This window comes from Callospermophilus lateralis, chromosome 2 (assembly GCF_048772815.1).
Source record: "Callospermophilus lateralis isolate mCalLat2 chromosome 2, mCalLat2.hap1, whole genome shotgun sequence".
In the NCBI taxonomy this organism is placed as follows: Eukaryota; Metazoa; Chordata; class Mammalia; order Rodentia; family Sciuridae; genus Callospermophilus; species Callospermophilus lateralis.
Window position 1 is genome coordinate 141,975,133 of NC_135306.1, and position 144,179 is coordinate 142,119,311.

The following is a 144,179-nucleotide window of genomic DNA, read 5'->3' on the forward strand; positions in this document are numbered from 1 at the left end:
AAAATTGTTTTAATGAGTTACACACGACCGTAGAATGCATTTATGCATTTTGACACATCACATATAAATGGAATATAATTTCTCATTTTTCTGGTTATATATGTTGTAGAATCACACTGGTAGTGCAGTCATAGGGAAATAATGTCTGTTGCATTCTTCTACCCTTCCTACCTCCATGCTTCTTTACTCCCTTCCACCAAATCTAAGGTAATTCTATTCTTCCTTAGCCCCGACCCCTATTGTGAATTAGCATCTGCATATCAGAGAAAGCATTCGGCCTTTGGTTTTATGGGATTAGCTTACTTTGCTTAGCACAATATTCTCCAGCTCCATCCATTTACCTGCAAATGCCATCATTTCATTCTTCTTTAAGGATGAGTAATAATATTCATTTTATATATACATCACAGATTCTTTATCCATTCTCCTGCTGAAGGATACCTAGGTTGGTTCCATAGTTTAGCTATTGTGAGTTGAGTTCCTATAAACATTGATGTGGTAACATCACTTTAATATGCTGATTTTTTTTTAATGGTTGTTCAAAACATTACAAAGCTCTTGACATATCATATTTCATACTTTAGATTCAAGTGGGTTATGCACTCCCATTTTTACCCCCTATACAGATTGCAGAATCACATCAGTTACACATCCACATTTTTACATAATGCCATATTAGTAACTGTTATATTCTGCTACCTTTCCTATCCTCTACTATCCCCCTCCCCTTCCCTCCCATCTTCTCTCTCTATCCCATCTGCTGTAATTTAATTCTCTCCCTTGGTTTTTTTTTTCCCTTTCCCCTCACAACTCTTATATGTAATTTTGTATAACAATGAGGGTCTCCTTCCATTTCTATGAAATTTCCCTTTTCTCTCCTTTTCCCTCCCACCTCATGTCTGTGTTTAATGTTAATCTTTTCCTCTTGCTCTTCCTCCCTGCTGTGTTCTTAGTTGCTCTCCTTATATCAAAGAAGACATTTGGCATTTGTTTTTTAGGGATTGGCTAGCTTCACTTACCATAATCTACTCTAATGCCATCCATTTCCCTGCAAATTCCATGATTTTGTCATTTTTTAGTGCTGCGTAATACTCCATTGTGTATAAATGCCACATTTTTTTTTATCCATTCATCTATTGAAGGGCATCTGGGTTGGTTCCACAGTCTAGCTACTGTGAATTGTGCTGCTATGAACATTGATGTGGCAGTATCTCTGTAGTATGCTCTTTTAAGGTCTTCAGGGAAGGACAATAGCTGGGTCAAATGGTGGTTCCATTCCCAGCTTTCCCAGGAATCTCCATATTGCTTTCCAAATTGGCTGCACCAATTTGCAGTCCCACCAGCAATATACAAGAGTACCCCTTTCCCCACATCCTTGCCAGCACTTGTTGTTTGACTTCATAATGGCTGCTAATCTTACTGGAGTGAGATGGTATCTTAGGGTGGTTTTGATTTGCATTTCTCTGACTGCTAGAGATGGTGAGCATTTTTTCATGTACTTGTTGGGCTTCAAATTCCTTAGTAGGACACCCATAGCACAAGAGTTAATAACTAGAATCAACAAATGGGACTTACTTAAACTAAAAAGTTTTTTTCTCAGCAAGAGAAACAATAAGAGAGGTAAATAGGGAGCCTACATCCTGGGAACAAATCTTTAGTCCTCACACTTCAGATAGAGCCCTAGTATCCAGAGTATACAAAGAACTCAAAAAATTAAACAATAAGATAACAAATAACCCAATCAACAAATGGGCCAAAGACCTGAACAGACACTTCTTAATATGCTGATTTTAAGTCCTTTGGGTGTCAAATGAGGAGTGGGATAGCTAGGTCAAATGGTGGTTCCATTCCAAGTGTTCTGAGGAATCTCCATACTGCTTTCCATTGTTTGCACCAATTTTGCAATCCTACCAGCAATGTATGAGTGAACCTTTTCCCCACATCCTCGCCAACATTTATTGTTGCTTGTATTCTTGATAATTGCCATTCTGACTGGAGTGAGATGAAATCTTAGAGTAGTTTTGATTTTCATTTCTCTAATTTCTAGAGATGATGAACATTTTTCCATGTATTTGTTGATTGATCATATTTCTTCTTCTGTTAAGTGTCTGTTCAGTTTCTCATCCCATTTATTGACTAGGTTATTTGTTTCTTTGGTGTTACGTTTTTTGAGTTCTTTATATATCCTGGAGATTAATGCTGTATCTGAGATGCAGGTGGTAAAGATTTTCTCCCATTCTATAGGCTCTCTCTTCATGTCATTGTTTCCCTTTACTTCGAAGAAACTTTTTAGTTTGAAACCATCCCATTTATTGATTCTTTTTAAAAATACCTTTATTTTATTTATTTATTTTTATGTGGTGCTGAGGATCAAACCCAGGGTTGCACATGTGTGAGGCGAGTGCTCTACCACTGAACTCCAGCCCCAGCCTCCCATTTATTGATTCTTGATTTTACTTCTTACACTTTAGGAGTCTTATTAAGGAAGTCAGATCCTAGGTTGACGTTGTGAAGATTTTGGCCTACTTTTTCTTCTTTTAGTGTCATTAGTCTTTGATTTACTTTGAGTTGAGTTTCATTTAGCATCAGATATAGGGGTTTTATTTAATTTTGTTACCCATGGATTTCCAATTTTCATAGCAACCTTTGTTGAATAGGCTATCTTTTTTCTAGTGAGTGTTTTTGGCACCTTTCTCTAGTATGAGATAATTGTATTTATGTGAGTTTCTCTCTGTCTTCTCTTCTGCACCATTGGCCTATGTGTCTGTATTGGTGCCAATAGCATACCCTTTTGTTTCTATGGCTTTGTAGCATGGTTTGTGATCTGGTATTGTGATGCTTCCTGCTTCTGGTGGGACTGCAAATTGGTGCAACCATCATGGAAAGCAATATGGAGATTCCTCAGAAAACTTGGAAGGGAACCACCATTTAACCCAACTATCCCACCTCCTACCAGAAGGACTTAAAATCAGCATAGGACAGTGATGCAGCCACATCAAGGTTTATAGCAGCTCAACTCACGATAGCTAAACTATGAAACCAACTTAGATGTCCTTCAGCAGGGGAATGGATAAAGAAACTGAGGCATATATACACAATGGAATATTACTCAGTCTTAAAGAAGAATGAAATGATAGCCTTTGCTGGTGAATGGATGGAGCTGGTGAAATAATTAAGTGAAATAACCCAATGCCCCCAAACCAAAGATGAACTGCTTTCTCTTATATGAAGATGCTAATTCACAATTTGTGGGGGTAGGGGGTGCAAGGAAAGACTAAAGTTTCTTTAGGTAGAGGGGAGTAGGGGGTATAGGGATAGAAAGGGTAGTAGGATGAATCAGGCATTATTACCCTATTCACATACATGACTATATGAACATTGTGATTCTACATCATGTATAAGCAGAAGAATGATAAATTATACTCCATTTATGTATGATGTGCCAAAGTGCATTCTATCATCATGTATAACTAATTCAAACATTTTTTTAAAGTCACTTCTTTTATATCTTTACAACTAATAGTAATTACTCTCTCTCTCTCTAAATTCTTCTAGCACCTAATCTTTATCTCTTTACCACCAGTAACTTTCTGCCTTATATTATCTTTGTTTTAATATTTAAACTCCACATAAGCATAAAGGTCGCAGGGGCAAGGTGTACACCTTACTTCTCTCTATTGAAACTGCTTCACAAAATGTCTTGCCCATACTAAGCACTCTAGTTGAATTAAAGGAATGGCTTGAGTTAGGGAGAGAAGAGAGACTCACTAGAAACAACTCCAGGAGTCCAGAGCCCTATCTTTGCTAAAAACTAGCTATATGACCTTGGATTTCAGATTGTCATTATGTTCATTTGCAAAGTTAGAAGAGTGGGCTGAACCAGTTCTTCTTTTTTTAAACTAGACTGTTACATATTAGTTGGGTGTAAAATCAATTTGGAGGTTAGCATTTTTTTTTTTTGTAAATGAAATAAAAAGAATATAAGAAAAAAAGCTATGAGAGAAGTTTTAAACCAATACCATGAAGAAATCCCTCACAGAATTATGTAAAATATGAGATCAGTCATCTCAGAAGCCTGGGCTTTTCCTGAATTAAAGGTAACGCAACATTAATTCAAAGACCACATCCTAGGTGTTTTGTGGAATTGATACAAATATCAGATATTTCTTTGATATCTAATACTGATAGATACTTTGCGAATACATCATTCTCTCTGCTTCTTCCCTTTCCTTGAATCTTTATAATGGTGCCTACCTATCCCCTACATTTGCAGGGCTGAGACAAGAGCGCACAGCAGATCCACTAACCAAATGTTCTATATCACACTGACAAACTGTAAAATAAAATATGTTCTAAGGTTCCATTTCCAGATATGCTACAGAAAATGCACGCCACTCTCTCTCCCACTGAATACAAGTATCCAACCTGGAGGGAACCCATAGGGTAGTTACAAGAACTCCAAGGAGTAAATAGCAGCAGGTGGGTTAGGGAAGACCAGAATCAGAATTGCCACCAAACCAGCAGGACACTTACCATTTTCTAATCAACACTGCATGTAGACATCTTGATAATTTGAGATATGTTTTGTCCAAAACTGGAATATAGGGTTAACTTGATTTAGACTTGCTTAGTATCTTCAAGGCTAAGGACACCTACCAGTCACCATGACCAGAAACACCAGACCATAAAAGGAATTGTTACGGTTTAGATCTGAGGTGACTTCCAAAGCTCATTTGTGAGACAATGCAAGAATGTTTAGAGGGGAAATGATGAGATTACAAGAGCTATAACCTAATAGGGAGGGATCCACTGAGGATTAACTGGGTGGTAACTGTAGGCAGGTAGGGCGTGGCTGGAGGAAGCAGGTCACTGGGGGTGTGGCCTTGCGGTTTATATTTTGTCCCTGGTGAGTGGAGCTCTCTCTTTCTACTTCTTGCTGCCCTGTACTGAGCCCTTTCCTCTGCCGTGGCCTTCTGTCTTGGTGTTCTGCCTCACTGGGACCTTGAAGGATGGAGTTGGCCAGCCATTAACTGGACCTCTGAACTGTGAGCCAAAATAAGCTTTTCCTAGTCTACATTGTTTTTGTCAGGTCTTTAGGTCACAGCATTGAAAAAGGTGACTAAAACATAAATAGAAAGAAGTGGCACCTGAATTTCTGGATTATTTTTGCCTATTCTCAGAAGAGACATAAAACTTTCCTCCCCTTCATCAGCCTACCTTTCTCCCTACCCTATACCTGTGATCCTTCAACTCCCTGGAGATGAGAGGCTGATTTGTGAGCTCCCTCCTCTCCATTCTTTGCATACTTGAATAGAGCCTTTCTTTCTCCCAACACTCATCTCTCTGCCTGCTTTTTCTGTGGCATGACCCTCTGAATCTGGGTATGGAGAAAATACTAGTGCTTAAGGGAGCTTCCTACACTTTAAGTTCAAAGTCTCCCAGTTTGTAAACTCTCTAGGGTTTGGTTTTGTCTTCTGTGTATAAAATAAACTTTTAGCAGATTTCTAGCTTTGATCTAAATTTTATTTTTGACCGAAGAGAGAAAAAGATGTGCAAAGCCTTGACGGAAAGTGGATGAAGGAAGAAATTAGAGAAACCTAGTGTAATGCCCATAGAGTGTTTCAGGCTCTGTTGAGGTTGTTAATCATTAATATATATGAAATCAGCCTGTCTAATCTGTGCTTTTTGATTTTTTTCCTTTGTAGTTATTTCTCTTATTTTCAGTTTTGTTTTCTACAATGGTGGTTATAAAACTTATCCAATAATGCTGCTTTGTTGAACTTAGTACTGCCAGTGGGTTTCTTTCCTAGATAATCCGACTTGATCCCTGCTCAGGGCTCCTTCCAACTTCCTTTTGTTTTCTCCTCTAACTCAGACAACTACTGCTCCAGTCCTGAATCCCCAAAAGAAAAAATTCTAACCAGAGATACCCTGGATAATCAGAAACCTGCAGGAAATATGTAGGGAAGTCTCTCCTGAGGTGCCTATCTATAAAGAGCATCCTTCCCCAAGTTGAGGAAAGAGGAAGCTTAAAGAAAGGGGCACACCATGGTCCCATGCAAGGTTCTAGTGTTCAGAGGAGGCGAGGACAGAAAGAGGGGTGCTTCTGAGTAGGAGAGCAGGATGAAAGGGTAGAAGAAAGGAAAGCGGTAGAAAACTAGAGTCTAGGGCACACGAATGATGCTAATTAAGAGGTTTGAGATACTGCTTGCCAGGGTTCTGAAGCAGAAAGTGTCTTCTAGGTGTTTCCTTTGCACTTACTTAGTGATGCCTACATCTGTGGTCTCCAAATTATAGATATGCCTGACGCCATGAAAAGTCTCTTCAAGAGAACTCAGATGGCGGTACTTTTAGCCAGATGATTGTCTATAGCCTCAAATTCCACATGTACTTGTGCACCCATTCTTCAGATTGTGCAGGAGGTGGTCTAGGCTCTCATAGTTGTCTTTCTTCTATATAAAAAAGCAACACATAGCTTTCCCCGTCCCCCTTCCCCTCCTCTTCCTTTCCTTTTTCCTTTCTTTCTACTTTCCTTCCCATCCTGAAGAACTCAGACCTAAAGATTTAGGTAGAGAGGAGCAAAGTAGTCAGAGCCAAGCAGTTGGGGGTGTCACTCATGGAGGCAGTTTGACAAAGTGGGGAGGAAGTCCACTAGGGTAGATTTCACCTTGGAAGGGAAGACCAGAGCACAATGAGGAACTGAGTGTGACAGGAATTATCAGAACCCAAGCGGGGTGAGGAGGGCATCGTCGTGGACAGAATGCTCAGCATTCGGAAGGAGAAGCAACAGAGATGAGAAATCAGCTTTATAAGGGGCACTGATCAAAAATTGAACATAGTACTGACAACAAGAGTTAGGGTTCTGGCTTACAGAGAAGAGAGTTACAAACATTGAAGGGAAAGAGAATGAGCATAAGCTTGGATGTATTAGATTAGAATTGGAGGCTGTGGCGTTAACTCACATTTTATAATAAACTCAATAAAAACTGTAACCATACCTTATATACAATCAGAGATATGATAAATTGTGGTATAAAGGTGTATTAAGAATTGTAATGCAAAAAATAATAATAAGAGAGCTCATGTAAAAAATTAAAATAAAATAAATTTTTTTTTTATTGTTGGTTGTTCTAAAATAAATTTTAAGTTAAAAAAAGATATAGAAAGAGATACAGATATAAAAGTGGGTTCTCTAGTTCTATGCATTTAGAGGGTCTGTGAACAACTGTCCAGTAGCAATGGACACACTTTGCATTAGACCTTGCCTCAAGGCATAACTAGTTATTCCAGGACTTAGAAGGTAAAGTACAACTTGAACCTGGGATATGCTTTATACTAACAAGTAAGGAAATGTTCAAAATATAGACATGCTAAAGGAACTCAAATTATATGATATAATCTCTACTATTTCAGCTGATGAAGCAAAGGGATAGTGCTGATGACATATTCCTAAATATTGGTTTCTAGAACAGTTAAAAATAATTTCCTATATTTAAATACATTTTATTAAAAAGCTTTATTGCCAGTCTTTTGCTTTAATTTCATAAATTCCCCACAGAGGCAATGTAATTTTTCAATATTCAGATAAAAGGTATAATTGTGGGACAAACTCATTATTCCCACTACTCCAGGCTATGAAAAAAAAAAAAAAAAGATTCGGAGACAAATTTGAATGCTGAGAGTAGTTGCTTGCAAAGAGGCCAGCTTCCAAAAGAACTCTTATAACTCAATAAAAATAATAGAGATATTTAAAGAAAAAAAGCACTAAGTTAGAGTTGTTTATTCATTATTCTCATTGATAGGAGCTCCTCATCCTGATAATAATATATGTACTACACACCTGCAAAAGTGAGCATTGCAAAAGAGTTCGCCATGTACCTAAGCTTTTTTTTTTTTGATTTTATTATCCTTTTTTTTTCTGTTGACCTTGTGCTATGTTTGTTTAACCAAATATTAAAAATGAAAAACTCCATACATTAAAAAAAGTTAGTCATACAGTTATTTTTCAAGAGACTTAGTATCTTACAATGGACCCAAAGTTATGTCTATTTTAGGAACTAATATTAAACAGAACTATTAGTCAATTTAATGTTTTTTCTCAAAGTGCATGTTCCATGGCTATGTTCCATGATTTTTTTTTTGCCTTATAAGTGAACAGTATTAACTTAAAGGCAATATGTCAGTTTTCCTTTCTCATCTTTCTGATTCAGCACATCCCAACAAAGGATGGTGGGGGCGGTTACTGAGAGTGCCTAATGTTATTCCTTTATCAGGACCCTGCTCCAGTGATAATTAACCCCTCTCATGATAGTGACATGACTTCATTCTTGAGGGTAGACTCCTCTCTTGGCCTAGTAGCCCCTTAATAGCCCCACCTCTTGATAACACCATAATGGCAATTAAATTTTAGAATTAAATTTAAATTAAATTAAATTAAATTTAAGAAGCTGTGGATAAAGATGGTAGAGACTCTTGACAAAGAATCTCAGTGCTCTTCAAATAAATATCTTCATACCAAAATCTCTTTATTCAAACTCACTGCAAGATTAAAATATTTGATCCAGTATTTCCTTTGTCTTTCTCCCATACCACACATATTTATGATGGAATTCAAAGGAAGTGTTTAAAAAAGGAAAACAGGAATAAGTCTTATTGTTTTGTTTTGATTTTTGTTTTGGAGGGGACAAATATTTAAACCATAGACATAGCTAAAATAAAAAGAAGAAAAATAATAAAAAGTGCTGGCATGGTGGCACACACCTGTGATCCCAGCAACTCAGGAGTCCGAGGCAGGAGGATTCCAAGTTCAAGACCGGACTGGCCAAGTTAGCAAGACTCTGTCTCAAAATTTAAAAAAATATATAAGAAGAGCTGGGGATGTAGCTCAGTATTAGAGTAACCCTGGGTTCAATTCTTTGTATTCAAAAAATATAAAATAAAATAAGACAAAATGAAATAAGAATGTGGAAAAATTGGAACCCTCACACATTACTGGTGCAAATGCAAAATGGTGCAGCCCATTCTGGAGAGTGGTTTGACAGTTCCTCAAAATATTAACATAGAGTTACCCTCTGACTCAGAAATTATTCACTTAGGAGAATCAAAAAGATATCTCCATACCAAAACTTATATATGAATATACATAAAAACATTGCTCATAATAGCTAAAAAGGAAATAAACTCAAATGCTCACCAACTTATAAATAAACAAAATGTATGACTATGTAATGGGATTTAAAGGAATGAAGTGCTAATACATGCTACAACATGGATTAACCTTCAATGAATTATGCCAAGTGAAAGAAGCCAAACACAAAAGGTCACAAATTGGGATTCCAATTATATGACATGTTCAAGATAAGAAAATCCACAGGGAAAGAAGATTGTATGCTTTTAAAGTGTGAATTTTATGTCATGTGACTTGTACCTCAACCAAACTGTGTGAAGAAATTTAGCCGTGTCTAGTGACACCCCTTTTATGAACATGTTCAGGGCAGAGGTGCATGTGGGTATGGCTATTTGAAGTGAATGTGCTGTGGAAAATATTTGTTTTTCTTCCTTCAACTGACTGGTGATGTAGATGGAGCCCTGCAAAGTAGTTAAGAGGAGACCAGTGAATATCCTAGAGGAATGTGTTGGGAAGAAAATTGTGGTTGGGAGACGGCAATTTGATTGTTCTAAATTTGAGTTCTTAACAGGTAAGACTTTTAACTACAAGTGTGATGTGCCACCCAGGAGAGTTGTTTTAAAGAATCCTAGACCTCATACTTCATCAACTCCTGAACTTTACAAAACATTTTAAACATTTCCTTTGAATTCCATCATAAATATGTGTGGTGTGGGAGAAAGATAAAGGAAATACCAGATCAAATATTTAACCTTGCAGTGAGTTTGTATAAAGAGATTTTGTTATAAAGACATTTATTTGAAGAGCACTGAGATTATTTGTTAAGAGTCTCTACCCTCTTTATCAACAGCTTCTTAGATTTATGCATAAATTCACAAATATTCCCTTCCTTGCTTCTGATGGGTATCTGTCTCTTTCAGCTGAAAAGAATTCAGCTTCTTTTGCCCTGGTGAGATAGTTGCCCAAAATATTTTTTGGTAGCCTGCCATTTCCTAAACTTTCACAATATTTGGATTCAGATGTTCCCCCCTGCCCCCCACCAAAGTAAAACATACGAGTTGAACTTCATTTTTTTTCAGAATGTCTTCAAAATGTCTTAGGCTGGTCTTTTTACCAGATTGGTCACTTAGATGGTGGTGCAAGATGAGCAGCAAAGATAAGAGTGAACATCTGGTAACCTTTATTCAGCTACAGCAATTGTACATTCTGCTTGACCAAGGAAATGCTCAACTACCTAGCTAGCATCTCCACCAGTCAACTGCACTGAACGCTTCTATCAATAGAAAGGAGATTATAGAGCTCCTGGAGAAGTTCAAGGTACAGGCATCTAAAGAGTACAGATTTGGCCCTATCTTTGATTCAATGGAGAGAAGGAGACCAAGGAGGCTAGGCCAGTGGTCCTACATGGAGTTCAAAGTAACAGACTACAAATTTTGTCCTTGTTCAGATATTTCTGTCAATTTGTAAATGATATACAAAACTCATTTCAAAGTAATTATTTTAACACAGCATGTACTTCCTGTAAACTAAAATTTTATTGTTTTTTTTATTTTAATGAGTTGACCTTATCAATTGTTTCTTTCCATGGGTCATGCCTTTGATGTATCTAAAAAGCCTTCATCAAACTCAAGGTCATCTAGATTATTTTTCTATGTTACCTTCTAGAATTTTTAGTTTTATTTTTACATTTGGGTCTATGGTCCACTTTGAGTTCGTTTTTGTGAAGGATGTAATATCTGTATCTAGAGTCAGGTTTTCACATGTGAGTGTCTGATTGTTCCAACACCATTTATTGAAAGGACTGTCTTTGTTCCATTTTATTACTTTTACTTCTTTGTCAAGATCAATTAACTAGGGCTGGGGTTGTGGCTCAATGGAAGTGCACTTACACAGCATGTTTGAGGCATTGGGTTCAATCCTCAGCACCACATAAATAAATAAATTAAGGTATTATGTCCATCTACACTAAAAAAATGTTAAAAAAAGATCAATGGGCTATATAAGTGTGCATCTATTTCTGGGCCCTTCATTCTATTCCAATGGTCTATCTGTTTATTCTTTCACAAAAACCAAACTGTCTTTTTTTTTTATTAGTTGTTCAAAACATTACATAGCTCTTGACATATCATATTTCATACATTTGATTCAAGTGGGTTATGAACTCCCATTTTCACACCGTATACAGATCGCAGAATCACATCGGTTCCACATCCACATTTTTACATACTGCCATACTAGTGTCTGTTGTATTCTGCTGCCTTTCCTATCCTCTACTATCCCCCCTCCCCTCCCCTCCCCTCCCATCTTCTCTCTCTACCCCCTCTACTGTAATTCATTTCTCTCCCTTGTTTTTTTCCCTTCCCCCTCACTTCCTCTTATATGTAATTTTGTATACCCCTGAGGGTCTCCTTCCATTTCCATGCAATTTCCCTTCTCTCTCCCTTTCCCTCCCACCTCTCGTCCTTGTTTAATGTTAATCTTCTTCTCATGCTCTTCCTCCCTACTCGGTTCTTAGTTGCTCTCCTTATATCAAAGAAGACATTTGGCATTTGTTTTTTAGGGATTGGCTAGCTTCACTTAGCATAATCTGCTCTAGTGCCATCCATTTCCCTGCAAATGCCATGATACCAAACTGTCTTGATTTCTAAAGATTTATAGTAAGTTTGAAGTCAGGTAATATCAATCCTCCAATTTTGTTCTTTTCCTTCAGTATTATATTGGCTACTTGGTCTTTTGCCTTTCTATAAAAAACTTCAGAATTCATTTGTCAATATCCAGAAAATAACTTTCTGTGATCATTATTATCTTGAACAATAAGAAAAAATTAATTGATTTCAAATTTATACATATACATTATATATATTATATTGTAAAGAAAAGAAAGAACTATTCAATTCCTTAAATGTGATTCAAAAAATGAGAATAAAAATATTTTAAAATTTATATCACCAACTTGAGCAAATAAAATATCTCACCAATGGTGAATATCATGAAGTTGAAAAGATCATGCTTAATAATCATAATTGATAATTATCTGTAGTCATTTCAAGTATAAAATGGGAAATAAAGGTATTTATTGAAGCAATATCAAATGTTATAAAAATTTAGGATATTTATATTTATTCCTTTGAAATTTAATATTTAACATGCTTCCTAATAATTTCTACTTCATTGTCTTATCATAATCATAGAATATTTTAAATGTAATTTTTAATGAAGCCTATGTAAATATCTACAAATCTCCTTCCAGTTTACTCCAGTATGAAAAAATGGAATCATTTTTTTCCATGTGTCAGGATATACTTCCTATTCCATAAAAAATTACATTCTCTGTCTTTGCAGTTGCTGCCATGGCCATCTAAGACCCTGTATAGTCATATCACATTCCTCCATTGCTCAAGATTCATTCACCCACATGTAAAGAATATATCTATCCATATGAAGAGAGCATGACCTTTGGAATTCTCTTCCTCTCTATTCTTTGGGCCAACCCCTTCCTAGACATGCTCTGAGCAACTGGCTCTCTGGGCCCTGGGCTCAGGAAAGCAAACTTCACAGCTGTAGCCACCAAATTCCTCATCGTAGTGGCTTCTGAGTGTGCTACAGTCCCTTCTTCACTGCTAGCAACCATATTTTTCATGTCTTGGTAGGGAACATCAGAATCCTCCTGTGGGCAAGCTAAGATTCTAAGATGTGTGAGGAACCCCAAGACTGTGGAAGCCTGGGTGTTTCTGAGTGGCCTGAAAACCAGAGTCCTGAAATGTGTAGGAAAAGGATCAAGAAGCTCAGTCTGTTCCTAACATTAGTACTGTAGATAAGATGTGCCCCTCCTGCCTTGGAGTGAGATTTCTGTGTTCGCTTCTATTCTGCCCCTTGCCTTATATCTCAGTTATAATACTAAGATACTGATAGAATCCACCTTATTACATCTATTTCCTAAATCCAGCAATCTAACTTTTCGGGTCTTCATCAACCTCCCACTCCCATAAGGAACTAGGTGAGTTAGGTAACATTTCCAAGGCACACAATTTAAAAGACCCCTCACTCCTAGGGCTCCTGATCCAAGGAGGAGGGATCCCTAAGCTCCTGGACCCTCTCAAACAAGTTCATGCTATTGGATCCCCAGACATTACAGACAGAATATACATTTATAAGTGAGTCACTAGCATGTAAAATATACCTGGAGCCATGTATTAGTATTTGTTGTAATAAAATATAAAAAATAAACAACTTATAAGAACAAAAATTTATTTTACTCACGGTTTCAACATTTCAGTCTATGGTCACTTGGCTCTGGGGCTTTGGGCCTGTGGAGGCACAGTACATCATGGTGGGGAGTGCATGGCCGAGAAGGCTGCTCACCTCATGGTGGCTGGGAAGCAAGGAGAGAGAAGAGGCTGGGTTCTGAATATCCCCTTCAAGGGCATGCCTTTCAATGACCTAGGTTCCTTCTCTTAAAGGTTCCACCACCTCCCAACAGTGCCACGGACTGGGAACTAAGCCTCCTTTGGAAGACATTCAAGATCCAGACCATAGCAAGCCATGAGATTATAAGGAGTCACCAAGAGAGACTAAGCTGCAGCGTGAGAAAGAGGAACCAGTAAAGGAGAATGAGTAGAAGCAGCCAGATATGTGTGAATAGCAAGACTGTGAAAGCCTGGATATCCCTGAAAACCGGAGTCCTGAAATTTGTAAGAAAAGGAACAAGAAGCTCATTCTGTTCCTAACATTAGCACCACAGATAAAATGTGCCCCTCCTGCCTGGGAGGGAGATTTCTGTGTTCCCTTCTATTCTGCCCCTTGCCTTATATCTCAGAGTTCACTTAAAAAAAATTTTTTTTTTAAATCCCTCATTATTACAGCCTCTCCTTTAGCAGCACGAGCACATATCCTCTGGATTGCCCTGCCTGGGTCACCAAAGAAGAAGTGAGTCTCTCCAACTTATCATGGCAGCGTCTTCTCACTCTATCTCCAGGTTGCAGGTAGGAGCTCCTGTTTCTCTTTCCTATTCTGAGTTTCTGGTTGTATGATACAAAAGAGAGAGTGAAAAAAAAAAAAAAAACCCAAAAAGGAAGAAAACTCAGAATAAAGGAGACAAAAGTACAAAAAAATTCTTTGAGAGCTCAGAAAAAGTAAATAAATTAACTTTTAAACTTATTAAGTACCAAGCATTATTCTTGCATCTCTTGGTACAGGCCTATGGTGAGTACATATGGCATGCGTGTGTGTGTGTGTGTGTGTGTGTGTGTGTGTGCATATGAGTGCAAGTGTGCATGTAATATAGCAAGGATTAAGAGGAAGAGAAGAAGCCTCACATGATAACTAAGAAGCACAAATTCTTAGAATCTCATGAAATGACAGAATAAGACCTTGCAAACGTTGGTTTGCATGATGCATTTTCTCACCCCTTACTTGTGGCAAACATTACTATCTGTTTTCAGTCGTGTTTTCCTCTGGGCTGTTTTGGATTCTTTCTTGATACAGTTGTCCATTTATTTGCTCTCAAGCCACCAGGGTTCCTATGTGAACCCTCCCTCTTACAGGTGAGAATGCACTGTAACCTAAAGAAGTTGTTACATCTATTTCCCAAATCCAGCGATCTAACATTTTAGGCCCTCACCAACCTCCCACTCCCATAAGGAACTAGGTGAGTTAGGTAACATTTCCAAGGCACAAAATTTAAAGGAGCCCTCACTCCTAGAGGCTTGCTGCCCCTGCAATTGCAAAGATCTGAGAGTGAGGGCCTCCTTAAATTTCACTCCCTAGGTGCCTTGTGAGCTTCACTCTAGCCCAGGCCCAGAGTGAACTTTGGGCCTACTTTCTACTACTGTTGCCCTTTCAACATCTGTTGCCCCTTTCTTGCCCTCAGTCCTCTCTGACTCCATCTCTGTTTCTCTTTTTTCAGGGGCATTCCAAATCCAAGGGCCCCATGAGCCTGTGGTGGCTGTGCTGGGTGGTGAAGCAGAGCTGTCTTGCTTTCTCTCAACCCATCAGAGTGCTGAGAACATGCAGATGAGCTGGTTCCGCTCCCTGTCCTCCCAGATTGTACACCTGTACAAGGATAGGAGTGACCCGGGGAAGTCATGGAGGAGTACTCAGGGAGGACAAAGCTTGTGAGAGATGCTATCAGTAAAGGCATTGTGGTCCTGATAATCTTCAACATCTAAACCTTTGATGATGGTATCACTGTGCGTTCCAGCATGGCTCCTTCCACAGTGATAGATTGACCAAACTGAAAGTGGCAGGTAATGGCCCAGGTTCTGCCCTTGACCCTCACCCCCTCAGGGTTTTCAGAAGGATTTCCTTCTCTGTCTCATGTTCCTTGGAAATATAAAGAGGTTGTAATAGAAATGGAGGTGACTAATTCCTCGGCCTGTCGCATAATTCTATATACCACTGCTAGGATCAGGCTGCCTTCAAGGTTTAGGAATAAACAGAAAAAAATAGAGTCACGGTGGGAGTCAAGAAATGTGCAAGGCTGAGCGCAGTCGTACATGCTTGTAATCCCAGCAGCTTTAGAGGCTGAGGCAGGAGGAGTGCAAGGTCAAAGCCATCCACAGCAACTTAGCAAGGCCCTAAGCATCTTAGTGAGACCCGGACTCAAAATGAAAAACTAAGAAGTGCTGAGAATGTAGCTGGTTGCTGGGTGGTTAACTGCCCCTAGGGTCAATCCCTGGTATCAAAAAAAAAAAAAAAGAAAAGAAATTAAAGAAAAAAAAAGAGCAGTGTTGGACTCATCTCTTATCTGGATCCTCATCCGTTGTTGCCAAGATATTTTCCAGAGCCTCAGTTTCTGTTCTACATACTACAATCTGGTCATCAGTGCCGACTCTTCAGGGGGAACACAGGGGTCTGTGTGTTGGAAATGAGCTTAGTCCTGGCATCTCTTCCTCTTCTCAGCTCTAGGTTCAGTTCCTCACTTCCACATGGAGGTTACTGAGACCAAAGAAACCCAACTGGAGTGCAGGTCAGAGGGCTGTTTCCCTCAGCCACAGGTCCAATGGATAAACTCTCGTGGAGATTAAATTCCACCTGTGTCTGAGTTTCAGACCCAGGACCGAAATGGCCTGTTCCTGATAACCACATTGCTCCTATTCAGAGGTTCTGCAAAGATGAATGTGACATGTTCCATCAGGAACCCGATCCTGAATCAGAGAAAGGAAGAGCAAGTGTCCACAGCAGGTCAGTTTTCTCTCTTCCCTGACTCACCCTGGAACCTTGGCAGACTGGTCCTCTACCAGCTACGCTCCACTCCTGCTTCTGCTCTCTGCCATCACACCACGGCAGCCTTTAGACAGGACTGGATTTCCCTCTCTTTTTCCTACTTCCTCCTTTCCTTTCCTCACCAGGCTTTTCCATTCTACTTAACGTCTCCTTGAGGACTCTTCATCAAAAAATACTATCAAATCTCTTCTCTAGATCTTTAATATACCAATATCTCCTACTCTGCCTTTTCAAGGTTCCTCCTCAGATATTTTATTAGGTAACTCTCAGCCAGGAAGCATTGCTGTTTCCAACAAATATTGCTGAAAACAAAACAGCAACAAAAAATTGGGGCTGGGGTTGTGGCTCAGTGGTAGAGTGCTCACCTAGCACGAGTGAGGCATTGGGCTTGATCCTCAGCACCACATAAAAATAAAATAAAGGTATTGTGTCCACCTACAATTAAAAAAAAATATATATATATATCGATAATTGATATATATGTATATATATTTATGTTTAAAAAACATTTATTACCTAAGTGTCCTGCTGAAATAATTCTTTTAAACTTAAACACAGATGGGAATTCCCTATAGATAGACATGATTTTGACATATCTGGTCACCTACATTCTGCCTTCTTTCCTATTTATGCAAGGTCCTATTGTCTCTTTCAATTATTTTCTCTATGCTTCATCTGGATAATGCCTACTTACTCTTCTAATTTTTGCTAAAATACTACTTCCTTAGAGAAACTTCTTTTACTGCCCCCTTAGCTGAATTAGATTTTAGCACTATTCTCTGTTATAGATCCTTGTTGTTTTCATAAACTTGGTACCTAACCAAATGTAAGTATTTATCTTCTTTGTATTTATTTATTTAATGTCAGTCTAACTCATTAAAGAGTAAGTTTTATGAAGATGGGAAGTATGATTTTTTCTAATCATTCAAAACCTACTGCCTAATATAGTAACTTTAATTAAGAAATCAATAAATGTTTATTGACAAGAGTTTCATGGAGACAAATGTTTTGGATTGCTTGTCCATGTGGACACTGAGGTCACCAAGGACAGTGGCAGAACTAACCTGAAGAGTGGTATGGGAGCCAGGGCCTGGTGCCATCAATGAGAGGGAGAATGACCATGAGACCAGGCAGGGGAGAAAGGAGAGATGCTCAATGGAGAGGGATTTTGTATGATACAAAAAATACATTAAGTTGTAATGCAGGTTACTTATCCCATTTTTTCTCTAATTTGAATAAGCCTCCCACTGTTCCTAATCCCCTAACCCCAACTTTTCCTTTGAAAGAAATTCCTCAACATTTTCCATCTCTCCCCTCAAGTTCCATCTACTTTCTTGTCTTAATTAAAACCTGAATTCCACCACCCCCAATATCCCACTTTCCTTGCACTGCATGCATTTCCTATTTACAGGCCTTTGTCCTTCTCTAGTGATGAAATGCTTCCTGTTTGTTAAGATCACACTTTGGCATCTGCATTGCCATGTGCAACCACTCATACCAAAAACCCAAACCCCCAAAACAAAATACCTGATAAAATCCATAATTTTGCTAAATGACAAAAATTCAATTCTAAAACATTATTATGTTCCTATTATCCCTATTTTTTCTAGTCTTTTGAACATGAATGGGTGTTGTATTTTGTCAGATTGAGTTTTCTGCATATATTGAAATGATCATTTGATTCTTGTCTTTAAGTCTATTGATATGATGAATTACATTTGTTTATTTCTAGATGTTGAAAAAACTCTTCATCCCTGGGATGAACCCCACTTGATCATGGTACACAATCTTTCAAATATCTTTTGGTATGCAATTTGTTAGAATTTTAGCATTTATGTTTATCAGGGATATTGGTCTAAAGTTTTCTTTCTTTGATGTGTCTTTGTCTAGTTTTGGTATCAGGGTGATATTAGCCTCATAGAATGTGTTTGAAAGTGTTCCCTTCTTTTCTATTTCATAGAATACTTTGAGGGGTTTTGGTTTTAGTTCTTTTTTGAAGGTCTTGTAGAACTCAGCTGAGATTTCATCTGTTTCTGGCCTTTTCTTTCTTTGTAGGCTTTTGATGGTGTTTTCTATTTCATTGCTTGAAATCTATCTGTTTATATTGTATCTGTCCTGATTCAGTTTGGATAGATCATTAACATGACATTCAGTTAGGTTAGGCCATTAACATTCAATGTTATTATTGAGATATGATTTATATTCCTGGTCATTTTGGTTTATTTTTGGTTTTTAGTTTGACTATTTCTTTAGTGTAGTTCCTCCTTTTGATGGTTTTCACTCTCTCTTTTTTTTTCATTTCATCCTCATGGAATATTTTGTTGAGTATGTTCTGTAGTTCAGGCTTTCTAGTTGTGAATTCTTTTAACTTTTGTTTATCATGGAAGGTTTTTATTTCATCTTCAAATCTGAAACAATTTTGCTCGATATAAAATTCTTGGTTGGCATCTATTTTCTTTCAGCGCTTGAAATATATTATTCCAGGACCTTCTATCTTTGAGGGTCTGGATTGAGAAATCAGTTGAGATCTGAATTGGTTTACCTCTATAGGTAATTTGGTTATTTTCTCTTAAGGCCTTTAAGATTTCATCCTTATTCTTTATTTTAATCATTCTTATTATAATGTGTCTTGGTTTGTCTGTACCATAATTTTGTACATTTGGAGTCTTGTATTTTATTTTCCATTTAATTCTTTAGGTTTGGGAAATTTTCTGATATTATGTCGTTGAAAAGATTGTGCATTCCTTTAGTTTGTATCTCCACTCCTTCATCAATCCTTCTTAAATTTGGTCTTTTCATATTATCCAGTAATTCTTGGAAGCTCTGCTCATGGATTTTTTTTTTACCATATTCTCTGCATGGACAACTTTATTTTTAAGATTACATATTTTGTCTTCATTGCCTGAGGTTTTGTCTTCCAAGTGGTCTACTCTATTGGTGATACTTTACATTAAATTTATAATTTGATTTATTAATTCCTTCATTTCCAGAACTTCTGCTTTTTCCCCAGAATATCTATTTATTGAAGTGATCTTTCACTTCCTGTATTTTTCTCTTTGATTTCACTCCTTATTCCATCCTTTACTTTGCAGATCATTTTTACTATGTATATTTCAACTCTTTCTCAAACATTTCTTCTACTATGTTGTCAGTGGACTCTGTTATTGGAGCATCTTCATCTGTTTCAGGTGACTTATTCCCTTGTTTTTTTCATGTTGTTTGCGTGTTTTTCCCATCTAGCAATATGGATCGGAGGCAGTACAGATTCTACCATATAGACTTATGCTGTTCCTGAAGGTTTCTAGTACCTCACTTCCAAGGGGAGACCAATATCAATAGCACCCAGCATAAACAATATATATATCCTTAAACGTAATAGCTCTCACCAAGGTGTCTACTGCCTTCTTGCAATCACTGTCTACACTATAAACAGAAAATTTGCTAAAAAGGTTTACAATTTTGAGTGGTGGACAAAGAGACAACAGAAGTAGTGTAGGATGTAAGGTTCATGAAGGAGGAAGAGAGAAGCTAGAAGCAAAACTCCGCAGGAAGAGTGGAAGAGGAACTGACAGAGATTAGCTATTGGCTGGAGAAAGAGTATAAAGAGAATCCAGGAAAACAGACAAGCAAGAGGAAGAATACATACAAAGAAAAAGAAATTAAATTATAAGAATATACAACAAAACTGCAAAACACCATTTATATATCACTGTCCTCAACAAACTGATGCATAAAAAATACCTTGCTCCAAATATGGTAGAGATGTTAGAGAAGAAAAAAATAAAAAATAAAATAAATCTTGGTGAAAAACTGAACAACTGTCTCTGTTGGTGTTGAAAAGTTTCTCAGCCATGTCTCTGACTTCTCATGGGATTGCCAGGCCCAGAGTAGCCCTCACAGATCCAGTCACTATCCCACGGATCTGAGTTTCAGACACCCCAATCTCAGCCATGGTGTAGTCCCAAGATCTCAATGCCACTCCAATTTGTACAGCGGCCACCAGGGATGTGCTCACACAGAGGAGCAACCCTGAGACGCATCAACAAGATGGTGCCACCAGCACTCCCATCTGGAAGAACCCAGGCCCAGACAAACCCACAGACACTCTGAAACTGGAACTCCAGGTCCTAGCTGGCATCCCCAGACAGAGGCAGCTGCATCTCAAGATGGCAGCGGCAGCAAACCTGCTGACATACCCCAGACCTGGCGTCCCAAGATGAGTGAAACCATATGGAGTCAAACCTGAAGTCTTCCTGGTAGCAGACCTCTGGGCGGCGGTGGCAGCTGCAGCGGGTGGTGGGTCGATGTCAGTGATGTCCATGGCAAGCTGCACCTGAAAAAAAGGCCTCTAGTGGGCAGCTGCAGTGTCGGCGGCAAACCCAAGTAGCCACTTTTAAGTAATCAGAAGTGGCTTGGGAGATAGAAATTTCTAGAATTTGCAGGTTAAAGGTGAGTTTAGAAGGGTTCAGTTATAGATGTGGGTGTCAGTCTGTACTGGTAACTGCTGGTAAATTTTTAGTCTTTTGCTTAGTTCAGTGTGACCAGAAATTTCTTGGATGTATCAAATATTCTAATATAAGTTATGGTCCTTTTTAATCAAGGAACTTAACATCCAGTGAGTGAGTGAGACAGAGGGTTGACTGGCTGACGGTGAGATGCTTGAATTCCTGTCCACAGGAACAAAGTCAGGGGGGAGTGAGGTACAAGGAATGTTTGGAGAGTCCATGGGCCAGTGGCAGCATTCTGTCAGCATGTCATCTCAAGAAGCTTGTTCTGAGCTTCCAGACGAAGTCTGTGGGGTGGTTAGTAGGCTCTGTAGCTTCTCTTCCCTGTTCCCGGACTTTCTCTCCCATCCAACTTTGCTGATCACCTCAGTATTTTGGTGAAGAAAGAAGTGAGTCTCTTGGGGAGTATATCTCATAGTCTGGGGAGCTGGGGAACTGATCACTCACTGACTACTTCTTCTCTTTCCTCATTGGAAAAATTAAGGCCTGAGGCCTCCTCTTGGCATTTACCTTTTCTGCTTTGGGTAAGGGGTGACATGGGTCATGTGAAACTCTTCTTGTTATCCTCTTCAATGCATTATTTCTCAGAGTTTATTATCCATTGGTGTGCTGGAACTTGTCTAATGGGTCCCTGCATTCCCATAAAAAGTATTCTCATTGGTTAATAGTTGTCTGTATCAATGCTTTTATGGAGGGATGATGGTGGAAATACGATGTCTTGCTGATGTCACTCTCTGGAGTCCAAGTAAATTTCAAAAGATAATTGGTAATTCATCAAGTAGGTAGGTTTTGGTAGCAAGGTAATTATCATTGCATATGAATATCTTCATTATAGAATCCTAGATTTCTGCTAGATGTCATGTCCTTGAGAGGAAAGTGGAACAGGAATTAACATCTATATAACGTCTAGCTCAATGTTATGTGTTCAACAAATAACTGTAGAGACAATGAATGGCTCTTACATAGCTTTTCTTTTATCTCTATGCTGGCATCACCTATTTTATTAAATAGTATATTTACTGAAAATCTCTAAGTGTTCTAAGATCAGTTGCATTGAGCAGTCAAGTTGATTTCAGTTAGTTAGGATTGACCACACATACCGCTGGAGCCATAAGTTGGAGGATAAGGGAAGACTCCAAGAGTAGCTGGCATGTCAAATGGGACTCCTTTGAGTATCTATAAATAGGATGGCTCCTAGTTACCATCAAAACCTGTATATTTTTTGAAAGACAAATACCTACTGTTAATAATTATACTGGGGATAACAAACATAAATTGGTGTTTATCATTGGCAAAAGAGAACCAGATTGATGTTCTGTCTAAGGATAATAATGGCAACAAAAGACTATGGGGGTTCAGTAGAAAGACAGGAGATGGCTTCTGGTTGGAAGACCTAGGGGAATATTCAGTAGAGATCCAGCACTTGAGCTGGGTTTTGAAGGACACTTTCAATTCAGATCCAAACTGTGAAGGTGGGCATTGCAGCCTGAGGGGGAATGGTGTTGACTTTTGGAGGCAGCAGAGTGTATGTAGTACAACAGGGTGTGGGAAGAGGAGCTGTTTCATGTTCCTGGTACTATTAGATGGGGAGGATGGAAACTAAAGTTGAACCCAGTCTACATTTTTTTAAGGTCCAAATAAGGAGGTTTAAAACAATCTGTACTTCTGAGATCATGCACACAAAGTTTGGAAACGCTTAGGTATAGTTCACTAGTTCATTACCTTGAGGAAGGCAATCTTTTTTTTTTTTTTTTTTTAAAGTTTTTTAGTTGTAGATGGACACAATACCTTTATTTTATTTATTTATTTTTATGTGGTGCTGAGGATCAAACCCAGTGCCTCACATGTGCTAGGCAAGCTCTCTACCACTGAGCTATAGCCCAGCTGGAAGAATGCAATCTTATTTGTAGCTAAATATAAAATTGACTCTGAGTCCAGAGCATGCTGTCAAATATTCACCTATGATTCCTCTTTGGGTCCATTTCAGTCCTCTGTGGTTTCCTGGAAATCCTTTTCCCCTATATATCATCTCTCTACATTTTTAAAGATTTTTATTGAGCTTACTAAAACTCTTCCCCTCTTTTGTCCTGAGTTTTCCCTTTAAGTTCCAGAGTCCAGATTCCCTATGATACACTGATTTTTTTCTTCCTAAAGTTGGCAATATTTAATAAACAGCTTTGTTGTATTATTATGTTAAGAGACTCTTTCCATACTTGACTAAAATGAAAAATGGGTTTTGAGAGAACTGAGAACTCCACATTCCTTTATTTGTTTGTTAATTTATTCATTTAACAAGTATTTGTTTTGTTAGGCTGTGTGGCTTTAGTGTTAAGTAAAATATTTTATTCACTTCCTTGGGAGACTCATATTTTCATTTGGGAGCTAGTAATAATGCAGCTAATAATACAACAATTAATATTTAATCATAATGGTGGCAATTGCTATAATAAAAATATTCTAGAGTATTCTAAAAGTGAATAACGAGGGAACTAACCCAGCCTGGAATATGCCAAAGAAGGTTTTTTTGTTGATATTTCTAAAGATTTATTTTCATCACCAACATAATGTTTTTATTGTATTGGCTTTTAAAAATTATTTTAGCTTTAAAATTTACAGATAAAATTATATGTATTCACTGTGTATGTAGTCATGACATTTTGCATTTTGAATTGTATGTATGTTGTAGAATGACTAAATCTAGAAAATTATCACACACATTTCCTCATATAGCTATCTTTTTTTTTGGCACCAAGGATTGAACCCAAGGGCACTTAACCACTGAGCAATATACCCAGCCCTTTTTTTTTTTGTATTTTTTATTTAGAGATAGGCTGTCACTGAATTGCTTTGGGCCTCATGAAGCAACTGTCTTTGAACAGTTGTTGAAGCTGTCTTTGAACTCATGATCCCCTTGCCTCAGCCCCCCAGCAGCTGGGATTATAGGTGTGTGCTATCATAGCTATCATTTTTTTGTGGTGAGAACACTTTACATCCAGTTGTAGCATTTTTCAAGAATACAACATGTTATGAACTAAAGTCACTATGTTGTACCATAGATCTCTTGACTTTATTCCTCCTAACTTAAATGTTGTACCTTTTGACCAACCCCTTGTGACCCAAAACCCCTTCACCTTAATTATTCATACCCCTAGTAACCACTCTTCTATCCTCTGTTTCTACGAGATCAACTTTTCAAGATTATACCTGTTATGGTGTAGATATTAGGGCTCCCCCCTAAATCTCCCCCCATAGTATGATACAATGCAAAAACATTCAGAGGTGAAATGATTGGGTTATGAAAGCCTCAACCCAATCAAGGAATTAATCCCTGATGGGAGTTCACTGAGTGGTAACTGAAGGCAGAAAGGGTGTGGCCGGAGGAAGGGAGCATTGCATGTGTGCTTTTGGGGGATGTATTTTGTATTTGGTGAGTGGTGTCTCTCTCTGCTTCCTGGAGTGATGTCTTGAACTGCTTCCCTCTGCCAGACTCTTCCACCCTGTTCTGTCTCACCTCCAATCCTGAGGAATGGAGCTAGCTGTCTCTTTGAAACTGTGAACACCCAAATAAACTTTTCCTCTTTAAAATTGTTCTTGTCAGGTCTTAAAGCCACAGCATAAAAAAGCTGACAAAACACCACCTGGGTCAGATCATGTGGTACTTTCTTTCTATGCCTGGCTTATTTTATATAACCTAACTTTCTTCAGGTCCATCTGTGTTGTTACAAAGTACAGGATTTCCTTCATTTTTATGGCTGAATATTATTCCATAGTGTAAACAGACCATATTTTATTCATTTGTTGATGGACACTTTCTTGTCTTATGAATAACGCTGTAATCAACATGGGAGAACAGATCTCTCTGTGACATAATGACTTTATTTCCCTTGGATAAATACCCAGTAGTGGAATTGCTGTATCATAGGGTGGTTCTGTTTTTAATATTTTGAATCACAGTGGCTGTACCAATTTACATTCCCACCAACAGTATACAAGAATTCCCTTTTCTCCATATCCTCCCCAGAACTTGTGGCCTTTTGTCTTTTTGATAATAGATGTTCTAGTGGGTGTGAGGTGATACCACATTGTAATTTTGATTTACATTTCCCTTGGCAAAGAAGACTCTTGTTGATGAATAAACTGAGATTGGAAAGACAATGAGGAATAAGCAAAAGGGAGAAAGGGGAGGGTAGACAGGAACATTCCAGGCTAGGGGTAAAGGCTCTGTGGGAAGAAGTGTATCACCTGAGACCAGTGTGGTTGGGGAATGGAGAAAGAGAATAGGCAAGAGGGATCCAGAGAACTTCATAGGATCCCAGATTATACATGAATTTTCTGAACTCATTCTACTGATTTAAATCTTCATCTCTTCAAAAAATATTCTCACAGATAATGCTTTACCAGCTATCCGGGCACCCCTTAGCCCAGTCAAATTGAAGCATAAAATTATGTGGGCAATGCATTGAGCTATGTGATTTATATTCTTGATCATTTTTTAGTGCTTAAAATAGCTTAAAACATACATGTTAATTATGCACACATTATCAACTGAGCCCTAAGTTTCTGAGAATTTATTTAAACTGTTCAATATTGCATGACTAGCAAGTAGAAGAACTGTTGCTCCATCCCATGGCTGTCTGGATCTAAAGTTCATGTTCATTACATAGTAATATGCTTCCTTCTGTTTAAACTTTAGTGTGAACCTGAATGTTTATATCCAAGGAACATTAATATTACATGTTTATGTAGGCTTTGACATGTCATGTATAAAACACCACATTACAATTATTCATCCCTCACCCCTCAGTGCTACAGTAGAGGCCAAAGAGACCTTGAATGGAAACCTAAGAAGAAAGAGGAAGAGGAAATGAAGAAGGGGAAAAAAGATATGATGAAGAGGAAGATTAACTTATAGAGATCTTTGGAAAGAAAAACAGAGCATAGAATATTTAAATCCACATTTGTTTTATTGGGAAAATACCAAAGAAAAATGCACTGCATGCATGTTAACTGTTCAATACTTGAGCACTGAATGCAAATTAATTGCTTAAACCATCTGCTAATCATTTGAGTCTGGCAATAAAAGTGATGAGTGAAGCGTTTATCATCAATCTGAAAGCACATTTTTCTAATGGATCCTTTATTCAAGTTCTATGTTTCTGTCATGAATTTAACATTTTTCCCAGGCACATAGTGCTTTCAACTTGTGTTTGTAATTAGGATTATCCTAACAACATTGTGGTGACACTTTCAGAAGTAATACTGCACTTGGCCTTTATTGATCAATAGAGTATCTACCGCTTGACCCCACTACATAATGCAAATTTTGATTAAATTAGGAGAAAATCAATTAACATACTTTGATTTTAAGAAAGCTGTTTACAGATTTTACAATTTGTATAGCATCCGGTGTGTGTGTGTGTGTGTGTGTGTGTATGTGTGTGTGTGTGTATGTGTGTGTGTGTGTGTGTGTGTGTGTGTGCGCGCGCGCGCACGCATATGTGACATCTGTGGCTTAAGGATACAAATTTAAATTTCTATTGTTCATCATTTCAGGGAGACTTCCCTAATCTTGACAGTGATGTGATATTCAGGAAAGTAATCAAAGGGAAGTGTATCTTTGGTATCAGACTAACATCCTCAGGGAGAGTGTCACCCGTAAGCCCTGTAGAGGAGTCCCTATACAGGTCCCTGTGGTTTAGTTGGCCTTGCAAATAACAAACAGGTGAAAATGAAATGTTTTGAAGAGGGCATGAAGACCTCTTTCACCTACAATCTCATGCTCAGCATGGGCACATTGCAACCATTATCCTGAAAATCAGTCTTGAGTTTACTACCATTTAAGCCCCAAGGGAAGCTCTTATGTATCTCTCGACCTGTGTTCTCTAAATAAAAGGCAACTACATGAATTTGAAGATGAGGTTTCATGGGTCTTCTTCAATTCATGTCAGAGATGGATAGCTCTTTTAAATGTGGGGAGGATTTGAGTAGCAGAAACTTTAGGTAATAATAAAAGGCAAAATAACTATCTTATCAAGTCTTTCCTCATAGGAAAAGATTTGAATGTAATAGATTTTTGCCTAAAATAAACTGTTTTATAGGACTGCCCAGCATCCATTAGGAACTGTTTGTCTTTGTTTTTAATATGTGGTTCCCAAGGTTCTCATAACAACATGATATTCACAAGAGCTGTAAACAGATGTGGGACAATATTTGGGGATATTAAAGTTGCTGAAGTGAAAGTGAACATTTTAAACTTCAAAATGTAGTTGTAATTAACATTTTAATAAAATGGCAACTATTTGCAATTCTAGTGTTCAATGTTACCTATTTGCCAGTGTGAAGAATCAGTCTTAACACTTCACTAGAATATGTTTAAACCTGCATCTGTACAAATTAGCTGCTGAAATTTTAAATTAGCTGGTGAAATACTGAGTGTCTTCAGGGGTCAGTTTCAGGACTTCTGAAGATAGAATGGATTTAGGAAAAAAATCTGGGTAAAAATGATCAGAGGACATTGTTTGGATAAGGAGTTAGATGGATACATAATAATCCAAAGTATGCATTTGTTTTTTAATTGATGCTGTGACAAGTTATCACAATCACAACACCACAACCTTCCATCTCAGTTTCTGAAGTCAGAAGTCCAGGTACAAAGCTCAGCTGCTTCTCTTCTTAGAGTCTCTCAAGGGCATAATCTAGGTGTCAGCAAAATTGCCCTCCATTTTGTAGGCTCTGGGGAGGGATCTGCTTTCAAGTTTGGGTTATTGCTAGAATTGAGTTCTATGTAGTCTTCTAGGGACTGAGACAGGTCCCCATTTCCTTGGTGGCTGTTGGCCAGGGTTTGTTCCACACTCTTAGGGGCTACCTATGTTCCTTAACTGGGGGTCTTTTATTCCATCTTCAGAGTAAGCAACTGTACATTAAGTGTGTCTCAAACTTTGAATCTTTCTGACCTCTTCTTTTGTCTTGTCTCTTTGACTTCTTCCACAGAATCTTTTTTTAGTTCATTCTTTTTTTATTGATTTTTTTAAAAAAAATGACAGCAGAATGCATTACAATTCTCATTACACATATACAGCACAATTTTTCATATCTCTGGTTGTATATAAAGTATGTTGACACCAATTTGTGTCTTCATACATGTATGTTGGATAATGATTTTTATCACATTCCACCATCCTTGCTAATCCTCTTCCCCCTTCCTTTCCCTCTCACCCCTCTGCCCTATCTAGAATTCATCTAATCCTCCCATGCTCCCCCTCCCTACCCCACTATGAGTCAGCCTCTTTATATCAGAGGAAACATTTGGCATTTGTTTTCTTGGGATTGGCTAACTTCACTTAGGATTGTTTTCTCCAATGCCATCCATTTACCTGCAAATGCCATAATTTTATTCTCTTTTATTGCTGAAAAATATTCATTGTGTGTATATGCCACATTTTTTTTTTTATCCATTCATCCACTGAAGGGCATCTAGGTTGGTTCCACAGTTTAGCTATTGTGAATTGTGCTGCTATAAACATTGATGTGGCTGTGTCCCTGTAGTATGTTGTTTTTAAGTCCTTTGGGTATAGACCGAGGAGAGGGATAGCGGGGTCAAATGGTGATTCCATTACAAGTCTTCTAAGGAATCTTCATACTGCTTTCCATATTGGCTGCACCAATTTGCAGCAATATATGAGTGTACCTTTTTCCCCACATCCTTGCCAACACTTATTGTTGTTAGTCTTCATAATAGCTGCCATTCTGACAGGAGTGAGATGACATCTTAGAACAGTTTTGATTTGTATTTCTCTAATTGCTAGAGATGATGAACATTTTTTTTCATATATTTGTTGATTGATTGTATATCCTCTTCTGAGAAGTGTCTGTTCAGGTCCTTGGTGAATCTTTACAATTCACTCTTCTGCCTTCCTCTTGTGCTTTTAAGTGTCCGTGTGATTACATTGAGCTTCCCTGGATGATCCGGGTAATGTTCCTGATTATTAATTTTTGCTGACTAGTAGCTTAATTCTATTTACAGAGTTCATTCATAGCAGTTCCTGGATTTGTATCTTATTTAATCACCACAGGATGGGACTCTTGGAGGAGGTGGGACACTTTTAGAGTTCTGCCTACCAGAAAGTACCCGATGATAATAAGAATTTCTATTTTTATTTACAACTTTACTACTTATCATGAATGTTATCATTCATTAATTTGGTTCTTATAATACTCTCATTAGAAAATGTCATCTCCATTTTATTAATAAGGAATATGAGCTAGAAGATAATCAATGATTTTTCTCCCTGTATCATTCTTGCCATCTTGCAGATACTTTTCCTTTTTGCTGTGTTTTCCAATCATGGTGCCACAATTACCTTTAGATTTGAGGTCTGGGACCCAGCCTTATAACTGTACCTTTTATTTTTTTTCCACATTCCAGAAATTATCTTTATTTCTGTTACATTCATTTCTCCATTTCCCCATTCAGTGACTGTGGAATGTACCATATCACACTAGCCACTGAAGACCTTTACCTTATTTACGATGCAAAGATAATGTGTATTTAATAAATGCCCACTAGTGATGGTGGTGAATTTTAAGTTGTAAGTTCTTAGGATCTAATGTACAGTCTGGTGACAATAGTTAACAATACTAGGGTTCAGGATGCATCTTTGTGGGTAGAATGCATGAGGTTCTGGGTTTGATCTCTGGCACCACAAAACAAGAAAACCACATTGCACGCTTGAAATTTGTATAGTAATATACTCACATAATTAACTTTTGTAACGCATTTCATAATATATAAATATAGCAAGTCATTCTGTACATCTTGAACATCTTATTTGTCAATAGAACTTAATAAAGCTAGAACTAATAAACTAGAAAGAGAAAAAAACTCTTAAGGAGTATTAGGAAAAAGAATAAATACTGGGCAGAGGACATGAGCAATTATTTCATAAAAGAATAATGCCCAAAAGTCTAATTAATAAATACAAATTATTTATCATTTTCAATCTCATTGATAAATAAAAATAAAGTGACAGAGTCTCATGATGCAAAAACAAAACAAAACAAAACCCCAAATAACCAAAAAACCCCCCAAAACCCAAACAGACTCATGAATAGAACATTTCATATAATTTTGTAAGAAAACAAAGTATCTACTCATATTCATCAGGCAATGAAAAAAGTTTTATTGGTGAATTATAAGCATATATACTAGTAGGCATCATTGTGATATATTCATACCTGCTCATAGCATTATTTGGTTTTATTCACAGTCCCATTCCTTCCCTTTCTATCTCCTCCTTCCTTACCTTTATCTACTGGTCTCCCTTCTATTTTTCTGAAATCATTCTCCCCTCCATCTTTTCTCTCTAGCTTCTACATATGAGAGAAAAATACAGCTCTTGACTTTCTGAATCTGGCTTATTTCACTTAGTATGATGTTCTCCAGTTTCATCTGCATTCCAGCAAATGAAATAAATAATATAATTTCATTTTTCTTTATGACTGATTAAAATTCCATTTTGTGCGCACAAGTGTGTGTGTGTGTGTGTCCCATTTTCTTTATCTGTTCATCTGTTGACCAACACCTAAGTTTTTATTATTCTTTTGCTGGCTGTGGAGTAGCAGTTATCTACCTATATTCTTTTCTTTGGCCAATCTAGCTAGTGTTCTAGACATCTTCATGGTATCATCTTGTTCCTGTGAATAGCCTGTATCACTTCTTATTTTTGAAGACTTTGTGGTAGAATGGAAAGAATGTAAGCTTTATAGTTAGTGAGACTCTATTGTTATCTGGGTATATGATCTTGGGTAATAGATATAATCTCTTTGAGTAAAAATGTCTTTAATCATAAAAGTGTCAACAATTATATCTGCCCCTCAGAGTTGCCTAATATTTAAAAGAGTTAATAATATATGGGTACCCTTGTCTATAAAGTTGCTATTTTCATAGCTACCAGTTTAAATTCCTGATTTCCCTTTCCACTGGAGTGCTTGGAGGGCCAAAACACATTTTAGTTATTATTAGGTCTTTGTTTTCTAGCACATAATGGATTCTTAATAATTTCTTTAAATTTAAAATAAGCTGTAAGACTGGAATTCTTCTTAATATCTTCTCATCACTTTATGGAGAAAATACTTGTGATAAGATTAATGTTTCTGATGGCTACTGCTCCTTTGCTATTAGTTGAAAAAAAAATGGAACTAGAAGTACATTATTTTTCCTTCTCTTCATTAACTTTATTTGTTTTCACTTGTCCAGGCTCATTTTCATTGACTCTAAATTGCTCCCAGGTGTGTGATTTCATTAGCTTTGCTCTCACACATGCTTTTGGCAGGAACCTGACACTTTTTTGTATGGTGAAATTTTGCAGTCCTGTTCATGATCCTCAGATTTAGCTCTGTGTGCAGCATGCTGATGCTCCAGATAACTCTTGTAGCCTTCCATTGTCCCTGGATGGCCTCACCAGTGAATTTATTTTCAAATATCTCTGTGCTGCCGTGGATTGATGGTTAGAGGTGCTTCTCCCTAAATGGAAGTTCCCAACACATGCAGGTGCTGCAGACCCTTGAATGACTTGATCTGTTTCATCAACTGTTTTTTTTTTATTCAATAAAATTGAGAAAAATTTGTTTGTAACATGGGGTCTTTTCTCATCCATTGCCTAGGATGAGGCAGGACTGGAATGTAAAATACATAGGCTAAAATACCAAATCAAAAATTAATGCCCTAGGCCTGGATGCTGTCAACTTTGAACAGGATTACTACATTGATCTTCTACCTGGGACACCTGCATTCTTCCCTGCCTCTAAGTCATTCTCCATGAAATATCCAGGGAAATACAGGTATTTTTGAAATGAAGATATCATTTTGTCACTTCCTTTACCTGTCACACTTTTAAACTCTAAGGAGTTCAGTTATTAATATGCTAGTGAGTTTGTTGGCATTTTATCAGCTAGGACAAAGCTAGAATTTTTTTATTTGTTTAAATTAGTTATACATAATCATACATACACCTGGAGTATAACTTCTCATTCTTCTGGTGGAACATGATGTAGAATTACACAGGTTGTGTAGTCATATATGCACATAGGGTAATAATGTCCAATTCTTTATACTATCCTTTCTACTTCTGTACTCCATCCCCTCCCTTCACTCCCCTTTGACTAATCTAGAGTACATCTAGATTAGTAATTTTGTAATTTTGTACATTTGGTGTCCTGTAAGCCTCTTGTATTTGGTTTTCCAATTTGTTCTTCATGCTTGGGAAATTTTCTGATATTATCTCATTGAAGAGATTGTGCATTCCTTTGGTTTGAAACTCTGTGCCTTCCTCTATCTCAATGACTCTTAGATTTAGTCTTTTGATGCTGTCCCATAATTCTTGGATGTTTTGTTCATGGTTTCTAACTTTTTTCACTGTGTGACCAACTTTATTTTCCAGATTGTATACTTTGTCTTCATTATATGATATTCTTTCTTCCAAGTGATCTATTCTGTTGGTTATGCTTTCTATTGAGTTTTTTATTTGATTTATTGTTTCCTTCATTTCAAGGATTTCTGACTATTTTTTTTCAGGGTATCTATCTCTCTCTTGAAGTAATCTTTTTCTACCTGTATTTGCTCTATTATCTCATTGTTGGAGTGATCAATTTTTGCTTATATTTGCTCATTTAGGTCATTCTTTAATTCACAGATCATTTTAATTATGAACCTTCTGAACTCCTTCTCTGATATTTCATCAACTTTGCTGTCCATGGGTTCTGTTATTATAGTGTCCTGGTTTGTTTGGAGCACTTTCCTCCCTTGCTTTTTCATGTTGTCTATGTGTCTTCCTTTCTTGCAGTGTAGATCTGAGATATTACAGTTTCTTTCCTGTATTCTTGTAGTACCCATGCAGATTGTCTGTACTCATCTTGATGTTGGGCTTCTAGACCCTTCTGGTGTCCCTCAGTGCACTGCATCCTGGGTCTGGGTCCTGCATAAGTTGGAGTGGGTGGATCTGGGCTGCCGGGCTTGACCTTCCATGATAGTCTGCTGGTTGGAAGGGGTGGTCCTGCACCAAAGGTTAGGCTCTGGTGGTGTCTGTTAATGAAAGGATATTTATCCTGTTGCAATGGTTTGATCTTTGATCTTAAAGATTCCCTTGCTACTAGGCTGAGAATCACTTGTTTTTTTCTTGTTCCTCCTTACTGATAGCTAGGGGACATCCTCTTTGCTACCTTAAGCTGGGGTTGGGGGTGTGTGGGGGGCTATGGTGTCAGCTTGAAGTTGCTATATCTGATTTAAGTTTTGATTTTGAGTCTTCTTCTAATAAAAGGTGTTGGATGAGATGTAGATAGAAGGACTGGCCAGTTTGTTCTGTCAGACAAACAATATTGAGCTCCATCCTGGATTAGTTTTAATTTGTATGACAAGAATCCAGAGGTTAGATAACCTTATTTTGGAGTAAGACAGTGTCCTCTCTCTAACTCTTCATAGACTTTTCTTTCTTTCTTTCTTTCTTTCGTTTTTTGAAACTTTTTTTAGTTGTAGATGGACACAATATCTTTATTTTATTTATTTATTTATGGTGCTGCCGATCCAACCTAGTGCCTCACACAGGCGAGGCAAATGCTCAACCACTGAGCTACAATCCCAGCCCCTTCATAGACTTTTCTACTTCACTTCTGATTAGACTATCAATTCCTTATAGGCAGGGGCTCATGTTGATTATGTTGGAAATTATAGAGTCTGGCACCTTCACTATCCATTTGGTATTTGAAAAAAGTGTTTGCTGGATTGAACAAAACCAAAGCAAAATATAGCATAGTTAAAAATAATTTTAAAAAGAAAGATGATATATCATGAGCTTTGTAATGTTTTGAACAACCAATAAAAAAAAAAGATCTAAGAATAGTAAAAAATAAATAAATAATTCTATATTTTAGAAACAAAAAAATACTCTTTATCAGGGAAATAATAGTTTAAAATTGCTTTGAAAAATGTTCTTATGTCCACTCAGACTCACTATTAGTGCCAAGGAGTCAGACATTTTCATCTCATTCAGAATCTTGTGTATGTCAGTTTTCTATGACATCCTCATATGAGGCTCCACTCTCTTTTCTGAAAAAGAAGTAGCTGCAGCTAGAGGGATAGTTGAATTTACCAGGAGCAGTATCCCTTTGCAGCAACAAGCTTTTAAGGACTAATTTTCTTCAATTAAACTACCTGGATCTTGCTGCATTGATCAAGCAATTAAATTGACAGTTGAAGACTTACCTGAAACTGCAAGGCAGGTTTTTATTTTAAACATATTGATTTTTGTTCTCCTTTTCTCCCATTGCCCACCTTCAATATGGATAAATGTTTACTTTTTTTTTTTGCTTGGTACATGAATATCCTTTGGTCTTTCTCCTACAACTCACTTGGACTCAGAAAATAACACAGTTTTGATCATATAAATATAGCTCTTCATTTTTTAGTACACATTTGTGGTTGGGCTTTATCATTTTTTTCTTACTATTTTGGCTTATTTTTTCTTCAGATTATATGAATTTATATACCCCCAAATAGGTTTGCTATAAGCAAAGATAACAACCTTAATCTTTTCATCTTTGTGACCAAAATTCTTGCCAAGAAGACCTTAGAAGAAGAAAAATTTATTTCAGATTCACAGTGTCAGATGTTTAGTCCAGAGTTGGCCAATTCCTTTGTTCTGGGCCCAAGGTAAGGCAGAACACCCTGGTGGAAGGTATTATGGTTTAGATGTGAAGTATCTCACGAAAGTTCATGTGTGAGATAATGCAAGAAAGTTTAGAGGTGAAAGGATTGGGTTATGAGAGCTTTAATCAGTGGATTAATCTACTGACATGGATAAACTTGTAGGTAGAGTGTGGCTGGAGTAGAAAGGTTGCTGGGGCATGTCTTTGGGGTTTATATATTTTATTTGGTGAATGGAGTGCTCTCTACTTTCTGATTGCCATGTCCTGAGCTGCTTTTCTCCTCTGGGCTCTTCTGCTATGATGTTCTGGCTCAGGTGGAGTTAGCCATCTAACTGAGATCTCTGAAATTGTGAATGCCAAATAAACTTTCCTCCTCTAAAATTGTTCTTGTCAGGTATTTTGGTCACAGTGACAAAAAAGAGTGACTACAACAGAAGGGCTTTATGGAGGAAAGCAGTTCAGCTCACAGCATGGGTAGGGAAAGTGCACTAGGGATGAAGTGTAATCTCTAAGGGCACACCTCCAAGACCTACTTCCTCCAGCCATACTCAACCTGCCTATAGTTACCACCCAGTGGTCCTTTGAAATTATTAATCCATCAAATTAATTAATCCACTGATGAGGTCACAGTTCTCATAATCTATTAATTTCCACTCTGAACATTCCTGCATTGTCTAGCACACAAGCTTTTCATGGGACACTTTGTATTCAAATGGTAACAGTTCCCTAGCCAAGAGATCTACTGCTATTAAAAAGGGTACTTATTTCAGCAAAGGTGGTTCATGTTGGCTTGGAAAAACCATCAGCATCTCACAGACATTGCTTCTTCCTTGCTTCAGAGATATAGTCATTAGTGGTCCAGAATCCATTCCTAAGAGTATACAAGAAAAGGAGATCAGAGATGGGTGCTGTGATTGAGAGGTGGCAAGTGAACAGAACTTTCTTTAACATTTCCAGGCAATAGTATAAATGAAAGCCCATGTGCCACATATATAAATATTTCAAAGTTATAAATAAGTTATGCCTGCAACCTGACTCAGGTTTTTACCCTCAGCTTTGTAGCATGTGCCTAAGTATTGTTCACATAGCTAAAAAATATTGTACTTTTCCCCAGATGATTCCTGTCTTCCATAAACCTCAGATGTGCTGAGAGAAGGAAGGTAGAATATGGGCCAGAGCTCAGGACTCCTGGGCAGTGACTGTGTTACCAGTCAGCTGAGGGTTCATTTGCTTAATTTGGATAGAAATGATGAACTGGCAAAGTGCAGCTCCCTTAGTGTTAACAGCTCAAAACTTTGAAATGCCCCATGGCCTCCTTGTTACTTTGCTGGCAACCAGAACCTGCAGCTACCAGGAGCTTTCTGGAATTCTTCCAGTGGCTGTAGCTAGCAGCTCCTAGAAACTCTCTTTTGCCCTCCTTCACCCTTCTTCAGGACTCTGTGGCAGCTAACTGCTTCAGTGTTACCAGCTCAGCCTGCTGTATTCATAGAAATAATGAACAGGCAAAATAAAAGCCATCTGAAAGTAGAAGGGAGACTATTAGAATAGAGGGAGAGAATCAGAGGGAGAGGAGGGTAGGGAAGGTAAAGTGGGGGTGGATATGATCAAAGAATGTTATATAAATGTGTGAATATGCCACAATGAAATCTATTATTCTATTAAAATGAACTCAAAAGTTCATCTGAAAGAGGTTTTATTAGGACTTATGCTGCAACATAAGGGGAAACAGTACATAGACTTTCAATACACCCAAAGGGAAGACTGCTTATGGCTCATGCATGTGCAATGTCCTTCCAGCTGATCACGGGCTTTTTATTCAATCATGGGTAGAGGAGAGACTTCTTGAAGACCAGATTGGGGATAGCTGAGGTGGTGGCAGAGGGATGGGGTCAACTGGGATAGACCCAGGCTGACGCTTGACACAGCCAAAGCAAAAGTCTGAGCTGGCTACAACTGGCTGTGACATGTCTTGGCTTTCAAAGAAGGAAAATAAAAATAAAAATAGCTTCTTGAGGAGTGCTGGGGCTTTCTCTTCTGTCTCAAGTGGATGCCAACCATGGTGGCACACACCTATAATACCAGGTACTCTGGAAGCTGAAGCAGGAGGAGCTCAAGTTTAAGGCCAGGCTTAGCAACTTAGCAAAACCCTGTCTCAAAACAGTATTCATATTGGATCATCTTGAAGACAGGATGGGGACTGACCTGGTTAAGCTCTCCCGGGGTTGAGTTGAGTGTTTCTCCCAAGCATAAAACTTTTTCAATTCAGGGTTTACAGGCAGTTGTAAATACTTCCTCATGCTATACCATTTGAGCAAAAGGGATGAGGTAGAGCAGTTAGCAGGTCTATCTGGCCTGTCTGAATTCTAGAAACTGCCACTTTGGGTGAATTTGGGTTAGATAAATTTAAACAGAGAAGTATTTCTTTTATTTCCCTGCCAAAAGATGTGTTTGCTCTTTCTTCTGAGTATGCTTGCCAATCCTACATCTTTCAATCTTGGTGAGGCATATAGAAGGGATGAAGCTTGCATAATCCTCTTCTGTAAGTCCTGTTTCTCAAAGGGTTACTAAAATGTAGAGAAAAAATTTCTTTCTTTTTTAGAGGATGGTGAGGTACTGGGGATTGAACTCAGGGGCACTCGGCCACCGAGCCACATCCCCAGCCCTGTTTTGTATTTTATTTAGAGACAGGGTTTCACTGAGTTGCTTAACATCCCACTTTTGTTGAGATTGCCTTTAAACTCGAGATCCTCCTGCCTCAGCCTCCTGAGCCACTGTGATTTCAGGCATGTGCCACCATACCCAGCAAGGAGAATATTTCTTAGGAAAGAAACAAACAAACAGTTGTTGTGAAACATGGGGTCATCCAATACCTGGGTCCTAGATCAAGGGATCCCCTTACCTGGAGTTACGTGTGGGTTGTCTAGGTTTTGACCTGGCCCCTCCAGTGGCTTCAATTTAGAATGTCCGAATAACTGAAAGGCTGTGACTTCAAAACCCCTTCCGTCCCTTGTTTGTTTATTTATTGGTCAGTCTAAACAAATGACACCAGTGCCTCTTCAACTGAAAGGAGCCACAGGTGGATGGTAAAATCGACTGTGGCTGGACTTCAGGCAGCCGGGAGAAGGGGAATTTGTTGTTTCCATTGGCAACATTGTTGGCATCTCCAGTGTTGGCAATGCCAATGTTAGGAATACTAGGCTGAGGAAGACAATTCTTCCATATTCTTTGATCTCACTGAGATATCTCTTCAAATATTTTTTGAAGATGAGCAAAAGAGTAATTTTCCTTGGAATTTCTATTTTATCTTATTTATGAAATTATACTTAACTGACAAATTACTATTCCTCAGAGACTATGTTAAGTCCATTATCAGCATTTGATTTTCACAGCAACCATATCAAGTAGACATCTTTGTACAGGTAAAGAAACTGAGGCATATAGACATATTTGTACAGGTAAAGAAACCCAGTAAGTAAGTTGAAGAGCAGTGATTCAAATACAGGTTTTTCCCACTCCCAAGCCCTTGTCATTAACCTTTCTGCATGATTGCCTCTATGAGAGCTCATGTGTATTTATCTACCAGTGAAGTTGGGAGCAGTATCTTGCTCATCTTTTTATTCCAGGCAGCTGAACAATACAGCCATACATCATTTTATTGCAGTTCACTTTATTTAGCATCACAGATACTGCTTTTTTTTTTTAAAAAAAAAACAAATTGAAGATTTATGGCAATCCTGCACTGAGTCTTTTGGAGCCATTCTCCCCCAACCTCCCATAGCTTAGGTGATTATTAGCATTTTTAGTAATAAAGTATTTTTAAATTAAGGTATGTAGCCTGTCTTTTAAAAATAATATTGTTGCACATTTAATAGACTATGGTATAATGTAAACATAACTTTTATATATAGTGTGAAGCCAAAATTTTTGTATGGCTCACTTTATTGCAATATTCACTTTATTGCAGTTTCCTGGCACTGAACTTGTATCGTCTCCTGGGTAGCCTTGTACATATTTATCTGCCCTGTATATATGTCATCAACTTGAGCCAAGGTTTAGGACATGGGCTGAAAAACTGTTACTCTGAAGGACTGATAGCAAATATTAAATTCTGGGTTATATGATATAGTAGGAAGAATAAAAGCTTCCCAAAGATGTCCATATCGTAATCCCCAGAGCCTGTGCATGTCATGTCACCTAGCAAAGGGAATTTAAGGTTGTTAGTTGACATTAGGGAGGTTTTACTGGGTTATCTGGGTATCCTGCCCAGTGCAATCACAAGAGTCCTTAAAAGTAGAAAATGGTGGCAGAAGAGAAGGGTGATGTAATGTGAGAAAGCCCTGGCTGGCTGTGGCTGGTTTTGAAGATGGAGTCAGTGGGCCATGAGCCAAAGCATGGCAGATTCTGGAAGCTGGAGAGGGCAAGGATATTGAGTCTCCGCTGGAGCCTCTAAAATGAAATTCAGGCCTGCTGACACCTCGATGTCAGCTGACTGAGACCTATGTTGGACTTTTAACTTGAAAATTATAAGGCAGTAAATGTATTTTATGCCATTAGTTGTAATCTTTTATAGTGACAACAGATGGCTGATACATAAGGTCCCTGTCAACTGCTAGAATCTGTTGCTGTTGGGTGATGGGCAATATCTAAAGCTATGAGGGTGGTCTGTTCAAATAAAACTATATATGAAAACATGTGGTCAGTCAGATTTGGCCTGTGGAATATAGTTTGTCAATCTGGTTTATGATTTAGGACAGACTTAACTTTATTTTGTAGACAAAGATAAGGATGCTCATGATAGTGAAATGAGGATTAGGGCACATATCAGTGGGAATTTTACAAGGTAGAATGGAAAAGAAAAGTGGAACAAAGCTAATATTTATTGAGCATCTATTAAGTTATGGGTATCACTCTAGGTGTTTTATTGTATATTTTATTTCTCAGACCTTGAAATAACACTGTAGGATTTATATTATTGCCCTAAGTTTTACAGTAGAGGAAACTGACTTCAAAGAGATTAAGAAATTTAGGTTCACACACTAATAAGTTAGGTTTTGATCCTAAGTCTCTCTAGTTCTAGGTACCCATTTTTCTATGCTGGAGTGATATCTTTTTTGTTCTCTATTTGCTTCTTTGAGTCCCCATAATAAAAAGATGCTCTGCTTGTGTGAACTAGACTGAATTGGAGAGACTCTTATACATCCCCTCCCTTCCCCTTTTTTTGGACTCAAATTTAGTGATAACATTCAGCACTTGTCTTTTCCTTGTTTTGCCCATGTTGATACTTCATATAGCCTTGTCCATTCTCCAGAGGAATTAGATGGTTAGAAGGAACAACAGCAGGCAATTGCTAATTTGATTTGGGTTTGAATGTCTTATTAAAGTTAACAGCCCTTTGGGGCCTAAACCAATCAGTTTAAAGTATCCACCACTTGAATTTACCTCACTTGTTCCCTCCAATGAATGTGCTAATCAATGTTAAGAGTTGTTGTTTTATTTTCCTGAGATGTGAAATGATTTGCTATGTGATGTTGTGACGCATAGAGTATCCTCCAAAGCCTATAAATCCTCACTGAACTAAGGGCCAGGACTCACTCCTCAGCACTGCTGTATATGAATCGGTTGTGAGTCCAGGCTCAATAAAGACTCTTGTGTGCCACCTGACCTTGAACTTTCAGCTTCCAAAACCGTGAGCTAAATAAACCTCTTTTCTTTGTTAAAAAAAAAAAAAGTTAACAGCATTACCAAAACAAATGACACAATAGGTAAATTCTCACTGGAGTAGCAGATTTAAGTGCACACTTAGGGATATTTCTGCACATCTCACTTCTTATGTACAGAATTATCAATGCATCAATCTTAAGATCATACTGTTATGGTTAGTAATATTCATGCCTGAAATGCTTTATCTTGATTAAGCTTTCCAAAGTCCACCCAAATTTGCACATGGGAATCAATAAAATTAGAACAAAAGGCTATGGCTTAGTGGTAGAGCACCTTCCTGGCATGTGTGAGGCCCAGGGTTTTGATCTTCAGCACTGTGAAACCAACCAATTAACCAAACAAAGTGAGAACCAACCCCGTGATTATATCCTGGATATTATGGTATTAAAAATTTATCAGACTCAGAATTCAACCTGATGAAACACTGAGTAAGTGTCATACATCTAACATGTAAATAGTTTCCAAGATATGTTTCAAAAATATTTGAATGAAGGATTAAACAAAATTAAGTAGACTTCTGTGTGGGAGGCCATCCTCGCACGTGATTTGAGTTACCTCCCTGGCTGGGTGAGAGGCGCTTAGACACAGCTGTGTCTGAGCCATTCCCCACCCTTTCCCAGGTCCGAGGGTTTGTCCATGAAGAGGTGTGCCTGGCCACTGTCCTGAAGACCCAATCATCGCCCCTGACCTTGGGATGCTGCCCCCCTTAACCTTCATTGGATGGGATTTTCCCTGGAATTTTTTGTTCCCCAATAAAAGCCCACTCCCTGGCATGCTCTCCCTCTCTTGCTAGTCTCTTCTGTAAACCTCGCCACTGCATTAGGTGGCTGGAGGTGGGAGCTGGTGTTAAAGGTAATGAGAGTCTTGTCTCTTTAATTTAAAACTCACTAGCAATTTCTTATGAACCGAACCTTCTTTCATGAAGCCAGCGCTGGTTGCGTGGCAGATTTCTGAATATGGGAAATCTTACAACATCAACAATCTCCAGGAGAAAAAGATGTGCAGTTTTTCTAAAGCTTATTTGACTAATGGTCATCTGTTTTACAGAGCCTCTTGGGGAACAGGTATTTTACAATCCTCCTGTTAGGAAGCATGGAGGAAAGGGCACTGACAAATACACACAAACTAGCCTGGCATGCCTGGGGACAGTCAGCGTTCACCAAGGTGGTGGCTCGTGGACAGGATAAGGCGGAGTCCAGGTAACAAAGACAAGCGTAAATAGTTTTGCCCTTATCATAGACATTGAAAACAACTGAAATATTTAAAAAGGTGAACAAATGATCAGATTTTTTGCTTTAGAAAGATCCCTATGGGTTTGCTGTGGAGATGATATTTGAAGGACTGAAAACTGGAGGAAATCAAGACGACCAGTTTGTCCTCTCTTGCCTTAATCCAAATGAGAGATGTTGGAGGACTCAGCCACCACAGAAGTGACATTCTCATTGACTGGAATAGAGAAGGGGGGGAGATAGTGAGCAGGTGGATTCTGTGAGACTTGGTGACTGGAAGGGAAGGAGTATGGCTGACTTGATTTATGGGTTTGTGGTTTAAATGGGTAGGGGACAGAGGAGGCATTCACCAAGGTAAGGTCTCAGGAGGGAATTCAGGTTTGGAGGGTGAGCTAATATGCTCCAGCATACACTGTATTTATAAATCCATCAGTCTCCAGGTGGAGCTATTTGGGAAGTCGTCACATCTCATCTAATATCCTGCCATTGTCTATTAGAATTCTTTCTTCACTTTCCAGTAAACCTTAGACTATTAGGCTGTTCCAGTTAAATTCTCCACTGTTTTATGAGTAATTGTAAAAGAAAAAAGAGGCTCTTATTTATTGAGGGCATAATGTAGCCAGACACAATGTTAAAGTACCTGTTTAAACATGATATTATTTATATTCATTTATATATGCATCTGTATGTAATAGGTATTATTGTACCCATTTTACAAATAAAATTTTGAGAAAAGAAGACAAAGGAACTTGTTTATGTTCACATAATTAGAAAGCAGCAGAAATGGATACCAACTAGATTTTTAACCATTAATATTATGCTAAATAGGTGTGCATATTGGGTCCCTCCACAGTAAGTTCTTAGGAGTCAAAAACTTTCCCTGGACCTTCTTAGCAGAATGGGTGGCTCCTGTCTTTGCATGCTGAAGACCTTGGTTTAGTGTCTTCTTAGAGGTCCGACCTCATTTTTTCTTACATTATTCCTGATAGAGTGCTTGTTTTCCTTTCTCCAATGTGGTCATTTTCTTAAGGACAAAGATTCTCTCTGACTCTTATGTTCATCCCCAAAGCCCGGCACAGTGTCGAGTGCAGGAAGACTGCCCTATATCCAGATTTTCACAGGCTAGGATGATTATTCTGCCCTTGCCTCTAGATTTATTCGGCATTGTACCACAAGCACCTTAAGTTGGGCATGGATTTATGTGAGCTTCCACATTATTTAGTTGGGTGGCAAGTGCCCACTGTGTGCTTAATGAATGATTCCATTGTACTCTTTACCTGCTTACCTTGCTCTGTGTTTCATCATAGAACTTACCCTGATGAAATTTATATGATTGATTAACTTACCATCTGCTGCCTTTACGAACAATGTGAGCATCACGATGGCAAGGATTTTTGTCCCTTTTTCCCAATGTTGTGACAAAATCTAGAATAATTCTTGTAACATAGTAGGTCCGCAAGACTTAATGAGTAGATGAGTTAATTTTATTTCCTGCTTTATCAATGTTGTGAAATAGATATTATTCAAGGTTAAATGACTTGCCTACCCTCTTTCAGCTAATCAGGGGCAGAGATTTTGAAATCTTATCTTTCTGACTCCAAAGCTTGTACTTTTCATCCATAGCTATCATAAACACAGAAGAAAGTATAAGAACTCAGAAAAGGCATATAGATATAGTGTACAGGGAGTCTTGAAGAGGTACAAAGTAACTTCCTTTCTGCTCTGGTTTTCGAGGGGCCATGTGGTGTGGGAAGAAAGGCACAGTTTTTTAGACAGAAACATTTGAGCCTGAATTCTGATTTGTTTCTTATTAGTTGGGTCACCTTGGAGAAGTTTCCTAAATTTTCTCCCCCTCAAATTTCCTATTATTAAATGCTTGTAGTACTTTCTGTTTAGGATTTCTGGGACGATTGAATGAGAGAATATTTGCAACACACTTGCATGTAGGGTAAGGTTAGTAAGTGGCTTTTTACACCAGAATGACACTTCTCTCCACAGACCTTTCAATTCAGCACTTAATTATTTTATCAGTTTTCATGTGTGTTAGTCCTAGCTCAATGACAAGCTCCTCAAGGACAGAAGAAATCTCTTCACCTACTTATGTATTTCAAACAATACTCCACAGGGCTATGATGGGCCACACTTTACTTTATGAGAATTTATTTTATTTTATTTTTTTCTGAATCCAAGGCAAATCCATGGCAGTGGGGATGACAGTGGAGATGCTCTTGTTGGCAGAGAAATTTAGTTTTAACAAACTGAGGTAGAAGATGGACCATTTTCCAGGATGAAGGTTAAATATGTTAAGCCTCAAGTTGAACAAACAGAAAAAGTCAAAGTGTCTACATGACATTTAATAAGATGACACTATATTATAGATATTGTCTCTTGCTATCTTGTCTTTCTTTTCTATTCCTCCCCCCCACCCCGCAAATAAATGCTGTTACTATAATTGGAGTTACTAGAAAATAAGAGCTAGGAAATTCATTCTTTGAACTAATATTATATATTTAAAAACTAAAATGGGTTTGTCAGGTACTTTAAGATTAGATTTCTGGATTTTTTTTTAATAATCTAAGCTTCATTACTTACAAAATATCTATTTAGACAAGAGGCTCAGTACCCTATGGGAAAGTCTTGAAGATGAATTTTAGCAAAACAGAATATTATATAAATACATCTTTTAATGTGTGAATTCTAAAGAGATGGTGGTAAAATAGGAAATATGCATTTATTATTAACAACTGAGGTTAGGAAGGCATTTTGATTTACAACAGAGGAGGATTGCAATTTCACTTTCCACTGGGTAGGCAGAAAATGGGCTCTGCCTCATTACATTGTGAGATTAGTGTTTGTGCTGAATCCCCATCCAAGTGAACTAAGTGACTCATTGAAGGCTGAATTATTGGGTTCCTTTCCAGGAAGCTTTCAGCTCATATAGAGTCTACTGTTCCTCCTTCCTGTTTCTTGCCCCACTGTTTTTTCTCCTTGTTAGAGATTCAGTTGTGAGCAGGTACAACGAACATTTTAAATTCCCTCACACTATCATGTCAAGCTTACTTGTTCAGAGGCAATGGAGAGCTCTGCTTATTTGTCCATCTCTAGTCTACTTCCATGACTAGCAAATCTAAACTTTCCAATGACAGGACATGATACATATGGAAGCAATTCAGATGCTGCTGCAATTCCTGTTCCTTTATGCTTTGTTGTTGGATCAGTCAGTAATGCAATGTGATACATTTCTCCTTAAAGTAGCTTAAAAACAACTGTTTAGTGAACTCATGCATTTGGGGTCAGCAGTTTGGGCTGGGATTTTTGAACATTGTTAGACCTTGCTGATCTTGGCTGGACTCTCTGATGGGTATGTATGTGGTCAACAGGGTTGTCTGGGAGCTGGCTGTTCCAACATTGCTCAGGGTATCTTACCTCTACGTGGTCTATATTATCAGACAAGCCTGGACTTATGATGGTGCCAATGGCAAGGATCCTAGAGAGAAAGTAGAAGAGTCGAAAGCCTCTTGAGGCTCTGGCTCAGAACTCCTAACATCACCTTCATAGTGTACAGTTATCCAAAGGATATTATTAGCCCAGATTTATGGGGGGAGAAATTATCTTGAAAGAAGGAACTGAAAATAATTGTAGCAATTTTTATAACCTACCATAGGTGTTCTTTGTGGTTTTGTTTGTTTTAAGGCTTCCCTTCTATTCATTTGAAGTTCATCAGATCCTTTTGTACTTAAAGGAACTCTCCTATGGAGTTATTTGATTAATCCTTTTGTTCCTTCCTCAATCATTTCCAGGTCTTATCACAAATATTTAGATGCTTTGGCTACAAACTGTGATCATTCCTTATACTTATCACACACTGGGCAGAGAGGTTACACAAATTGAACCTCAGAAATAGTCACTATGGACCAAGGTTCAGTTAAAATAGTATCCCTAGATTCTGAGGTACTTTGTCATTTACTACCTCTTCCATCCTCCCAGCAGCCCACTGTTCTAAGTGGGAAAGATATTCCTTTCCTTTTTTTTTTTTCCTGATACAAAACTGAGGGTCAGAGAGTTTAAATAATTTCTGTGAGTCCCCAGCGCATGCATGCGCATGTTCTCTCTCTCTCTTTCCTTCTTTTTTTGTCCCTTGGTGCTGGGGATTGAGCCCAGGGTTTCCTGCATTTTAGGCAAATGCTCTGCTCTGGCTTACATCCCTAGCTCCCTCTCCTGACTGTATTATTGTTAGTATTTGCACACCGGTGAAGACCATTTCTTGATTCACTGTTTGTGTTGTCCCTAAATGGTTGGCTTTCTTCAGGCTGATATTAGACCAGATTGTCATCCCCTGTTGGGCATAAGTAACCCCCTATAGCATTTCTCCAACTAGAACTTTAGGCCGTAGGTGATAAGGAGGACAGTGGCCTAGAGTACTGAAAAAGGGTCAGAGTAAACTGTAGGGATATCTGAGGGCTAGTCTGGTACTGTGAATGTTGTTCTCATCCTCTGTTGACTTTAATTTTCTGTGGTCTTCCTTAACTATGACATGTTTAAAACAGAGAGGCAGCGGGGATGAGGGAGGCTGGTGATTAATATATCAACTTGAAAACAGTTGAGAACACTGTTTTAGTTTCATATTGGACTTTTGCTGTAATTCTTAGAGTCCTGATAACATTAGGCACAGAAATGGGGTAGTGGAAGGATGAATTTTTGAGTCAGACACTTCTGACTTAAATTCCTGATTTTCCATTTACTACTCAGCCTGTTCATTTGTAAAATGAGGTGAATTATTGATAACTGTAAGTTTATTGAATAAATAAAATAAGATAATATATTTAAAGTGCTTCATACAGAGTAAATGCTAAGTAATTTTGTATGTTCCCCAATTGAGAGGTACAGTCATATGAGATTGAAATTTTTCTATTATTCTCTAATTCCAACTATTGCTGCACAAAAGTGTATGAAATATGGCTTTTCTCTCCTGTCTTCAGTTAAATGGATTTCTCCTTTGATCTGAAGATTTAGTAAATTCAATTTGCCCCTAATATATTCAATTAACATACCTTTTACATTAGGTATTGTGTTAGGTTCTAGGCTCTTGGTGGAAACAAAACAAAATGACTGAAATAAATCTTTGCTCCCAAGTTCCTCACTCAAGGAGGGGAAATGTGAACAAGGGGGTTGTACTGTAATGTAGACTATGATACAAATGAAAATACAGGGCCCAACAAATAGAAGGCTGGTTGTTAGCTGGTTAAACATGGGATATAATGCTGAGTAACAGGCCAAAAGAGAAAGACCAAAGGCAAGGGATGAAAATTAAGAAGTTGTATATTTCTTATTAAATCTGAGTGGGTTATGTTCTTGGAGTTCTTCTGCATTATCCTAATTCTATCATCCACATAATAAGAGCTGCCAAATTTATATCTCTACGCAAAATCTCTGTCTTCTATTTTAAAATGGGGTATCTAGTTATTTTTTCAAATTCATCCCAAACTCAGTGTGTCCAAAACTGATTTGTCTTCCCCAACTCCAAATTTTCATATACACAGGCTCCCACATCTTGTTTGATGAAAATGTCTTTCTTTCAGTAGTTCATGCCAGACACCTTGAAGTCATCTTTGTGCGTGTGTGTGTGTGTACTTTTTTTCTCAATCCAAAAAGAAATACTTTAGTTTTACCTTCAAAATAAATATAGAATTCAATCAATACTTACCAGCTTCATTCTCTACCAGTAACTTGTACCTGAATTACTGCAAATCTCCCTGCTTCTACCCAGATTACTACAAGTCTACTAAAAAGTTTGCCTGCTTCTACCCTTGAATAGACCTGCTTAGTCTATTTTCAACATAGTAGCCAGATAAGTTAGATTATGTTTACCCTTCTGCTCAAAAATCAATATTTTCCATGAGTACTTTATCCAGAGTAAAAACTAAAATCCTTCCAATGGCCTATGAGACCCTATGTGCTCTGGCCTTATACTACCTTTCTGACCTCATCTCCTGCTACTCTGTCCTTCTCTTTGTTCAGACATCCTGGTTTTCTTCCACCTCAACTTCACAAAATATGCCTTTGGCATAGTGAATATTCCCTCTGTCTGGAGAATATCACAGACATCTCAAGGGTAACTGTCTCACCTTTCAGTTCCATTCACATGAGGCCTACTCTGATAATGCCATGACTTGTGTCCTCTCTTCTTATCCCTATTTACTCTATTACATTACGGTTATTATATTATGCTACACCATTTAATTTCCTTTTTAAATCTAAGGCTCTTATTTCCGTGTGTTTATGTGTTTCATGTGTATGCCAAACATCTAAAACAGGGTGTGGTACAGAAAAAAAAGCAGTCAAACAACATTTGTTGAACAAATAGATGAATTATGACAAAATTTCTATCCATTTACCATCCTGTCCAAATTCTTTTCTCTGCTTGTTCTGAGTTAAATACATACCATGTTTCAATTGGCAACTCAATTTATTTTTGTAGACTAGTTTAGCTTTTGAAGAACATGATTGTTTATAAGCAATTCAAGTACTATATAAAACTAAAATTAAGCTATTTTGAAGAAAAGAACATAGTTATACAAATATTAATGTACATTTACAGAATCCTGCATTGAGAAAAAATATGTCTTGGGAAACTGATCAACTATGGAACATACTATGCACATGAATTACTACTCAGCTCTATTTCAATAGTTTTTGTGACTGTGTAAGTTTGAGATGAAAACCTTTGCCTTTTGATTTTCAAATCATTCTTTGCAAAGTCTTAACCTGACCTGCCATGTCCACTTACTTTAATGAAACATGAAGCTGCTTAAAATGAAATTTCTCATCTCCACATTCTGTTTCTCTGATTAATTTAGTGTTGGCATTTAAGCATGATTACATTCCCTTGGGAATCAGTGATGTTTTAGGCAATTTCATCTGTTTAATTTACATTTTGTTGAAAGACTTAGGAAGGCAACTGCTTTTTAAATCAAGATCCCCAAATGTCCATGCATCCTGATTATAGCTGATCTTTCTATTTTCATTATGCTTTCATGAGTTGAACTTATTAAAATATGAAAATAAAGGAAAGCAAATCCACCATGTCAAATAAAATGCACCACTGCTTTCTACTCTCCACATAGAGATGCTTTTCCATCATGCCTCCATGCTTTTTAAATTAAATGTCAAATTTTGCACAGCCATCTCAAGAGACTTGATCATAGGGTGCTTTTTAATTTTTTTGCTTTGCCTCATTCTGGATTGTATTAGATTTAGTGCTTATTACCAATAGTACTATTATCAACTAATATTGGATTTTGACATTGAACAACCAAGGTGTTTTTAAAAACTGATATCTATCATTGCTGTGCCCCATCATTATATATAAAGAAAATAATGAGGATCTAAATCCTTGTTATTAAGATATCTATTTCACATATTCTTTATCATTTTTACTTGGTAGCATAAACTGCAGAAGACAGAGAACCAGAATCTCTGTATTTAAGGATTAGGTTTTGTGACTCTGTAGGTTTTATTATTTCCCATTCCATTCCATTTCCCCATGGGGAAGGAGCTGATTTTCAAAAGCTGGAGAATAAAGAGGGAGAAGAATGAAGATATGTGTGTTACGAGAGCTATGGAGTAGTACTTCATTTCACTTGGTGGTATTGTTATGCTCTGTGTAAACAGCACATGTTAGAGTTGTACAGTTTTCAAATTGCAGAGCCATTTATAGTGGTTCTTGGGTTACCCTGATCTTCCCTCACTTCTAACACCAATTGCAAGTTTGATGGAAGGGTTCCCAAAACACCTCAAGTTAGATAGTTTCTAGAAAGTTTCATAAAATTCACTAGAAGCTTTTATTATCAATGCTCATGGTTTATTATGGGATTTAGGTCAGTGGGCAGAAGAGATACATAGAATAGAGTACAGAGGGAGACCAGTGAGACCATCCTCCTTTGTAACCAGGATGTGTTTTTACTCTTGGTATCAATGTATGACAATATGTACGGAGAATTACCAACCAGGGAAGCTCACCCAAGCCTTCTTGGTGTTCATCCTGGGTCTTCATTATGTTGGCATGGTTGATTGACTGCCCATGAGGTTGATATAGTTTCTAGTATTCAGTTTGAATCACTAAGTCCCTACCCTAAATCACAAAATTGGTATGGATCAAAGTATCTATCTTAAATTATACTGTTACCATTTTGGCTAGCTCCAGGCACCCAGGTAAACATGAACACTTCATGTGCCAGAAGGCGAGGACAAATGCCAGATATCTTTTTGGGAAAGACTAAATTATTTAGTACATATTTGAGAAAATTCCCTAATTTCCTTTAATCTCTTGTTTTTTCATTTATAAAATGAGATCTAAGTTATATGTTTTAGTTAGTTTTGTATTTTTGGATAATTTTGAAATTTATAAACTACCTAAGAAGTATAGGAAAAGTTAGAATTCTTTTTTCAGTGTACCCCTCTCTTTATGTACAGTCACCTCTCTGTATCATTGGGTATGTATTGATCGGTAAGTTCCATAATTCAACTAACAGTAGATATTTCAAATATTAAAAATATTTGAAAAAAATAAAATAATGCATCTGTACTAAATGTGTGCAAGCTTTTTTCCTTCTCTTTATTTCTGAAAGAAATCATATAACAACAGTTTAAATAGCATTATGTTGTATTAGATATTATAAGTTATCTTGACACGATTTGAGGCATGTGGGAGGATATCAGTAGCTTATGTACAACTACTCTGCCTTTTATTTAGGGGACTTGAGCATCTAATTTTGGTATTTGTGGAGATCTGCTGTGGATATGAAGGGGCAACTCTATACACATGTAGGTTCTGCCAGCCCATTATTGGCTAATTTTGTGTTTATTCTGAACTCTAATTCTTTTGATGGACACAGCCATAGTCACCCTTACTAGATGTTCTTGGGTTTGGATTTTTTCCTGCTTCACTGCAGTGGTTCATTATCTTTATATGGATTCCATAATGACATTAGACCTCTTTAAGTTTTGTTCTGTGTTTTAAGCTCAAGTATTTTCTCAAAGACTTTGCCTCATCAGTGTCTCCATTGTCCACATGGAGTTTCTGTGGTCATTCCAGGGAATTCTATTATCAATTTACTTTTTATTTATTTATTTTAAAAATTATTTTTAGTCAAAGAAACTGCCATTTTTTTTACATGATGGCAGAATGCAATTCATTTCATATTACACATATAGAGCACAATTTAGGAACTGCCATTTTGGCAAAATAGCTGATATATCTCATTCAAATTCTGGTATGCTTTTGTGCTTGGGAGGGTTAGGATGGAAGATTTAGGATCTTCTTTGATTTCTGAACCAACTGAAAAATAAGAAGACTAAGTAAGCAGGGCCTGCCTTTTTTATCAACAAAATCGAGGTATTGGAGAATGTGCATTTTATTTGCAGAAAATGGATTCTCTCCTACTGACCCTGTGAATTCAACTGATACAGGCAGCTCTTAAAGTAAAGGGATAATGTGTGCTCTCTGCAGGCAGACCCATTCCAAATGGGAAAAAGAGAACTAGCTAAGCATGTTTTCTTTATTTTCTCTCAAATTTACACACACACGCACACACACAATCATTCCTACTTTCTAGTGAGGAGCAGAAAGTAGACAGAGGCCAAGAATATCAAATGATCTAGCTTCTACTACATAGAAGAAAATATCAGACATGGCATGGTTGATTATTGTCATTAAAGTCCACAATTTGTTCACACCTTTTGTGTCCATAACTTTTGCTAGTGTCTTCACACTGACTCTAGGTTTTGCTATATACCTTTCTTTGACTAATGGGAAAGTAGTAAATACTTGAGATAAGGTTTGAGAAGTGCTTTGGCTTTGTAGCTTGTCCTTTCTTTCTGCTCCTGGAATTCTGATTCCATGTGAGTAAGAGCAGGTAGTGAAACCAGAGATGATACTAGTATTCCAAGTCCCGTTCCCCTATGTTGACAATTGAACACCTGAGAAACACCAAGTCAAGAGCAAAAAGTTTTATTTAAAGGATAGGAGAGAGACAGAGGGAGAGGGAGAGGGCCAGGGTAAGGGCGAGGGGGATGGGGGGATCCTCTGCAGAGGAGGGGGTCCAAAGCTGGTGCCTGAAGGAGTGGGGGAGTCCTCCCCTTTATAGATTTCAGATTTCCTTTGTTCCCATGACCCCTCCTTCCATCTCGCCTATGTGACCTAAAAGGTGGAATGATTGAAGGGCAGGAAAGGAGCAGTTCAGGGGTACAGGCAACCCAGGGGCTACTCATTAATAGCCCATTGCAGGGAGAAACAATTCCCTAGATGCAGGTGACCTTGGCAATATGTTGGATAAGGGGGAAGTGCTCTAGAGGTCTTAAAATTTTATTTCCTTTGAATCAGCCCCCATCTTCCTGATCCAAATTCATTACCTACACTGACTGTCCTTTGCCCCAGCTTTAACCCCCCCTATGATAATGGAACACTTGCTGCTGTAGGGGAAATGGATAATGACCACTTTGGCTGCTTCAGGCTGAGAGGGGGTGATGTGGGGCCAGCAATCTGGGCTTCCCTTTTAGGAATGTTTTGGGTCAGTTGAGGGGTCTGTGGCAAAAGTCTGATTTGGAAGCAACAGGTTGTAAAGTCATCTGGGAAGTGGAAGGTTCTTTTAGAGAAACAAAAAGACATGGTACTGGAATGAGATTAATATAAAATAAATATTATAGCATCTGGAACACGTCAATAAATATCATCATGATGATACAAACCAGGAATCTCTCAACAAGAGGTGCAAGAGCTAAGAAGTTGTTCCTATAACAAGTCTAGTGAGGACATGGCTTCTGTTTTTGGAATGTAAATCTTTAATGATATTTGTTAGATTGTCAGAGAATGTAAACATAACACTTAGTTTTTATAATGTCAGAGATGCTCCCATAAGATATAGTTAAGATATCTAATGTCATCTGATTTTTGTAAAATACCTTTCTATTGGCATAACTTCTGTGTTTAGTGGACATCCCTTTATTTTTGTCACTTAGGGCTGGATAATCATACTAGCAAACACAGATCAAGACTGCCTGTGTAGGGGCTGGAGTTGTGGCTCAGTGGTAGAGCACTCGCCTAGCGCATTCGAGGACCTGGGTTTGATCCTCAGCTCCACATAAAAACAAACAAAATAAAGGTATTGTGTACAACTAAAAAAATATTAAAAAAAGAGTACCTGTGTAGAAGGTTAGGAAGATTTGTAGGCTTTAAATTGACTAAAAAACCACTTATGACTCTGATAGTCTCTTTTGATAGTTATCAGGCATTCTGTTTAAGAATCTCTCTTTCGTAACCTCCAGTCTTACTTACTCTTGGTGGGGATAACACAAATGTACATCTTAGGTTAAAAGAACTATTGCCTTTCCTTTTTAAATGCCCAGGTATGGCTCTACTTTGGTTATAACTGTTATTTATTTATTTATTTATTTTTGGTCGGTGGTGGTGGGGTACTGGGGATTGAACTCAGGGGCACTCAACCACTGAGCCACATCTCCAGCCTATTTTGTATTGTACATAGAGACAGAGTCTCATTGAGTTGCTTAGTGCCTGCTATTGCTGAGGCTGGTTTTGAACTCATGATTCTCCTGCTTCAGCCTCCTGAGCTGCTGGGATTAAAGGTATGCACCACCATATCCAGCTTGTTATAACTGTTTTTGCTGGGTGTTTAAGACCAAGATGATCAAATTGACCTTATTCTTATCTGTTGTTAAGAGTCAGCTGAGTTCCCTCAGGGGGTCACTCTTGAGAACTTGAGAGAAGCCTTTTAGCTTATCTATTGCCATCTGCCAGGATAGGTCAGTGTCTCCGTGACTTTTTGTCTTCTCTTTGAAGCATTAGGGACATCTCGATCTCCAACAACCCTCCTCTTTGTAGCAGTGTACCAGTCATATTTCCATTCTCTAAGCTCTCATTGATTCTCCTGATTGGGAGGTCATGTGGCCCAGAGTTGCAAAGAAATCCCTCTGTTTCCTGGGCTTAAACTGACCCAGAGGGAAAGAGCCAAATATTGGCTATTTTCTTTCTTGATCTTTTCATTTCCTTTAGTCTCCAAATTTTGATCTTAAACAGCCAGCAAGCCAATTTTACCAGTCTTAAAGTAAGAATACTGGGTTTTATTTTTAATGTTTATAACCTTACAATTTTTACCCCTTCCATTTAATTGAGGTCAGTATCAGTACTAGAATTAATCCTTACATTTTGTCTGTCTGATAGGCAATGGCCTCTTATCTCAAATTAACTCTGGTTGTTTTATTAGAAGTTAAACTTCTGTAAGTCACTAACAGATAATAGTTATAAAGTTTACAAAGAAAATACAAAGTGAAATTAACAAGAGTAAAAACATGTTTAGTTTGTATAATAGCTATGAACCAAGAAACATAATTTTTATAATTCCCAAACTTTACTTTAAACTTTAATTTGAAGAACCCAAGCTTGGTAAAATGTTCTTTTAAATCTTACACATTAAAGACTTGTATGTTTAGAATATATAAATACTTCTATTATACCAAGAATACAGTAACAGCACTAAAATTACACTGATGTTCTTATATTAATGAAGTTTATATTAATGAAGTTTACCTTAAAGAATTGACTCTAATTAGTATAATACTCTAATAATTATTGTTTAATGACAGTTGTACAAGTCCAGTTTCTTTAAATAATAATATTTAATAGACACAAGAAATCATCTTGATAGATAGGAGCAGATTAATGTTTTAAGAAATCTTTGTTACTTTAACACATAGAGGACTAAACTTTGGTTTCTAGCAGTACATAAATATCTGACCTGATGAAGAAACCTTGAATAATTTCAACTGATTGTACTAATTATATATAAATAACTTAGTTACACACAAACTTTTAAAAATTTACCCTCACAAACCTTCTGCAACCTTTACATTCTATAACTTTTTACTTTATCACACAAAGACTTTGTCATCTAGAAATATTTCTTTTTCCTTTTCCTTTCATATTAAAACATATTTACATATCTAGAACATTTGAATATCTCTTTTCTAGCTGTTGACTCATTTTGAAATTTACATTCTGAAACAATCATTGTAAAATTTCTGAGTTTAGACAAATTATTCCATTTTAATAAGATGAAATTTCTTTATGTTTTATAGTACTTTAATTAAAACTCAACTGAAAACTCTGTAAATTTACAATTTGTAAATATATTTACTCTTTGTAAATATTTTACCTTATGCAATTTAAGAAGTCAAAAGTACTTGATTTTATATGTAACAGTTGGTATTTTAGCACTTTAACTTTGTAAATTAATCAGATGGATCTTCTAACACATTTATGAAAATTAATCACATTGATGTTAAATCTAATTTATTCATTTTTAACTATAAAAACCAAGATATCAAATAAGTGTAGTCAACAGTACTAGCTATATTTTCCCTGTTGAAGAAAAATCCTAGAAGCAATGGATATTATATTCCAGATATTTTATAGAAATCAATACTCTGTTAATTGACCACCTAGAAAAATTTCTGTTAGTAATTTTAAAGACATCTTTACTCCCATCAGTTTATCTAATTTAAATTGAAACTTTTTAAGTCTTGTGAACTAAAAGGTATTTAGATTTGTCTTTTAAATTTTGATTTATGGGCACTCATTTATCTATACCAATTTTGACACCATGTACATGATATTTGGATACAAGCACACATGTAGATACAGTATAATACAGAGAGAGGTGTGCATACATACATAAAACAGACAAGAGAGAGATATTGTAGCTATTTGTAGATTGATCTCCACAGGTATGAGGCAATGCTACAAATGTTTATTAAAAGCTCTATTATGTTTAACTTGTTAGAAATTAAAATAGAGCTTATGAGACTTTCACTTTATGACTTAAACTTAGTTCAGGCCTGTACAGTTGGAAATGATAGGTATAAAGTCTGACAGCCATGACAGACACTGAAATCAAAGGTTCAGGTAGCCACTTATCCTCGATGCCTGTCAAATTTATTCTCAACATCACCATGTCTGTGTCTTTAGGATTTTGTAAAAGGAGATTTTACAATACATTTGAGAGCTAATCCTTGAAAAATTGGCCTCTGAAAAAAGAGTGTAAAAACCTATGTAGTTAGATAAAATAAAACTGATCAGAAAACTATATTAATGTACGTATGCAAGATCAAGTGTGAATTCACCATAAAACCATGAGCTCAAAAATATAGTTTTAAAAAGCAGGAGTTCTAAGAAAAAAAAAAAAATGACATGGCCATAATTACTCTAGTAAAGGAGCATGCAGAATATATCAGATCAGAGTTCACTGTTTTTTTTTTTTTTTTGGCTCAGATTACAGCCAATTCAGATATTCAAAGAATGAGGAAGCCTTGAAATCCTTAGGTAAAGGTTCTCAAGGTAAAGAAGACTTGTATATGAGATCATTCCTTCTTCCCTCCTTGTGCTATAGTGTTTAGGAAGGAACTTGTTAAGAAAACAGGGTGCTCTATATGTGTAATAAGAATTGTAATGCATTCTGCTATCATGTATTTAAAAAAATAAAATCAATATAAATAAATAAAATGAAATAAAATAAAAGTTAGAATTAATACTAAAAAAAAAAAAAAAGAAAGAAAGAAAGCAGGGTGGTAGAATGAGAGCAGATAAGGTAGCCAGTCATTTAGGTCTCACAGTGGCTTGAATTTAAAAGTGACACTTTTTTTTTCCTTTGGGTCATTTTGTTCTCTTCAAGTCTTGTAAGTCTTGTCAACTCTGCAATCCCTATAAACCTCTGCAATTTACATTTCAAATGCAAGCCTTGGAGGGATAGAGATTGGGTAGAAGCTAAGTAAGGGAAGTTGCTGTTTTGTGTAAAACCTCATGCATAGGGCATTGTAACCATTTTTTTTCCCCCAGTTGGCAATCAGGCCAAGTTTGGATGCAGAAAATTGTGAGACATTATCTCTCATTACTTTTGAGGATGAGGCTGCTCTCTGAGCAACATGAAACAAACAAATGGAAGAGTTCAGATTCCATAGGTGCCTGCACTGAGGAACGGTCTCTTTGGCTAGGTGACATCTCCCTGATATTGGAGTCTTTAGGGGCCAGCAGTTTCTGCCCCTACTTCCATGCATGACCTCTGAATTTAACTTCTACCTTATGACATAGGTCATAACCTATGTGCTTTTTCATGAGTGGTCATGAAAAAGATGTAAGCCTCTAGATTATTTACTCTTACCATGTGATTTGTAATGCCCGGGAGAACATGGGACCTCTTTTTGCAATGAATTTGATCTGTCTGTGTTGAGCCTCCCATTAGTTAATGACCTTGGGGTGGGATAGATTTGGCCTCACCTAGAATGGAAGATCATAGCTGAGTCTAATTTAAATTTTTGGTGCAATTCATGTTTTTTAAACAAGGTCTGAGAAGTCCTTAGGCCTGCACATAGGAACATTGGACTATTTTCTTCCTTTTTATAGAATAGGCTGAGCTGTAGAATGGTATTAAGATTTGTATTTCCTTCTGATGGCCATGATTCTGTATCAGATAGAGAGTCGGTATTGAGATTATGTTTGGCAGTAGAAGAACAGTAGGGGTAAAGGCTGGGATAAAAAGTTTACACTTGATGTGGGCCAAAGGAACCTTCAGAGGGTTATTTGGAATATGTCTCTCTTTTTGCCACAGGAGCATAGAAACAACTATGGGAAGAATCCCTACAAGCTTATAAAGGCTTAAAATGTGAACAGAGAGAACCCAGGCATTTCCTTACAAACCACCCTATGTCCTCTTCTCAATCCTAGAATCTGATGGGTGAGGGGAGGGGTGTGCTCAGGAAGAGCGAGTGTGGGAGGGTGCAGCACAGCTCACTAAGAGGTGCATGTATTGTTGGGGCTTTAGTTCAGTGCTGCTTGATGGACCAGTTGCCACAGGATACCCCATATGGGTAGTCAGTAGAGAAGTTGGGGAAAAACCATTGAGGTTCACTGGGGAGTGGCCCTGGCCAGAATCTCACAGTTTTTCCAACTCTTTGTCAGTCTCCATACATCCAAAGGCAGATTGGGATTAGAGACAAGGTATACCATGCCAAAAGTGCTCTGAACCTGCATAGGATAATGAGAAATGGCTTTGGCAGAACCCAGCATGCCTGGCCCACAGAACAGGTGATTAGGAGCTACCTAAGCTGTGAATCCTGCATGCTGGGGAGCAAGGCCTATGTGGAGAGAGATCCTAGTCTCTGGGCTATCTCAGATGAAACCCACCTGTTGACCAAAGACCTCATAGGAGTAGAACAGCAAAAGAATCCCCCAACTGAGTTTAGACCATTTTACAAACTCACAGAATTGTGATATAAATAATGTGGATTTAAATCACTTAGTAGTAGCAATATGGTAGGCAGCAATAGGCACCTGTCAAATGGAAAAAAATGCATTCTCACAACACAGGAGGTTTATGGCTTCTGAGAGAAGAGGGGCAATGTGTTTGTCAGAGATCCTACAACAAGCACCATTTTATTATAGATAAAGAAAGACAATCCTATACCATACTTCCTGCAAACTACAACCACGGAGCCTGCCAATAGGCAAAAAGAGCTCAGAAAGAAGAAGATCAGCTATGACACTGATATTCATAATAAATGATGGTGCTATTTCTATGTAGTTATCTCAGCAATTAAATCCACCAAGTTCAAGATTCTAGCTTGACCTTTGTTAGACTACTTCATATCATCTTTGTTCTAACTTTATATCCTGTTCTATGTGGGTGAATTAAAAGTTGTATTTTCTCAGGCAGTTTACAATCTCTGGTGGTAATTTACCTGATATTTCTCTGGGATAGATAGGTTCCTACCTTTGGATTTATTGTTTTCAGGGCCAGAAATCTCATTTCAGAAGAATTTTCTTTCTTAATTTGATTTCAGTACATAAAATATATAAAAAGAAATCAGCAACTGCAATTATAGAAACTGCTCTCCCAGTGGGAGAATTATACAGCTATTACTAAAGCACAGCACAATGTGACTGCCTGAAATATAAATATGCATACAAATCAACATCACTTCATATTTCACATAAACACACTGAGCACAAACACTTCTATACCAAAAACACCCTGATAAGGAGGATGTAGGGAAAATGTAGAGTTTGTGTTTTGCTGGGAGAAATATTTGGGGCAATTAATTTAATTCATCCAACAAATCTTTATTGGATATGCATTCTCTGTCAAGTACTCTTCTGAAACTTGGGTACAGAGATACTAGACTTCTTTATTATCTTCAGTAAAACTGTTGTCTAGTGGGGGCAAGTGGTTCGATTAGCATTATGACAGAGATAAGTATCTGGGACCACAGAGAAAAAAAATAATATTACTTCGGAATGGAAGGAGGTCTCAGCAGCTCCCCAAAGTTCATCCTGAAGTAGTAGGAGGACTTACGCAATTGAGGTTGAGTGGGAAGATTGATCTGGACAGAATAAATGAATTAGGTAAGAGTGTATTGGGTTGGGGATGAAGCATTGTGGAGATCTGTTGAACTACTAAGAAACATGACTAAAACAGCACTCCAGGAAGGTTGTTGAGCAATAGACCTCATGAGGAATATTGTCCAGATGATCAATGGAACTTGTAGCACATCCTGAGGACTTTGCAGTTACCATGGCACAATGGGGGATTACTGAGGGATTTTAGGCAGGACAGTGATATGATGAGTTGATAGGATTTGTTTTTTATTGTATTATTATTATTTTTTTTGTGCTGGGAATTGAACTCAGGCCCTTGAACATGCTAGGCAAATGCTCTACCACTGAACTAAAACTCTAGCTCCTAAATTTAGTTTTTAGAAAGACATTACTAAATAAGAAAGACATTTCTAAATAAGAAAATGGAGAATGGATTAGAGCCTAAGCAAGAGGCCATTTCTGAAATCCAGGATGTAAAGGAAGAAGTTCCAAACAAGAGCAAAGGCATTAGTATTGAAGAGAAGTGGACAAATTTGAAAAATGCATATAATAAAACTGCATAGGTTTAAATTATGTATTAATCAGAATACGAGAAATTGAGGACATATTTCAAACTAGTTTGTTTATTATACAGTTTAAATAAAGAAACTGTTTACAAAGGTGAGGGCAGAATGTTGATTATTCATAAAGGAGACAGATAGAATGGGAAGTTATTTCCATCCCTAGGAAGTGAAGAGAATAATTACTGGAACCTGGGAAGGAAGTGCTGTGTGGGAAAACTGAAAGGCTCTGTGACAGGGTCCAGTTCACAAGGTAATGGAGGGGTGGGGACTTGGGCATGACTACCTGACTTCTTTTTCTTCCTTCTCCCTGATGCCTTCCTGGGACTTTGCATGTAAATTCACTGATACCCTTCATATTGAGCCAACTTCTAAGGACACAATGCAAGGCAGAGATAAGAAACAGCAGGAGTTTATCCAGCTCAGGAACACATTAGATGTTGGGGATCAAAAGCAGGAGTTAGGGTGATTTCCAGAATTATACTGTGGTACACAGAGTGAATGGTGATCCCATTCATTGATTCAAGAAAGTACAAGGCAGATCAGTTTATCATTGTATTTTTGGAAATGGGAATTTGGAGAAAGTGAATATAGTTTTGGAGATGCTGAGTTTCCGCGGCCCTTGTTCATTTAGTAGACCTATGATGGGACATCTCTGTGATGATGGAAAGTTATTTATTTTAAAGGTAATAAGTTCTATCTCCTTCAAGAGTCCTGGACCAACACTTTTTTTTACATTTTAGGTAGTATTAGTGATCTTGATGATCTGAGCCAATGAAAAAGTCTAAACAGTTTATTGTGTTTGAGTAAGGCTAGAACCAGTCAAACATGTTTCCATAAAAATGATTAAATTCAAACACATTTTATTGCTTTAATAGCATCAGCTTAACATATCATATTGAGTTGAAGTAGCATGATGAAATGGAAAAAGCTAGATTTGGAGCCAGACACAATTTAATTAGGATATGAGCTCTGTAATTTACTTGCTGTGTGCCCTTGGGCAAGTAATACAAGTAATATAATTTTTCCGAATTTCAGTTTACAATTTTATACATGAGGATAACACTAGATATGTCAAAAGTCACTAAAACAGTGCTGGGAAATGTAGTAGAGGTGCAAAGAGGTTAAAGCAACATTAAAATCTCCCATTTAAAGTTTTTTTTTTAGTTAGAAATAATTTTTAGTGCTAGAAATCAATTCAGTAGTAAAACATGTATAATAAAACTTAGGTTCTCTGTGACACACTTACAAAGATTTTTTTGTGAATTTGTCAAATGCTAACAATTTATTTCCAATAAAGTCAGAATTTAAGTAGATTATGTTTTTTTTTTTGATAATTAATTTTTAAAAGAAATCATAACTGGGCCAAATGTTTTCCCATTGCCAAATGGAATAAGTTTTCTGGAGCTGCAACATTCCTTGTCTCTCATACTGTTTGCTAACTGATGACAGTTTTTCTTGGCATTTCTATAAACCGGGCAAGTTTGGCAATGTGCTACTTTTTCCCTATCATTAACCTGTCCAGTAGCATAAGACTGACCTGGGAAGGCCATTGGGATGGAGTTTTGCAGTTGGGAGAGGTGAAGGAGCTCCAAGTTTCTTGTGGATGTTTCACTGCTGTCAACACACACTCTTAATTCACCATGGTCTGCATTGCTAGTGTCTTTTATGACATACAAATACGGTAACATTAAAATGTATAAGCAACACTGTGCCAGTTGAGTTATATATTTCTATCATCAACATGCACTCTTAAAATTAGATGTGCAAGTGGCTTTTGAGTGAGACTTTTTGGGAACATTAAAATCAACAAGTAATATTGTAATAAAAGCTTGTTTTGATTATTAAAAGCAAAAAGAGAAACACTAAATAAAATCCTGCTACAAAGTAAATGGAAGTTTCTTATACTCTGCTGGAATGGAGAGCCCAGAATGGGAGCTTCTGAATGTCCGGACCTCACTAAAGCTAGAAATTGAAAGTTGCAACTAAGGCAAAATTTCTCATCCTTCTGATCCATGAGGAATCTGTGGTTGCTCTTCAGTGGTATCTTTTCTGCTATCCGTGAATCTTCTTCTTTCTTTCATTCTATAGACCAGCATTCTCTTCCTTTTTCATCATACTGAAAATGACTCATCTTTTAACCTGCATTCCACACCAGCCTTCAGCCATAACATATTCTACCCACTTCAATTAATTCATCTTTATAACTGACACCAATTTCTCAGGTTCATATTCTCAACATTTCATATGACTTGTCTAGCTAAACTTTCTGACCTGGATCTCATTAATTTTAGTAACCAGTCAACTAATGATTGGCTGATGTTGGATCAAGCTATCCCTAAACCATGTGCTACAGCCAGAGGGATGGCTCTGTGTGAGTGGATGCTTCTGAAGCATAAGCTGTGAGTGGGACATGCAAAGGTAGGTGTATGTTTTACAAATAGAAAAGTGTAATCGACCCATACCAATTCCAAAACGTGCTGTGACTTATTCTTAAGTTATATTTCAGTAAGATAGAAGAAGGGAAGGAAGTAATATGCACAAGTTTTGACATGTGGGAAATTACCTTGAAGCAATAGCAGTGTCCTTTTATGCTACCAGGCAATCTCAGAGGTCATGAGATAGAAAGTTTCGAAGACTAAATGGACATGCTTGAGTGGCAAATCAATTCAAAACAGTGAGAGCAAGTAAAACAGAAGCTAGGGGAAAGAGATCAGGTGAACTAATAGACTTGGTCTAAAATGCAATTGATATGTACAGACCACAATACCCAAATTATGCTATGCATCTATTTTTTTGTAGATGTTTGTCTCTGTCTGTCTGTCTGTCCCCATTCTCTCAGCCTTCCTCCCTGATGTTCTGTATACAAAGACCAGATTTGAAATTTGGACAAAAGAGTCCCAGGTACCAACAAACAGAAGGCACCTGGGGTCCAAATATAAAACTGGTCTTTTATAGAGGTGCAGGAGCAAGTACACCTGGTTTAGCTGTAACTTGTTAATTAGCCTAGGAGCGATTACAGGTTTTGGATATATTCTCTCATACATTCTGTGTATACTATCCATTTTGAACTTGTCTTTTGAATTTCTAAATTACTTACTATTGATATTATATCTTGTGAATTCTACCTAGGTTTTACAAAGTACTCGCTGATTTCTGGTACAAGCTTAACATTTCTAATAGATTTCATTAATTCTCTTTATTTTTCTTGTCTTCTAGAACAGAATTGACTATTCTCAAAGAATATAGCAAGCACACTTTATAATTCTATGGTGCATGTTGTGAGGTAAAAACTATCACGTATGTTGTCTCATCTAATATCCTCAACAGTCCTTAGAAGTTAGTTACTATTAAAATAGGAAGAAAAAGCTAAATGAAATTATGTAATTTGTGCAAAAATTCACAAGATGATAAATGGCAGTGCTAGAATTCACATGAGTTTTGTCCTTCCTCATGTCACTGGCTCACTGAAAGTCTCGAGTCTTGATGCATGGTGTAAAAGCCTCTAATATGGCCCTTGTATTACAATGAAGACATCTGCTTACAAACCTGTTTTCACATTATATTGTAAGAGCTCACAGACAGGGACTGTGACTCATGTATCTCAGTATCTGCAATGCCTTGCCTAGGATTTCATACAGAATACATCTCAGTAAATGCAAATATTCCCTTTTTGAAAATTGCAAGCTGCAGCCTACCATATTATTTCCTTATTTTTTTCTTCCTTATTGAGTTCCTCTCTTCCTTTCTCCCACCCACTCTTTTCCTCCAGGAGTCATAACATTGTTAGATGACCTTAATAGTCTCTGCAGAGGATGCATTTAAATAATTTCCCACCTTATCTTGTCCTTTCCCCTTGCTCACCATCTTTGTTTCAGACTGTGCTCTCACTGCTGAACATCTGTAGGGGGGAGAATGATCTCTAAATGTCGGTTCAGTTCTCAGGTATTATGACCTGTCTTTTCAATAGCACAGGGAATAGAAAGCAGTTTTATTTAATGAGGCAGAACATCGAAGCTGCTAGTCCAGGAAAGATACCAAAGAAGGTTGCTCATGTAACTTGTCAGCTTCTTGATTTTTACTGTGCGGGCCTTCCTACTTCCCTGGGACATGAAAATGTGTCATTTAAAAGGCACTAGATACATTTTTTTTTTCTGGTTTAGCATGTTTAATGAATCTCAGACATTATAAAAAGTTGTGGAGCCTATAACTCTTTATGTGCCCAGTGTTTGCAAATTATCTACATGAAGCCACAGGGTAGCATAGAATTATAAAGTGTGGGTTAGTTATCATCTAGCAGAGTGTAAAGTCACTCTCTTTTATATTTTTCAGATAATAAACTGACAAAATTAATTTGGGAATGAAAATGTTTGTAGGAGACATTAAAAAGCACCGGCTTGTGATTTCTTTCGTCTGGAGAGCTGAGCAGTCTAACTGGAAAGATAAATGGCATGCCCAAAGTCCTACAGTGATTTCTCAAGATTCTCTCACGCCCTGTGCTATTAATCCATTCACTCATCCAATGCATACACATTTATTGAGTCCTGCGCATCAGGCACAATGAATGACTAAATATCAACTTATCCCTGAAAATACCTTATCTATGTCAAATGCCACAATCTTCCCAGCCAGTTAATTTTGCCTGCCTCTGACATACCACAACCCTCTGATTGTGCTGCCTTGTAGATCCTCTCCCTTATCTTTTCCTGCTCTTGCTTCTTTCTTTTCCACTTTCTTCTTACTTCCCACCTCCCCTCCCTTCTTTCTTGAAATGGTTGCTAAGTAAATGTGTCCAGGGAACTGGGATTGACACTGAGAAGACAATACAGTCTAAGAGTTTCTGCTTTCAAGAGATCCTCTGTGTAAATGAAGAGAAGCATGTCAAGCCCCAAATTACAATACAATGTAATGAAACTCTGGCTTTACATTTATGTACATCTCACTCGCATAGTCCATGGTAATATCTCAATAATTCTTAGGGGACAAATCTTCAAAATTTGAAACTGGTTCCAAGCCATCTTTGTGTGTTTCAGAGTCCTTTGTATTTATTGTACATGCAATAAGTGTTTTCTGAATTAAAACTGAATGGATCAAAATGCTGTGCAAATCATGTGAGACACAAGGTCCTGGCTTTCTGTCTTTGGTTTCTTGCTGCCTTCTCTTTCTTAGTTTTTTTTCCCCTGTGTCATGATGAAATAGTTTACTTTTATTGTCCACTTATTATGTGTTAAATGCATTGTGTTAAGTGAAGTAAATAATGTTATCCACATCTTACAAATGAACTAATTGAGGCATAGTTGAGATAAAAAATCCAATCAAAATCATGATTCTGTGGAATTGAAGAAGCTTGGATTTGGTTCTGTAATGTGAATTCTTGTTTACGATTCTAAAGAGCACAGTAGATATAGAATAAGAGGTTTGGAGCCAAGTAGCCTTGACTGCTTTATACAGACTTGAGTAAATTAATTAATTCCTTTGAGTTTGAGTTTGCTGAAAAGTGGTGATAGTAATATTTCCCTAAATTATTGCCTTAAGGATTAACTAAAATAAATATTTGTCACATGTCTGGCACTGAAGAAATGCTGCTTCTTTCCCTTTTTCTCTCTCTTCAGAAACCCAGTATTCTTGAGAATGGGGACTTCCAAGTTCCTATGGGGAATCAGCATTTTATACCAGCGTGGAAATTCTCTGTTCCTTTCATAGGACTTAGTGGGAAACAAGCAATGTGGCAGTGAGAAGGATGAAGGGGTTTTGGACTTCTAAAATCAATTATATTCCAGAATTAGAAGAAAGCCACAGTGGTCATCTTATGCAGGGGCTTTAATTAAAAGATGTTGCATCCGAATATGGAAGTATTCCTAGAAATTGTGCACAATAGCTTCTTGGCAAATTTTCTGTCTTTGGAATTTCTTGAGAAAGTTTGGGAGAGTAGCACATGGTTCCTAACCTTAGTGTCCTTTTCACCAATCAGAGTGGCACTTGGTGTGTGCCCTCTTGTCTTACTCTGATAGGCCCAGGGGTTTTAGTGTACTTGTCTCTTTTTGGAAGCTACTTCTTTGCTCCCTGCTCCATTCTTGGTTGCTTGTAACTCTCCTTGCTTGTTTTTCTTCCTATTTGTTTCTAAAGGAAAAAAATCTAGAGAAATACTTCTTATTTCAGAGGTTACTGATCATTAAAAAATGTATATATTTTAAAAATATTTTATTAGTGCATTATAACTATTGCATTATAGTGGGGTTCACTTTGACTTATTTATACATACATGGAATATAATTTGCTCTATTCAATCTCCAGTACTTCTTTTTTTCCCTTCCCTTCTCCTTTTCCCTGTTTCCTTTCCTCTACTATACTGGTCTTGTGTTTATTTATCTGTTTTATAAATAGGTGCTTTGTAGATATGCATAAAGGCAGAATTCATTGTGGTGAATATCTCTCTCTCTCTCTCTCTCTCTCTCTCTCTCTCTCTCTCCATATATATATGTTGTGCTTCCAGATCTGATATGAAGTTGTGCTTCCAGATCTGATATGAAAACTAGTCCTGTTGCTTTCATTCTAATTAGTGGGGGCTACCAACCTTTCACTTTACCCCTAATTTACCTTTTAAAGACACCAAATTGAATAATAGAAAGAAAGATGATAATGATTTGTCTCTTAATTTCTAGAAGATAATTTATGCTATGCCAAGAGATCATCTTGTGTGTGGGGGTGCACACTTTTTTGACAGTCTAATATAGCTTTTAGAGCACTTATAATGTTTTTAATTGTAAAAGATATATAAAATTATGGAGGATATATATATATATATATATAATATTCATATATATATATGAATATTATATTATTTGGTCAAATTCATCCTGCAGTTCTTCCCTTTCCCTTTCCTTCCTCTATCCCCCTCAATCCCCTTCCTTTACTTCACTGATCTTGTTTCTGTTTTCATGGAATCAGTCCCCACCCCACTTTTTCCCTGCTTACTTTGCTTTAGTTTCAGCATATGATAGAAAACATTTGACTCTTCACTTTTTGATTCTGGCTTATTTCACTTAGCATGATATTCACTAGTTTCATCCATTTACCAGCAAATGCCATAATTTCATTCTTTATGCTGAGTAGCACTCCATATATGTACCACATTTTCTTTATCCATTCATCTGTTGAAAGATACCTAGCTGGTTCCATAAGTTGGCTGTTGTAAATTGCACTGCTATAAACATTGATGTGACTGTCTTACTGTAGTATGATGATTTTAGATCTTCTCTGTAATACCAAGGAGTGGGATAGCTGTGAGAGGGTAGATAGTGAGGAATCTCTATACTGCTTTCCAAATTGGCCTACTAATTTTCAGGCCTGCCAAGAATGTATGAGTGTATCTTTTCCTCTACATACTTGCCAGCATTTATTTTTATTTGTTTTCTTGATGATTGCCATTTTAACTGCAGTGAGGTGAAATTTCAATGGAATGTAATGACTATAAACTAAGTAACAAACTTATAGAATTTTAGAGAGTTGGGCTTCTAGATCTGACATGAAAACTAGTCCTGTTGCTAGACAGGAAGACTGTGATTCAGTGTGACTAGGGACAAGTCTAAATACTACTGAAAATTCAAAATGGTGATTTGTGTAAGTGGCTATCATACATGAAAATATTTATCTTTTCTCCTGGTGATAAAGTGACATTTATTGCACAGTTATCTGCTTTATAATTTATAGTTTCTGAAAATGCTGAATTTCAATTAGTGATAAGCAAAAATAAGATCAAATATTTTTATCCATTCTAGTTTTTTTTTTTTTTAAATAAGGGATTGAACCCAGGGGTGCTCAACCACTAAGCCATATCCCCAGCCCTTTTTTAAAAATATTTTATTTAGATACAGAGTCTTACTGAGTTGCTTAGAGCTTTGTTAAATTGCTGAGGTTGACTTAGAATTTGTGATTGTCTTTGCCTTAGCCTCCTGAGCTGCTGGGATTCAGGCATGTGTCATTGTGCCTGGCTCATTCTGGTTCTTGAACCCCAGATATCTCTTTATAGTCCTGTTAATATTCTATGGACTCTGCCCTAGGGCTTCTTGTCAGCTGTCCTCTCTCCCTTTCCTTTTCACTAGGCTACTGTACCTGCCTTCTGGGTCTTTATCATTGGTCTATAGTTTTGCAAAAGTGTAAGGAAAATAAAAAGAGACACAGAGACAAGATGCAGAGGCAGGAAAGAACAATGGCAGAATGGCAGAAGGGCCAAGCTGTCATACTTCATTTAACCTATTTATCCATTGGTTCCTTTAGGTTATTGGCATCATTCGTACATATTGTTCATTGTATTACTAGGCAGGTTACAGATTTAGCAACATTATGCAGCTTATTCCTCAGTTACATACTATGATGCAATGTGCAATGATAAGAGCTTTGTGTAACTCTCAAGAAAGTTCATTGTATAAAGGTACTGTTATGTGGGCAGGTTTAGGTTCAGTGAAACATTGTAGTTGTCTTACAAGAGAGTTTCTTTATTCCCAGGAGCTGTGTGCTTGAGATTGAGGTCAAGGCTGTTAAGACTCTAACACAGAGCCTCCTCATGAAGAACATTGCTATAGCAGCCAGGCATCCCATGTCTTTGCACAGAAGTTTTCCCAGCAGCAAGGCATTCTGTGTCTTTGCACAGAAACTTCCTAGCCACCAAGCAAGCCACAATCATGAAGTTATCAGATACCCCAATCCCAAACACAGAACCCTACACAAAAATATCATGAATTGCCACTAATGTCAGGAAAAATTAACAGCATATGAAAGAATAAGGAAACTTGAATTGTCAATTTTGAGACTTCAAAATACAGTGATGAAATTTTGCTTTCTCATCCTTGCCATTACTTGCTTTTTTAAATTTTTTGTAATTTTTAAATTTGTTCTTTTTAGATATACATGACAATAGAGTATATTTTGACATATCATACATACATGGAGTATAAATTTCCCATATTTTCCCATATTTGTGGTTGTACATGATGTGGAGTTTCACTGGTGGTGTATTCATATAGGAACATAGGAAAGTTATGTCGGATTCATTCCATTGTCTTTCCTAATCCCATGCCCCTCCCTTCCCATCATTTCCCCTTATCTGCTCCAATGAACTTCTATTCTGCCCCTGTTCTCCCATCTTGTGTGTTAGCATCCACATATCAGAGAGAACATTCAGCCTTTGATTTTTTTGGGACTTCTTGCTTCTTTTTTAAAAAAATCAAATATTTACTTGAAGGATCAAGGGGTGGGGGAAGGAATATGGAAGTTGCAGAAGGAGCATAAGGACCACATTGCTCAGGGCAAGTTTCCAGATGAGCATGAATATGCAGATTTTAGGCATATGATAATCAAAAGACCTGGAGCTTCTTTTCCTATGCTCCTTATATTTCAGTGCTACACTCTGATGATCCTAATTAGGTTTTTCTCCTAGATGTATTAGGATTTCAATTATGATTTTATGTGTATCAGTTTATGAGTACAAAGGGATGCCATTTCATCCCTGGATCATCTGATCTCTATTCACACTGCACTGACAGGCAAGGGAGTCTCCTTGACTCAGTGTCTGGTGTGTTGTGCTGCTGACCTGGGAGCTGAAGTGCCCCATACCTCTGGGCATCTAATGAACATGTTTTAGATGGTGCCAACTGCCACTTTCTTCAGCATGGACGAGAGTGCATATCCAAATTACCACAGGGGTTCTTTCAGGAATTGTATTCATCAGAGTGTAGTGTCCTGAACAAAAGAGATAATAATCTTACTTTTTTTCCCCATATGTACAGGACCATTTCTCTGTAGGAAAATTTAGAAACCCAATGGAATGGTGCATCACATATGGTCTGTAGGATTTGGCCTCTGCTTGTCTTTCAGTCTTTCTCCTGGCACTCCCTCACACTCTCATGTGTACTCTGAGATTGAGACATACCAAACAATCCTTAGATCCCCCGTTGCACCAGGCCATGTCCCCCTGTGTCCTCCTGGATGTATTGTCCTCTCTGGCTAGAATTCATTCATCTTGCTGCTTTCTGAACAGCTCAAAAGTTTCCTCAAATTGGACCTTATCCAATTAAGCCTCAGAAATATTTCTTCCTATTTCCAGGAAGAGTTGAGCACTTTCTACCCTGTGTCCTCACATTGCTGTGTTTGGTGTTTGCCTATCAATGGTAGTTTGTTCATTTTTTCAGTATGTACTTGTTTGAGATCTGCTCAGTTTTGGCTCAGTTTCTAAGCTGTGAAGAATAAGACCAACATCCCCAGACTTCCCAGGGCTTATGATCCCACAAGTCCAAAAACATTCCACATCACTGTACCTTCTTGTTTACCAGTTTATTACCACCAATTTGAATAAGATACATGGTCCTCTTTTCCATAATTTCCCCCTCAAGCCATTCACAGAGAGCATGCATGTTGTAGTACCTTTTCTTTATAGAGGAGTCTTTGCTTTGAAGACTTTAAAAATATAAAATCCAAGATTAGACATCTTCTTTCTTAAAAATTCTTTCATTACATCTCACTAAGTTTCAGTCTTCTGCCAGGCTTATTCCTATCTTTGCTTCAAGACACAATCACATTTCAATTTCTTATATATATATTTTTTCTCTTTTGAAATTTTTCATTGCTTTAGTGACCTCCAGACACACTTTCTAGAACCAATAGCTAATTGGAGCACTCCATTAAAATTGTGCCATCTACCTGGGTCTTACACTTTGATAGTACAGAATAGGAGGAAATTTTAGGTTTTTCATCTTTTTCTTCATGAAAAGGAGAAGAGAAGCACCTAAGTAGGGATTTTTTTTTCTTTTCTTTTCCATACAAACTTGGTTTACATCATTTGAACTTCTTGAAGGTGAAAGTATATGTAATCAGATTTGGTTTTAAATAATATAAATATTTCTGTTATGATGCTGTATGTTTATATAGAATTTATAGCTCTATTATAGATTATAATTTCATCTTTACTGATAGTTAATGATAAAAAGATTAGCAAACTGTAAAAAGATGAATTTAGCTTTATTATGAGAGACTTGGGTATGCTAAAACCTGAGGTGGGTCTGCTGAGATTATTTGCAACAGAATACCATTTTTGTAAACCTTTAAAAGACAATCTATTATACTTTTCTTTGTAGTCATAAATCAACTTCTTAATAGTTCACTCCCATGTTTTCTGATTTTATCACAGAAAGTTTCTCTAGCCTGTGGAAGTATTGAGTCATCATTTCATTATGTTTTTGATTTTTTACATGTTTAATGTAGATTTATATACTTATTCAGTTGTTTATTTGTTTCTAGTGGCTAATAATTTCCTGGCTCTTTGGATGTGGGCTTGTGTCAGTTTGAATGGAATGGATATCTATGTTCTTAGCTTGATTATTATTATTTCTATTGTAACTATTATTATTTGGTGTGTTGCATCTCAGAAATTTTCATGAATATTTGCTTTAATTTATGTTAGAGAACTGTTATAAAAATCTACATGATATTTTTATATTTCGCTTTGTTCAGTTAATGGTTAGTTTGCATTTTGAGTAGTATTCAAAACCTGAATTTTTAATGACTGCATAATATTTCAGTAAATTGGTATCAGAATTTACTTCATCATTTCTCAGGATTGAATAATTAAGTTGCTTATTTCCATTTTTGTCATCAGTATAAGTAATTCTGTGATTAACTTCTTCTTAGATTGGACTTTTTCTATATTTTGAATTCCAGAGATATGATTAGTGTCAATAAGATTGTTTACATGCCCTTGATTTCTAGTGTTTTTCCAAAGACAGGAAACAGAATAAAACATTACGAACCATATAGAAAAGTTATGCTTTATTGCTTTCCAGTTAGCAATAAGTAAATTCACTAAAGACATATATAACATGAAAGATGTTACCTCACTCTTGATATAGTTAATTACTATATTGCTATAATTGAAGTTACTTTATTAAATAATATTTTACATGTTTTATTATTAGCTGTGTTTCCTCTTTTGTGACTTTTTTCATTTGTATCCTTTGTTATTCTGTTATGATCCCAGTGCTTTTTTTACTTTATAAGGACTTTCGATCTAATAGTTATTTCCATGAATAATATTTTTTGTAAATATTTGATACAATTTTATTCTCCCTTTTATTATTTTTTAAAAATGTGTTATAGTACAAAAGAGATTTTAAATCTTCATATTATCAACTCCATGGATCCTTTTTCATACATCAGAAGCCAGAAGATTGGAGTAGATGTCTTCACTTCCAGCCTTTTGATTTGGTATTTATGATATTTTTCTTTGTTTGTATGTTTCTTTTTTTGTTTTTCTTTCCTTTTTCTTTTATTACTACGGGGTAAGAAATTTAAAGTCTCAAGCATGCTAGACAAATTCTCTAGGATGAGCTACATCCACAGCTCATGGGTTTACAATTTTATCATAATCAGCTTATGCATTTTTTTATGCTTTAATATGGTCTTAATGTAACCTACATTTGCATCCATGTTTCAGAGCATAATTTCTTCATTTTTTATGGTTCTGGGGATTGAACCCAGGCTTGATGCATGTAGGTAAGTATTCTACCACGGAGTCACATCTCTAGTCTTCAGAGCATAATTTCTTAGGAAATAAACTTTATAGTAAATTATAGTGCTAGAAAGCACAATTAAAAAACCCCCAAACAATGGAGGAAATTCAATGCATAACTCAAGAGACTTTCATATAAAAATGTTTTACAGGATAGTTGTGAGTTATAAACCATAACCATGTATGTTATTGCAACTCTTCAACAACAGTCAGGGAATCACAGATGTGTTGTTTGTCTGGTTGCAGAACCTGAAAGCTTCTGTTGTACTTTTATGGTTGAGTGGTCAGAGGGCTGTTTCATGATCATTTATTAAACAGCATAATTAATTTAATAACAATCAAAATGTATCAAGGGCCTATGATATACTATGTACTCTTCCAGGAGCTGGTGATACAAATAGACAAACCCTTGCTCTGCTAGAGCTCACATTTGGAGTTGCATTATATAAGGGGGAAGGGTGAGGTAACACTGCTGAAGTGCTCCCTCCATCACTGTTCTTTTCCCTTTCCTCTTCTGTTTCTTTCCATCTCCTCAAAAAACAAGGAAGCCCAGAGAAAATATTGTGGCAGGGAGAAACTGATTTTAAATAAATATGACTGAAAAAAAGTCTTTCAATATAGGAGTTAGAAAATCTTGATACTGAGGAAAAGAACTCAAGAAATAAGAAAAAAAAAAAAATCCCCAGAAGATCTGTCTTTGAATAGACAAAGATCCATGGACTTTTGAAATTCATTACTTCTTTGGCGCCTGGGAGATTAACTTGCTATGGCTTTCACCCTTTCTGGAGGGGTAAAGGTCACATCTAATATAGTTTCAAACCAACCCTCCATATTCCAAAAGCCTGAATAAATGTGAATGTAACTTCTCACTTTCTTCTAACCTTCAGTTAGTTATTATAAAAAACTTCAGTGCGCATGTCAGCTCAGTCTCCTGTCTCATGTTCTCCTCATGATATCCACATATCAGCAGAACCTAGGAACTTACTTTAGTAACTTACTTTAGAATAAATGTGGGTTCTAGGTGCTGGAAGGACCAAAGACAGTGAATGTCTTTGCTGGTTTGGACCAGGACTTCCTCATGGTGCCCTCTGTTCTCTCTTTTCCATCTGCCTTCTACAAGGTGATTGTCTTAGTTGGGGATCTTTGGGATGCATGGAATCAAAACTTACTCTAAGTAGATTCAAGAAAAAGAGAGCTATTGGAAGGGCTCAGTAAAACCTCACAGAAGTATTCTGTGGAGACCCAACTGGGGAGCTCCCTGCTTCTTAGTCTCTACTCTTTGTATACCTGTCCTTCTCCCATGCTTATTTCTGAATAGGAGTTCATGCTTCTTCCCAGTTGACACATACAAGGAGAGTCTGGCTGCTGATATTAATTCTCCATGATCTCACCTCATTGCAACAATTTGGTGGAGATTTCCAAGAGGTAAAGGGTATGCTGGCTAGGTTGCTGGTTAGTCAATGAGTTGATTAGCTTTGAACCAGGTGTCACATGTGTTCAATCAACTATATCCCAGGGGGGAGGAGTTCATTTATATTAACCAGAACATGGGAAGCTTCTCTGAGAAATAATGAAAGGGCAGGAAATTTGCTATATTAATTTAATGAAATGATGAATTAAAAAAACGAGCAACTCATAGTAACAAAGAAAATAATGACAAAAAATTTCACTACACTTAAATGTAAAAAATGTTTGAAATATTTTTCAAAAGAGAAAAAATCTTGAACAAGAAAATAGTAAATAAAATTGCAGAGGCAAGAATATGTAGCCAATGAAGTTACAAATTCAGTCTTTGAATAGCAGTTACTGAGTATTGGGTTTATTTCTGACCTTCTTCTAGGGGATGACTAGTTACAAAAATAGGCATGTTTTCCACCTTTGGGAGGCTTGCAGTCCACTATTAAGACAGGCATTAAATAATATAAAAAATAAATAAAAAATAAATAAATGCATTGTTATAAGGCATGAGAGATGCAAAACAATATTAGTAATAGCAACAAAAATACTACCAGCAACAAATGGTGCTGTGAGAACTGGAAATCCATATACATAAAAATGAAACTTAATTCCTGTCTCTCATCATGCACACAACTTAACTCAAAGTGGATCAAGGACCTGGGAATCAGTCCAGAGACTCTGTGCCTAATAGATGAAAAAGTAGGCCCAAATCTTCACCACATTGGATTAGGCCCTGGCTTCCTTAACAAAACTCCTAAAATGCAAGAAATAAAACCAAGAATCAATAAATGGGATGGGTTTACACTAAAAAGATTCTTCTCAGCAAAAGAAACAAACAATGAGGTGAAGAGAGAGCCTACATTTTGGGAACAAATTTTTGTCACCTGAATATCAGATAGAGCAGTAATCTTCAGGATATATAAAGAACTCAAGAAACTTAACACCAAAAAAACAAACAACCCAATCAATAAATGGGCTAAGGAGCTGAACAGATACTTCTCTCAAGAAGATATATATTCAATCAACAAATATATGAAAAAATGTTCAACACTCCAGTAACTAGACAAATACAAATCAAAAGTATTCTAAGATTTCATCTCACACCAATCAGAATGGCAGTTATCAAGAATTCAAACAACAAGAAGTGTTGGTGAGGATATGGGGGGAAAAGGCACACTCATACACTGCTGGTGGGACTACAAATGGTGCAATCAATCTGAGAAGCAGTATGGAGATTCTTTAGAAAACTTGGAATGGAACACCATCATTTGACCTAGCTATCCCACTCCTCAGTCTATAACCAAGGTATTGATATCAGCATACTATAGTAACACAGCTATATCAATGTTTATAGCAGGTCAATTCACAATATCTAAACTGTGGAATCAACCTAGATATCTTTCAATAATGAATGGGTAAAGAAACTGTGGTATATATTCCACAGTGGAATATTACTCATCATTAAAAGAGAATAAAATTATGGCATTTTCAGGTAAATGGATAGAGTTGGAGAATATCATGCTAAGTGAAGTAAGCCAATTCCCAAAAGTCAAAGGCCAAATGTTCTCTCTGATAGGTGGATGCTGACTCATAGGTGGGGGGTATGGGAAAAATGAAGGAACTATGATTGGACAAAGGGGAGTAAAAAAGGGGAGGTTACATGGGGGCAGGAAAGATGGTGGAATGAGATGGACATCATTACCCTAGGTACATGTATGACTGCACACGTGGTGCAACACTACATCATGTACAACTAGAGCAATGAAAAGTTGTGCTGTAATTGTTTACAATGAATCAAAATGCATTCTGTTATTATATATACCTAATTATAATAAATAAATAAATAGTACCAAGTAACAAACAGGCTATTATGAATGAGAATTTAAGCCAAGATCTAGATAAAAGGATAGAATTAATCATCTACAATCAAGGGAAGGGACTTGCAGGCAGTAGAAATAGTTGGAACGCAGGACTGACTGTAGGAACAACCTTGATGAATTTGAATAGCCTAAAATGATAATTGGGATGCTAAAATAAACACCCAAATCAGATTTAGGGAAATAAAAGGCTGAGGTTAGAATTAAAAGTTAAAGACAGAAAAATAAAGACATGTTTAAATTAAGTTAGAACAAGGCAAAGAAAGATAAAGACCAATGGATGTGAGATGTCCCGCAAAAGCTCACATGTGAGACAATGCAAGAAGATTCAGAGAAATGACTGGGTTGTAAAATTCTTAACCCAATCAGTGATTTAATTCCCTGATAAGGATTAACTGAGTGGTAACCAAAGTGGTAGGGTATGGCTGGAGGAGGTGGGAATTGGGATGTGGCTTTGGGTATATATTTGTATCTGGTAGTGGAATCTCTCTCTGCTTCCTGATCACCACGGAAGCTACTTCCCTTTGCTACACTCTTCTGCCATGTTGTTCCTGTCTTGACTGGAGCCCTGAAGAATGGAGCCGGCTGTCTAGGATTGAGACCTCTGAAACCGTGAGCCCTGACTAACAGGTGACTAAACACAAATCCTTTCCTTCAGTCCATCAATTTTGTTTATAGAGTCTCAAACTGTTTTCTGACTTGTTATTGATTTTGGTCATCCTTTTCTTGTAACTCCATCTTGTCAATCTGATAATCATATATAATTCAACTCCTTATAACTCAGGCTTCCCCTCCTCTTAACCTTGTCCAGCCTTACCTCACTTGTGCCATGGCCAATTTGGGTGCCCTTTTGCTGTAATCCCATAGCATTATACTCTTACCTGTATTATAGCACTTACCAGACCTACCTTCTTTCTCAATATACTATAAACTCCTTAAGAAATAGATTTTTCCCCTATTTCAAGCATATGGCATATAGAAAGCTTTGAAAAGACATTAAATTGATAAATGAATTATCCAGAAAAATCAACATTTATTCAATGCATACTTTATTTTGGGTTAACAGGTGTATATGTCCTATAATAATCGTTAACTTTGAATCTTCAGTATTATCACCCATATTTTACATATGGGAAAATTGAGACTTGCGGAAGGTAAATAACTTTCACTAGGTCACATACAAGGGGAATTGTGATTCAAACCGAGGTACACCTGTACTTCCTCCCCTGCATTAATCTGACTGCCAGTAATTACTACCTTTCAAAGCTTTAAGGTATTTCAGTATGTCAAGGTTCATATCAGTGAAAATAAATATTCTAAAACACATTCTAACATAATATCACATTATGCCTGTGCAGCAGTATAAATTTTAACTGTCCCCCCAAAGTCCTCTGATGGCAAATAATTGCTGTGTTAGGTTATATTTGCATAGTATTTTCTATATGCCAGGTCCTCTCGTAAATGTTTTAGAAATTTTAGTCTTCAGGTTTTATAAACCAATGCAGAAAGTACTATTACTACGCTACTTTAGAGTTGCAGGATTATATTACTTGTGCAAGGTCACCCAACTAGTAATGTTATAGAGCTGAGATTAGAACCCATGCAGTCTGGCTCTAGAAGCCCTTGTTGTAATCATCATACTTTGCCACCTGTCAAGTAATGTTAATAGAGGAGTTTTTTTTTTATTCCCACTTTCTCCAGTGTGCCTTGTTCTGTTGCTGTAACTGAGAGATGAGCTGTTTGAGTAAGTACCTGTCCTGCATTATCACTGGAACTTCACAAGACAGACATTTAATGTCATTGCAAATCAAACAATCACAAAGTGACATTGTGTTTGAGGCAGGAGATTGAAAATTGATTCTGTAGGCTTTGATGAATATCAATCATCTTTTTATTTATAACAAGCTGTTGATGTAAAATTATTCAATACATATTCATAAAATATTGGTAAGGTAAATTAGCAGTCGTAAATTACCAGCTAGAAATCATTTTTATGTCACTTAGCATCGAAGGTGAAGAGTGGGTTGGAGCAGTTCCTGTGTAATGTATTATCAACCCTGTGCAATTTCAATTAATTCTGAATAAATATGACCTCAGTCTAGAAGTGAGCCAATATCAATGTCCAAGGGGCATCAAATATACTGAATATTTTTTATTACTGAGGACATATGTGTATACACCAACCTCAATGAAATTTAGGAGGCAGTGTGATAGATTCTGATGCAGGTGAACTTTAGAGACAGACAGATATTAGTTCAAATCTTAATAATAATGAAAACTGTCAGGAATTGACAGTTCACTATTCATATATCATTAGACTAAGTGATTATAAAATAGCAATTTTTCCTTGGCTGAACCTGAATCCACCAGATCCCAGCTTTTGATTTTGGCTTTCTTTCTTCATCTGGAAAAATGGACATATTTTTTCTTGTGAAGGTGAACACTCTTTTCTATTAGAGAAGTGACTTAGCGGATTGTTCAGTCATTAGCTTCTTTGTTTGTCAAGTGGGCATGTTAGTATCCAATTTTCTGGGTGATTGTGAAAATTAAAGAAGAAAATTCAGGTTAATAGGTCCCATGCTTCTTAATTCTAAATAGGAGCTGCTCAAACACTTGGGTTTTCTTCTGAATCCCTCCTTTCTGACCTAAGTTGAAATTGTTCAGTTGTCATCAGTGTAAGTACTTATGGAAATATTCCAGTTGCTTATGTAGGGAGCAATGCATTTGAATGAGTAAGAATTATCATGATAATTGAAAGAGATTAAAAAGTAGTGAATGTACCAATTTTAGAATTAATGCTAAATAGTTATAAATACTCCAAAGCAACTCAGGTTCTTTTTGTAGTTGGTATGTGATCACTTTCATCTGGAATCTGATGTTTAGAAAAGCCTAGCCAAAGTAAACTTTTAACTTCAAAGCCACTTCTCTTCCTGTGTGCTCCACTGCTACCATCACCAAAGTACGAGCATATCCATTACTGAGCTGGCTGAAGATTGTTTTCCTCCTGTCCAGTGGCCCACAAATACTGCTCATTTCCTCCAGTTCTTCTCTGACTATGAGTCACACACCTGCATCCAGGTTAACAGGTTTCTGGGAATGCTAGTTGTTCTACCTCTATATTAGGAGGTAGAACTCTGAATGTACAAAAATTGCCAAAATTTAGGATAGTATTCAAAGCATGGTCTGACTTATGTTCAGTCTTTCATGACTAATGTAATTATTTTCCTATAACTAGGTACTAGAGTTGTCTCTGAATCTTTGTGCATTTAAATAATGCTATGTTGATAGCTCCTTGTACAGGCCACCACTGATCCCTTAAAAACAAGGGATCTGGCCCTGGTAAGACAATGTAAGGTGGCATTACAGGCCTTTGAGTGAGCCAGAGCAACTTCTCTGCCAAAGTCAGCTTAATTAGACTTCATTGAATCTGGCCATTGCCATCCTATGTATGTCTGTGAGTCTATTCATTTATCTGCCCTTGGCTGATTTTCTCTGACTCGTTGTTTGCTTGCTTGTTTCCTTTGCTTCAGAAGGCTATTCAAGATGTGTTAACCAGTCTTTAGGAAGGGAATTGCTAACAAATATTAATACAAAGGGATGGATAAAGGTGGGGAATAGTGGAGTGGCCAGGCTTGATGGCTCAAGTATAAGTGAATGAGAAATTCTTTAGGAAGTATCAGTTTTGTGATCAAGTGATGTAATATAGGAATTGTATAAAAGGAAAGAATTGTCTGTTACTGATGGCTACAGAGGTACTTCAGAGTCTCCTTGATTTGCATTTTTAAGGTTCCTAAGATTATGGCTTCCTCATTCCTTTGGCTGTATAGCAAACTTTCAATCCACAGTTGTGCCTTATTGTTCTATTATAGTTGTATTCTTTGATCCATCAATAAATACTTGTGGTTAAAACAAATAAACAAAAAATAATGCTATGTTGAATATTGTTTATAAATTGATTTTCAAAACATCCCTTGGGAGTGTATTTCTACAAAGGGAATTGTTGAGGCATAACTATAAAAAACATCCTGTGATTCTTAGCATGGGTAGAATATTCAATATATATACCAAGATTTTGGTAATATTCCACCAGTAGTTTTTTTTTTTTTTGGTACTAGGATTGAACCCAGGGGCACTTAACCTCTGAACCACATCCACAGCTTTTTTTTTTTATATTTTATTTAGAAACAGGTTCTCACTGAGTTGGTTAAGTCCTCAATAATTTGTTGAGGCTGGCTTTGGACTCAAGATTTTCCTGCCTCAACCTCCCAAACTGCTAAGATTGTAGATGTGCGCCACCATGCCTGCCCATAAATGGTATCTTTAAATGTTTGATTCACTATAATCATGAGCATTATCAGTTAAAATACTGTATAGAGTGTGCTACTTTCATAATTAAATTGCATTTTCATGACAACTAGAAACAATGACTCTTGTCTGATTTTATTCCTTTAAAAATTTGTATTTTATTTGTCAACTTTATTCCTTTAAAATAGAAATGGCCAACAAATACATACAAAAATGTTCAATATTATTAGCAATTATGGGAATTCAAATCAAAACTATACTGAGATTTTATCTTATACCATTCAGGATGGCAGTCATTGAGAATACAAATAATAATAAATGCGGGAGAGGATGAGGAAAAAAAGGAACACTTTTACATTTTTGGTGGGTTTATAAGTTAGTACAATTACTATGGAAATCAATATAAATGCTCCTCAAGAAACTAGGCATGGAACCACCATATGACCCAGCTATACCACTTCTCGGTATTTATCCTGAAGAATTAAAGTCATCTTACTCCAGTGCAACATGCATATTCCTGTTTATAGTAACACAATTAACAATAGCCAATATATAGAACAAGATGTCCATCAATGGATGAGTGGATAAAGAAAATGAGGTATATATACAAAATAGTTTTATTCAGCCATAAAGAGAAATGAGATTATGTCATTTTCAGGAAAATGGGTGGAACTAGAGACATAATGATATTAAGTAAAATAAGTAAAACTTAGAAGGTTAACAGTTGTATATTTTCTCTCATATGTGGAAGCTAGAGAATAAAGAAAAAGGTGAAATGTAAAGGAGATCAAAAGGAGATCAATAGAGAAAAGGGACAAAGAATTGGGCAGTAGGCAGGAATGGCGGAAATGCTGGAGAGTGATATTGGCCAAATTATATTGTTGTATTGTGTGCATGTATGAAAATGTAACCACAATTTAAATCAATATAAATGACCAATAAAAATATGGGAAAAAAAGTGAGTTGATATCTACTTTTGCATATCTAATTTTGTTGTGTTGGGTGTTCTCTCTCTTTCTTTTGATTAGCTTGGCTAAATGTTTAGCAATCTTATTTATCTTTTCAAAGAACCAATTCTTTGTTGCATTGATCCTTTTTATTTTTTTCTCTCTCAATTTCATTCATTTAAGTTCTGGTCTTATTCTTTTCCTATCTTCTACTGATTTTGGAATTAGTTTGTTCTTCCTTTTACAGACCCTTGATGTGTAACATTATATTATTTTCTTGGGATTTTTAAAATTTTTTGGTACTGGGGATTGAACCCAGGGATCCTTAACCACTGAGCCACATCCACAGCCCTTTTTATTTATTTACTTTTTGAATTTTGAGACAGAATCTCACTAGGTTACTTATAACCTTGCTAATTTTCTGAGGCTGGCTTGAAACCTGTATTCCTCCTGCCTCAGCCTTCTGAGCTGCTAAGATTACAGGCATGCCCCTCCATGCCTAGCTGATCTTTCTTTTTTTTAAAATGTAGGCACTCAGTGATATAAACTTTTCTCTTAGAACTGCCTTCATACTGTCCCAGAGATTTTGATATGTTGTATGTCTGATTTTATTTATTTTGAACAATTTAAAAAATTTTTTCCTGTATTTCCTCTATGATTTACTCCTTATTCAAAAGTATATTATTTAATCTTCAGGTATTAAGATAATTTCTTTTTTATCTCATTATTGATTTCCAGTTTCCTTTCATTATGATCTAATAGGATGCAAGGAATTATCTTTATTTTCCGTACTCACTTAGACTTGCTTTGTGTCCTATGAAATGTGGTCTATTTTAGACAATGTTGCAAATGCCATTGAGAAGAACATTTATTCAGTTGATGGATGAAATATTCTTTAGATGTTTTCTAGATTCATTTGATCAGTAGTATTTTTTAGTCTGGGGAGATTTTACTTAGTTTATGTCTGGTTGACCAATAGATTGGTGTTTGAAGTCAACCATTATTACTGAATTGGAGTCCATGAATTTATATGGATGTAGATATACCAAAATTTAGGGCATAACTATTTAAAATCATTATGTCTTGCTGTCAGATGCTACTTTTAGCCAGTATGGGTTAACCTTCTTTTTCTCTTCTGATTAATTTCAGCTTGAAGTCTATTCGTTAAAAACGAGAATAGCTTTGTCTGGTTTTCACTCTCCACTTGTGTGGCATAACTTTTGCCCCACCATCCTTTTACCTATGGCCTTCAGAGGTCTTTGTGAACTGCTTGTAAACAGCATATGGTTGGGTCTTGTTTTTAAATCCATTATATAAAACTACATCTCTTGGTTGAATAGTTTAGACCATTTATATTCCATGTTATTATAGACAGGTGATTTTTATTTGCTTCCGTTTTGATTTATTTCCAATGCTTACTTCAGACTTGATTTCCCTTTAGTTGACTGTTCTCCTGGTGAGATTCTTCCACATGCTGGCTCTGATATTTATTTTTTACTTCTTTTACATGATCTATATCTTTGAGTGTGTGGTAATACTGGCTTTATGGTTAAAGATTGCAGTTTATGCTTATCATAGATTGTTTTTTTATTTCATATTTAATTCTGAAGGATAGTTTTGCTGGATATAGCAATCTTGATTTATATCTGTTATCTTTCAGGGCTTGGTAGATATTATTCCAAGACTTATCTTTTAGGGTCTGGTCCGAGAAATCAGTTGAAATCCTAATTGGCCTACATTTAAATGTGACCTGCCATTTTTTGTCACTTGGCTTTTAAAGTTATATCTTTATTCTGTATGTTAGGTGTTTTAATAATGATGTGTCTTAGGATCTTTTTGACCTTGCTTATTTGACCTTGTATTTGTATTTACATTGCATTTCTAAGGTTTGTAAACTTTTTCTGATATTATTTCATTGAAAAGCTTGTGCATCCCTTTTGTTTTTATTTTGGTGCCTTCTTCTACACCAATATTTCTTATGTTTGATCTCTTAATGTTACTTTAAATTTCTTGAATATTTTAGTCATGGTCTTTTAACATTTTTTCTTTATCATCAACTTAATTTTCAAGATTATATGCTTTGTCTTTAATGCCTGAGATTTTGTCTTCTAAGTGGTATAAACTATTGATAATGCTTTCGACTGAATTTCTCATTTGATTTATTGAATCTTTCATTCCCAAGCTTTTTCTTTGGTTCTTTTTCAGCATAGCTATATTTTTATTGAAATGATATTTTTATTTCCCATATTTTCTCTCTTAGTTAATTCCTTACATTTTCTTTTAGTTCATTGAACACTTGAACTATGAACTTCCTAAATTCTTTCTCCAACGTTTCCTCTTCTGTGGTGTCATGGGATTAGTTGTTGAAGTGTTGTAGACTGTTTGTAGTGGTTTGTTCTCTTGCTTTTTCATATTGTTTGTATGTCTATCCATCTGCTGGAATTATTATCAATTCTACTTTAATGCAAGAGATTACGTGGTGAGTTTCTTTCTCTTACTAGCTGTTTTAGTCAGCCTTTTCACTGCTGTGACCAAAAGACCTGCAAGAACAATTAGAGGAGGGAGAATATTATTTTGGGGCTCATGGTTTCACAGGTCTTAATCCATGGATGATTGAGTTCATTCCTTGGGGCTCAAGATGAGGCAGAACATCCTGGAGAAAGACTGCAGTAGAGGAAAGGAACTCAGGACATTACCAGGAAGTAGAGAGAAAGAGAATGTTCCACTCAGGACAAACACCAAAGGCATGCTCCCAGGGACTCACCTCCAGCTTCACCCTAACTGCCTACAATCACTACTCAGTTAATCCCTGAAGAGAATTAATGCACTGATTAGGTTAAGGCTCTTATAACCCAATCATTTCAACTCTAAACCTTCTTGCATCATCTCACACCTGAGCTTTTGGGGAAAACCTCACATCCAAACCATAACATTCCACCACTAACCCCCAGAAGCTCATGTTAACCTTACAATTCAAAATACTTTTAGTCTATTTCCATGAGTCCCCATAGTCTTAACAGTTTCAGGATTGCCCCAAAGTCCAAGTCAAAAGTCTCCTCTGAGACTCAAGGTAAAATCTCAAGGTTAACTCCTATAAAGTCAAAAGCAAGTTACATGTATCCACTATATAAAGGTACAGAATAAACATTTTAATACAGGAAAATAGGGGCATAGAAAGAAGGGATAGGACCAAAGCAAGTCAGAAATTCAGCTGGGCAAAGGAGTCCTCTAGTTCTGTGTCCAGTGTCTGGGCCTCATCTTGGTACCAATTTCTGTTTTAATCAGATTTTTCCTACTTTGACCAAAAGACCTCACAATAACAATTAAAAGAGGAAAAGTTTATTTTGGAGTTCATAGTTTCAGAGGTCTTGATCCATAGATTGTTGATTCCATTCCCCAGGGCTCAAGTTGAGACAGAATATCATGGTGGAAGAGTGTGATGAAAGAAAGTAGCTGAGGACATTAGTCAGAAGGAGAAGGAGAAGGAGAGGGAGAGGGAGAGGGAGAGGGAGAGGGAGAGGAAGAGAGAGAGGGAGAGGGAGAGGGAGAGGGAGAGGGAGAGGGAGAGAGTGAGGAAGAGGGAGAGGGAGAGGAAGAGGGAGAGGGAAAAGTCTGAAAAATCAGATGAAATCCTAATTGGCCTACATCTAAATGTGACTTGCCATTTTTGTCATTTGGCGCGCTCGCATGTTTGCGCGCGCGCGCGCGCGCGAGAGAGAAAGAGAGAGAGAGAGAGAGAGAGAGAGAGAGAAAATGAATGAATGATTGTGTTCCACTTGTCCAGGACAAAATATAAACCTGAAAGTCATTCCCACAGAGATCTACCTCCTCAGCCATACCCTTCTTGCCTACAATCACTACGCAGTTAATCCCTAAAAGGGGATTAAGACACTGTTGGGTTAAGGCTCTCAAAACATAATTATTTCACCTCAAAATCTTCTTGCATTGTCTCACACATGAGATTTTGGGGAACACCTTAATCCAAACTATAGCAGGAGCCCAGGTTGGATGAATATCTGATATTCTCACTCAGTATTTATACTCTGCTATGCTGCTTTGCCATCACTAAACTCTATTAACTATAATTGAGTCAGAGCAAAGTCATGTACTAATAAAATTAGGTAAAAAATACTTACTGAAAATGATCTCCACAGTTCCTCTAATCTAGGTATAAAATTATAGTCATGTTTTGGAATAGGTTTAGAAGTTAGCTATTAAAGTTAGTAAAATTACTATTACATTAATTAGGGATTAGAAGGGTAATGGAAAAAAGAAACAGAAAAGATAGAAAGGAAAAATACAAAATGTGATAAAATGAAGAAATAATGTGGGGAGGTTTGAAGCAGGAGCAGGTAATGCAAAATGAAAAGAAAAACTAAGAAGAGCAAGTGTAAACTTGAGATAGGAAAGTAAATAAAGAATGATTCCAGTTAATACTTAAAAAATTAGAAGAATACAATCAAATGTGTTGAGAGCAGCAATAGTGAATAGTAGGGAAGTATCTGTCTATTCAGTATGAAAAATAATATCTGTAAGATCAAAATTAGCATTAGAATTATTTATGATAATCCACCCAATGTGAGAGATTTCTTATTATGTTTTACTAATTTGGATTTCATCAGGATTTGGGATATTTACAAGATACTCATTGCTCTGCAACTTTACCTTTGAATTTCTCTGGGTGTGCAGATTGTGGGCACATTTGCTTCCTTCTGGTACAATTCTAGTAGTATTCATCTCAATTTTTGGTGTATTCAGGTACATACTAGCTTTCTGTTGGGTCAGAAGAGATGGTCCTTAATTGTCTGTTACTTAGTGGTCAGGTCATTCTGTTAGTAGATGCAGTGTTGTGTGCCTTCCTGGAAAAATTTTCATGAATCCAGTGCTGCCCAACCCAAGAGCTCCCTGTCTATATTTCAGAATGTGTGGGTGTGGTGATCTAAGGTAGAGATCTATAGTCTGCTGGATGTTATGTGAGGTGGGCCATGGGTGTGGTTATGGGGGTCTGCTGCTTCCTCTGGAGTTTACAGGTTGCAGACCAGTGGGCTTATATCTGAGCACACTGGGTGGTGATTGGTTTCTGTTGGATATTCCTCTGTAGGCCTCTAGGAATGTAGTACCAAAAATTGCGTATGCACAAGGTTTTCTGTTGACTGTTAGGGATTTCCCCAGGAATTGCCTTCTGTGGGTTAGTGCACATGAATGAGAATTGAGTCAACTGGTGACTCTGCTACTCACAGTTGTGGATTCCTATAGAAGTGCTGGGGTACAGGAGTTACTTCCCTAGTTGCTATGGTTTTCTCACCAGCTGGTGCTTTGTCATCCCAGAGACCTGACTATATATGCTTAAAGGGTGTTTCACCTACTGTTTCTTTTTTTGGGGGGAGGTTCCTGGGGTGTGAGGTGCAGGCTCCGGACTATTGCTAAGTGCTGTGGGTAGGGGCTTCTTCATAGCAACAATGATCTTTGAGGCTGTCTGAAACTGTGGAGCCTCTTAATGCAGGCTCTTTCTGGGCAATATCTGGCACAAAAGTCTCCACTGTGGCTGCTGAAGATCACCAGGGTTCCATCGCCATGAGTGAGGTAGATTGTCATTTGGACCTCCTTTGTCTGAACTCCTCAGGCCGATGGCAGAGAGTTTATGTGCATTTGCTCCCCTCTGTTTGTTCCTATGTAGTGCTCTATCTAAGCACTTGGTGACTATCTAAAACTGTGTGGCCTGTGGGTGCTGGCTTTCTGTGGCACAGAAGCTTCCATCCTGGATACTGCAGATAACTAGAGCTTTACCCATGACTGTTCTGGGGTCAAGTGTCAGTTGGCCCATCTTTGCTGGAGCTCAAGCATAAGTTAGCACTTCTCTGTGAACAATGTCATGGGATTTTTGATGGGTATTACATTGAATCTACGTATTGCTTTTAGTAGTATGACGATATCAACAATATTAATTCTGTATATCTGTGAACACAGGAGGTTTTTACATCTTCTGAGATCTTCTTCAATTTCTTTCTTCAATGTTCTATAATTTTTATTGTAGAGATCTTTCATTTTCTTGGTTAGATTTATTCCTAGGTATTTTGTTTTTTAAGGCTATTGTGAAGGTAATTTTTTTTCCTGATTGTTTTTCCCCAGAAGATTCATTGTTGGTATATAAGAAAGCTATTGATTTTTTTGTTGTTGTTGATTTTATAACCTGCTACTTTGCCGTATTTGTTTATTAGTGCAAGCAGTCTTTTGGTGGAGTTTTTTGAATCTTCTAGTTATAGGATCGTACTCTCTGCAAACAGTGATAATTTAACTTCTTTCTTTCCTACTTTCCTATTATTTCCTTTGTTTGCCTAATGATTCTAGTTAGAATTTCTAGTACATTAAATAGGAGTGGTGAAAATAAACATCCTTGTTTTGTTCCAGAGTTTCAAGGAAATGCTTTCAGTTTTCCCCTATTTACAATGAGGTTGGCTTTGGATTTTTCATATATAATCTTTATGATGTTGAGTTCTTTCTATCCCTAGTTTCTTCAGGCTTTTATTATAATGGGTGCTGAATTCTGTTGAAGGCCTTCTTCTGCATCTATTGAGATTACTTGATTTTTGTCCTCAATTCTGTTAATGTGATAAATTACATTTATTGATTTGCATATATAAAACCATCCTTGCATTTCTTGTATACAATCAACTTGGTTGTGGTGTTCAATCTTCTCATTATGTTATTGAATAATATTTGCTAGTAATTTTTGCATCTAAGTTTATCAGAGGTATTGGTCTGTAGTTTTCTTTCCTTGATGCGTCCTTATCTGGTTTTGGTATGAGTGTGATACTGGCTTCATAGAATGAATTTGAAAATTTTCCATTCCTATTTCATAGACTAATTTGAAGAGTATTGACATTAGTTCTTTTTAAAACTTTTTTTCTTTTTTTTCTCTTTTAGAATTAATCCAAGAATCCATCTGGTTCTGAGCTTTTCCTTGTTGGAAGGCCTTTTATTACTACTTGTAACTCATTATATGGTATTGGTCTCTTTAGATTTGCTATGTCTTTATTCAGTTTTGGCAGATTGTATTTGTTTAGAAATATACCCATTTCTTCTAGGTTTTCCAGTTTATTGGAGTATAAATTTTCAAAATAGTCCCAATGATCTGCTGGATTTCTGAGATGTCTGTGGTGATTACTTGTTTTTCATCTCTAATTTTATTAATTGGGGTTTTCTTTCTTTTTCCTTTGGTTAGTTTGACTAAGGGATCATCAGCCTTGTTTATTTTTTTAAAAAGAATCAACTCTTTGTTACATTGATCCTATGTACTGCATTTTTAGTCTGAGTTTTATTGATTTCAGCTTTGATCTTAATTATTTCCTTTATTCTACTGGTTTTAACATTTGTTTGTTCTTTTTCAAGGGCCTTGAAATGCATTATTAGGATTTTTTAAAAATTTATTTATTTATTGTAATTAGGTGTATATGACTGCAAAATGCATTTTGATTCATTGTACACAATTGCAGCACAACTTTTCTGGCTGTATACAATGTAGCATTGCACCATATGTACAGTCACACATGTACCTAGGATAATGATGTCCATCTCATTCCACCATCTTTCAACATGACTATTTTGCAAAAGATCTTGTGGCAGAAATCTATCAGAGGAAAAAAAAAAAAAGAAAACTATCAGAGAAAATCAGTTAATTGGCAGGAAATTGGCAAAAATTAAAGAGTGCAAGACAAAGTTTAATGTGATGATCTATGCTACAGGGTATCTAGTTCCAAAGATCTTGTATAGAAGCTGTCTAATATTATAGTGTTGTCAGTTTGATCTAAATGCCCTGAGTTTTCACTTTTCTGAAGATAATCTGCTTCTAGAGGATTTTAAAGAATTTTTAACTTGGTGTTTCCAATTGGAATGATTTACCTTCATTCTGAGTATAAATTGTGACTCCTTTGTTATGATACATGGGTGGATCCAAAAACTCACCCCTTGAAATTTTACTATCTTGTTAATTGTTATCCTGATAAAGTCTTTTAATTGGACTCAAAGGATGTTTTTCTCTGATATATTTTTCAGATGGTCTTCTTTAAATTTCAGATTATGCCAGGATTTTTAGACAGATTTTGAATAGGGCTGCCTATATCAATTGAGTATACTGCATGAGTACTTACCATATTTTGACTATATTTATTTACTTGCATCTGAATAGAACACAAGTTTATATGTTATTTTTTTACATGCATTGTTGGCTTTTTATTAAATTACAAAAAAAGAGATTGATGAACTTCCAAGAGAGTTTATATTATTGTCATTAGACTAAGAGGGGGATCTCAGCCAATAAAGTTGAAGTGTTTCTAAAGGTTTGACTAAATTTAATTTGAAAATTTTATTTGTTAAGTTTTTCCTGAAAATTAAGGACAATGCCTCAAGAAGTATAATTGCTTGCAAAGCTCTTTAGTGACTATTCTAGTAAAGGGAGTCCTGGAAATGTAGTTGAGATTCTCCAAGGAAGAAACACATAATCAAATAGCTTTGTGAGGCTTTTGGAGGTGTTGTTTTTGACAGGAAAAAAACTTTTACAATCCTGAAAAACAGCATACAACAATCAGAATAAGAAAGACCAAATTAATCCTGGAGTTTTTTTTCCATTCATGTCTTACCATTACAGTGCAAGTATTATGTTTTAGCAGGAAAGGCATATAAGAGAGTCATTTTGATGATTTTTCTAAAATTCACCCAACAGCAATGGTTTATAATGGGCACTTTGTCCTTGATGTGGTGTTGATTTTATGCAAGATCTAAGCAAGGTTCTACTTGAGATCATCTAGTGGTAACAGTCAGTTGTCTTTGGGGATGTCACAAATTAACTTCATATAACTCACACCCATATAGTTCGTAGCACTTGTTTTTTGATGATGGGACTGAATTTTGGCCTTATATAATGGCTTATTTAAGCACATAAAAGATCTGGGCATTTGAAGAGCCTCACAATGGCAAGTACCTTTTAAAGGATTATCTGCTTGACATAATGATGAACCAGAGTCTCTTAGTTTCTAGATAATCTACTCTTAAAAGAATGTCTGCTTTTAGATGTTACTTCCTTTGCCCTCTAGAGGTTCCTTGTGTGCTTAATCATTTTGCTGGGGCTCCATTTCATATTTAGAGATAATTGCCCTTTTCAAAGCACCTTAAGACACGGATCATCCCAAATGTCAATCTTTCTCTCTAGATGTGGGCTCTTTGCTTGGGGGAATCCAAGATGGTTTGGGCCTATTCAATTGTTTTACTTTGAAAAGTCATTGATTTGTATTTGAGTCTTCTATTTTGTTCTAAGACCCTCTGGATATAGTTGAGAAATTGCTAAATTTCTGTTAGGAGAATTATTTCCCATTCTAGTATTTGTTTTTAAGTTCTGCTTTCTAGCTTAAGGCCATTCATTAAAAATGAGCAGAGTATAGCAGAAACATCTGTTGGTGGTTCTATCTCTCAGGGTTGACTGAAATTATTGAAAAAAATGATTCTAAAACCTATGTTGGATTTGCCTTTTCTTTGCTTGGTAGACTAGATTAATATCAGGTAATTCTTTGCTGGAAATATAACAAATGCAATCCTCAGTAAGGGTTATCCCACATTTTGTGCTATTTTGCATCTCTGTTCCCTTTGATGGGTCTCAAGAATAACTTCACATTTTCAAGTATTTCCAATAAGTTGTTTGTATTGGTGGTGGTGGTGGTGGTGGTGGTAGTAGTAGTAGTAGTAGTAGTAGTAGTAGTAGTGTGTTTGCCCCAGCATTAAATGTTGGATGAACCCACTAATGCAAAAATTAGTTATCATAGGTCAGGGAGGTTAGAATAGTAAATTTATAGTATTATTGAAGTTATTTAGTATATTTCTGTCTTTTCTCTTAGAGGTTGAGAAAATGTGATGTTTTACTGTAAGTAAGACTGAATCCAGAGATTAAAACCTGCCTTCCATGTGTATATTCCTGTTTTGGTGATATACTCTTTAAAGGAAATTGTGACTTTTAGTATGGAAATGAGGGTTGGAGGTAGGCTTTAGATAAGAAGATTTGTAAGAAAGGGGAAGATGATCTAAAGAAATGATAGGAAAACTATTGAAAAGAGGAAAATATACTGTGGGATATAGGCAATGATTAGAGCAACAAGACTTTTGCTTGTAAGACTTGAAATTATGAAAATACTAGAAGAAAACACTTCAAGTCATTGGTATAGGCAATGATATTTTTAGATAACACTCCCAAAGCACAGGAAACAAAAGCAAAAAATAGTCAAATGGAATTATATCAAACTAAGAAAATTCTGTATGTCAAAAGAAACAGTGTGAAGAGACAACTCACAGCTGGGAGAAAATAATGCAAACTATAAATCTGAGAAGGGATGGATATACAGAATATACAAGGACTTTTAAAAACTTAATAATAACAAAAGACCCAAATAATCCAATTAAAAATGGGGAAAGAATGTGAAAAGACACTTCTCAAAAAAAGATATTAAAATAGACAATAAAGTGATGAAAAAAGACTCAACTTTATTATCTGTCAGGGAAATGCAGTCAAAATCACAATGAGATACCATGTTGCCCCAGTTAGAATGGCTATTATCAAAATTACAAAAGAAAAATACCAAATGCTAGTGAAATATGGAGAAAAGGTACTTTCATACACCATCAATGAGGATGTGAATTAGTGTAGCCACCACAGAGAACAATATGGAGGTTCCTCCCAAAATGAAAAATAGATCCAACATATTGTTCAGTGATCCCACTTCTGAGAAATATACAAAGGAAATGAAATCAGCCTATCAAAGAGACACTTGCATACCTAAGTTTATCGTTGCACTATTCACAATACCCAATATATGGAATTAGCCTAGATTCAAGTCAGTGGATGAGTGAATAAAGAAATGGACTATCATTCACTAACAAAAAAATAATAATATTTGTACCAAAATGGATGGAACTTAAATGAATGAAATAAGTGATACAAAAAGAAATATTTCATGTTCTTTCTAATATGTGGCATTTGAAAAATTTGGTTGGAATGCATAATAGTGATTGCTAAAGATGGGGAGGGGTGAGGGTAGAGAAAGGGAATAGCGAAAGGTTGTATAACAGCTACTGATACACAGATAGAAGTAATTAGTAATAACTGTTTCATTACATTATGCGGCAGAAAACTGGAGCAATAGCATTCTATAGAATAGTGTGATGCTATTGTCCATAATAATCTGTTATATATTTTAGAAATAACTGGAAGAGAGAAATTCAAAGTAATGATAAGAAAAAGAAAAAGCTAATTATGCTAATTAAATCAGAAAATACTATATTGAAGTATTGCACTGTACCCTGTGAAAATGAACAATTATTATATGTTAATCAAAAAATTGAAAAGATGTTTAAGGAAAAAAAGAATTGTTTCTAAAATTTTGTCAGCTTTGGGCAAATAAATTTTTGAAGAAGGTATTTTGGAATACACACAGATATGCACACACACATATGCAAACATATATATATATATATATATATATATATGTATATATATATATATATACACACACACACACACACACACACACACCACACACACACACACACACACACACACACTATGTGATCATAATGAAGCTTCACTGAAGAATTTTTTTTAAAGCAATCTTTTTATTCCCAGAGAAGAGAGAAGATGGTTGATTTTTAGGAATTTTGCTACCTTTTAGCTCTAAGATATCTCCAAAAGGGGAATTTTGGTTATGTAAAAAGTTCCCAAAAATGCTATTATAATTCAAGAATTATTTCTGGTAAAACTGTGCCATTTTGTGAAATCAGCAAAGACCTGGGATTATAATGAGAATACAGATAAGAAGCAAATATTAAATTTGGCAGTAGCACAAACTTTGACAAGATAGATTTCAATAAGCTCTATCCCTTTTGACAATTTTCCCTATTTCTTGAATGTGACATAGTTATTTTTTATTTCGGCCCACTGTACTTGCCATTCCCTCTGCCTTAGCTGCTACTTTATGTCATTCAGTTTCATTTATATGATACCTGTACAGAGCTGTCTTTCCTTCCCTTTACTTAAAGTAGTCTTTGGACTTTCTCTTTTTTTTCATAGAAATTATGCCTGGTGTTTATTTATTATATATTCATATGTTTTGGGCCTGCTTCATAAAGGCAGGAATTTATTTGGCATATACATTACTTTATCTTTGCTCTTAAGAAGAGTTCCTGTCATGTAGCAGGTGCTTAGTAAATATTTATTTAATAATTAAAATATAGTCTTACATATGCCAGAATCTGTCTGACTAGAGTGATATTTTAGCTTAAAAACTCATTTTTAAAAACTCATTTGAAAGAGCATAATTTAATAGTATTTTGTATATTTAATACTATATATAACCATCACAGAAGTTGACTTTAGGACATTTTTATAACCTCAGGAAGAAACCCTGTGCCCTTTAGCTGTCATTCCCTTACTCTTGGTCCCCTTTCCTCACTTGTTTTTTCTTGACAAATGAACTGAACACTACCAAAGCCACCACTGTGGACATTATATTCAACAGATGAAGCACCTTACAGTGCAAGATGCACAGTTGGCTGTAGCATGTGGATGTTCTCCATCTTCAATCTTTCAACATCTTAACAGCCACAAAGCCAGATATATTAATCCTCAGTTTTAAGATAAGAAAATTAGAATCTAAGGAGTCAGGAAAGGTGTGAGTGTTGTATAGCTGCTGTCCATAGCTCTACTCTATCAGTGGGGGAGACAGGGAATGTGCATGAGAACCACAACCACATTTCCTATTGGTGATTATATGACATGCAGAATTTGACTCCAGGCAGTAAAGATTGAGAAGGAGGATATTGTATGCTAATGAAGGAATGTAGTTCTATACAAAAGTACACATTGAAGTGTAACTAATGAAGATTCTAACAGTGTTTCTTTTTGGTCAACAATGAAAATTTGGACTTGAGTCAATAAGAACTGCCTAGCACCCATTCCTTTCTCTTAGAACAGCCCTACACATCTTTCAAATTGAAATGGTGACAATTTTCTTATTACTATTCATTTATATATTCATGCATTTAGCAAATATGCTTTCCAAAATTCCACAATACTCTAGATGTCTTGCAGCTTTCCAATTTTAAAATTCTTTTTCCCAAGGAAATTATCTGACATAAAGAGCTTTTTGAAGCAAAGTTATATATTATTGTTTATAACAAAGAAAAATAGGCAACTAACAAATTTCCCAGTAATAGGAAATAGTTAAATAAATGGATGCATTTCTATGTCTAAATATTATGTAGGAAGTTAAAACAAACATTTTATTACTCAGGGAATACTCAGGATATAGCATTAAATGACAAAAGTAACATATAATGTCAGAAATCGTATTATTCAACTACGTGCAAATAATGCTGACATAGATGGTTTGGGAAAGCCTGTAATTCATCAGATTAGATTTGGTCCCCTGGTGACAAATTCCTAACTCACTCCACACTTTTCCTTTGTTATACCATCACATTCATGATTAGTTGTGGAATGTCTACTGTTTCTAGTAGAATGCAGATTCTGTTAGGGCAGAGACTGTCTTTCTTACCCAGAGCCCAGCCTCCAACACAGGACCACCCCTACTGGCCAGTTTCATTTTGTTGCATATGGATTTCCAGTTTTCCCAACACCATTTGTTGAAGATGCTATCCTTCCTCCATTGCATGCTTTTAGCCCCTTTATCAAATATAAGATAGTTGTAATTTTGTGGATTGGTTTCTGTGTCCTCTATTCTGTACCATTGGTCCACCCGCCTGTTTTGGTACCAGTACCATGCTGTTTTTGTTACTGTTGCTCTGTAGTATAGTTTGAAGTCTGGTATAGCTATACCGCCTGATTCACACTTGCTGCTTAGCATTGTTTTTGCTATTCTGGGTCTTTTATTTTTCCATATAAATTTCATGATTGCTTTCTGTATTTCTACAAGAAATGCCGTTGGGATTTTGATTGACATTGCATTAAACCTATAGAGAACTTTTGGTAATATCGCCATTTTGATGATGTTAGTTCTACCTATCCATGAACAGGGTATATTTTTCCATCTTCTAAGATCTTCTTCTATTTCTCTCTTTAGGGTTCTGTAGTTTTCATTGAATAAGTCTTTCACCTCTTTTGTTAGGTTGATTCCCAAGTATTTTATTTTTTTTTGAGGATATTGTGAATGGGGTGGTTGTCCTCATTTCCATTTCAGAGGATTTGTCGCTGATATATAGGAATGCCTTTGATTTATGCGTGTTGATTTTATATCCTGCCACTTTGCTGAATTCATTTATTAGCTCTAATAGTTTCTTTGTAGACCCTTTTGGGTCTGCTAGGTAGAGAATCATGTCATCTGCAAATAGTGATAATTTGAGTTCTTCTTTTCCTATTTTTATGCCTTTAATTTCTTTCATCTGTCTAATTGCTCTGGCCAGTGATTCGAGAACTATGTTGAACAGAAGTGGTGAGAGAGGGCATCCCTGTCTTGTTCCAGATTTTAGAGGGAATGCCTTCAGTTTTTCTCCATTCAGAATGATGCTAGCCTGAGGCTTAGCATAGATTGCTTTTACAATATTGAGGTATGTTCCTGTTATCCCTAGTTTTTCTAGAGTTTTGAACATAAAGGGATGCTGTACTTTGTCGAATGCTTTTTCCGCATCTATCGAGATGATCATATGGTTCTTATTTTTAAGCCTATTGATGTGGTGAATAACATTGATTTCCATATATTGAACCAACCTTGCATCCCAGGGATAAATCCTACCTGATCATGGTGCACAATTTTTTTTGATATGTTTTTGTATCCGGTTCGCCAGAAGTTTATTGAGGATTTTTGCATCTAGGTTCATTAGAGATATTGGTCTGTAGTTTTCTTTCTTTTAAGTGTCTTTGTCTGGTTTAGGAATCAGGGTGATGTTGGCCTCATAGAATGAATTTGGAAGTTCTCCCTCTTTTTCTATTTCCTGAAATAGCTTGAAAAGTATTGGTATTAGTTCCTCTTTAAAGGTTTTGTAAAACTCTGCTGTATACCCATCCGGTCCTGGGCTTTTCTTAGTTGGTAGTCTTTTGATGGTTTCTTCTATTTCCTCAATTGATATTGGTCTCTTTAGGTTGTCAATATCCTCCTGACTCAATCTGGGCAGATCATATGACTTAAGAAATTTATCGATGCCTTCACTATCTTCTATTTTATTGGAGTATAAGGATTCAAAATAATTTCTGATAACCTTCTGTATTTCTGAAGTGTCTGTTGTGATATTGCCTTTTTCATCCCGTATGCTAGTAATTTGAGTTCTCTCTCTTCTTCTCTTCGTTAGCGTGGCTAAGGGTCTGTCGATTTTATTTATTTTTTCAAAGAACCAACTTTTAGTTTTGTCAATTTTTTCAATTGTTTCTTTTGTTTCGATTTCATTAATTTCAGCTCTGATTTTAATTATTTCTTGTCTTCTACTTCTTTTGCTGTTGTTTTGCTCTTCTTTTTCTAGGATTTTGAGTTGAAGTATTAGATCATTTATTTGTTGGTTTTTTCTTTTTTTAAGGAATGAACTACAAGCAATAAATTTTCCTCTTAGAACTGCTTTCAATGTGTCCCATAGATTCCGATATGTTGTGTCTGTGTTTTCATTTATCTCTAAGAATTTTTAAATTTCCTCCTTGATGTCTTCTATAACCCATTGATCATTCAGTAACCTATTGTTCATTCTCCAAGTGATGCATGATTTTTTCTTACTTCTTTTATCGTTGATTTTCAATTTCATTCCATTATGATCAGATAAGATGCATGGTATTATCTCTACTCCTTTATATTGTCTAAGAGTTGCCCTGTGACATAATATATGATCTATTTTTGAGAAGGATCCATGTGCTGCTGAGAAAAAAGTGTAACTACTTGATCTTGGGTGGTATATTCTATATATGTCAATTAAGTCTAGGTTATTAATTATGTTATTGAGTTCTATAGTTTCCTTATTCAACTTTTGTTTGGAAGATCTGTCCAGTGGCGAGAGAGGTGTGTTGAAGTCTCCCATGATTATTGTATGGTGGTCTATTAGACTCTTGAACTTGAGAAGAGTTTGTTTGATGAACATAGCTGCACCATTGTTTGGGGCATATATATTTATGATTGTTATGTCTTGTTGGTGTATGGTTCCCTTGAGCAGTATGTAGTGTCCCTCTTTATCCCTTTTGATTAACTTTGGCTTGAAATCTATTTTATTTGATATGAGTATGGACACTCCTGCTTGTTTCCGAAGTCCATATGAGTGATATGATTTTTCCCAACCTTTCACCTTCAGTCTATGTATGTCTTTTCCTATCAAATGCGTCTCCTGAAGGCAGCATATTGTTGGGTCTTGTTTTGTGATCCATTCTACTAGCCTGTGTCTCTTAATTGGTGAGTTTAAGCCATTAACATTTAGGGTTATTATTGAGATATGGGTTGTTCTTCCAGCCATATTTGTTTATTTATGTTACTAAACATGGTTTGTTTTCCTCTTTGATTATCCCCCCCCTTTACTGTACTACCTCCTGCTGTTGGTTTTCATTGATATTTTCCATTTCCTCTTCCTGTAATATTTTGCCGAGGATGTTTTGAAGAGATGGTTTTCTAGCTGCAAATTCTTTTAACTTTTGTTTATCATGGAAATTTTTAATTTCATCTTCCATCCTGAAGCTTAATTTCGCTGGATACACAATTCTTGGTTGGAACCCATTTTCTTTCAGTGTTTGAAATATGTTATTCCAGGATCTTCTAGCTTTCAGAGTCTGTGTTGAAAGATCAGCTGTTATCCTAAATGTTTACCCCTAAATGTAATCTGCTTCCTTTCTCTTGTAGCTTTTAAAATTCTCTCCTTATTCTGTATGTTGGGCATCTTCATTATAATGTGTCTAGGTGTGGATCTCTTATGATTTTGCACATTCGGCATCCTGTAGGCTTCTAGGATTTGGGATTCTGCCTCATTCTTCAAGTCTGGGAAGTTTTCTCGTATTATTTCATTGAATAGGTGGCTCATTCCTTTGGTTTGGACCTCTATACCTTCCTGTATCCCAATGACTCTTAAATTTGGTCTCTTTATGTTATCCCATATTTCTTGAATGTTCTGCTCATGGTTTCTTAACAGCTTTGCTGAGCTGTCTGTTCTTCTCCAGTTGAAATACTTTGTCTTCATTGTCTGATGTTCTATCTTCTAAGTGTTCTACTCTGCTGGTAGTATTCTCAATTGAGTTTTTAAGTTGGTTTATTGCTTCCTGCATTTCCAGGATTTCTGTTTGTTTGTTTTTTATAACCTCTATCTCCCTGTATAATTGATCTTTTGCTTCTTGGATTTGTTTATGTAATTCATTGTCGAAGTGGTCGAAGTGGTCTTTCATTGTCTGATTTTGCTGTCTAATGTCTTCCTTGAGACTCCAGATCATCTGAAGCATGTATATCCTGAATTCTTTATCTGACATTCCATCTGCTGCAGATATTACCTCTTCTAAAGTTGAGTTGACCTGCATTGCTTGTGGTCCTTTCTTTCCTTGTCTTTTCATACTGATCGCGTTTCTTTCTGCTTGGTGAAACTGTTGTGTTATTGATTTTTCCCCCTATATATTTATATTGCTCTTGTATGGTTGCAAAGTCTCCCTCGCAGGTTTTGGCGATGGTTCTGCCCCTCCTCCAATTGGGGCAATGTGCCTACCACGCCGGCAGGCCGCTGGGCCTGTACTTTCGGTGGGCCTGTTCTTTCGGTGGTCACAGGTCCGCCTACCTTGCAGGCGTGAGCAGCGGCTCTGCCCCTCCGCTGGCCGCTAGGCCTGTTCTGTCTGTCGGTTGCAGGTCTGTCTACCTAGTAGGTGCTGGTGGCGCCTCTGCCCCTCCCCCAACCGGGGCGATGTGTCTGGCGGGCCACTGGGCCTGTTTTGTCAGTGGTCACGGTTCCGCCTACCTTGCAGGTGGGTGGGGCAGCTGTGCCCCTCCGCAGGTTGCTGGGCCTGACCTGCCGGTGGGTCGCAGGTCTGCCTACCTTGCAGGCGCCCGGCGGCTCTGCCCCTCCCCCAACTGGGGCGGTGCAATGTGTCTGGCCGGCCGCTGGGCCTGTTCTGTTGGTGGTCACGGTTCTGCCTACCTAGCAGGCACGTGGGGCAGCTGTGCCCCTCCGCAGGTTGCTGGGCCTGACCTGCCGGTGGGTTGCGGGTCCGCCTACCTTGCAGGCGCCCGGTGGCTCTGCCCCTCCCCCAACCTGGGCGATGTGTCTGGCCAGCCGCTGGGCCTGTTCTGTTGGTGGTCACGGTTCCGCCTACCTAGCAGGCGGGTGGGGCAGCTGTGCCCCTCCGCAGGTTGCTGGGCCTGACCTGCTGGTGGGTGTCAGGTGCGCCTACCTTGCAGGGGTGGGGGGTGGCTCTGCCGCTCTGCGGGTCGCTGGGCCTGATCTGCTGGTGAGTCGCAGGTCTTTTCTGTATTTTTTTACTATGTGAATATATTACATTTGCAGTTAGAAAGATGAAATTTAAGAAAAAAATTCCAAATTGGTATATTTCACAGACAAGTCTTCTTACTTGTCTCAGTTAGTATTTAAAAGATACAGATCAACTGTTTACTGAGATGCTGTCCAGATGTGTTTGAAATTTTGTGAAACTCTTTCTCTTCCATAACTCCCACATTTTAATGTTTGGAAGGCATGGGACAATCCAAGTTTGCAAAATGTGGTAAAAGCAAACTTGTTCTCAAGTCAAAGGCTTTATGGCATAGGAAAACAAATATAGCTAATATAGTTTGTTGAGTGTTCCCCACACATACATAAAAGTTTGTTGAAAATCCTGTAGCCAATATGAGTAAAATAAAGAAAATAAATAGATTGTTATTTGGTCCTCTTTAGAAATCTATCTTGGAAGAACACTTTTTAAAAAATTTAAGAAAGAAAAATACCAGATGATCTCATTTATATGTGTAATTTAAAAAAAAAAATTAACCGAATAGAAGCAAAGAGTAGAATGTTGTTTACAATATGTTGGGGTAGGGTTGGCTGGGATTAGAGAGATGTTGGTCAAGAGAAACAGAATTTTAATTCCAAGTGTGAATTCATGATATCTATTTTTGTATCTCATGGTGACATTAGTTAATTAGTCATTCATAATGTATACATATTTCCAAGTAACACATATATTATAAAGTTATATAATTTTCATCAACTAAATACATTTTTAAAAAGATAAGTAGGTGAGGTGATGGATATGTTAATTATCTTGATTTAATTTTCTAGGATGTCTACATATATCAAAACATTACCTTGAACCCTATAAATATATACATTTATCATTTGAGAACCAAAAATAAATAAAAAATCAAGAGCCTGGGAAAATAATCCATAGGAATCTAGTGAGAGAAATACTAAGCACCTATCTTTAGGAAAGTTGTCACCTTTATTGGTTACTAATTGTGTGTGTACAGCTGGAGGTTATTGGTTCTTATACCTGGTGAAAAAAAATTATATGTTCAACTCTGTCATTGCCTCTAATAAACAAATCTCTGGCAAATTCTCTTTCTTCAAGATCTCCGTTAAATCTTATCTTCACTTTGCAGCTGTTCCTGAACCTTATGTAGAGTTAGCTTTACTTTGTTTTTAGGTTTACTATGTTTATTATATTTAATTATTTTTATTATAAATGACTTAAGGAAAAGTATTTATCTTATTGTGATTTTTGAACTATCTGTGCTCAGCAAAGTGCCTGAGACATGATCAGGAAATATTTATTATGTGAATGAATAAATGAGTTAAAGGCATTTATAAAGGCATCTTTAATAAAGTGGGATTTACAATCAGAAAAAGAGGAAACAGAGAACACAAATTTATTTAAGCTTCTATGACTATGCAAAATTATTTCTGAGCACATTTGTGCTTAAGCAGTATTGATCAATACTGATAGTGTGGTTCATATTTAATAATTAAATTTAGTGGCTAACTCTTTGAGGGTAGGAATTACCTTTGTGTACTCTGTGTCTAGCACAGTGCTTATGTTATAAAAAACTTTTAATTCCGCAGGTGCATTCTGCAAAAACCCTCTTGGAAGATATTTTCCTGATAAAACATCTCTTGATTTTTAATTCTCAAATTTCATTTCTCATTATAATATAATATCTTTCATTAAAATGTTTTCCAGATGATATTAATTTAAGGAAAACTATGTTTACATCATCAAACTAAATGCATTTTAAACAAGTTGATGGAAGGAAATTCTTGAGTTACATTACAGATACAACCTGTAGAGTTGTCAGAATCACATGAAATATGTCTGCCCTAGGTGCCAGAATCTCTTCATTGAAAATTCCTTAGACAATTGGGAAAGACAGATAGACAGTTAGCTGTGCAGTCACCTGAGCCTAGAACTACCAGGAGGATGTGCAACTAGCAAGACTGTTATAATTTGGCTATGAGATGTCCCTCAAAGCAAGAATGTTCAGATATGAAATAAATAGATGAGATATTTTACCTAATCAGTAGATTGATCCACTTGAATGGATTAATTGGGTGGTAACTGTTGGCACAGCTGGAGAAATTAGGTCACTGGGGGCATATCTTTGGAGTTTATATTTTGTCCCTGGAAACTTGCATGCTTTTCGTCTCTGTCAGTCTGTCTTTCTTCTTCTTCGTCTTCGTCTTCATCTTCCTGGCTGTCATGAGCTGAGCAGCTTTCCTCTACCACGCTCTTCCACTGTGATATTTTGCCTCATCTTGGGCCCAGAGCTATGGAGTTGTTCAACCATAGGCTGAACCACTGAAAACATGAACCCAAATAAACTTTTCTAAGTTGTTCTTTTTGGTCTTTTGGTCATAGTGATAAAAAGCTGACACATCAACTTAGGAGGGTGAGAATTTGCTGAGGAAAATTTCCAGGAAAGCTGAACAGCTGAGCTGAAAATTTTTTATGGCAGGTGAAATATACCAGGGTGAAAAGGTTTTAAAGAAGGAAAAATATATGCAAAATATTCATAAAAACACAGTGGTAAGAAAGAGATAATGGCCCATCTTGGAGGTCTGAGTGGTCCATGTGGGTGGATGGTGAGTTATGGTTATGGTAATCATGTGAAAATGGCCTACTGGCAGGTAGAAACAGAGCATAAAAAGCCTTGTAGAGCATGGCAGGGTGTCTAGACTTGACCAAAGACCATATGGTATTATAAAGGGGCATAAAACTGACACTAGTCCATGGACAAAACTTTTCTGTATTTGTAATTGGAAAGAACAGGAGTAAAGTATCAAAACAAACCCTACAGCTGTCGAATCCTCAGCTCTAGGTAACTTCATGACTTTGGTGACCGGACACCAGAGAAAAGTTTAGGATTCAAAGTTTTGGCTTAAAAGATTGCATAGGCCATGATGCCATTTACTCATTCACTTGGTTTTTCATTCAATAAATAGTAACTTAGCATGCACCACTGTAGCTAGTTGTCCAAGCATTATGGATAAGAGATGAATAATACACTATGGAACTTGACTTCTGGGAGCTCACACACTAGCAGGGAAGACATAATGCACCACGTATTCAAGGGGAAAAGTTCAAAGCTCTGTGGACCAATCTGATGCAAAGCCACTGTGGGCAATCGTGGAACCATTGAAAGTTTTAAGCTATTTTTCAATACCTCATAGTGTTTCCTTGCTCTTATATTTTTGTGGTGTGACATACACTTAAATCACAAAATACAAATTGGATCATAAGGCTTACTTCCCAATTTTGTAATAATAAATTGCCACTTTCCTATCAGATGCACAGAATCAATAAAATCTGATGACTATGGAAATATCCTTCTTTGTGGCTATATCTTTGCCAGAAACTGCATAATGTAAAAATGACCATGAATGATTTTTTCAAAACCACTTTAGTTATAAAATCTTTTCCAAGTATATAATTGAAAAATTCAATAGACTTTTAATGAGTTAGGAAATGTTGGCACTTGTGTTATTCCTTTCAATGTGCTCCGCCATTTGTGGGGAAATGTCTCATGATGTTTGGTAAATAGAAGAAACAAAAGTGATGTCTATACCTCTTGTTATCCAAATATATAAGCTATTGAAACTGAAGACAAGAAATGAAATGATTATTTCAAGCAGAAAAATGGATAATCTCCTATCCCTGATGAAATTGCAGTGAGAACATAACCACATACTTAGGAAATGGGCGGCTCACTCTACATCACAGTGTGAGATTTCAAAAGCTGCAGAGATGCCTGGATTTCACTTCTCAAATCCAAGTGGCATTGAACATAATTAAAATCATCATATTGACTAGGAGAGTGAGTAAAATATTGAGAAAGAGAGTAATCAGCTGGATTTACAGAAATTCCTTCTGTTTTCATTGTTTTAGGAACTACTAGCATTATTTGAAATAAAGGAAATAAAGAATCACAGAATTACATGGTTAGAGAAACTAAAGAATCATTCAGTTTAGTATTCATTCACACTTAAATCCAATTTCTTGAAAAGAATCCTGCTTTTAATTTAATCCTTAGCTTATTAGATAGTGACTTCTATATAGTCAGCGTTTAATAGATATGGGTTGAATTAATAAATATTCAAATCACTTTAATAGAATCCAGTCAAATGGTTTCCCAGCCCTTTCTTTTATACCTCTGGCAATGGAGACATGACGACACTGTTTAGACAGCTCTGTTTCAATGCTTTTCTTACTTTTAAGCATATACCATTGTGGTAGAGAATATGCATTTTTGGATATCAGCAATCCTGAGTTAGAATCCACTGTTCATCAGTCATAAATTACTAACAAATCATTTAACTGCTTTAAGCCTCTGTTTTTTTCATCCACAGAATGAAACCTACCACTTACATCATTGTCAGGATTAAATGAAATGATTCACATAAAGTACTTAGCACATTGCCTGATGGATAATAATTGCTTAATAAATGTTAGTTTATTTTTAATAACAGTAACGCCTCATACATTGGTCTTAGATCTCTTCTATGGAGTCATACAGAACAAATCAATTTCATCTTTCAACCCAAAGCCTTTCAAATATGGGAAAATGTTCATACTATTTATGTAGGTAGAAGTGAAGACTATAAAGTAGATAATTTTATCATGAATCATATGCCACAGGATTTAATATTCTAAGGGCCATATTCACCACTCCTGATAATTATCACAGTTACTGTAGTATGCATATATTTATTGAAGCATCCTAAATATATCTTAATTTCTTTCTCTGTGTACAACATGGAAACAATGACCTGACCTTAAGTAGGAATGAAAAATTTTCAGTGAGATGATCTAGGTAGATCCATTTGTTTGGAATTTGACTTAATTCTTTTCCATAACTTTTAGGCTGTTTCTTAATAACAGCAGTTGTCCACATTTGGATGTCCCCACACAGGCTGTATAATTTCTCTTCTTTGGCACAGAACTTCATCCATTTGTATTGTAAGATGTGCATAGACTTTACAATCAGGCAAGCATATAGGTCTGTTAGGAGTCTGGTAGCACATTTTCTTAGGCAAGTTACCCTCTTGAAGCTTCACATTCCCATTGATGAAATAGGTAGTAGACTAGTCACATTGAATTTGTGAGATATTATGAGAAAATAATAATTGTAACTAGCACTTATTACCACACATTATGCAAGGGGAACTCAGGCAGCAGGATACGCCCTATTCCCAGCAGGAATAATCTTCCTAAACCGGGAACGCCCTAAACTCGGATTATCCTAAACAGGGAACACCCTAAACACGAATCCGCCCTGGTCCTTGAGCAAGGTCACCTTCCACTAAGCAACATGGGGGTACGCTGGCAAGGAAATTGTCATACCTACTTGGCTAATGGCTCCCAGCAATTATGTGCCAGTTGTTACCACTATATATACTGACCACTCTGAATTTCATTAACTGCTCTGAAAGGTAGAAACTCTATTTTCACATATGTAATGGGTCATAGTGTCACTTCCAAGTATCTTTCTCCTGTTGCAAAATTTCACAGGAATGTTTCAATTTCATGGTGAATAAAAGAGGCAATATCGTTAAAAACAGAAGTTCTGTGTCAGATTTTGGGAGGGCTTACTCTAGTCCTCTCAAATCCTAACTGTATGAAATTGGGCAAATTATTTGACTTTTTAAAATTGTAACTTGTTTATTTGTAAAGTGGGAATGATAACACCAGTACCTCATAGGATTTTGTGAGGTAAATGAGATAAAGCATTTTAAGACATAGCACATAGTAGGTTCCATGTGATAATGAGAGCTAACACTTTAATTGTATGTCAGCTACCATGTGAATTGCTCTTTGTGCCATCCACTGTCCAGTGGCAGATGGATAGGTGGCCAAGAGACCAAAAAAGACCCAGAGTTTCGATGTAAGACATAAGGTTTTTTAAGAAATTTTTACAGGGAGGACCCAGTGGCATCAGGCTGGGCAGGTGCTTTGCCAGAAAGTCCAGTAGCTATGGACTTTCTGGTGTACAGGTGCACCTGTTTCACATGGTACTTTGCCAGAATATAGTGCCTTTATGGCGCCACCGTGCTTTTCCCAGTGGCAGGCAGCTGAATGAGCCTTTCTCTGTCCACAGTTCTCTGGTCCACACCAGGTGTTTTATAGGTGAAATTACAGAAGCAGCATCAACTTTGCTTGTTTTGTCCCATTGTATGACCAGCATCTCAAAGAACTTGGTGTGCATGCAAGAAAAAAGCTTTATACAGACAACATTAACTTGTTCTGACTCCCACCACCAGTGCTTTTTAAGATAATACTTACTTGTACATTCTAGCCCAGACTCATTCTCATTGTTCTCTTAACTTGACTAGAGTCTTGGAAATGAAGAGGGGCCGTTCAGGGACATGGTATTTATTTGTCTTTTATGCGAGGATGACACCTCTCTATATTAACTCATTTATTGTTCAAAACAACTCTATGAGGTAAGAACTGTATTTTACCTTATTTTTTAGGTGAAAAATTGAGGAAGAGAGAGATTAAGTTACTTACCCACATACAGGGACAAATAATAAAGGGATTGGATCAAACATATGAGGGACATATATGTGTGCATAGGCACATGTATGTGTGTGTGTGGGGGGGAGGTGTACTCTGAAAATCAAGAAAGAAAGCACAAATAGAAAAAATGAAACCAGGGAAATGATAGCACCATATACTGGAGGTGTTATGGAGCTTCTCATTCTGTTAGAAGTTGCTATTAGACATGTAAATTGGTTCAACTACTTCAGAATACAGTTTTCTTTACCCTACCAGGTTTGATTATTCATGTACCTCCTGATCCAGCAAAACCACACAGAGGTGTAAATACCTAAGAGAAACTCCTACATGCATACAGTGGGAGTAATACCAGCTGTTTACAATGGCTATTTTTACAATAGTAGAAACATGTGAAATGGCTCAAGTGATAAACAACAGGGAAATAGGAAAATACATTTGCAGAGTGGACTATTGCATAAGCGTCAAAGTGAATAGACTATGATGACCTGTGAAAATGTGGACATTAGCAAATGAACATTAGCAAATATAATATCAAGTTTGAAATGAATGCCCAAATATTACTTGTCAGTGGTTCTATTTTTTAAAAGTTGAAAACGATAAAGTAAAGATGTTTTTAGAATATGCAAATGCATGATAAACTAGAGAAATAAAAGAAAATCAAGGGACTATCGATATAATTCATTAGGATGATTATCTTGGATGAAGTTAGACAGGAAAAATGGTTATGGGAATGTCCATAGGTTAGATGTACGTTATAGTTATGGTCTTAAATTTTGTTTTCAGTGATGAGCTCATGGGTTTCTATTACATAGTTAATAAATAAGTGAATAAACAACTCTATATGAAGCAATGATAAAAGTGTGTTATGAATGTAGATTTATTATTATTCCAAGTTTGTTCATCTGGCATCCCAAAAGAGGGCACAAAAAATAATCCTGGGCCACTTGAATGTAGGTCTGAACAAATATACTATATTATCACTGTTTTTTTTACTTATTATTACAAATTATAAAATTAAATAGTTGTTTAAATATAATTGACAACAGATATTGTGAATTCTGTGCCTACTGAAGTGAATCCAAGATGCAACGTACCCTCATTGAACTTACATTTTTCCAAATTTCTTACAAGCCAATCCTGGGCACTGAGACAAGGCAAGAATTCCAGTGACAAAACTCTAGGAAAGTTTTCCTTCTTTCTAAAAAGAATGCATTATTGTGCTTATTTGGGAACCTAGAAAGATACAGCAGCATCTTTAAATTATAGCAGGAGCTACCTTGAGATCAAAACCGGTATGTTGAGGATGGAAAAAAACTGTCTTTAAGAATATTGAGTAACTGGATTAACCAACTCTGGAATCACCTTATTTAGGATTTATATGAATGGTTTCATGAAACAATCAATTTGTATTATTGCTTAAGTCATTTGAATTGGACTTTCTATCATTTTCTACCCAGAACTTTATCTGAAAAAGAATTGAGTACCAGGAGTGAAATATTGCAAGAACAGGCCCTAAAGTTTTGGAGAGAGAGAGAGTGGGGGGGAGGAAATCATGATGTTCTTGATATCTTTAAATATCCCTTAAGAGGATTAAGTTCTTCTAGAACAGTGATATGAACTCTAAGAAGATGTGGTGCATCATAAAGAAGCTTTTTTAGATACAGAAGAGCCCTGCCTTGCATGAGTAATAAAACTGGCACCTGTAGACACCTGTTGGCTAAGCTATGGTGAGAAAGCTCTAACTGCTCCTCCTCCGTGAGGCCTTCTTTAAATAAGAAAAGGAAGTGTGTGTGTGTGTGTGTGTGTGTGTGTGTGTGTGTGTGTGTGTGTTCATGTGTTTTCTATCAGTCCCAGTTCCTAACTTATCTACCTTTTGTTTGGTTCCATGAAAAATACAAAAACGGAAAAAGATTCAAGGAACCATAATAGGCCAAATATCCCGCAAGTAGGGATATAAAAAAATGGAATTGTAATTCTGAGGTATGAGAACTCATACCACCTTGCAGGAAAGAAAAGATTTGAGATTTGAGACTCCATGCCATTTTCTTCTCCTTGATAAGCCTTTTGAACAGGATCTCCATATCTATTTCTTTTTTCATCCCTGGGAATGAAAAGATCATGGGTTTATAAGTCAAGATTTCTCATGTGCTGATCTTTAGTAGCTGTGCTTGCAACTCACCACAATAGCTGAATGACCTTGGAAAATTTACTTTGCCTTTCTAAACTTCAATGTTCTTGTGTCAAATGGGCAAATTTAACATATTTCAAAGAGCAGATATAGAATTAAATGTTTGATACACAGTAGGATTAGGCAACCCTTCCCCACCTTTGATATATTTTTTTCCTCCTGCCTTTGCTAGATGTACTTAGTCTTTCACACTTTTTTTCAATTTTCTTTTCTTTTTTTTTCTTTTGTGGGAGGGCGGTCTGGCCTCTTAAACATTCAAGCTACATTCTTCAAATGGTTACTGATTTTGCAGTCAGTGTATTTTAACTTGCAATGTTTCCCACTTGACTTTTTGTTATCTAATGGGAAGCACTTCTGAAGCATTCTTTCACATTCATCTTTCCCTCTGGTCCTGAAATTTCCCCATTGATTTAGAACATCTTGGATGATGTTCCAATGCTGCCAGTCAACTTGTCAGGCTTAATATGGAGAGTGGGTTCACTGCCTCATTCGCTGAATGTTTTCTGATTCTTATCCATTTTCTCTTCCATTTATGTTGAGCTAGAGTTAATGAGGTTTTGTTGGCATGATTTTCCTCCCTCTCTCCCTCTCTTTCTTCCTGTCTAGCCCCCCCCCCCATTTTGTAATGTTTCTGAGCCTTATTATATGCACTACAGAAATAGATTGCATAATACCCAATAACTTTATTGATCACTATGGGATGGTGATTAAAACATGAGTTTGGTCCTGCCTCTAACAACTATTTACAGCCTGATCTTATATAAACTATTTAGCTTTCCTGAAAATGTGGATAATGTTTATATCTTCTCTAAGGAATTTCTGAGAAAACCAAATGAGTAAGTACTTTATTTCATTTTTGACACAGCCATATCAATGTTTATAGCAGCACAGTTCACAGTAGTTAAGCCATGGAGCCAATGTAGGTGCCCCTCAACAGGTGATGGGATAAAAAAATATGATATATATATATATATCTATCTATAGATAGATATATATAGATAGATATAGATATAGATATATCTATATCTATATCTATATATATATATATACACACACACACACAATGGAGTATTACTCAACCATAAAGAATGACTTTATGGTATTTTCTGGTAAATGAAGGGAACTAGAGACTATCAGGCTAAATGAAATAAGCCAGTACTCAGAAGTCAAAGGTCTAATGGACGTCAATTCAAAATAAAGAAGGGAGTTAAAAAAGAGAGAAAGGAAAAAAGAAACAGAAGGAATTTCATCAAAATAAAGATCAGTGGAATAGATAAAGGGGATTTAGCAAGATAGAGAAGGGGTTAGAAAGGGAAAAAACAGTAGAATGAATCTGAGCTTTCTTTTTTATTCTTTTTAGATATACATGACAGTAGAGTATATTTTGACATATATACATGGAGTATAACTTATTCTAATTAGAATCCCATTCTTGTGTTTAAACACGATGTGGAGTTACATTGGAAGTGTATTCATATATAAACACAGGAAAATTATGTCCATTTCATTCTACGTTTGACTAAACTTTCATGTGTGGATGTATGGATGTGGCATGGTGAGACCCAGCACTGGGTATACCTAAGAGACATTGGTTTAAAAAAAAAGTAAATTGTAAATGGATTGAAGAGGGATTGGTGGAGTGGAGGGAGGGTCACTGGGGACAGGAGTAGGGGGAAGTTCTGGGGACTGAACTGGAGTGGGTTCAGTTCCACAGTTTTTTGATAATGTCAGGGTATGTCCTGGTGTTGTACATAACTAAGTCAAATAAAAATATATGTAAAAATGAAAAATATGTTAGCCATTTCCACTCATCTCTGATACATGGGGGATTCTGCTAATACACAATTCTAAAAATTTACTATAAAAAGGCAGTTTCCATTTATTCAATAACTACTATGTGATGAATCCTGAATAATAATAGTAACAGCCACTGTTCCTCTCTGACTAGATACTGGGTACTGTGCTGGGTGCTTTCCCTAAATGAATTCATAGGAGCAATTTAAATACCTGCACTAAGGTCACAATGGGCTCATCATCCTGGGTCACGTTATCTCACGTCCTCTTAAGAATTTGGGCCAATGATTCCCACAATTTATCCTCTTCCAAAAGATGCATCCATTCAGCCATGAAAAGGTAACCATTTGTCCACCTTCTTCTCTTCCTAACCCATACTCAGATCTAGCTTCTCTTCTAAACTATATTCTTCTCATTAGAGCCTCTTTTACCTTATTTAACCCTCCACATAAGATTTTCTCCTTTTTTTTTTAACTGTGAGTTAAATCTGGTTTTCCCCATAACAATATTTTTTCCCTTGGAATTTTCCTAGTGGATCTGCCCATGATTTGATATCCTGAGGAATCAGAAGTTGTGCCAAGATCATCCAGCTTCACAGAAATGCTTCCTAGTATTCCTTTACCTTTTGTAAAAGCTCTTTTCTTGTTAGAGGTATGTAGAGGGTGCTGAAGCAATAGAAGATGGGGTGAGTTTCAGGGAATTTACTCTTTGACTATGGAGATAGACATAAGAAAATCCAAGTCATGTCTTCTATTAATTGTGTGACCTTGGGCAAATTTAACTTTTAAAGCTTTAAATACACTATTTTAATAATTGGAATAAAATAAGTACCAACTTCATAGCATCCTCATATGGGAAAATGAGAGACTCTCCTTATACTGCTAAGTGCTGTGCTGGTATATATAAGGAAATTTCTGTGTCAGTAGCAATTATTATTTTATTCCTGTGCTTGCAATTATTTATTGGACATTTGGCATAGATACAATCTGGTGAAGGGTGCTTAATATTTGTTGGTCATGTCCCTTTAGATAAGGTAGATATTATTTTTAACTTTTGGCAAGTTTTACTGTGAAGAAAAATGAAAGCAATAGCTAGAGGAGGGTAATATGAGAACAAAGAAATTTTTCTTAAAAAAAACCAGGAGATATGATAACATATAAACGATGATGTAGAAAAAACCCACTAGAGGAGGAGAGAAAAGATGCAAGAGAGAGTAGGAGAGAATGAGGACAAGAGAGAGTAGAATCCAAATGTGAAGACCATTGTTAGCAGAATTCCTGCTTTGTGGTTATAAGGAGAGGGGAAGACAAATGGCTACAGATTTGTATGTTTGATGAAGGGAAGGAATGGGAAGCTACTCAGGTGGTTTCTTCTCTCTCTCTCTTTAAAATAAAACACAGAAGCCATTGCCTGTTTAATAGTTTCTGTTGCTGCGCTTGAGTGGCCAGGCCCAGCCGCAGCTGCAGCTGCAGCAGCACTGAGGAGCCAGACACAAAGAGAGGGGCGTTTGCGGGGTGGGGTAGGGGATTCGCTCTGTCGGATCATGATTTGAGGGCCAGTGCCAGCTCCTCCTCCTCAGCTTTGTCCTCCAACCAGCAAACCGAGAAAGAAACAAACACCCTCCAGAAGAAGGAGAATCGAGTCAGCATGAGCAAAAACTCCAAGCTTCTTTTCACCAGCGCCAAGGGGATTCAGAAGGAACTGGCAGACATCACTTTAGACCCTCCACCTAACTGCAGTGCTGGTCCCAAAGGTGATAACATCTGTGAATGGAGATCAACCATTCTAGGGCCTCCAGGATCTGTATACAATAGTGGTGTATTTTTCCTCGATATCACTTTTACATCAGAATATCCCTTCAAGCCTCCAAAGGTTACATTTTGAACAAGAATCTATCCCTGTAATATTAATAGTCAAGGAGTTATTTGCTTGGATATATTGAAAGATAATTGGAGTCCAGCACTAACCATTCCTACAGTTCTCCTTTCTATCTGCTCACTTCTTACAGACTGTAATCCTGCTGATCCTTTGGAAGTATTGCCACTCAGTATATGACCAACAGAGCAGAACACGACAGAATGGCCAGACAGTGGACCAAGAGATACGCTACATAAATTGGGTTTTCACAATTCTTACATTATTTGTCACAGAAGAGAGCTGCTTATGATTTTCATGGGGTGGGGGAGAGTGGGAGCTGGTAAAGAGTAGGGTATTTCTGTAACAGATATTATTTAGTCTTATTTCCTAAGATTTTGTTGTAACTTAAAGTATCTTGCTACAGAAGACAAAATTGGTAATAGCAACTTTTAAAACTGTCAATAGTTTTGCAACATTAGCTGAAATGTAGTACAGAAAAGAATGTACATTTAGACATTTGGGTTCAATTGCTTATAGTCTAATTTTAAAACAGCTTAATTTTGTACAGGTTACACATATGGTCATTTATGTAAAAGTCCTAAGACTACGTATTTTTTGTTTAAAAAAAACTGGAATTTTTTCCCCTTCCTGAAAGGGAACATTGCTATTTAACAGTTTTTAGACATTGTCATCTCATATATATAAGATACCATGTAGGAAATCAGTAGTTAATGTATTTTATTTTATATGTAAATCTACTTAAAAGGTTTAAATCAGGACTTGTGAAAACCTGTAGTGAAACACCTTAAACTGTTAGGGTGTGAAATAGGAGTCACTCAGTGGATTGGTTATATGTTGTAGACTTCTTACATCTGCATTTGTTACTGTGCTAATAAACAATATTAAAACAAATAAAAACAAATAAAATAAAATAAAATACAAGGCCAACTACTATAAATAAGGGTGAAGTATGAGATCTTTGAGAAACTGTAGGATTTTTGTGTAAGAAGCTGAGCTTCTTGAAAGAATGAAGTAAAATTGTGAAGTAATGTTGTTTGGTGTTAGTGTTCATGAATATATGATGAAAGCAATTTTCTTAGTTAGTGATGCTCTTTAACAAATTCAGCTGGATGAATGAGGTGAGAGGGCAGATAGTTAACTGTATTCAAGGTTGGGATGAGCACAATTAAAGGTCACTGAAGCTGGAGAGTTAGGGATATTACTATGAGCTTTGGTAATACCATGGGCTATGAATCTGGGTTGGGGTCTTCATGGTAGAAGGCTGCTGGTTAGAGAGAAAGTGGAAGGGTCATTGCATTAATGATCCCATTGAGGTTGAATATAGAGGTAGTAGAACAAATGAGCTAGCAGAGTAGGGGGTTGTGATTGATTAGTAAGCTATCAAATTACTGATTGTGGAGGAGATGCTGCTTCAGGCAATGGCATGGTGCAGACCACATGTAAGGTGTATGAGATATAAAGCTTTGTTGTTGCAAAACCTTGAGATTTATGTGTTTTGTCACTGCAAAAAAAAAAAAAAAGCTGATTGTTTTAAGGAATTATGTGGAAGATTTGAACTTCTTCCCATTGCAGAAATATCTGGGCCTTCAAAGAGCCCTGCTTGAAATCCATGGATACAGGCCAAACTCACTCTTAATAAAGAGTCTTAATAAAGAGTCTCAGTTTCAGGTATTTTCAAATGTATAAGATATGGGCATTAAAATTCAAGTAATGTCATCAGGGAAGTTAGGCCTTCTGCCTTGTTAACTAGTTCTCTTCCTTCTGGGTAAATCCCTAGCACTTACAGATTCAGACACTGTGGCATAAATTTTAAGTCAGATAGATCTGAAGTCTAATTCAACTTCTTTCACTGAACAGTTGTGCAACATGGGGTAAATTATCCTCTCCAAGCCTCAGCTTTTAATTCATAATATAGGCTGTCATGAAGATTAAATGACACAAGTTATCCAAAGCATTGAGCACACAAAATGACAGAATTCTCTTCACTGAATCATGAGGTAGTAAGTATATCATAGTGCTTAAGAGCAAAGTCTGGTATCTTTTGCTGAGTTAGTTTCAATACTTATCAGCAAGCTCTTGAGCCTCAGCTTCTTCATTTGTAAAATAAGACAACAATAGGGCTTGCCTCACTGGGCTACCAGGAAGGTTATGTGAATTAATGTTTGTGAGGCAGATGGAATTATATCCAGAGCATGATTAGTGCTATGCAAGCAGCGGCTTTTATTATTTTTGTTTATTTTTATTTTGCTACCTACTTGCGAGCTTCAACTCAAGGGTATAGAAATCTATATAAAACATTAATAAGGAGTTGAACAACCTTTACCTTTAGTATTTATAGGCAATTAAGGAATCTGATAAGCTAAATATTTAGTGTCCAGCCACCAGTAGAAAGAATGAACATGAATCAAATTGCTTTTCAGTGGAAAGTCCCTCTGGATAGTGGGTCTTAGAGGAGGAGGTTTTTGTTTACTAGAATGAGCAGTTCCCCACAAGAAAATAAACTGACTACATGAATAGGGTGTATTAGAATGAGAGATGTCTTGCTCACTTTTTCTTTGCCTGGAAAACCTACAGAACAGATGGTGAGTGGCTTGGTGCTTGTGATGAGGATTACTGACTTTTAAGTGTCTGGGACAAGCTTCAGTGGAACCCAGAAGTACTTCCCCTTTGCTTTGCATTACTTCACCTCCTACAGCTTTAGCTAAGAAGATAACTGCTCATACCGTTTGTCCCCCCTCTACTCTGAGATCTTTCACTATTTAGCACCTTTGCCCATGCTTTTCATCTTTCTGGAATACCTGAAACATTCTCTGTCTGAGACATTCTTATTATCCGTTTAGACAAAGTTCACATATCACCTCTTTTGTGATGTCTTCCTGACATTCCCAGAGCAACTGCTCTGTGCATGGACAATATCTTTCTGTGTTCCCACAGCTCCTTGTCAAACCTCTTGAGCACGACTTACTGTCTTTAATTATTTAAGTGTCTATCTCTTCCAGCAGACCTTGGAGTCCTTTGAAGGCAGGGTCATGTTTATTCATACCAGCACTCCTATCCATGTTAAATAAGCCATTAGCCTGAGGCTTCTCTGTACCATGACTTCTTGTGTAACAAAGTGTGACTTTACTAGGCAAGCCAAAAAAAAAAAAAAAAAAAAAAAAAAAGAAAAAAGAAAAAAGAAATCTGACATAGGAGTATATATTTTTTTGTAACAAATATCCAGATTTCAGCCAATGATCAATAGCTGAGCTTCAGCCAATCACAGTCAGTTGATCATGTCATGCACAAGTAAGGCAAATGCCACATCACACCATGTTCAAAACATTGTAGTAAATCAGGAGGCTTCTCTACTTTCTTCTAGGTTCAGTCTAAAAAGCTCACTGTTTGCATTGCTTGAACATCTTTTGGTTCTGAGTGGTGCTCGACTCATGAATGTTCTTTATTCAAATAAACTTTGTCAAATTGTATTTGTCTAAAGTTTTAATTTTAGTAGGCACTACTTTAGTGCTTGAAATACTTACTAGTGAGTGAATAAGCAGAAGAAAGAACAAATGTCATGGGAATGGCAACCATACTATTGCAGTCTTAAAGCATAGGGAATAACGAGAGAACTTCTGCACCAGGTGACTGATGGATGTACAAGGCCTGTGGCTGTGTGGTGTTGATGTCTTATGCTTTAATGGTCATTGTGATCAGGTAGGAATCATGATTGAGTATGATAGCCATACACTCCACCATGCTCCATTGGTCTAACACCCGGTAGAGTTCACTCTTTTATGCTAACAGCTTGCATTTGAATTTGTGACTCAGGATCTAATTCAATCTTTTATTGTACAATTAAACATTTTAATATTCAGTGATTAAGGTCTTGCAACAATTTAAACTTCAATTAAAGAGCAGTTCCAAAAAGATAAAAGTTAACTGGCTGCTTTAACATAGACCTAAAATCTTGTTCTGTAATTATTCTGATTCAATTTGAAAATCAGTTTTCCCAGTGTAAATAGAGGAAATCAGCCCCACAAGGACTAACTTGAACTAGCCACATTCTTAGATGATTGTTGTAGAAATCAGAATAGCCAATTATTAATTTATATGAACTGTAATGGCATATGGTTGAGATGAGTATTAACTGATTGTTTCTCCAAACAGGAAACAGTTTAGATGAGGTGTGAAAATAATATTCAGAAGATGGATTGACACATAGCAGAAAAAACTACTGAGAGAATGGAGGGTAAAATTCAAGCTACCCAGATTTTATTACTTGATAGATTAATTATTAAACTATTTATTTTCAACCGAGTTTGCCAAATATTTTGTAAATGCAAACTGGGACTCAAAGATGAATTGCATATGGTCTCTCTTTCCTAAAGAAACACAGAGTATAATATGAAAAGTTGAAAGATTGATATGGGATAGGCTTTATAATTTAAGTATCATTAAAAAAAAACCCTAGTAGGATTCCAAAGATGAGTGATAAACTTTTCTACAAAAGCCACAGGAGCCCTCATGAAAGAAATGTACTTGCTTTAGGTTTTGAAAACCGATTAGGGGTTAACTAATTGGAGGTGTGTGTGTGTGTGTGTGCGCGCGCGTGCACACACACACACATGCCTATGCACATATATATTGCCATATTTGGAAAACTTCAGTGTCTGCATTATGGGAAATTGCAGTATTTGAGGTGTTTGGAGTTGGGATGCAAAGAGCTGCCAAGAATAAGGATGGAGTCAGAGGGCAGAATGTGGAGGAATGTAACACTCTGCTTACTAGGTGCAAATTTACATTTTGGAGCCGTACCTTTGAAGTCAGTGTGGAGTATGGATTGAAAGCAGGAAACTCAGGAGGCTGAGAGACCAACTAGGAAAATGTTAAGAAATAGAGGTGATATACTGGACTTCAGGCAGTGCCAGAGTTCTGGAAAGGAGACACAGCTAAGAGTGTCAGAATAGAATGGAACAGAGTTATCTTTCTGACCCTTGGGGCTCTTTCCAAAATGCTTGGAATATCCATCAGCCTTGTGGTAACATGGGGAAGTCCCTTGGTGAGTATGAGAACTTGTGATCAGACAGATGGGTAGGAACTGAGATCTGTAATTCATTCATACAGGGGTGAGGAACATGAGGGTCAGAAGAGGCCATCACACAGGTTGAGAAGCACACTACAGCTGTGGAACAGATGATTCCTTTCCTCATTCAAAGTTACCCCAATCTGCCCCAATTCTTCTCAGTACATAGCACAAGAAATTTAAAGTCGAACAGGCATGGATTAAAATCTGAGCAGCACCATGGGTTTTCTGTGTCATTTTGAGTTTGCTAATAAATCTGTTCAGCCTCACTTTTTGTCAGATATGAAATAGATATACAATTTTTTCTAATAAATTTATTGAAAAAATTAAATCATGTTATAACATATATAAGTTGACATTGGAATGGTGAGGCCACAATGAGGAGGTCTCAAAAACATTCTTTCTTCTTTTTCTCTTCCTTCCTTCCTTCCTTCCTTCCTTCCTTCCTTCCTTCCTTCCTTCCTTCCTTTCTCCCTCCTCCCTCCCTCCATCCCGCCATCCATCCATCCATCCATCCCTTCCTTCCTTCCTTCCTTCCTTCCGTGATTTTCAGCATTAGGAAGGCCAACCAAGGGAAGGGAAGTCACATGAACATCTGAGGGACTTTCAGATTCTACCATGGAGTGTAGTGGTTGAAGCCCTGGATTGGAGGGAGAAGGTCTGGTGTCAATCTAGCCTGACTGCACCTTGGCATTCTCATTTTCAGCTCACACCTGGAAGCCTTCCTGATACAAGTTCTGAATCATGAGAGTTGGAATTTGGAATCATTTCCAAAGCAAAGTTTAGGCAGCAGTGGTGGTTTTATTTTGTTCATGGGGCCACTGGTCATTTCTAGGGCATTTCAATCCCTAGCCATGGAGGGCAGAAATAGTCTAAGGGAAAAGGAAAAAAACAAAAGAAACTCCCTGTTTGGAAAGGGTTTTCTGTGTGACATTCAGTTCAGCACAGTAAAGCTTATTTGAGCAACTGTGGGTTACATGGACCAGAACACAAAGGGCAGCAATATCACATTCCCTGTGCTGGTTCTGAGGATTATGGTTCTGAGGATTATGCTTAGTGCTCAGGCCACTGGGTTCACTTTCCTCTTGTTTTTGTATAGAAATAATCATATTATTATATGAATAATATAATGAAAGCACTCTAGCTGAGGATGCTAGAATTTCAGCTTCCTGACCACATGCCACTATGACAAAAGCAGAGGGAGAGTGGATTTTCCAGCCATGAACTTCTTAGACTTATGCTGGAATTTCAAGGTATATACCCTCCTAGAATAGGCCATGTGATTTTGCTCATTCTGCAGGACCTCTTCCTGGACATTAGAGTGGGCCAGTTTAGGAACATGCCAGCTCATTTTTCTCTTTCCACTGTGAGCTTTACTTACTCTTCTGATGATAAAAATGCCAGAATGGATACATTTCAAGTAAATGAACAGTTTAAAATGTTGCCTGTTTAAAAATTAAAATTAATTTGCCTTGTGAGTCATGAGTCTCATTTTAATAGTGTCCTGAATAATTCAAGAGCTGCAGAGTTTCTTTGGAGCTTGTGCTGCAGCTTTTGGCTGTCTTGCTTGGGAAGCAGCCCATGCAAAAATGCTTAGCAAGTGCAGAATAAATTCTCCGGGTACTGTGGAGCACAAGACCTTAGGGATATGGTAACGGAGGGTGCAGCTTAAAAGATTTTTAGGAAAGGATTAGAAAAGGTATGTGGTTTGACCCAACTAAGAGAAACAAGCTGGTCTAAAGTGTGGATGAGTTGGGTATTACTTGTGGATCACTTCTCTCTGCTTAAACCTTCTCAAAGTACTGGGCTTATTTGCCTGCCAGTGTATTTGTTTTCTTTTGGGGGCCACCGAACCTGGGATCTCATGCATGCTAAGCATATGCTCTACCATTAAGCCATTCCCCTTTCCTTTGCCATTGCTTTTTATATGTATCATAATTTGTCAATTTATGTCACTCTCAATTAAGAGTTACTAGAGGTCAGGAAACTGGCTTCATTTTTTTTTTTAAGAATCTATTATGTTCTTTTTTTTAAAATTTTTTCATTAGTTGCTCAAAACATTACAATGATCTTGACATATCATACATTTGATTCAAATGGGGTATGAATTCCTATTTTTCCACATGTACAGATTGCAGTATCACATTGGTTTTACAGCCACGTTTATACATACAGCCATACTAGTGTCTATTGTATTCTGCTGCCCTTCCTATCCGCCCCTCCCCTCCCCTCCCCTCCCATCACCTCTCTCTACCCACTCTACTATGACACTTTTCTCTCTGGCTTCATTTTTCCGGATACTCCCAATACTTTGCTATTTCCTGGAAATGAATAGGTGCTACATAACCATTGAATTCTTGAAAATTGGGCTTGACAAAAAATTAGTGCACTATTGTTTTGATTAAAGAATGATTCTTATATTTATTTTAATTCTGAATATAATGGGGGAAATGGCTTTTTTGGTTCTAAGTGCTTTTCTCTAATTTAGTAATCTAATTCACCCCCTATTTATTCATACCCTTTCCTACTATTGAGGATTTACAATTAATTCTTTTATATGCCCATTTCTACCCTTTCTTTGTCCTTATCCTTATAGATCATGAAGCTGATTTTCTGTGAAATGCAGGTTCCTGGTGCCTTTTTATAGAAACCCTGGTAAGAGACAAAGAATATCCTTTTCACTCTATTACTAAGGCAGAACCCTAAGAGGAGCCACAGTCCCTGCCGATTGGATATTTCTAACATTTCAAGGCCTTTTAAATAAACCTTGACACAATATTCTCACAAAACCTCAATTCAGAAATAGGAAGTTAGCAACATGGATCCAGAGTGATTAATTCACTTTTTAAAAATTATAATCCCAATATGAGTATTTCTTGGGATATCTGTCCATTTTTAGTCAGTTTTCTTTCCTTGAGAACTTGCCTCTTAAAGTTCTATTCAATTTGTGAAGCAAACATATGAAAACAAATGAAGAATATAGCAGCTACACTGAGGATGAATTTGTCCTTCAATTCCTTATGAATCATTAAAAAGAAAACATTTTAGCTATCATTTCTGTTTAGGAAACAATGATGGTGATTCTGAAACCTCTTTAACCTTGGTCACAATTTGAAATATAAAGTCTTCTTATTGGGTATCTCTTAAAGATTTTGGAAAACATCAGGACCACAGAATTTTTGTCAATTAAGATCATGTGTCTTAAATAAAACATGTGAACCCCAATGGGTCAGTGAATATGACTACTAAAAACAAAGCAAAATGCCTACATCATCTTAGGCTACATTAATTTTGAAGCTCAGAGTGAAGGAGGGGATATTGCTTTTAGCTCATTTTACATTCTGAACACAACTTAAATCACTGCATCAATTTCTGGGAGTTATGATTTTAAGAATATAGGATATTTTTGAAGGAAGATGTTCAGAGACAGATCTGGATGGTGGGAGGCTTCAGAAGTGGCATCTTGGAAACACTTGGAGAAACTAGGCTTGTATATTAAAACAAAACAAACAAAAAACAAATTTACTCTCTTTTCTGCTTTTGAAAGAGGCTATAAGGAAGCATCCACTTAGTCTAGAAACAGCTTGGAGGCAGGCAGGTCCCACTCATACCCATCCAGTTTCCTTACAACTCACTGCCCTCCTTATCCCAAAGCCCTCTCTACCCTGCTGACTTCTCTGTACTCCCATGACATCCAGCCTGGTCCTTCAATTCCACTCAAATTAGCAAATGCTCCCAGAGCACCTTCTTCAAGATCCTTTATTTAGGCATCTCCAGAAGGTTTCTGAGGGTGAAAAAGGATGCAAAGCACAGGGTACAGAGAGCATTTGATTCCAGTTCTGTTAGCTATGTGATCTTAGAGATGATCTGATCTTCACGAGAATTCTTGTCTGCAAAATAAAAACAAAAATACAAAAAGAGTTATGGTTAGGATTAAATAATACAACATTTGAGAATGTAGTTGGTTTGATAAGTGGCTAGTTTCTTTTCCTAGTTGGACTACCTGCTATCCAATATTTACTATAAGACTGGAAGATTTTTTTTTTCATTTCTGCCCACTTTCTTCTCTTAAAAAAGCCTATCTTAAAAATCCTCTTGAAGCTCTTAGAATAAAATCTGAATGACTCTGCTGCTCTATAACTTTCCCATTAGAAAATTATTTTTTAGATGTTTCTAAATGAGTCTAATGTGTTAAGGCTGCTGATTAATATTTATTGATTTATGTACATTGATACAAATTTTCAGAGCAACCTTTCAGGTTAGGTACAGTGTATTACTTTGGCTGCTTTACAGGGGGAGAAGTGTAGGCTTGGAGTGTTTGAGTGATCCGACACAGGACATGCACCACTACAAAGCAGAGCCCAGATCCAAAGCCAGGCGAATATGGATGTAAAAACCATGTTCTTTTCTGTAGTAACACAGATTTCTGAATTGTAATGGACAGAAACTTTATGTCAAGTCTTCTTGTAATCCCATTCCTAGAAAAATGCTGTGCATAAAGAAAGTGTTCAACATTGGTTTATTCAACTGGATTGAATTGAACCAAATGATTATTGTATCACTGTTCTTTGTTTTCCTGTTTATAATTCTAGATGTGTCTGTCTTTACTCCATTAATAACTATTAATATTCATTTCACCTGACATATCTGGAATTAGGTCACCTGTTGTTAAAATTATTTTTCTACCTTTCCAACAGGATCATAAGAATTTTATAAATTTTTTAAATTCATGAGGACTTTTAATAGGACTTTGGCGTTTTAAAGATTAAAAGTAATTGAGGAAATGCCAGTGCTGCATTATGCCAGGAAATATTAATTGAAACATATATTGTAATAATGATGAAAATGCTGTTTTTCAGGATCAAGAATTTTAGAAAATTGTGTCTTGGAATTTTATGGAATCCTATTTATTTAAAAGGATGTTCATGTTTAGGAAACACATGGACCCATCCAATTTTAATGTTTTTTCCATAACTCAAGAGGTGGTAGACATCAAATTGCCTTCCTTCTGTCTCCAAATTTGGAGGTCATACTTAGGAGACAGATTGGCCCAAAGAAAAACTCACTGACTTTTACATCAAGTAGGCTTGAATTTTAATCTTCATTCTACCTTTTGCAAAATTTTTATCTGGACTCCATGTATCATTTGCTACTCATTCAGTCTCTTCCATACATCACCATGACAGTGATTCTTCTAAACTTCACATATAATAATCTTCTTTCCTGTTGAAAACCTTTTATTTATTGCCATTTCTAGAAAGTGAAGCCTAGAGTTCAGAGTGACATGCGATACCTTTCACAATTCAAATTTAATTTAGTCTGAGCAGTTCAAAAAATGGCTTTAGCATTTTTCAGATATATGCCGGAGTTCTGGCTATTGACTTTGGGAAGCTTAACTTCATTATGCTTCAGTTTCCTCAACTGAAAAATGGATAGTAATAGTGTGCCACTCACAGACCCATTGCAAAGAGATGATGTATTGCATATATTCTGAGGTTAATATCTTATTATCAAAAAATAGGTGATTTTATTGCTTATTGCTGATTTATTATTCTTCAAAAGCCCCTTGACACTGAAATGTTTGAAAGAGGGATGACAGAAGGGTCTCAGAATTTCTAATTATAGGAAATTACTGGAATTTAACTGGTCCTCTCTGGTTTAGAAGATAGCTTCTGGATGGGGCAATCTCTGTGGATAATGCTCCTCTATTAAATCCCTCTACCCGTGTGAAATGGGGCTGAAGCTACCTATGGGAGCACCACAGGGGAGCCCTCTGGCTGTCTCCATGGCAATGCTATTTTTGCCTGACATTGGCATAGAGGACAAAGTTTATGTCAGGTAAACTCACAGTCTATCCTCAGGCTCTGGTGGGTCTCCTGCCCCTTCCCCATTAACTCTATCCCCTTTTCAGTGTGCTGAGGGTGGTCCTGATTAATCTGTGTAGTCAGTCCTTCTGGTAGCCTTCATCTATATGTTGTAGTACTCCTGTCATAGTGTGTCCCACGGCCCAAGGGGAGAACCATTGTCTCTGGAAATGCCCAGTCAGGCTCTCCCCGACTTAAACTGATGGTGTGATGATTGTCACCCAGGCTGCTAAAGGACTACTGTGCCTTCGCCTGCTGGCCTCAAGTTCCAAATGACAGCAGAGCCCAACTTGAATCTCCTGTCCCTGAGATTTTGGGTTTTGACATAGAATCTGCTTTTTTTGGTCTTCTTTTATTTGGAAATATCCTAGATTCCTTTTCTACTCACAGTCTATCCTCAGGCTCTGGTGGCTCAGCCATTATGAGGATCAGCCATTTTGTTATCTTTGGGGCTGGAGGGAGCCAAGAAGAGAGCAAGCCAGAACCTCAGAAGAGTTTCCTCTAGCCCCAAAGAAAGGTTAGACATTTTCAATATCAAGAACCAAGCTGAATAAATCAGTCAAAGGGATATTTTCTTTATGTCATGGAAACTTCTGTGATCCCATTCATTCAGCGTGGTTCTTGATGTGGAAGTCATGGGGCAATGAAAAACTAGGGCTGAATTGCGCTTGGCTACAATTCAAGACTTCCTAAGCGTTTCACAAGTTTTAGTTACCGTTAGCTTTTCACCACTCTTACCTTTCAATGTGCTTAGCTCTCTTTCTTGCATACCGAATACTGAGTACTTTCCATATGAATCTGGATTAAATTTAATTTTATACCTTTAATAAAGATGGTTTATTAAATAAGCCATAGAAAAATTAATTTCTACACTTTTTATGAGAACAAAGCAAATTTTAAACCAGGAAAGGCAGATTTTTAGAAGATAATAATATTGAAAATATGTAACCTTTTAAAAAATACCATATATGTTCCGGAAACTGTATTTATTTCATTTAATCCTTGTTATGATTCTCTGTCATAGGTACTGTTTCTATTTTGGATATAATTTGGATAGCATAATTTATTTTCTCAAGGTCCCCAGAGTAGGACATGATATAGTCAAATTGAAACAGGTTTTCTTTGTTTCTTTCTTTTTTTTTCATTTGAACATTACATTATTTTCACTAAAATGACTGTATAAATTTGGAAACATGCATGTCAAACTTCTAGTATATCAATCAAATAATCTCTTCTAAACTGTCATTAGACTTACTATCTATCTATACAGCAATTAAAAATACAAACCTATTATGTTCTCTGATAATTTTACTTATTCTCAAATTTTGGTGTCATACATGTCTTTTAATTAATTTTTATATATGACAGTGGAATGAATTACAATTCATATCACACATACAGAGCACATTTTTTCATCTCTCTGGTTGTATATAATGTATATTAAATCAATTAGTGTCTTCATACATGTACTTTGGATAATAATGTTCATAACATTCCACCATAATTTCTAACCCCATGCCCCCTCCCTTTCCCTCCCATCCCTCTGCCCTATCTAGAGTTTGTCTATTCCTCCCATGCTTCCCATCCCTACACCACTATAAATCAGTCTCCTTATATCAGAGAAAACATTCAGCATTTGTGTTTTTGGGATTGGCTAACTTCACTTAGCATTATCTTCTTCAGCTCCATCCATTTACCTGCAAATGCCATGATTTTATTCTCTTTTATTGCTGAGTAATATTCCATTGTGCATATATGCCACATTTTCTTTATCCACTCATTCACTGAAGGCCTTCTAGGTTGGTTCCACAGTTTAGCTATTGTGAATTGTGCTGCTATAAACAGTGTTGTGTAGTATACTATTTTTAAGTCCTTTGGGAATAGACCAAGGAGAGGGATAGCTGGGTCAAATGGTGGTTCCATTACAAGTCTTCCAAGGAATCTCCATACTGTTTTCCATATTGGCTGCACTAATTTGCAATCCCACCAGCAATGTATGAGTGTGCCTTTTTCCCCACATCCTCGCCAACACATATTGTTGTTTGTCTTCATCATAACTGTCGTTCTGATTGGAGTGAGAGGAAAACTTAGAGTAGTTTTGATTTGCATTTCTCTAATTACTAGAGATGATGAACAGTTTTTCATATATTTGTTGATTGATTGTATATCCTCTTCTTAGAATTGTCTGTTCAGGTATTTGGCCCATTTATTGACATTGGGTTATTTGTCTTTTTTTTTTTTTTGGTGTTTAGATTTTTGAGTTCTTTATATACCCTAGAGACTAGTGCTCTATTTGATATGTGAGGGGTAAAAATTTGCTCCCAGGATGTTGTCTCTCTATTCACCTCACAGATTGTTTCTCTTGCTTTGAAAAAGCTTTTTCGTTTGAATCCATCCCATTTATTAAGTTTTGATTTTAATTCTTGCACTATAGGAGTCTTCTTAAGGAAGTTGGGGCCTAATCCCACAAGATGGAGATTAGGGCCTACATTTTATCTATTAGATGCAGGGTCTTTGGTTTTATTCCTAGGTCCTTGATCCACTTTGAGTTGAGTTTTGTGCATGGTGATATATAGGGGTTTAATTTCACTTTGTTGCATATGTATTTACAGTTTTTCCAGCACCATTTGTTAAAGAGGCTATCTTTTCTCCAATGCATGTTTCTGGCACCTTTGTCTAATATAAGATAATTATAATTTTGTGGGTTAGTCTCTGTGTCCTCTATTCAGTACCATTGGTCTATCAGCCTGTTTTGGTGCCAATACCATGCTATTTTGTTACTATTGCTCTGTAGTATAGTTTAAGTTCTGGTATAGTGATACTACTTGCTTCACTCTTCCTACTAAGGATTTCTCTAGCTATTCTTGGTTTCTTATTTTTCCAAATGAATTTCATGATTGCTTTTTCTATTTCTATGAGGAATGCCATTGGGATTTTGATCAGAATTGCATTAAATTTGTACAGTGTTTTTGGTAATATGGTCATTTTGATAATATTAATTCTGCCTACTGAAGAGCAAGGTAGATCTTTCCATCTTCTAAGCTCTTCTTTGGTTTCTTTCTTTAGGCTTCTGTAGTTTTCATTGTATAGCTCTTTCACCTCTTTCATCAATTCCTAAGTATTTTATTTTATTTTTTGAGGCTATTATAAATGAGATAGTTTTCCTCATTTCTCTTTTTGAGGATTTGTCACTGATATACAGAAATGCCTTTGATTTATGGGTGTTGATTTTATATATCCTGATACTTTGCCGAATTCATTTACTAAGTTTAGAAGTTTTCTGGTGGAACTTTTAGGGTCTTCTAGGTATAGAATCATACTGTCAGCAAATAGTGCTAATTTAAGTTCTTCTTTTCTTATGTGTAGCCCTTTAATTTCTTTCATCTGTCTAATTGGCTCTGGTCAGTGTGTCAAGAACTGTGTTAAATAGAAGTGGTGAAACAGGGCATCCCTGTGTTGTTCCAGTTTTTAGAGGGAATACGTTCAATTTTTCTCCCTTTTGAATGATGTTGTACCGGGGCTTAGCATAGATAGTGTTTATGATGTTAAGATAGGCTCCTGTTATCCCTAATTTTTCTAGTATTTTGAACATGAAGAGGCACTGTATTTTGTCAAATGCTTTTTCTGCGTCTTTGAGATGATCAGATGATTCTTATTTTTGAGTCTATTTATGTGATGAATTACATTCGTTGATTTCTGTATGTTAAACCAAACTTTTATCATTGGGATGAATCCCACTTGATTTTGGTGCACAATATTTTTGATATGCTTTTGTATTCAATTTGCCAGAATTTTATTGAGAATTTTTGCATCTATGTTCATTAAAGATATTGATCTGAAGTTTTCTTTCTTTGATGTGTCTTTGCCTGGTTTTGGGATCAGGGTGATATTGGCCTCATAGAATGAGTTTGGAAGTGCTCCCTCTTTTCCTATTTTCTGAAATAAATGGAAGAGTATTGGTATTAGTTCTTCTTTAAAGGTCTTATAGAACTCGGCTGTTTATCTCTCTGGTCCTGGGCTTTTCTTGGTTGGTAGGCTTCTGACGGCTTGATATTGGTCTGGTTTATATTGGTCTGGTTAATTTGTGTATATCATCCTGATTCAATTTGGGCAAATCATATAACTTAAGAAATTTGTCAATATCTTCAATATCTTCTATATTATTGGAGTACAAGTTTTCAAAACAATTTCTAATTATCCTCTGTATTTCTGTAGTGTCTGTTGTGATATTACCTTTTTTTTTTCATCACATATGTTAGAATTTGAGTTTTCTCTCCTCTTTGTTAGCATAGCTAAGGGTCTGTCAATTTTATTTATTTTTTAAATTCTTTCTTTTGTTTTGATTTCAATGATTTCAGCTCTAATTTTAATTATTTCTTGCCTTCTATTGCTTTTGGTGTTTATTTGTCTTCTTTTCCTAGAGCTTTGAGATGTAGTGTGAGGTCATTTATTTGTTGACTTTTTATTCTTTTAATGAATAAACTCCGTACAATGAACTTTTCTCTTATTACTTCCTTCATAGTGTCCCAGAGATTTTGATATTGAGAATATATTGTGTCTATGTTCTCATTTACCTCTAATTTTTTTTAATCTCCTTCTTGATGAATTTTGAAACCCACTGTTCATTCAGTAGCATATTGTTTAGTGTCCAGGTGTTGGATTATTGTTTCTTTCATTTCAAGGATTTCTGGTTTTTTTTTTTATAAGAAACTCTATCACCCTGTTGAGGTGATCTTTTGTTTCCTGTATTTGTTTATGTAGCTCCTCGTTGAAATTATCTTTTGCTGCTTGTATTTGCTCTTTTATATTTTCCTTCAGTGCATAGAACATTTTAATCATATGTATCCTGAACTCCTTCTCTTTAATTTTTGCTGGTGTGGTTGCGATGGATTCTAATAATGTGTTATCTTGATTTGGGGGGGGCACTTTCCTCCCTTGTCTTTTCATGTTGCTGGTGTATCTTCCCTTCTTGCTCTGGTGGGTCTGGGGTGTTATTGTTTTTACCCTACATGTTTGTAGTGCTCCTATAAGGTTCCAAAACCTCTTCTTTGTGGGGAAGGACAATGTTTACAGATCCCAATATCAACAATATACTATCTATGAACAATTTGTTATTATTGAGACGTGTATAGTTTGGTCACAATGTACAGAAATGTTGGATTCGATTATTATCTATAATATAATCAGTAGGTTTGTAAAAGAGCTTACAGTTTCTGGTGGTGGACAATGAAAGGTGAGACAGAGAATGACATGCTGAGGAGGTAGGATATGAGGATATAGAGTTAATATATCTTAGGAAGAGTGAAAGAGAAATCTTAAGAGAGTGTTAGTAGCAAGAGATTAGACAAGAAGTAATTTTGGGTAGACAAGTTCGTGGGAAGACAGTAGAGTACATAAAACAAACACACAAATGTATTTAGAAAAATACAGGATGTTAAAATAGTAAAAATTGGAGGGGAAAAGAAAAATAAAAGAAGAAAAAAAGGCATATACAACACTTCTATAATATATTATTCAAATGTCCCAGTCCTCAAAATCCTAATTCATGCAAAGTTCTTGGTTTCACATATGTTGGGGATGTGAGGGTGAGAGTATGGAGGGGGAGAAGAAAAAAGAGAAAAAAATTCTCTAAGGAAGAAATCAGGATTGTTGCTGTTTTTGGAGATCTGTATTTTTTCTGCTTCCCTTCTCATCCAGTAGGTGGGATTGTCTGTTGTTAGCTGGTATCTCTGGCCTCAGGATGGTGAAGGTAACTGGGATGGAAAGGCTGGTCCTGGTGTAGGGCACCTGGAAGCAAAGAGTGGCACCCACCAGTCCCTGCAGGTAGACTGCACCTCAAGGGCCTCTTTTTGGGTCCACTCATATGACTTGAGCGCCTGGTCCTATCTCTCTATCTTGCCTGAAGATTTCCTCATTCCTGGTCTCTCTGTTAGTCTCCAAACTTTTGCACTGTCTCCCTCTCCCTTAGCAGTTCACAGTTGAGGGACTGTCTCCCTGGGGTTCCCATGGGTGGCACCCTGGTTGTACTGTGCACCAGTCCCACTGAGAGCTGATTTGTGCTGGCAGCTACTGTGCTGGGTTATCACTGCTGGGGAGAGGGGGAAGTTGGAAACCTGGTGTCTGGCTGCTGGAGATCCAATCTGGGAGCTGCCCTCACCAAATATGGTGAAGAAAGTGATCCAAGATGGAGGCGGTCTGCTTCCAGCGCTGGGGTGTTGGATGGGGTGGAGGGAGGTGGGCAATGGCATAGTGCTTAGGGTAGGTAGCAGCTGAGTGAACTGTGTGGGAGTGGAACTATGTCTGGGAGTTCTGCAGCAGAGCTGATTGATAATCCTGCTAAGGTATTCAGGAGCCCTTTGTTTGCTAGAACTTTGGAAGTTGAGTGTTGAGAGTTGGTAGTCCTGCTGGAAAGCTGAGGCCCTGAGTCCTGTGTGGGGGCACAGTGCTGGTGATTTCTGCTCAAGAGAAGCTATATAGGGGTCCTATATTCCCCCAGAGATGCAGTATTCCCAGTATGTGAGATCCGCGTCACAGAGAGACACAGGATGCTGCCTCCCTCTGGCCCGCCATCTTGGATTCCCCATCCATCTGGTTTTCTGATGGCAAAGTTCATGCTTTATCAGTTCCCTTGTGTCTTTACTCAGAGCTCAGGAAATGTGCTCAGTCTCTAATCCCGGTGTTGCTTTGTCCTTCTTCCACCTAGGTTCTCTGAGCTTTAGACATAGGCCACTCTTCCCCACCCTTGAAGTTTGCTGCTTGTTCCTCTCCAATGTGGCTTTAATTTGTTACTGTGCTTGCAGTGCTCTCCTCACCACCAATATGTTTACTTCAATGTGACTCTTTTCGTAGTCCCATATTTGCTCTCATACCCCATATGAGGTCCTTTTGTTTCTGTCAGGGCACATAACACACTTTACCTCTATGAGGGTTTTGTCTGTCTCCCTAAATTGAATGAAGGCTTCTGGATATGGGGGTAGTTTCATCCTTCATTATTAAAATAATTAGAATCAAAGACAAATCTTGGGCTGCAGATGTGGCTCAGTGGTAGAGCCCTTGCCATCACAAGCGAGGCCCTGAGTTCAATCCCCAGTACTGGGAAAAAAAGGCAATTTTTTCTCTTCTCAGTGTTAACTACACTAACCCCTGAGTGGAAGCAGAGATACTGAGTCCCTGATGACTGTCTGTAGGCACAACTGGTCAAAGTAGCCAAAATAGGTAACTGTGGGGGTGGAATCAGTTAAATAGTGAAGCAATCTCTGTCACTTAGAAGCTGTCAGGAGCTAGCAAAAGAAGATTCTCATGTGGAAGTCTATTTTGAAGATTCATGCATTCATTTTAATATTGCTCATGAGCTTCTACTGTGTGCCAGCCACATAGCTACTGTACTTTTATGTTAAGCACGGAGGGAAGAATTAACAAGCAAAGACCCTGAACTCATTGGACTTAATCCCTTTGGGGAGGTAGAACATAAACAAAAAAAATACCTGGTAATAACAAGTGCTATTTTTAGAGATGGGAAAGATGGTGATGGTTGGGAGAACAGATTTTAGGGAAGGGATAGAATGAAAAATTTTAACTAAGCCACATGGAGTTTGGGGTTTTATTAAGAATCCAATTGAAGGTGTCATCTCGGCAACTGAGGAGATGTCAAGTGTTCAGCTGAGTGCAGAAATGTGGATTTACCTGCACGTGAAATCAGGAGCAGAAATGTGGATTTACCTGCACGTAGTCTACCTTAAAGTCATAGACCTAGGCAGAGTATAAAACAGAGACAGGAAAAAAACAGGGGGTTCATGAAAGAAGCCAAGGGCTGCTACAGAGGATGACTGTGTAGATACTCATTTTTCTTTTATTACCAGCCATTGTTAGTAAAATGCTGCTTCAATATCCTTCCAGGTCCCAGTTGGGTTGGTTTGTTAAATAGAAAGTAGTACCCTGTGAATTCAGAAGGTGATGGTGGTTGCCAGTAGAGAGAGATTGAGTGAGTTGGTAGATTAAGATAGGAGAGGCATTTTACAGTTTTCCCTACCCTTCTGGAAATCTCTTTGGAAACAAACTCAAAGGACCTAGAAATTATTTTGTTAAAGAAAATTGGATGAAAATTGATCATGTCTCTTCCCCAACTGATTTCTTGCAGTAACTTTCCCTTGTCCTTCTGTTAAAGTTCAAACTCCTCAACTTGGTTTACAGATCTTCTAATGTCTTTCCTATTATTTCCTTTAGTCTTCTCTATGCTACTTTTCTCATATATTATGTTCCAGATATATTGGGTGAATTCTCATATCCTTGAAAATGCTTATTCTCTTCATACTTGGGTTTTTACAGACCACTAGCTCCCCTGGAATGCACCTCCTTATGAGGAGGAGGTTGATCCACCTCTTTATTTGGCTGATCCACTCATCCTCCCAGTTCCAGTGAAAGATGAGCACTTTGGCTTAATCAAGGAAAACATCTCTGACTTCTTGGAGGCAGGTCAGGTTCACGTTCTCTGTACTCGAAGGTACTCTACAAGTCCCCTTTGGAAATGTACTACATGTCAATGACAATTGATTGTTAAATGTCTTTTCACTATCTTTTAAGGCATACCAGTCTGACTCTGATTTGTGCCCAGGACCTAGTACAACTTCTGAACATTGAAAGTACTCATTGTATGTTTGAATGAATGGATAAACAGTAAAACTTCTCACTAAGCCAGTCTTATCAGGTACCTCCTTAGTTTTCATCTGTTGGTCCCTGAATATAAATCATTCACTACCATGCCAATTTCAAGTGAGACAGACTCAGGAAAGTTAAGTCATCTGTGCACAGGTGTTTAGCTAGTAAGGACACACTGGGAAGCACAGTCTGGACTGGGGAGTAACTTGGAGAGCAGACTGCCTTCCATATCTGGGCATTTCATAGAGCGTTCTTCTCTTCCATTGGAGGGTGTGGGAACCATTCTAATGGGAATTCCTGGGAACAGCGGGCTACCAGCTAAACTGCAAGACAAATTCAGAAAAGCATTTCTGAATTTCTATAACTTCTCAAACACTCTGCCTTTGCTATTTTTTCCCTGAATTGCCTTTCCTCTCTTCTCTTCTTATATCCAGCTTTTCTTGCATCATTATGGCATCTTGTCCATACCTTCCTCCATTACACCATGCTTACCACTTGGTTCTGTATTTCTTTTTTTTTTAATATTTTTTTAGTTGTAGGTGGACACAATACCTTTATTTATTTTTATGTGGTACTGAGGATCAAACCTAGTGCCTCACATGTGGAAGGTGTGTGCTCTACCACTGAGCCACAACCCCAGCCCAAGGTTTTGTATTTCTTAATTTCAGGTTTCACCCTTGCTAACTTGGTGATATGCTGGGAGCCACAGCCAATTAATATGATGCATGGCATTTTTGATTGAAAGGTGATGCCAGCTAGCCATTGAGATGATATGATTATGTTAAAAATTACATTCATATGGATACCGGACTCCTGCTGTTTACCTCGGCCTGCTGCGGGACTCCTGGAGAGTTCCCATTGGTTGGGAAAGTGCAGTAGGAGGGAATTCCGGGGGAGGAGCTTGCGCTGGGGTTCCGGGAAGGGACCGGCGGAACGCCGCGTGGGTGGATCGGGAATCTTCCCGGGCACGAACGTGGTATTGGCGGTTATTTCAAATAAAGTTTGTTCCTGTTTGAGTGGCTCGTGATCTTGTGCCCAGCCAGACTGCGGCAGTGATAAACTAAGTGAAGACACATTTTAACCTTAAATATTCAGTCTCTTAAGATCCCAAGGCTCTTTCCAAGTAAAACAGCCATACTAAAAATTAATACAATGTGATAAATCCATTTTAACTAATTACTTTTGTAATTTTGGGTAATTAAGCAATGTTCCCCAAGCCTTATTTTTCTCATTTATGAAATGGGAATTAAAAACAATATATACCTCATTGAGTTGTTGACCACCTTAAATGAGATTAGCTTATGTGAAGTGCTCAGTAGCTAGAGCATGGTAGCATCCTCTAAGTGATAGCTGTGGTGACTCTGATATAGAGAGCTGAGTTCCAAAGGGCTGGAGTGGAGAAATTGTGTGCACATGACAAGCCAAACAAGGAGGATGATGCTTGAATTTGTTCTCCTTAGATGATTTAAAAATTCTCTTGCAAATAAGATGAGGTTGAGAAGGGTGTAAGGAATCCCAGGCTGAAGAAATAGCAAATGCAAAGGCATAGTACTGTAAGAGAATTTGGCAGTTTGGGAAGTAGTAAGTAATATTTTCATGTGGCTAGTACATAAGGTGCACATGGAGAAAAAGCAAGAGAAAGGGCTGAAGAGATAAAGTTAGGGGCAAACTCTGGTTTGTATGCTAGGGGACAAACACTTGATTTTATACATCATAAGGAGTTATTAAAGGGTTTTTAGCTAGAAAGTATCTTGGTCAGATATTTGTTTAAGAAAATAATCATTCTGGTGTTGGCACTGTAAAGGGATAAAGGCCGAGTTGAGGAAATGGCAACATAGATAGGATAGGAAGGATGAAGTGGAAATGGCAAGACTGACAGATGATGTGATATATGGTAGAGGGAGAGAGGATGACTTCCTGGTTACCGATTTCAGTAACCTAAATTTCAAAGGGACAGAGTCTTACAGATCTCATGCATTTTGCAGAATCTTTAAAAGCCACTAGGACATGCTGTCAGGAGCATTTGCATTTGGGGATAAAAAAAACATATATATAGAACTGAGTTTTGTATTGAACAGTTCAGATAGCTTTGATTCAGAGTCTGTCAAAGTCTATTACTGTTTTTTTTTTTTTTTTTTGCTATGATGCTGCATGAGGGAAGTCACCCAGGAAGGATGGTACAAACCAATGAGTACCTTAAAGTATTTATCCACTAAAACTAAGGAACTGCAAAAGAGTGCAACCATCAAAGTGCTATTTCATTCTATGTTTACACCCATACAGCACACCTTAATGCACATGTACACACTTTAGCAAAGGGTAGTAGATCTGCAAGGTCTGTGACCTCAGTAATGAACCCCTCGTATCTGTACAGCATTTTAAAGTTCATGCAGCACATTTACATCTTTTCCCTAGTAATTCTTAACAACTAGTGTGTCAGAGAGGCAAACAGATGACTTTCTTTTGCAAAGGAGATTGTCCCTCAGAGCAATTAGCAGATTTCCAGTGTAGCAGAGTTGGTGAGTGATGACATTGGCTTTTGTACCATGTTCTCTGCTTATGGAATTGAAATTGGAATCATGCTTTTGGAATCCACATCTAACACTTTTCACCACTGAAATGAGTCAGTAATTTCTCAGAGTCTTGTTTTTCATCATGTAGCTTAAAGAAATGGTTTTTAAAGAACTTTTTTTTTTTTACTTTATTAGAATCTATTACTATACTGATGATATGCCCATAAATAAATGCATAGATATATCTGTATATGTTTGAAAAGTATACAGAATAGTATTTATAAGAATTTCTTTAGTTGAAATTGGAAGTAATTGAATTTAAACTTGTTTTCAAAATAAGAGGATGCTGGGCTGGGGATGTGGCTCAAGCGGTAGCCGCATGCACCCACCTGGCATGCACGGGGCGCTGGGTTCAATCCTCAGCACCACATAAAAATAAAATAAAGATGTTGTGTCCACCGAAAACTAAAAAATAAATATAAAAAAATTCTCTCTCTAAACAAACAAAAAAAAAGAGGATGTAATGTTTTACATAACTGTGAAGTGTAAGGTGGTTATTGTTTCCTTCAGCCTTGGCTTGATTAGAAGTTCCTAAATACTCATTGGTTCTTCTTGGTCATGTGCTCTTCTGTGAACAAATCTAGCTTCAACAGCATACTTGGATCTGGCAGTAGGGTCAGAAGCCCAATGCTATGGCGGTGGAAGGGCCTCTCCTAATCTCCTGATCTCTCAATATTGTACATTATGGAAGCATCGTCTTCAAAGGGAAATTAGATGCTATTATCAAGAGATGAACAGAGAATTCTGAGATAATACTGTACTTGAAATTTCATAGAGAGGACAGCTTTCAAGATGAGTAAGACAATGGAGGGCTTCTTCTTCTAGCTCTTCTACTCTTTATTGTGCAAATTTTTTCAAATGCAGTTTTTTCAACTTCAAGTGAGGATAAGGTTCCTTACCCAGCTGCTGCATATGACTACTTTTAGGATCAAAGAAAGGCCTCAAGAGCTTTGGGAATGGTCACAGCTGCATAGCTCCTTCAGTGTCTGGGAATTCCTCTAGTGTGTTCTCAGGCATAATGTGCATGTTCAGGAAATGTTGGTAGTGCAGACATGGCATGTCAACAGAGGCCCACAGAGATTCACTGTTTAACCTAAAAGGATGCATTTCTAATTGTGGACTCATAAGCACCCCAGGGGAAAATGTTTGGTACCAATCGTGTCTTCAAGTACCTCTTGTGCAACTCCACCTCTCTGCTCTGCTCCATAAAGCCACATGGTATGATGAAGAGAGAAGGGGTTGGGGGCAAGGGGTATGGCTCAGTGGTAGGGCACTTGCCTAACATGTATAGAGACCTGGGTTTGATCCCCGGAATCATAGAGAAGTAGAGAGGAGAGAAATGGAAAGGGAGAGGGAGAGGAAGAGGGAGAGAGGGAGGGGGAGAAGCTGGGAGAGTTATTTGCACTCCAGGAATCGGCATGTGTGTTGGGTAGTACACCAGCTCCATGACCTTGGGTTCTGTATTTAACCTGTGCATTGTTTTTCTTACTTGTTAAAAAATTTGCATACTTGTCCTGCTTTTCTTCCAACATCACTGTTAAGAACAAATGAGATTATGGTTAGAAGGGCTCAGGATAAAGGCAGGAGTTTGAGCCCCTGCTTTTCTGTTTACATGTACATTGCTAAATTGATGCCCTTCCCAGCCCTCCCTGAAATGGACCCTTTCTGTAGTTTCTGTTTCTCCCCTAGCTACAGGTTTCTGTTACTTCTAGTGGCCTGCACCTGTGACTCTTCTTCAGCGAGTGGCCATTTTACAAGTGCTGGAAGGTTACAAGCCTCTAGAGGTTCTCAACCAATGCTGGAACGTTAGCCCAGTTCCCTCACTCTCAGCAGAATGGCTGAGGTGAGATCTACCCTGCAGATTGGGCCATGCCTAAAATCCAACCCTGGCTTGTTTTTTTTCTCTTCCTTCTTATGTTTCTCCCAACTCATTACTGGTTCCTCTTGGACCTCCTTTCTAGTAAATTATTGCATACAAATTCTCATCTTAAAATAAGAGAACTTGTTCCAAGACAATTTACCTATGTTTAGCTTTAGATAAAGAGATTTACTCATAAGGAACCTCTTTTTCCTCATTTGTAGAAGACAGTGATATCTACCACATAAGGTTTTGGGGATCATTTTAGTTATTCAGTAAATAGTAGCAGTTATTTCTAAGTACATTTTGAGATCTTCTGCAAGTAACTGGGTGGGTACATTTTTATTTTGTGATGTAGGAAGGTAGTCCAGATCTATAAATTCAAACTGGTGTTAGGATTCAACTCCTTGTACAAATATTTCTTTACTTTTCAATTCCAGGGTCCATCTCTCCTTGTCTGGTATGTGATTGCGCTGCCTGCCCTTGCCCTGCCTTTGGGGTAGAGCCTCTGGGATCTTTCTGGCAGATACCTTCCTCTAGGAAGAGACTTTTGAGTCATTTGTAGAAATAGCTTTTGCTTCAGTGAGCAGGGATCTCCCTTCCCTCATTCCCAGATTAAGTACTGGCTGCAGCTTCCCAAGTGAGCTTTGACGAGGCACATTTATTGCTTTAGATGAACTGTGGCAGGACAGCTGGGGATTGCCAGGCAGCAAAGGCTCCCACATGCACAAAGCACTCAGACCCTTTGGCTCCAATTTGCTGCTGGCTCGTGGGGAAATTGTAACAAGAATGTGAGTGACTGGTTGAACACAGAGGGGGTTCCAGATGGAAGGACTGGAGAAAGCCTGTCTGACCAAACACTGGGCACTGCTGCCCTGTTCAAGGTGGGAAGGTTAGAAATTTGCCCTGTTCACTCAGCTCTGCACCCTGACTGCCAAATATCCATGCTTGCTTCAGGCTATGACAAGTTTCTTCTGTAGCTCCGTGTAGGAAGTGACAGCTGTTAAGAAACATCAGATAAAAAGAAAAGAACCAGAGAATTTCTCTTAAGGAATTGAGCAGCATTTGAAAGCTGTGCATTTGGTATGATTTAAAAAAGAAAGAAAACAAAAGAATAGAAAGCAATGGACAGGAAGCTATCTAAGAGATCCTATAATCTGATTTCTTACAAGGAAACTAGTTTTGCCTCAAAGTCACACAGCTAGTTAGTGTCAGAAAAGCATGTAGAACCCAAATTGACGCAGGTAAATAGCTTCCCCAGGATCCCTTTCTCCCTGGTTACTTTTCCATTTTAATTCTTCTGGGTATGGTTCTTTAAGTAATTGCTATGCAGCATCTGTAATTTGAATCCCCACTGTGTGCCAGACTCCTGCAGATCTGCTGTAGTTCTTACAGCAATTTATGATTTTGATGATGTGGTGAGAGGTTACACAACTAGCTCAGAGTCACACAGCTAGTATGCGACCCAAACCTCTGTTTCTTTGACTAGAAAATTTCCTCACTTTCCAAAATATGATGTTAACTCTGAGGATTGGTCTCTGAAGATTATTCATAAAAATTTAAGAGAAAGGAGAAGAACTGGATGGGGTTTGATAAGAAAAGACTAGAATCAGGTAGTTGGGAAAATGATGGCTGCCAGTGGCCCTCGGAGTCCCTGCCAGCCAGGAAAAATGTGTCTGTGGAATTCTTTAGGATGATAACACAAAAGTGTGACCATGGACAAAATCCTTTGTTTCAGGTTTAAAGTAGATTTATAAAATTTTTAAAAAGGGAAAAAAAAAAGAATAGGACAAAATTTTTTTCTAATGTCTACAAAAGACAGGCCGAGGAACACATGTAAAAACATAAGACTATTGACCTGTAGTCTAACAGGTCGTGAGGCCATGGGAGGTTTGAGTTGTGGGATGAGCAAAAGCAAATAAATTTAATTTCTTGTGACTAGAAACTTATTTGTCCCAACCAAGGCCAAGTTGGCAGAACTCACATTCTGAATGTAACTTTATTTCCAAAATGGATTAGGTATGACAGGAGATAAAATGCTTTTCTCCAGGTGAGCACTGTTAAAGCCCACTGTAAAGCCCTAAGCATCCTGCAGTCCCGTTTTCTAAAATTTTAATTTGTTATATATGACAACAGAATGCATTATAATTTATATTACACACATAGAGCACAAGTTTTCATATCTCTGGTTGTACACAAAGTAGAGTCACATTCTTCTTGTCTTCATACATGTACTTAGGGTAATGAGGACCATCTCATTTGACCATCTTCCCTACCCCTATGACTCCTCCCTTCCCCTCCCACCCCTTTTCTCCTTTGCCTTATCTGGAGTTCATTTAATCCTTCCATCCCACCCCCATCCCCTGCAGCATAATATGGATAAGCATTCTTAAATCAGAGAAATCATTCAGCATTTGTGTTTTGGGGATTGGCTAATTTCACTTAGCATTATATTCTTTAGCTCCATCCATTTACCTGCAAATGCCATGATTTTATTCTCTTTTAATGCTGAATAATACTCCATTGTGTATATATGTCACATTTTCTATATCCACTCATATCCACTGAAGGACATCTAGGTTGTTTCCACAGTTTAGCTATTGTGAATTGTGCTGCTATAAACACTGATGTGGCTGTGCTCTTGTAGTATGCTATTTTTAAGTCCTTTGGATATAGACCGAGGAGAGGGATAGCTGGGTCAAATGGTGGTTCCATTCCCAGTTTTCCAAGGAATTTCCATACTCCATGAAGTCCCTTTTTAAGGTACCATACAGGAAATATGCAGAATTAAATATCTGAAATTCCAGGGAAATGTGGATTTTTGATATAGCAAATTGCCCTGAGGATGAAGAAGAAAATGAGAAGAAAGATGAGAGTGACTTTGACACATCTTTTTGTTGTTGTTGTTGTGATGAAAAGTCTTTTGTTTCTATAAGATTATATTTTTCATCTTAAGAATTGGAACACAAAAAACTTGAAAAGAAGTAAAGAAACCACAACCACAATGTTTGCACATGTTCATACCACTTCTAGCATTTTGATTTTCATGCTTTCCAATCTCTTCTGTTTTAGTCTTTTGTAATTGCAATTTTATATACAATTTCATGCAGTGATTTTTTCCTAATGAAAATAATAACTAAGCATCCTCTAGGTTATTATATAGTTTCCATAGAGGTGATTTTTAATGATTTCCTATACCTCTTGAGTAGACAGGTAATAATTTAAAACCCTTTCCCTACTGTTGAACATTAAGGTTATTGCTGTGAATGGTATTAAATTTTACAAAAACTTTGACATCTCTTGTACTGGCATCTCTCTTTTAATCAGGCAATGTAATTAACCACATTAATGAATTTCCTGATATTAATCTATCATTCCATTCTTTGTCATGATATATTCTGAACCCCATTTTTCATAATTATATTTGGATTTTTATATCTGTGTTCATAAATGTGATTGACATCTGCAGAAAGAAAAGGCAGCCTCATGACTCCTTTGTCAGATAGACCTCACTTTGGATCTTGCACCTCCTTGTCATATGTCCTTGAACACAGTGCTTACTTTTACTTTTTATCCATTCTTTTATTGCATTTTTATCTGGTCATGCATTTTGAGAACAGCACTCCAGCAATGATGCTTAGCTGTGATTAAACACTGAATTCTGAAAGTTTATTTGAATATTATTCAAATTCTGAAAGGCAATTTGAATGACCCATTGCATGGGTCAAAGTTATTGTAAATTCACATAGGTAAATACCATACTTAAGATCTTGACAACATTTTTTTTTATTACCCCATGCTTCACATAATCAACCTTTAGAAATTGGTGGATTGTCTCTTGGATTATGCAAATGTGTGAGGAGATATAGGCAAGCTGTTACTAGCATGATGAGATCTAGAAAATCCTAAACTTTGATCTATTGACTGAAAAGGAAGGACTATCTGGCTTTCCCACCAGGACAAAATCCACAGTCCAGGTGATTCTCATATGTAGGCTCAGATAAAGCAAACAGATGCAAAGAGAATCAGACACTTTTTGATTCCACTGAGTTTCCAAGCTCTGTTATTTATTTGTTGATCTCAGAAAAATTCCCTAACCTTTATGAATATCAGTTTTATCATCTGTAATAAAGGTTTCATGACTCTATTATGGAGTCATAAATTGTCCTGTGTAGTAAGTGATTGTTAAGTGGCAGCTATTATTACTATGGTATTTATTTCCATGACACTAAGATACTTCCCCCAACACATTAATGTTTCTGTGGTTGAGATTCTTCTCAAAATTAAGATAAACAATTCTGTCAGTTGCCAAACAGAGTAGTTACTGGACTGTCACATTGCTTGAAGATGTGTGAACTTGTTCATACTTGGAGATTATTACATAGGGGTTGAATTTTAGCTTAAATATGTAATTCTAATTATTGACTTAAGTGACTTTAAAGCTACTACACTATGATACAGCATTAAAATGAAAAATGCGTTTCCAGAAAAATGAGTGACACATGCCAGGCAATGCCATGAAGGGAAATACAAACTGTTAGATTTCCCAGAATAGATCTTAAAAATCTAAGTAGGGTGACCAGTTTATGTGTTTGCAGGATTTCTGTTTAGGTGCCAAACAGTTCTTTCTCAAAACTTATTGGCTGACTTTCAAGAGAAGTTGGCTAATTTTCAGGACACTTTCTTCAGTTAAGAAAAAGAATAAAGCTATCTTAAAGCTATGAGGGCCATGCAGATAGCACACTGATATCCTTCTGTATACCAAAAATGAGTATAGTGAGTCCTAAACTTATGAGGAGGCCACTCTCCTACATGGAGTATCTAAAATCCAAAATTTGGGCTCCAAATCTGATTAGGCTACTGAGGAAAAAAATACCGGTAAATGTATTTCATCATTAAATATAAAAAGGTGAATATTTATGTGATTACCCCTTCTCCCCCAAAACTGTAATAAAATGACATGAGGGCAATGGACAGCATATTAAAACCTAGGAAGTGTGGTAGCATAGTTGGCTAATTACCTTAACATTTGTACATGCACTCTTAGGACATGCTATAGTAATTCTCGGTAGCAATGTCCTGTTTTGTGCTTCAGTATAAGTCTGGGTTTTGTCCACATATGTGAGCTTGGTATTGGTTTTTTTTTTTCCCCTTCTTTAAAGAGTTTATAGAAGCAGAAAGTTTTAGTTTTACACTAGTTTTCTGCTAGAAAACCTATGAACTCTTGAGACTTTTAGTTCTTTTGAGTTTTTGTAGGGTTGCAGAGATGTGTTACCTAAAGCTTAAATAGCAATAAATATTTATTTATATTGTTTAATGTCTTGCCTATTCTTAAATGTTAGTCACGCACACCATGCATAGTGGTAATCCTATTCAGGCAAGCTAGAGACAGAGGATCTTACCTCAACAGTGTAAAGGCTATATTTGATAAACCCAAGGGCAGCATTATACTGAATGTAGAAAAATTGAAAACATTTTCTCTAAAATCAAGAACAAGACAAGGCTGTCCATACCACTCCCCTACAACACAGTTCTTGAAACTCTAACCAGAGCAATAAAGCAAGAGAAGGAATCAAAGGGATACAAATAGGAAATGAATAAGTCAAATGATTTCTGTTTGTTCATGATATGATGCTATATTTAGAAGACCCCCCACCAAAAAAAAAGTTCCATCAGAAGACTTCTAGAGCTGATGAACACATTCAGCATAGAAGTTCAACATACATAAATAAATCACTTTCCTGTATTCCAGTAATGAATCTGCTGAGAAGAAATCAGGAAACTATCCCATTCACCATAACCATAAAAAATAAAATACTTGAAAAGATATATAACCAAGGAGGTGAAAACTACAGAATACTGAAGAAAGAAACTGAAGACCTTAGAAGATGGAAAGGCCTCCCATGTTCTTCAATAGACAGAATTAATATTGTCAAAATGATCATATTACCAAATTCATTATATAGATTCAATGCAATCCCTATCAAATTACCAATGGCATTCTTCACAGAACTAGAATAAACAGTCCTAAAATTCATTTGGAAGTACAAAAGACCCGAAATGGTCAAAGCAATCCTGAAAAAAAAAGAGTGATGCTGGAGGCATTCCAATACTGGACCCCAAAATATCCTACTGAGCTACAGTAACAAAACAACATGGTATTAGCATCAAAACAGACATGAAGACAAATGGAATGGAACAGAAAACACCGAGGGTCATCTGATACTCGACCAAGGGGCCAAAAATATGTGTTGTAGAAAAAACAGTCTTTTTAACAAGTGGTGCTGGGAAAACTGGATATATTTATGAATGAAACTAGTTTCATTCATAATACTTGAACCCAAGTATTATGTGTAATTATCATGCACCAGTGAAAACGTGAAAAAATCTTTGGTGGTTGGCTCTAACTTCAAAAATTCCTGGAGTTCCTGAACTTTAAGAAGAATTTGTAGAACTGGCATAACAAGCCACTACTTGTTGTGTCCTCTAGAACTTGTCGTGGAAATATTAGACATTGATAGAGTTGATTTTTTCTTTTCTTTCTTTTTTTTTTAATTTTCTGATTTGACCAGTGGTCTAACTACTGGAACTGGGAGACAGTTGTTGGGTCTACTCTGTTGAGTGACATCTTCATAATGTCATCTGTCATCTGTGGAATCTTTTAATTGGGGATCTTATAGATATAGCATAAGTATTTGCTAAGAAGTTAATGAATTGTACTCAATAGACATAAGTTCATAGTTCTCTGTAAAACTGGAAAAAATATAATGGAGTGTCTACTTTGTTCTTCCTCACTTTTCATTAGGATATTAGGAGATGACTATGGGTTTTCTCATACCAGGCAACTGTGGTCTGCTTGTATCTTATGTCAGAGATGCTGATAGCAGAGGGTATTTCATTTCATTGAAAGGCATGTGGATAAGGCAAAAATATCAGGTTTGCAGTTCTACAGAACCATATTTTAATCTCCCCTTGTCATTTGTTACCTGTGGGATACTGAACAAATTACTTAACATTTGAGAACCTTAGTTTTCTTATCTATAAAATGGGGACAATAACACCTACTTTATGGATATGTGGTGACATTTGAAAATATTTTATTTTTAATTGAAAAAATTATATATATTTATCATGTATGTCTTGAAATATATTTACATTATAAATTGGACAACTGAGCAAATTAATATATATAGTATCTCATCTACTTATATTTGGGGTGAGAAAACATAAAATCTATTCTCTTAGTAATTTTCAAAATATGGTACTTTGTCATTAACTATGTTCATCATGTTGCACGATCAATGATTGAACCTGCTATTTAAGTGAAATTTTGCATCCTGTGACCATCATCTCTCCAGCCCCATCCCCTGATCTCAGCCTCTGATCACCATCATTCTATTCTCCACTTCTTTAAGCTCAACTTTTTAAAATTCCACATACTAGTGAGAACATGCAGTATTTCTTTCTGTGCCTGGCTTATTTCACTTAACATAATGTCCTCTAAGTTCATTCATATTGTCACAAATGACAGGAGTTCCTCTCTTTTTATGACTGAATCAATCTCTCTCTCTCTCTCTCTCTTCTCTCTCTCTCTCTCTCTCTCTCTCACACACACACACACACACACACACACAAACACACACACACACACACACACACACACACACACACTCTCACACTCACACACTTTTTTCCTTCCTGAGTTTCCATTTGTGGGCATTTAGGTTGATCCCATGTCTTGTGTATTGAGCTGTGATGACAACTACTTCTTCTTCTCCTCCTCCTCCTCCTCCTCCTTCCTCCTCTTCCTCCTCCTCCTCCTCCTCCTCCTCCTCCTCCTCCTCCTCCTCCTCCTTCCTCCTCCTCCTTCCTTCTCCTTCCTCCTCCTCCTCCTTCCTCCTCCTCCTCCTCCTCCTCCTCCTCCTCCTCCTTCATACTGGAGATTGAACCCTGGTGTTTTACTATTGAGATACATCTCTAGTCCTTTTTATTTTGTATTTTGAGACAGGTTCTCACCAAATTGCTTAGGACCTTGCTAACTTGCTGAGACTGTCCTTCAACTTGCAGTCCTTCTGCCTCAGCCTCCTAAGCTCCTGGAATTACAGGCACGCTCCTCTGTGCCCTGCTTCGAGCTGTGACTATTAAAGGAAGTGAGTTATTTAAAAGCATACTGATTGGTGACCCTTAATAAATGCCAACTTTTCTTTTATTGCATCATTCCTTTTTTTTTCTTAGTTTGCAATAGATCAAAATTTAAGAACTCTTAAAATGTGCTGCCTCCACCAGCAGCATCAGAATCATGTAGGGGCTTGTTAGAAGTGCAAATTCTTGTGTTCCCACCACAGGCCTTCTTTACATAATTTTTGATGGTGGGGCCATGTACTATTTGAATTCCTCCATATGATTCTAGTGCATACTGAAGTTTGAAATCACTGACCTGAAGTATAGCCTTCCTGTTTAAACTAGACTTCAACAACTTGGTTTCAGTTGTTCTTATCATCTCTGAACAAATTTGAACATTGCACAGGTTTTGGAAATCTAGATCTCCAGCATAATGCCCAGTGATGATGCCTTTTGTTCTTACTATTTGCCTGGAGAGGGATGGAACTGTCTGGATAAGGAGCACTAATGGTGGTTGATTCCAAGATACAAAAAAAGTA

At 37.0% G+C, this 144,179-nt stretch overlaps 1 pseudogene; it reads left to right on the top strand.

The window, feature by feature from the left end:
• Window positions 1-21,006: 21,006 nt before the first annotated feature.
• On the top strand, window positions 21,007-111,740 carry LOC143640676 (ubiquitin-conjugating enzyme E2 E1 pseudogene; annotated as a pseudogene).
• The last annotated feature ends 32,439 nt before the right edge of the window (window positions 111,741-144,179 follow it).